General features: G+C 37.9%; 2 protein-coding genes and 1 pseudogene across 54 annotated transcripts; 1 reads left to right on the top strand and 2 right to left on the bottom strand.

Annotated features, from left to right (window-relative positions):
• Positions 1-16725: 16725 nt before the first annotated feature.
• On the top strand, positions 16726-44643 carry alg13 (ALG13 UDP-N-acetylglucosaminyltransferase subunit). 50 transcript variants are annotated; one of them, XM_073934730.1, is made up of 25 exons: positions 16726-16985; positions 17178-17261; positions 17357-17407; positions 17629-17675; positions 17866-17938; positions 18615-18696; positions 18840-19002; positions 20370-20439; positions 20516-20624; positions 23447-23511; positions 23690-23790; positions 23883-23998; positions 30281-30325; positions 30428-30524; positions 30658-30768; positions 31419-31560; positions 33345-33489; positions 37794-37829; positions 37920-37978; positions 42304-42375; positions 42556-42622; positions 42790-42882; positions 42978-43018; positions 43960-44143; positions 44242-44643. In XM_073934730.1, the coding sequence occupies exons 1-25, from the start codon at positions 16866-16868 to the stop codon at positions 44523-44525; spliced, it is 2457 nt and encodes an 818-aa protein (XP_073790831.1). In that variant the 5' UTR covers positions 16726-16865; the 3' UTR covers positions 44526-44643.
• Positions 44644-66574: 21931 nt separating this feature from the next.
• trpc5b (transient receptor potential cation channel, subfamily C, member 5b) lies at positions 66575-136261 on the bottom strand. 4 transcript variants are annotated; one of them, XM_073935438.1, is made up of 11 exons: positions 135778-136261; positions 115108-115531; positions 113257-113778; positions 106831-107167; positions 102763-102902; positions 101739-102061; positions 81347-81542; positions 77367-77576; positions 73093-73134; positions 68914-69003; positions 66575-67497 (listed from the first exon to the last, which is right to left on the bottom strand). In XM_073935438.1, exons 2-11 carry the CDS (start codon positions 115492-115494, stop codon positions 66664-66666), a joined length of 3081 nt encoding a protein of 1026 aa, XP_073791539.1. In that variant the 5' UTR covers positions 115495-115531; positions 135778-136261; the 3' UTR covers positions 66575-66663. The 4 variants fall into 4 exon arrangements, with proteins under 4 accessions (XP_073791539.1, XP_073791540.1, XP_073791538.1 ...); XM_073935439.1 differs by having other exon boundaries at positions 113313-113778; XM_073935437.1 differs by lacking the exon at positions 135778-136261 and adding an exon at positions 120516-120550.
• LOC141380033 (uncharacterized) lies at positions 84344-86350 on the bottom strand (annotated as a pseudogene).
• Positions 136262-144179: the final 7918 nt, after the last annotated feature.

Here is a 144179-nt window from a genome sequence, read left to right as displayed (position 1 = left end):
AGAACAGACTCACATTTAAGAGCAAGGGGCGGCCCCTGTTGGGTTGCGTATAGGGAGAATTGGCTCTTTAATATTTATAGCCACCCTTCAGAGAAAGACTGAAAATACAGCAGAAATACAGGAAAATACCTGTACGAGAGGACAGCGAGAAAGAACTGTAAAATACGGGAGAATCTCGGGAGAAACTAAAGGGTTAACAGGTATGCTCTATACAGCTCAGCAAGCGCAGTCTATTGGATGAGATGTCCATGAGGGCCTCCTGACCATCCCCATATCATATTTGGCTTCATGACTCTGTCTCCTCTCCACCAATCAGCTAGTGTGTGTGTCTTTTGCAATATGGCAGCTGTCTTGTTATCCAGGTGGATGCTGCACACTGGTGGTGGATGAGGAGACCCCCTCCCCCCACACCTTTTATCTTATTACTATTATCTTAACACTTTCACCTACTGCGATAAAAGTTCCCTGAAAATAAGTCAATAAAATGATCTATATATGGTGAACTGTAACAGCCTATGAAACAAACTACAGTCACAACATTTATTTTACAGCCTGTGAAAAAAGGGCTTGATGCATACTCTGCCCTTATGAAATATTAATATCTGGTTCTTCCAAATAAAGAGTTTTATACCGACTTGTTTGTTTTTCTATTCACTCTACAAAATCATTCGTAATACCCCCCTCAGTCTCTCTACTTCAGTCCATTACTGTAAATTGGCGAATCTGGCAATCGTAAACGTGAAAGTGGCCATGAGATCTGTTAAAAAATTCACAAGCCAGCACGACAAAAGTGTCTGTTCAGCAAAGAGTTGGGGACAGGATAAAAGCTGTATAAACATGTGTCGGAGCAGCACTCAAAGGAGAGAGCGACTGAATCCAAACGCCGGTGATGAATTTGCTTTAAATAACTTATTTTCACAGCAACTGAAAAGAAATGGCAAAGTGACCTGCATCCGTGAATGGAGATATAAAAGCTATAAAACGAATGTGTTTGAATGTATATTTCTAAAAATATGTGTTCTTCAAGCTAAATTGATTATTTCTTTAAATTGGAAAAATGTGTTTACACCAAATATAGGATGTTGGCTGAAAGGCACGGTTACAAACAAGACAATCTTAAATAATCTAAGAGATAAATACAAGTTCTTAAGGCAGTTTGGAGACCTTTAAAATTGTTCCTAAAATGTGGTGGAGTTTGAATGAGTGAATAAGAAGAGAGATAATTGATGTGAAATACTGAGGCGTCTTTTTTTTTTTTTCTAATTCTATATTATTTGAGTGTAAAGTTAAAAGTAAGTTAAAATGCAATTAACATGTACAGTTGAAGTCATAATTATTAGCCCCGCCTTAGATTTTTTTTTTCTTTTTTTTTATATTTCCCAAATAAAGTTTAACAGAGCAAGGACATTTTCACAGTATGTCTGATAATATTTTTTATCTGGAGAAAGTCTTATTTGTTTTATTTCGGCTAGAATAAAAGCAGTTTTAATTTTTTTAAAAATCATTCTAAGGGCAAAATTATTAGCCCCTTTTGTTTTTTTGATAGTCTAGAACAAACCATTGTTATGCAAAGACTTGCCTAAGTACCCTAACCTGGCTAGTTACCTAATAAACATAGTTAAGCTATTAAAGCATGAAAATTTTCTAGTAAAATATTTTTTACTGTCATTATGGCAAAGATAAAATAAATCAGTGATCAGAAATTAGCTATTTAAACTTTTTTATGTTCAAAAATGGGTTGAAAAAAAAAAAGCTTTTCTCCATTAAACAAAAATTGAAAAAAAAAACAAACAGGCAGGCTAATAATTCTTACTTCAACTGTAAAATTAATAAATTTGAAATATATATTTTTTAAAAATTAAAGATGTAATAGGTGCTGAAGTGACAGAATAAAGCAAAATAGGCTCATTCTGAAAATGTAACCTTAATACATTTCTGGAGATCATGAATTATGTAGTCAGAGGAACGTATGGCTGTATTTTGTCTTTAAAAAAACGAACGCTACGGGACGTTTTGGTGCCATTTTTTTTTTTTTTGTGCTCACCAGCTGACCACTTACCTCCATATGAATGGCTTTTCTGCTGTTACCAGTTTGTCCAGTTGCTTGCAGTGTACCTCGGTGGACTTGAGATGTGGATTGGAGTTGACCGCAACGAAAGGGTTTAAGTCTGGCGAAGCATGCTTCCAGAAAGCAGGTAAGACAAAAACAAGCCAAAAAAATAAAATTAACAAGTAAATAACAGGGTGAGAATGTGGTAAAATCAGAAAATGTGGCAAAAATCAGGCTGCCGCAAGGGCTTTTCTTTTTCGGCATTGCTTTTGAAAACACTGTCGGTTGGATTTAGGGATGTGGGTGGGCGCTGGTCAATCTGTGCTTTTGAAAACAAAATCGGTTGGGTTTAGGGAAGGAGGAGGGTGAGCCAGTCGATCAGTCAGTTAAGTCTGGTTTATACTTCTGCGTCGATTGATCGTCGTGACCCACGGCGCATGCATTGTGCGTTGCTGTGCGTTTATACCTCTGCGTGCTGTTTGTGTTGCTCTGCAATAACACATTGGAAACGTTAGCGGGCAGTAGGTTTTTTTTGTTCCTGCTGGTGTTTTTTTTTTTTTTCTGAATGCTATCTAAGTGTACAAGTGGCTCAAACTTATTCATTTTGAGCTGGGAACGGCTGTTGCGTACGTGCAACAACATTTATCATAAGGTAAACACAAAACAAAACTTTCCACCTGGAACTCAGTCACAGGAATTGACACTTGTAAACATTTGCTCCAATGGGTTCACCCATCTCTCGGTCCCGCCCACTATCATCAGCGCTACAAAGTCGACCAATCGCAGAGCTTGCACTATACGTTGTTGCGACATGTAGTTACATTTTTAAAATGTGCGTGTTGGCAATGGCCACGGTAAGGGCCATGTTGAGGGCTATGCAACTACAGGAAGGCTGCGCAGAAGCAAGCGCGTGCACTTATAAATAAGACTTATAAATCAGCCTTCAGTCAGTCAGTCAGTCAGTCGACAGCAGCCTCTGGTGGATTTACGCGAGAAGAGTAGACACAAATGGCATTCGCGAGAAAAATTTGAGATCTCTAAAAGCGTACACAGCTGCCTTTAGTGGATTTGCGAAAACAAAAACTGAAAAAAAAACTTAAAAAAAACGTAGCCCCTGAGATGTATTTGTCGTTCTCCAGAAATATATTTAGGGGTACACATTCAGAATGAACCTGAGTACTTGTTCCATATGCATTTCTATATTAGACAACAATCTAATAAACACTGACTCAAAAACAGTGTTTATATTGATTTATTTTTAATTGTGGGATGAATGTAGACCAACAATTGCACTTGGAACTGGCACTGGATATAATATACATCTTCAGCTTATTCCACTTTTTTCAAGCACCACGCAGAGATCGACAGACTGCAGCAATGTCCAGGCAGAAATAGATTGCTTGACTGATGGGTGTGTACAGTGATTCTGAGAGGTTTCATTTGGCTCCCACTGTCCCTCGTCTGGTTCAGGAGTGCATCTCTTGCCCTTTTTTTCTTTTCTTGTGTTCATTTGGTGCGGCTCCAGCAAACATCGAGGTGTTTCAATATCACAGGCATAAGGCAGATTTGGAGCGTGTAAGCACAATGTGCCACGAATCAAATTACGCTGGTGCTGTGCTACACATTCTGTGGTCAGATTAGCATGGTGTTTGCAGAAGCCAGTGGATGTCACAAAGACTGTCTGTTATTCCAGCGAAAGCAAATCAGCAAAGTGTCATTAAAAGCAATCCCATGAGCACCTAATGGGGGAAAAGATACATCCATAATTTCTGGAGCACAAATGCAATTTAACAGCATGTCAAGGTGACCAAGCATACACTCGGTGGGGATTTTATTGCAGTATTAGAGTGTTGTAAGCGAGGCAACTTAGATAAAGAGCAACACTAAACAAAGATGGGCGGCAATGTCAAGCTCTCAATGGTGCCGTGGGGAAGGCAGCTTAACTGCTTTTGAGAACATTTGCATGTTTTGCTAAATACACATTGATAAATATGTTTAAAACACCCTCAGAGAACATCTGCAATGTTTTACAGAACAAATAACACAAGAATAGCTCACCACCAGGGGTTTAAAGCTATAAAACTATAGCAAAATTAAGCACGGTTATGATGGAGAAAGACTGTGGCCTAATTTTGTTCAAAATAAAACAATCATTCTCACGTCCACTGCTTTGTAAGCAGTAAAAGTTTGTCAAGCAACATAACAACTTAAGTATAGCCTCACACTTCTGTTTATTTGCACTTTTGTTAGCCATTATAAAATATTTCATTACGAATTCATAAATATTTTGTTTATATGAAATTTCATTGAATAATATTTTGCAACCAAGACTGGTGTTTGTAACTAATTTGTTGTCAAATTTAAAATAGACTTACTGACCTTGGATGAACCCAAAAAATAATTCATTGGATGAACTCAATTTAATTGAGGGCAGGACTTCCATCCTATAAATTTGTTTAGCACCAACTACAAAATAACTATTTACACAATTAAATGCAATTGAGTTATTCCAACATGATTTCATCAAATAAAAAAATGATTTTATAAAATAAAATTTGTATTTTTGTTTAATTTTAAACTCAAAGGTCTGATAATATCATGTACAGTTGAATTCAGGATTTTTGTCCCCCCTTTTATTTATTTGTTTATTTTTTAAATATTTCCCAAATGATGTTTAACAGAGCAAGAAAATTTTCACAGTATGTCTGATATATTTTTACTTCTGGAGAAAGTCTTATTTGTTTTATTTCGGCTAGAATAAAAGCTGTTTTTAATTTTGTAAAAAACTTTTTTAAGGTCAATTATTAGCCCCTTTAAGCTATATAAATGTATATATATATATATATATATATATATATATATATATATATATATATATATATATATATATATATATATATATATATATATATATATATATATATACAGTATATATATATATATATACATATATATATATATTTTTTTTTTTTAATACATGATTTTATATATATATATATGTATATATATATATATATATTTTTTTTTGATTGTTGACAGAACAAACCATCGTTATACAATGACTTGCTTAATTATCCCAACCTTCCTAGTTAACTTAATCAACCTAGTTAAGCCTTTAAATATCATTTTAAGCTGTGTAGAAGTGTCTTGAAAAATATCAAGTAAATAATTATTTACTGTCATCATAGCAAAGATAAATTAAATCAGTTATTAGAAATGAGTTATTAAAACTATTATGTTTAGAAATGTGTTGAAAAAATGTTCTCTCTGTTAAACAGAAATTGGGTGAAAAAATAAACAGAAGGGCTAATAATTCAATGGGCTAATAATTCTGACTTCAATTGTATGTCTATCATGTACATTTCAAAATCTCATTGTTTTATTTGAAGTTATCCAAAATGAACTAAAAGAGCCAATAAAGCATTAAAGCATATTTCATGAGTTAAATAATTGATTGAGACTGATGTCAGAACTAATTTTAGGACAGTTATTGCTCACTGAGCAAAGCAACAAACTGCATTTTTGCTAATTAAGCTGCCAACACCCAAAGCATGGGTGCTTTTGTAAGGTGCTAATCTCAAAACTCAAAGCATTACATGAAAATTGGTCACACTTTTGATGGTCCATTTGTTAAATTTAAGGTATCTACATGGCAACTAATTCTCATTAGACTATAAGTAGACTGTTAGGTTGGGGTTAGGGTTAGGGTTAGTGTAAGTTGACATGTACTTGCAAAGTTTTTTATAGTCAGTTAAATATCTGTTAAAGAATACTCAAATGGACCATCAAAATAAAGTGTTACCTAAAAATCTTCAAAATCTTCAAACTAAAGTGAAGATTATACCTTAACAAGTCTTTCTATTAACTTTAAACACCTAAGATTACTTTTATTGTCAACACTTCACTCTCTTAATTCAATCTTGCAAAACATGCTAGGAACTAGCCAGGTAGTTAGACCAACACAATTCCTTCATGCTGTCCCAACACAGAATGCTTAAGTTTACTTAATGGTTTACAAGTTTAAACACAAAACAAATAATTTGGTCTAAGAAATTACAAGAATTTTGTTGTTTCGGCTATTTTTAAACAGATAGTACTAACAAGCAGCAGTAATCATTTTCTTAGAGTGTATGGGATCTGAATTTTTAAGTTTTATGCTTTTTTTCTGCATGTTGGTTATACTGTAAATACTTTTTAATAATGATTGTAAATGTTATTAATAATAATGGCATAATTATTAGGCCTACATATTAAAATGTTGACCTACACTGTAAAAAGCAAAAAATTTAACAAATTACTTCGATTTGTCACAATTCAATGAATTAAGTTTGACAAACTAAATTCATGACAGTTTTCAGTAATAAATTAAGTTAGTTCTTTTCGATGTACCAAGTTTTAGTCATTTATTTAAGAGAACAAGCATGGAACAGTACATAAAGTTCAATACAAATCATTTCCTTGCCATGTAAATATAATAATAATAACACTTTTATTACAGTACAAATAATTTCCTTCTCATGTTATAATAATAATAATAATAATAATAATAATAATAATGTATAATTTGTGACAATACTTGTACTTGCCATAAATGAAAACTTGTTACACCTAAAAGTACTAAATTTATTACTAACAACTGTCATAAATTAAGCTTGTCAAACTTAATTCATTTAATTGTTACAAGTCAAAGTAGTTTAAGTTTGCACTTTTCACACTGTATATCAAATGCACTTACATCAAATTTATATTTATTATTTAAAATTTAAGTATCCAACCTGATCAACCACCATGGGCAACAAATCAGTGTCTATAGGGGTGTCAACTCACATTTATTTGATGTCAATATTTAATGCATTGCAGAAATTATTGAGATGACATTACTGTTTGCTGATAGGAATCATCCTCTCCTTTGTAGTTCTCTTCTGGACCTCAGATTGTGAGTGCAGTATGGAGCAGGACGATCTCATCATCAGAGAGCAGTACACAACCTGCTAATAAAGACAAGATGACATGAAAAAGTGGAAAGGGGATGCACTTTGTAATGGACAACACTGAGATATTAAAGACGTGTGAGCCAAGCGTTCTTCTCGGGATCAATTTACATATTTGCACAATGGCTTAGAAAAAAAAAGAAAAAGACGAAAGAAAGGAAAGGGAAAAAAACTTGAATAGTTTATTCAAATAAAGGGGAGCTTTTAATGTCCACCTCTGACAAACGGCATTCAATAAAAGGAGCATACGCATGTGTAGGGCGAGATGGGCCACTGCCAAATATTTTTGAAATGGCTTGTGCAAGAGCAATCTGAAGATTAAAAACATCTCTTGAATTACAATGACACATCACAAAATAAAATTAATGCAGTATTTTCATTATAAAGATTGAGTCCCGGAGTGTTTGACCATCCATTAGTTGAAGGGGGAAGGGATGACACCAGATACTGCAAAGATTTTGGTGTGAAGGGGCTTTTAAGAAATATACAATATTTTTCTCTGTACATGTATTCATAAAAAAAAATTATACTGCTAAAGATTATTGTTGTTATTATTAATATTATTATTAATATTATTATTATTATTATTATTATTATTATTATTCATTTATTTATTTTCTTGTCGGCTTAATTGTTTTATTAATCCGGGGTCGCCACAGCGGAATGAACCGCCAACTTATCCAGCATTTGTTTTATGCAGCGGATGCCCTTCCAGCTGCAACCCATCTCTGGGAAACATTCATACACACTCATTCACACTCATACACTTTAGTCAATTTTGGCAAATCCAATTCACCTATACCACACGTCTTTGGACTTGTAAGGAAAACCGGATGCCCTTCCAGCCGCAACCCATCTCTGGGAAATATTATTATTATTAATATTATTATTATTTTTAGGATCACTCACTGACTTTTTTCAGCTTACTGTGCTCAGCATATGTGAATACACCCTTCAGAAAATCTCTCATTTAAATTAATATTTTTTATAGGATGTTTAACAATATTATATTTCTGCATATACATTAGTTTAGTCAGTACTGAAGGCAAATCTGGAGCTAATCTAACAAAACAACTTACAGTAATGGTTAAAAAATTAGTTGCCCAAATTTATGTTAGGGGAAAATATTAAATAACATTTTCAAAAAATAGCAAAAACCAAGAGAAATAAAAAAATATATACAATTTTGTTGAAATGTATTTTTTTTATTTTATTTTTTGCAATATTTTGCATAAATTTAAATATTTTATCTCTCCATTTCTAAAGATGTTCTGTGACAAAAAATATTATTTTAATAAATATATCTGATTAATAAATATGTTATCCATGGACATCACGGTGACGTAGTGGTTATTTCACAGTAATGGGTAAATAAGGGAAATACAATAACAATGTTACAGGAAGAAGCATGAGGTCTTTGTAATTTTGATCAGTTTGCAAATTTTAGATAAGACTATAGTTTAAGCATTTAATATAGTAGTAAGCGGAGAGTCCATTTCAATTAAGAATAGAGCACAAGAGGGGAAAATTTCTCTATTTCTCTATTCTTAATTGAAATTGACTCTCTGCTTACTACTATATTAAATGCTTAAACCGCATGCTTATAAATTAAAAACAGCAAAATTTGCAAACTGATAAAAATATACAAAGACCACTTGCTGTGGAGGATGAATTAAAAACCTAAAAATGTATTATGTTCTCAAATAAATTCATGTACCCATTTATTTTCTTTTCGGCTTAATCCCTTTATAAATCTGGGGTCGCCACAGCAGAATGAACCGCCAACTTGTCAAGCATATGTTTTATGCAGCGGATGCCCTTCCAGCTGCAACCCATCATTAGTAAACATTCGTACACACTCATTCACACACATACACTTCGGTCAATTTTGGAATATACAATTCACCTACTGTGTACCTCACATGTCTTTGGACTTGTAGGGAAAACCGGAGCACCTGGAGGAAACCCACGCGAACACGGGTGGAAACAATACTATAAAATATTTATATTATAAAATTAAAGTATTGGATATACATTTCATTTCAGAACTCTATTTTGATTCTATTATTTTTTTAAACCTTGTTGCGTATTTATTAATCTATGAATGGACTGACAGTTTGGTAGTTTAAATTACTTCAAGACATGCAGTTTAAATATCAAAGACGTCCTATTTACACCTGTATGTGTATGCACGACTAAATATGTAAATGTTAACGTGGTGAGATCTCGTTTCTCACTGCGTTCTTTGGCTCCACCGTGTGGATATTCCAAAGATGTTCTTTTTAAAATCAAGTTTAAAAAGTCCATAGAAAAGTTCACTCAGACATATAAACAAATAGGGGCTTCTAAATCATAACTTTTTTTAAGCCTACTTTTTTTAAAAACATTTTTTTTAAACATTTTACTCTTTTGCCTTATGCCAACAGGTCACTTTACACTTACAAAAAAGTGTTATGGGGATATTGTTTTCCTTTCAATTAGATAAGTTGTGTCCCAAAAAATGCCCCAACTAGCTGATGATACCATCCTGTTTCTCAGTAATGCAAAGCAGATTTGAGTCGTCATTAATCTGGTGTACTGTTTTTCTTATGCTTCTGGTCTGCAATTTCATTTTAAAAAGTATGAGCTGATGGCACTCCGTGACACTAAACACAATTGTTCAATATTTTAATAAAAAATAGATTAAATACTTGGGTATTGTTATTTCTAAAGACACTAAATCATAGGTTTTAAGGGCCGCAGCTCTGCAGTTTTGTTCCAAATCATACACAATTGGTGTTAAAGACTACTAAAGACAATTAAGCAGTTGTGATTTGAAGGTGGTTGGAGCTAAACTATGCAGAGCTGCGGCCCTCCAGGAACTGAGTTTAAAACCATTGCCCTAAAGTAAGGAAATAAATTTATCTGAATGATAATATGATAAAAAGGTATAATATATTAAATATGTGGGTTCAAATAGATCTATTTTTGGTAGAATTATTTTATAAAAGGGCGAGGCAGTGGCGCAGTAGGTAGTGCTGTCGCCTCACAGCAAGAAGGTCACTGGGTTGCTGGTTCGAACCTTGGCTCAGTTGGCGTTTCTGTGTGGAGTTTGCATGTTCTCCCTGCCTTCACGTGGGTTTCTTCTGGGAGCTCCGGTTTCCCCCACAGTCCAAAGACATGTGGTACAGGTGAATTGGGTAAGCTAAATTGTCTGTAGTGTATGAGTGTGTGTGTGAATGTGTGTGTGGATGTTTCCCAGAGATGGGTTGCGGCTGGAAGGGCATCCGCTGCGTAAAAACTTGCTGGATAAGTTGCCGGTTAATTCCGCTGTGTAATAAAGGGACTAAGCCGACAAGAAAATGAATGAATGAATTTTATAAAAGTCAGAAGCACTTTTCAGGATGCTTACCCAGCTTTCTCTTTAAATATATATGATAGGTGCATTAAAGACCCGAATTAAATGCAATATAACTGTTTATGGAAAAAGAAGCATCATTATCTAAGAAAATCAGATGTAGTAAAGTAAATGAAGGAGAATTGAATCTAACTGATTTTGATGTTATCAACGGTAGCCTTAAGCTGAGGTGGCTTCAAACCTTCTTTTTTTTCAAAAATTTTTGATTCCCTTAAGGGCATACATTTTCTTTTAGGATGCGATTTTGAGCCATCAAAGTGAAAGTGTAAATTGACAATTTTTTATAGTAAAGTATTGCTGTATTGAAAGTTGATAACTTAACTGTTTGCCACATACACTGTAAAAAATTGACCTTCATTTCACTGTAAAATACTATCTGATAATTGCATTACTTTCACATTATAATATGCTGTATGTAGATTTACCATGAGATAGTTTACAGTAATGTACTGTGATTTTGTTAAAATTACTGTGAAATTACAGCCATATAGTGGACCTTCACAGTAGATATCAAAGCAAATTACTGTGGTTTCACGGTTATATCTTGTAGAATTAGCTATATTTTACTGTGAAGCAGGCTTTTCTCAGCTATTCATTCTGACATTTACCCTGGCTGAAATTATTTGGGTGTTTAACAGTGTTTGGTTGTAGAATCAATTAAATTTTGTTCCAGTTTATTTCATTGTTGCTTTATTACATTACTTTATTAAATTACTATGCACAAAGTAATGTTTATTAAAAATTATTTCATATTTCCATGTTAACCTAATAAAAATAAATAAATGTGCAGCGCACCCAAAAATTTAAATTTACTATGAAATTTTGTAGTTTCAAAACAGGATGATTTTCTGTCAAGTTATTTTTAAAGATGTAACCAAATTGTTTTTGGGGCTTCAATAATATTCTGTTATTTCTAAATATCAATATCAGTCCTTTTAATAGTAATTTGCTGTAATCATGATGCCTGCCTTAATTTTACAATAAAATTATAAATACAACTTATACTGTGAATTTTTATAATTAAATCCTAATAATACTAATGCAATTTACAGTGGAAAAAAACACAGTAACATGTTCTGTAAATCAGGACATTTTTTACAGTGTAGTTGTTCTTTGTGGAATAATGAGTATATCCTTATTAAGAGGAAATCTGTGTTTTTTCAGCATTGTCTTTGTTGAAAGCTATTCCTTGGTTTGGTTCAGCTGTTTAATTGGGTTACGCCAAAATTGGGTAATCTAATTATGTCTGGTACTGTATTAATTTTACAGGGCAAAGCTGTAATAATGATACTTTATTAGTAATAATGATACTTTGTTAGTAAATACACTTTCCCCTTCTAAGGTTAAAAAGAAACCACTTGATTTTGATTTACCTGAATACAAGGTGGTTCAAATTCGAACAAGATTTCTCTCTACTTTTACCAAAGGCAAAAGAAGTTCAGTTTAAAATTATTAATTTGTAATTATTAACTTTGTAATGAGTTCCACAGACATAGATGTAAAATGGATTGTTACATTTTAGCAAATTTTCAAAAAAAAGTTATGGGATGACATTTCTGTGTGGTTAAGATTGAAATATGTACCTGATTTTGATTTTAAAGCTGTAAAATATTTATCTTTTTGTCAGAATTCTGATGTGAATTTTTTTTATTAACAATATTGTGACTTTAGCAAATTATTTTATTCAGAAACGCAGACTTTTTAATAACCCCCAAGTTTTTTGCTTTTGCAGAAAGATTTGGTCTTCTTCAATTCATTAAAGCTTGTGCAACTTAAAAAGCCCTTAAACTATGCTAGTTTGCTAAAGTATTTATTTATTTATTTATTCTTTCTTTTTTATGTTTTTTTATGATGATTAACTCCCTTATGTTGTATTGCATTGTAGTTTACTCTTTATTCATTCTCTGTTTATGTTTTTTATTTCTCTTTTTGTTCTTGTTATGCGGTTATTAGGAATTCCTGATTGAGAAAGATGTTATTACTATATCTTATTTGTTTTGTCCTGTTTGTTCTTAAAAGGAATTAATAAAAAAAATGCAAATCTTAAAAATCCCAAATCTGCAATAAAAATGTTAAAAAGCATTAGTATGCTCCCATTTTAACAATGCCCTTGTCCTTGACCTTTGAGGATCCAATTCAGTCATACTCAAGCAAAAAACTCTGGATGAACAAAATATTTGCATATGTTTTTATTTTACATTTATTTGTATCTTATTTATTTCTTAATTGAAGAGCAGTTTCATTTTGTAATCTGGAGTGGCAGCGCCCTCTACTTTTCACACGTGAATTTACATTTCCTTTACTTTGAGGATTATTCATTTTTTCGGTATTTTAAATGTGCGTGAAAGGACTGGACATCTAACTTTTGTTTTTCTAAATTAAAAACAAACAGTAATGCATTATATTTTAAAAGGCATTCCTCAATACTGCTTTATAACCAGTGCAAACTGATAAACAAAGGTGTGACTTGCACTGTTTATTGCACTACCACTTTGGAAAGCCACCCTAACTATCAAATTTTGGATTTTGATAGTACTGGTTGCAAGATCTGCTAATGGAGCATAACCCAGCATAGGCAGAACAAATAACTTGAGTAAGGAGTTGCATAGCATGATCTGATGCCTAATCCGCTGCGTAAAAAAATATGCTGAATAAGTTGGCGGTTCATTCCGCTGTGGTGACCCCTGATGTATAAAGGGGCTAAGCCGAAGGTTAATGAATGAATGAGTTACATTCAGCTTTTCTTCGAAAACTATTAGTGTAGACATACATATCTGATTCATAGAGTTTTTAACATCAGTACAGTTTTAACAGTCTTAAAACTTCACACCATTTGTCCCATTTTAGTTTTACATGCCAACTCACATAGCAAACTATCTCTGGCACAGCTCTGGCCCACACAATCAGCTTTTGCTTGGCCCACATGCCGCAGTGAATTATGATACATGACTGGACCAAGTCTGGCTTCCAGACAAGGGCCAAACATGAACCCTATCTGGGCCAAGTCTCAGCCAATTTAATAATCTATAACTGAGCCTGAATTGGGGCAGATACTTTGATGTGTCATGACTAAAGAGACCCACATAGCAAACGAACTTGGCCCATATGTGGCCTCATTATGGCACTGCTGGCGTGTTGCTGGCACTGGCATGCATAATGTCAGCTGAATGTCGGCCATGCATGGCAATGATGCACTGCATGCATGACAGCAAACTACATTTGGGCCAATTATAGATGATAGGTGTGTGGCCCAAATCAGTGTAGTGATTGTTCACATTGTTTAGGTAACATTAGGCTGGATTATGGCTCAGTTTTTGGGGTTACTGGTTAAAGTATAATCTTATAGATGATAATCTGTACCAATAATAAACCTGTTTTTGCCCAGTTCAGGGCCAGTTAAGGGTGATAAATTTGCTGAGATTTGGGCCGGTTATGGCCCATATGTGGCCCTTGCCTTTAATCCAGTTATGGGCCAATTCAGGACCGTCATTCTTTGCGGTACTTGGGCAGAGGGAAAAGTTATCTGGCCCCGGAGCTGGGCCAGAAAACATTGGCTATGAAGCATACATTCATTCATTCATTTTCTTTTCGGCTTAGACCCTTTATTAATCTGGGGTCGCCACAGCCGAATGAACCGCCAACTTATCCAGCATTTGTTTTATGCAGCGGACGCCCTTCCAGCTGCAACTCATCTCTGGAAAACATTCATACACACTCATTCACACTCATACACTTCGGTCAATTTTGGAAACCCAAAGGAAAGCGGGGAGAACATGCAAACTTCACACAGAAACGGCAACTGACCCAGCCGAGGCTCGAACCAGCAACCTCTTTTGCTGTGAGGTGAAAGCACTACCTACTGCGCCATTGCATCGACATGGCCCACATATCAATTATTACCATCTGGGTCAAATACTACATTTTACATCTGGCCCAAGTATTGTGTGCTGTCTTAAAGACAGTGCCACCTCGGGCAAACCGGGGCCATGTTTGGCCCATATGCTGTATGCCAGTGCCGGATTAATGCCTGCTGTGCCAGATTTATGCCAAATCTGGGCCAGAATTCTTTGCTATCTGGCTTCAATTAAGAAGAGTGAATTATGGTCTGAAATTGTGGCATGTAGATGTGAAAGTTCTAAATTATTTTCTAAATCCCATTTGTGCAATGGAACTCCAAAGAAATAACAATTCCACACTTGTCATAGACATGCCAGCTATGCCAGTCATGACAAATTTTGATGTTGGCTTGACAAAACCTAGCTTCTGAATTTTTTTAAGTGATTAAAAATAAACAAACAAATAACAACAAAACCATGTATAAAGCTCAAAGATTGCTAAAATTGTTTTAGTTACTAAAATGGTGCAGGGTTGCAGTATGTGGTTGCTCTGCTACTCTGGCTAGATAGTGCAGAGGAATCAACAGCTTTTACCCAAAAAATGACCAGACTGTCAGATGAAGAAGAGCCGGAGTCAGAGATTCTATTAAAAGTTTACTGAAGATAGTTTGCAGTTTCATCAGCAGAAGCCAGCTTCAACTCTCTTGTAGAGTTCATAGACCGATCTGCTTACAATCTCAAAACAACAATGATTACACTCTTAATGTCAATGTCATCAACTACCTTATACATAAAGGTGTTTTAACCTGATTCTTTAAAACACAGAAAGACTTAGACAATTTCCAAGTGTGTGTGTAAGTGTGTGCGAGTGCGTATGCGTTTATGTGTGTGTGTGTGTGTGTGTGTGTGTGTGTGTGTGTGTGTGTGTGTGTGTGTGTGTGTGTGTGTGTGTGTGTGTGTGTGTGTGTGTGTGTGTGTGTGTGTGTGTGTGTGCGTGTGTGTGAATTCTAAACAATTTCTTCCAATGATTACCTGATGATTGCATCACATAAAAAAGTCAGACAGTGTAGGTTATTCAAAGCTGACCACAGAGCTGCATTACAAATACACAAATGAATAGAAGATCTATTATAAGAGACAAATGCAATCTGTTTCTTACTCAAGGCTGTTTTGTGTACTCGCAGCTTACATACAAAACAATTAACCCAAGTCCACTCAAGATGTCTTCATGTCTTCATGACCTTTGACCTGGCTTGGTAGATCCTGTGGAAGCGAATAATTTGGCATACAGAAAAAGCAAACACACATATTATTAAAGATTTACTCTGAAGAGGGATCAAACTAAGGTCATAATATCATATAGAGCCTTAAACATTCAACTTTATTAATCATAATCATAAATCATTATCATAAAGACACAAGAAATTATAGGGGAGTGCAGGATACAATGTAACAACTCCTTAAGTTATTTGCTCATGGTTAACCATGGCATGCTTCCGAGGTTTTCACCACAGTATTGGCAGACATCTTCCAGCCAATTATTGAAAAAGTTTGGCAGGAAAAACCAATTTGCAGTTTTGCAGCATAAAAGTGTTTTCTTTTATACTTAATATATTTTTTATTTTTAAAAGATCTGTGAAAGTATGTATGTAAAATCTTACATTGTTTTGATTACCGTCTTCTAGGCTAAAACATGAAACCATTTTAAAAGATGTAAAAAAAAAAACAGTGACTGCTAGCCATTTTTTAGGAAAACACGACACAGGGGGATTATTTGTATAACAAATAAGCTACACGTACACCCCTGATTAATAAAGGGACTAAGCCGAAAATGAATGAATGAATGTATGAATGAATGAATAAATGAAAAAGCAAACACACACATATTATTCCTGTTTTACTCTCAAGGGGGATGGTAATATTAATCTAGGCCCTGAAACATTTAGCTTTATCAATAATCATAAAGACATAGGAAATTATATGTGTTACTCCATCCTAGAGTGGAAATTCATCAGAAAACCCACACCTTTAATAGACAGACAGACAGACAGAAAGACAGATTGACTGACAGATAGATAGATAGATAGATAGATAGATAGATAGATAGATAGATAGATAGATAGATAGATAGATAGATAGATAGATAGATAGATAGATAGATAGATAGATAGATAGATAGATAGATAGATATATAGATTTTAGTTTTTTTAAGCAAAGAGCTAAATATGTTAGAAGATATGTCTCTAAGTCATGTGTTCTAAATGGTTGTAGCTTTAAGGCTCAATGGGGAGTTAGAATCAAATAGTCGTCTTACAAACCATAAGAGTAATTTTAAAGTGTCACTATACGTGGAACTCTAACTTAAACATCTTAAGTAGCTAGTGTTGTCATGGAAACTGCAATATGTCCTGTATGTTCCTGCATAAAGTGGCGCCAAAAGAGCAATGCAGTACAATCAGAGGTCATTTGTTGCACCTGTTGCATTTTCAAGCCCGAAAGGAAACTTTCGACCTTCACAGTTTTTTTCGCTTTTAGACGGAAAGCCGTGAAGCTCTGTATATGCGTTGTTTTTTATTTATCATTTCTTGAGGATGCAAAAAGCCTTGAAGAAGTATTTTGTAAGCATGGACGAGTACCTGGCCAGCATTGGACTATACCGAAAAATGATGGCGAGAGATGCGTCTTGTCTTTTTCGAGCTGTTTCTGAGCAGGTAATTTGAAAATAAATATTCCTCAAAATGTGACCAAATCTCGAAATTGTTGTGTCATATTCCGAAGTTTCTTGACAATGGTGTATGACAAATTTTGTGAGTTTGACGAAACGTGTAACTTACGACAATCTTAATGAACCACCTGTATCGTTTTGACCGTGCTACTGAACTGGCGTTTAAATTTGTTTTAAGCTTTATTACTCTCAGAATTACCATCAAAGAATACGAAAGGAGTGTGTCAACTTCATAAGGGCGAACAGATGCAACTTTGAACCTGTAAGTACATTCAAACTGATTTTTTTTTAGAGACTGCACAAACTTTTAACTGTATGTAAACGCTCATAACCCTGTGGTATTACCGTGTTTTTCAGTTTGTTGAAGGATCTTTTGAGAAGTATTTAGAACGCTTGGAAGATCCCAAGGTTTGTATTCAGGGAATTTTCTTGTTGTTTTCACTTAAATGTTAACAGTATGTCTTATTGTTGGTAAATGGTTAAAATGTTTATTACAACCAGAATAAAAGCCAATGATCAAAGATGTAAACAGTCAGTTTTTAAAACAATATTTTTTGTAAATTCTACGAAAGGTGTTTAAGGCTTAAGTGTTAAGGTCTTACTGTGGTGTAATATCTCAAATTTCATAGGAAACCGTAGGTCAAGTGATAATAAAGGCACTGTCTTTACTGTACAGGTATGGTTTACATCTCTTCCCCACATTTTGCTAAAATAGTTTATTCTACAAGTAAATTTTTTATCTTCTCTAACTTTTGCTTTATTTTTTGCAATACATCTGAGCTATTTAAATGTAAATTTAAAATGTAATTGCATTAAAAGAATGTTATTTTGGGTCCACATTCTCATGTGGTTGGTTTTCGGCGCAGGCGGTGCTTTGTCATTTACAGGTATCCAGGTAAGCCACCAACTGAGATTGCAGAGGAAGACAATTTGCCTAAGGTAAGCAATTATAAAACGCCCTCTGTTTTCGTTCAGAGTTTTGCATTTATTCCCACTATTCTGGCTAAAAGCTGAAACTACAGTTTCAGTGTCACTGAAATTACTCTTTAGGGGTCTCATGGTCTTTCAATTCAATTCAGCTTTATTGGCATGCTTTTTCAAATATAACACAATGTGGCCAAAGCTTTAACATTTTATTTATTTATTCATTCATTTTCCTTCGGCTTAGTACCTTTATCCGCCACAGCGGAATGAACCGCCAGCATATGTTTTACACAGCGAATGCCCTTTCAGCTGCATCCTAGCACTGGGAAACATCCATACACTCTCATTCACACACATACACTATGGCCAAAACAGTTTATTCAATTCACCTATACCACATGTCTTTGGACTGTGGGGGATCCGGAGCACCCGAAGAAAACCCTCGCAAACACTGGGAGAAAATGTAAACTACACAGAAATGCCAACTAACCCTGCCGGGACTCGAACCAGTGACCTTCCTGCTGTGAGGCGATTATGCTAACCACTGAGCTACTGTTCTGCCACGCATGCATTTTATTTATCTATTTATTGCTTATACATTACTTGATTACTGGTAATTGTCTATAGCATGCGTTATTGTTTTAAACTTATGTATGGTTTTACATTCATCATTATTCATTAAATCCAACAGATTTTACTGTGTTGCTCAAACAATGGCCACTATGACATTGTTTACCCAAAGAGCTATCCAGTAGATGCTGCAGTATGTCAGGGTAAGTTAGCAGTTCATCATATCTCAGTTATAATATCTCTTGTGTGATCACTTTCTGAATAGTTCCTAACTAGAAAGATTTTGCTATTGATTTTTTTATATTTGATTGATACATTTTAGTACTAGTATTTTCATTTCTTTCAGCCTTGCTGTATGAACTGTTGTACACTCGTGTTCTGGGAGTTGAGGAGGATGAAATACAGGCAGCACTGGAGGGATTCAAAGGAGGGGGACGACGATACCGAAACAGCCATTCTATGTGCAGCGAAGACGCAAGTTATGATACCCCAGAAGATCGTTCTCAGAGGTCTTCCCTCATTTACTTGTCTTTTTAGCACTATTCAGTTTTCATTTTCAATTTTACTGTGACTGCTCCAGTACCTATTCACTTACCATTCATTTTACAGAAAACAGCAGCTTAGACAATTTGCCTAATATTATAAAATTTTTTTTTTTTTGATCAAAACATTTTCAGAAGTAGCCTATACAACTTGTATGATTTATATTACATGGAATATAATACTTTGTAAAGAAATTACATTTTTTAAAACCAAAATAATTGCTTATAAAAATATAAATCTATTGTATCAAAATAATTGCATCTTTAAATATTACAGACCACGAAACTGTGAACGGCGATTGGTTTTTTTTTTTTTTTTTTTTTTCAAAAGAGCAGCTACTGTATTAGTAGCTTGTAGTTAAATTTACGGGTAGTGAAAAGTATCTTCTCCAACACTGCTGCTGTCCATGAACAAACCACAATAGTAATATGTTTGGTCAAAATTGAGTTTGAGAAGGGCTAAAATGGACTTTTTGACATCCGTCTTGTGACTAAGTCTCTTCAATTTTGTCCCATTTGAGAGAAACCAAACCATTAATCACATGTTAGAATAGCTGGTGTAAAAACTTTAATGCGCTTAATGCACACAGATTTGAATTTTCAGCCATGCAGCTCAAGGGCTTCTGGTAAACTGTTTCTCTATTATAAAAATGTCACATTTAAGAGCTGATTGCTTTGAATATCAGTGATCTTCACTGCCTGTTAGATATATGATGTGAAGTGGGTTTCAAATCGGACAAGAAGCACTGCACTAAGTCAATTTCCCCCACCACTTCTTTAAAATATGACTGTTTATTATACCCCAGTATTTTCAACAGAATTTCTACATTAGCCTGTTGCTACTGACAGTGCTAGTGGTTACAACAGTCTTTTATCTCGTTTTACACTTAAACAACTAAATGAATGCTTAAGTCTACTTAACTGAATGTATTGTAATCAAATTGCAACATCAATACTGTAAAACAACCTTGTAAAATTGAAAATGGTCACATTTAAGCTTTCACCGGAACTTTATCATTAGCTTTAAAATTCTCGCTGTGCATAGAACCCATTGCAGTTTTAGTGTTTGCATAGCTACTGCACTTTAACTTTTGTATGGCAGACTAATGATCATGATGTTCTTTCACATTGTCGGAAAGCACATTGTTAGAAGAATGTTTTCCAAAATGACTTCACATTGGAAATGTACTCTTAACACCTATACAAGTAATATAGGTTAACATTGAGACTGTCCAATTGACAATTTCTGAGTATTGTACAATTTAAGAAAAACACAATTAAAAGTATTGTATTTCATAACTTTAAGTTCTTTGCACTTTGAGTGACTTTTTCAGAGAGGATTGGGAGTCGAGGGGACATTGCCGCTTCGATGACAGACCTAGAGTTGGAGCTGAGGACCAAAAGGTGGCTAAAAACATACTTTATTAAGAGCTTAAGATGCTAAAGTTGATCATTTTTAATATTCTCCTCTTTACCCCAGGTCACAGAAGGGTCTGGGAAACTAGCTCTCCCATACAAGGTACTGAAGGCCTTAGAGCCAGAGCTGTACCGCAACGTGGAGTTTGACGTGTGGCAAGATAGCCGCAAAGGTCTGTTTACTTTTTAACCACAGTAACTGTTTTGTCATTTTTAAATGCCTTATTTTTTTTTTTAAAGCATAGGTTAAACAAAGTGCTATAAACATTCCTCTGAGATTTGGGTTCCTATTGACATCGCACAGTTATACAGTCACAGTTATTGTGCAAATACCACATTGCAAAAGTGTGATCCGGTTTATGGGGAGGACATTTTAGTATATTGAACTCCTTGCAATGAGATAATTTGAGCTTTGTGACATAATGTTATTTTTCTGGAAGTTGTTTAGTTGTACAAAATTAGCACACTGATCATAAATGGATAAAGCTGGATTTACTATTGGGATTGACGGGGCTCAAGCCCAGGGGTGTCTTGTTTGGTTTTGATTTAATTGTTTTGTCATGATAACGATAACAATGTGATAGGGTTTCAGTTGTAACTAATCTGCATAAACAAAAATGCACAAGCAGTATCAGAGTGGTATGCTTGGGGCGATGGGGGAGACGCAATAAAATTACAGATAGCATTGGGAAAAGGAAGTGCTCAGATATTTAAAAATATATATTACTTGATTTTTTAAACTGCACACACAGCCTGATGCTCTTGCCGAACTAACTTCATAATTCATATTTTGCTCTTCTGAACTATTTTCACTGTGCATTGTGGGACTTTTCAGGGCATGAACATTTTAGTGCACAGGAAGAATTTTGTGAATGAGGCTGCATTTAAAATGGCTAGTTGTGCTGACCGTTACAGACTTTCTATTAGTAATGAAACAAAGATGTTTGATTCCTGTCATGTATACAAATGTAACAATTTTTTTATTTTAATTTTTTTAAAACTTTTAGATGCTGTCTTGTTTTTCAGACCTGTAAATTTATTTGCCGTGCAAACTCTTCTCTAGCTGTCTTTATTCTTGTCATTGCTGTGCATTGTAGATGAGTCAGTGCACCTCGTACCATCAACTGTGATTTCACTGTGAACCCCACTAGAAATGGCTGCTCACTCAAGCAGTGCTCTTTCAGGGTATAGGGGCGATTTTTGGATACAAGTTGCTTATCTCAGCTACTATTCTAATTAAACACAGGCAAACCAGCTATTTAAGTTCGTACTGGCCCTACCAGAAACCTACTGACAGGTATGTTGATTCAAGCTGGGGTTAAAGGGCTAGTTTTCACCTGGTCACTTCATGCTTCAACAGGAGACATCAGCAAAAGCAAACAAAACTGACTTGGTAATTCACAACTGTGAAGGGATTACATTAATTTGTGTAACTTGCTCTCTTAAAAACAAAACTTTGTGCCATACCAAATGAGTGCAACACTGTTTTTTATTTTTATATTTTTGATCTGCGTTGACAGAGATGGGCTACAACGGGTTTGTGATGTGTCTTGTTAGTGTTAGTTGGATATTAATTTATAATTTTATTTTTATTGTAAAAGGCAAAAATGTAATGTAACTAAAACAAAATACTAAACCTCCTAAACTATAAATTATATATATATATATATATATATATATATATATATATATATATATATATATATATATATATATATATATATATATATATATATATATAATATTTTTTTATTTGTTTGGATACTCATTTAGTCGTGAAAAGGCATGAAATGACCAGGTGTAAACAGCCCCAAAGTCTGTAGGACAGTTGCTTTTCAGGAGTTTGGACACTCCTGCCATAGTTTTTAAAAGAGATAAACAAAAAAATATTTGTTTTGGTTTTGCTCAGTGAAACAAAAAGATGCAGCCTTGGTGGCATAATTCTTTAAAGACATGCAGACTTTATAATTGTCTTTTAATTTTTTGAATGAATTCACACAACTCAAATGCACAAGCTTGCCGAGTTGCTCACATGATTTTCAAATTAAATATGTTCTCAAACTGTTAATATATGTGTAAATATCTTGCCCTTTGACTGAAAGCGTTCTTTTGTTTTGAATCTTTTTGCAAAATGTAGCTTCTCTTCATAGAGAGGTGTCTGGCTGCAGACTCGGTGCAGATGCAATCTGAGCTGCATGCACTGCTTTTGAATGTGCTTGCCTAAGCCCACATCCAACCCTACCTGTCACAGTGGACACTAGCTCCATTAAGTGCATTGTGTCTGACACTGCATTTCTGAGAGACCTCAGCTTGCATCCTAAAGGCTGCATCCAGATACTATTGGCTTTATATAGGGAGCTAATAATAAATTACACTTTTCACTTTCTCTTTGCATGTTCTCTTAATGTCTGACTTCAGTCTCATTAATGCTACTTTATACTTTCTTGAAGTGAACTTTTGCATATCTATTTTTTTTCATTGTTTTGATGTGCTTTCTTGACTGGAACAATGAGCTTTTCGTCTGGCGTATGACTACCTTATATCTAAGACAATAAAACAAATTTTACTGGACTGTCCTGCTTTTACTGATTCCATAAGGACTTTTTATGAAATGAAATCTTTTAAGGACATTTTTGACAGTGAAACCAGAAAATATTTTAGATATTTTATCATGTATTAACACAAAAAAAAATCTTATTTAATTTGTTTTATTTTGTTTGTTGATTTTTAAGTTGTATATTTATTGTTGAAAGATTCCTGCCATGAAGATAGCCTTGGTTGCTGAGGCTGACATGGCACAAAAATACATTACATTACCTTATATCTAAGAATTGTATTTGTTAAATATGCTATGGTACATTTTAGTGTTTTAAAATTCCTCTCCAAATATTCTTTAATAAAACATTTTGCAAATTAAACGTGGAGTCATCTAAATTGTGCACAACAGTTGATTGTTGCAAACCAGTTGATGATCCTGTGTTATAATCCTTTATAGAGCTACAGAAGACCGATTACATGGTGTTTGCTGGCAGACAGTACTTTTTAGGAGATAAATGTCAGGTGGGACAAAATGTTTTGTCATGTTTAACTCAACACCATCTTACATTTAAACTACCGTTCCTCTTTTGTTATGCTTTGATACTATAAACATTTTTTTTTTGTTATTTCAATAAGTAGTCCCATACCAGACAATTGATTACACTACAGACTCTGTCATAGTGTTGTTCACTTTTGCCAGGTCCGCTTGGATCCAAAAGGAAAGTACTACAATGCCTTCATTCAAGAAGTTGGGACTCATTCCACTGCGGTGACTGTGTTTATTGAGGAGCTTGGAGAAAAGTAGGCTTCTCCATTTTTCTTATTGGCGAACAAGCTCTCTTAAATGTCGTAAATAATATTGAGTATTTAAATGTCCTGTATGATTCTGCAAGGCACCTTGTTTCTTTGACCAATCTGAAGCCAGTGAATCCTGTCCCAGCCTGGAACATAACACCAAGCAGAAAGGGAAACTCCTACAGCCATGCAGAGCAGTACCCTGGAGAACTAGGTCTGTATATTTTTATCTCGATTCATATTAAGATATGGGTACAGTCCTTAATCTTTTGTCAGTGCAATTTAGTGAGTATTTCATTAATTCTATACTATGTGCAGAACCTAAAAAAATACAAAACTGATGTAGTGATTGTACATAATATGCACTTCATAAACAGTGATTTGTAAATAAAATGCATATTATTATAAAAATAACCACAACAATAGTGATTGTGATATAAACTGTCAAGGCAAGGAAAGGGAAAACTGTTCATAATTAGGGGGACCCATTATGCAAAAATCACCTTTATTAGAGGTGTTAATACAGTTGTGTGGCAACAGTTTGTGAATATAGCCATTCACGTGGGCTTCCTCCGGGTGCCCCGGTTTCCCTCACAGTCCAAAGACATGTGGTACAGGTGAATTGGGTAGGCTAAATTGTCTGTAGTGTATGAGTGTGTATGGATGTAACCCAAAAATGGGTTGCAGCTGGAAGGGCATACACTGCGTAAAACATATGCTGGATAGGTTGGTGGTTCTTTTCGCTGTGGCAACCCCAGATTAATAAAGGGACTAAGCCTTGCATAAAGTTACAATGCATCCAGATATTCATTGTTTTTTATTATTATTATTTTTTTTTTATAAAGGTTACAGAAATTTTTCAACATTCATTCATTTTTCACAGCGGAATGAACCGCCAACCTATCAAGCACCCATTTAATGCACTGGATGCCCTTCCTGCTGCAACTTATCCCTGGGAAACATCCATACACACCCACTCACATTCATACACTATGGACAATTTAGCTTACCCAATTGGGCTGTATCGCATGTCTTTGGACTGGAGGAAACAGGAGCACCCGGAGGAAACCCACGCGAACACAGGGAGAACATGCAAACTCCACACAGAAACGCCAACTTCTTGATGTGAGGCGACAGCACTACCTACTGCACCACTGCGTTGCTTATTTTTCAACATTTATTCTACTTTTTTTTTTTTAAACAATACCCCATATTGACAACAAAAATGATATCTTTGCAAATTTATTAAAATGTGCATTTGTTGAAGTGACTTCTGAAAAATTATAACCTCAAGCCTTCAACCCTGTTGAAAGATGAGCCATCACCCGTCTGAGGTCTAGAGCACTCTGGAACTGGTTTTTATCAAGAATATTTCTGTAAATTTATGTATCTATCTCTCTTTTAATCTTGACTCAGTTCGTGCCACTGAAAAGCATCCTAACAGCTGATGCTGCACATCCAGGCTTCACTGTTGAGATGATATTGGTCTTGTGATGAGCAGTGCCTGGTTTCCTCCTAACATTATGCTTTGTATTCAGGCCAAGAGTTCTTTTTTTTTTGTTTTATGAGACCAGAGAATTTTGTTTCTCATGGTCTGCGAGTTCTTTAGGTGCATTTTATGCAGGATCTCACGGAGTTTGGCCACTCTGAGATACTGTAGAGATCTGCCTAGATTGGTTGTTCTTGTGGAAGGTTCTCTGCACTCAAAGAAATGATGGAGCTCATGTAGAATGACTGAGAATGTTTTTTGTTAGGAATAGTTTCCTCTGTATTAGTACCAATTATGTATTCGTATGCAAAATTGTGAATGAGCCCACTCTCTTGGCTGAGGAGCAATCTAACACATTAATGGTACTTCACTCTTGACATTACACAGAAATGATGGTACCATTGTTTTGTGTCCTCCAGATACTAAGTCAAACAGTCAGAAAATGGGATTTGTAATAATACTTTATGCCAGTCCTAGGGTTTGTTTTTCGTAGGTGGATTACTCAGTTAGCTGGATTTGGTAATTGATGATTTGACACAATCCAGGATCGTTTCGTTCTTCAAAACTGATTCGAGAGTTGTTGTTATAGCAACAGTTCTGGTAGCTCAAACCTGGCCGGGTGCAGGCTCATTTCATATAGACAGGAATAGATCAGGTCAGTTCAAGCAAAGAAAATATTGAAAGTATGTACAGACTTTTGATCTTTTCTTACAATAGTAGTTATACTGAATAACATTGGGAAAATAGTCGATATTTTTAACTATATATAATAAAACTTATGCAATCTGCACCCCCGAAATGAAAGTACAAAGACTGCCACCTGGTGGTGCAAAGAAATAACTTTTTGATATTAACTTTTTAGATCGCTTTAGTACAATTTATGTATGATAATAGAAATGCACAATATGTGACTTTTCAAAACCAATAATACATTTATGCAGTCATAAACATGTTTTGACAGTTAACATGAGTGATTTGATGCTTCACAAAAGTTGCAGACGCCTTTACCAATATCAAAATGTTTTGTAAACATTTTGTTATTCTTTACACCGATTAAAAAAACCCGGCTACTATAATAAGGAAAATCCGCTCTAACTGTAAAACTAAATAAATTGCTCTTGACACATGAAAAGGCCAAGCATGCAGACCACAACAAGGTGTAAAGTTATTGCGCATCATATTTAACAAACCGTTTACTATGAATTTTATGTAATTTAGCTCGCATGGATAATTGAATATTAATTAGTAGATGTCATTACCCTGCTGTGCCATCAGCAAATCATGATTTCGTGGATTGATAGATCTGTCCTTCATAACATATGCAGCGATCTCAGATCAGTTCATCCAGATGTTTTAATCTGATTCACAAACTTGTTTAAAGAACCAAATGAGCTAGAGATCAGTTATAAAGATTAAAAGATCCAGGATCTGTCAAATCATCTTAGATCATTTAAGTCAGCTACGAAGAATTTTATTTATTATTTATTATTTTTTAGAATTTCAGTCTGTGTTTTTTTCTGGTAAGACATGGATTCATTGTTGTCCATCTTTGCAGCAGACCATCCTCCAAAGGATTTAGTTTCACTATATGTGGAGATGCGCTCACCATCCTGCTGCTCATCTTGAACAAACTATGCACTCGTGGTGTCCTAGTCCTGCACCTGAATACTCTTTTGAGATGGTCCTGCCACATTCTGGACTTTCTTGTTCTACCCTGAAGACTAATTACCAACAAATTAACTTCTCTTCATCAAATTCATGAGAACTGGTTTGATTTTGGTGCTTCTACTAACAGCAACATCCTTGTCTGCGAATCCATTTTTTTATTTATTTATTTTTTTGAGCAAAGCAATTATTGACAGGACATGTTTCTTTTGTAGGTAACCATAGTTAATGAGAAAGGCAATGATTTCAAGAACCACCCTACTTTTTCAGTTTCCATTCTGTTCTATCTTAGTCAGAATAACATTCTGCTTTATAGACCTTTTTTTTTTTAAGAACACAACTATTACCCATAAATATTTTTGTGTATGCGTGAGGAGGATGCTTCGAACTTTCGGCTGGCAGCTAATGTGTATTAAGAGTCACATTTGGACAGCTTTAAAATGATAGTTTTAATCTAATTTACTTGCTTTTAACATATTTAAACTTATGCTGCTATCGATCAGCCCCACCTCCTGGACTGATATTTTAAAAAATACAATCTATGGGATGGGAAACGACTGCTGTGAGGGATTTTTCCCTCATTTGCAGACGGCATCTTGTGCCGTTTAAATTAAGCCTTGTCAACATTTTCTTTCAAATATATAACCAACCAAAATAAATGTATTTCACCAAAATGTTTGACACACACACCGTAAGCACTGTCCTTCTTACACATTGATTGACATTGCCTGAGCTCGACAGGTACATTTTGATTGTCAGCTTTATAAAGCCCGAACCCATTTATAGCCTGACATTATTCAACTTTGTCATCTTCCCTGTCAGCTTGCTTGTACATACATTGCTGTTTAGGGCTCTACCGTCATATGCAGTGTATGAGTGACCGCGAAAATACCTTGGCGGCTAGAATGACCATTGTTTTTGAACCTGAGGCTGACCTGATTGATCCATTGCAGGGATGGATTTTAAGATTGCTACATTAATCGAATTGCATCACACGACTATTCATTAACTGCACAAGCCAAGCCCCGCCTGACCCGACCTTGTCTAAAATCATAGAAATTAAACCCGATCCCATCAGGTCCCGCCGGGTCCTGTCAGGTTCGGGCAAAGATCTTCAGCTCTAATCATGACTGAATTTCAATCCATTTACGCATGTTGACATAGTCAAGAGATGATTCATTAAGGTTGAAACTGAGCACGAGCTGTTAGTGCCATACTGGCTAGAGTGTTTCAGCAACTGCTGATATAGTGAGATTTACACAAGTAGCAATCTCTAGTGTTGACAGGAAACTGCAACAAAAAAAGATATAGGGGTGGAACGATACACTCAGCTCACGATACGATGTGTATCACAATATAATGTTCACGATTCGATATGTATCACGATATTTGGAATAAAAATTGAAAATTAAACTGAAATGCAAATTTTACCAAGTAAACTATTTTTTATGTATTTCTTTTGTTTCAGCTTGTTAAACTGAACCTTTTTAAGAAAATAAATTAAACAGGCCTGTCTCTGGAAAATAAAACAATTTAAAAACTTCTTAAAAATATTATTGAAATGACAGAGACAAAATTAAGGAACAATTTAAGTAAAGGTGCAAATAAAATAAGCTTTCTATTCAATTGAATTTAACAGTAAGAGCTTAAGTCTTTGCTTGGTCACTTGCGTTTTTTGTGTGTGCACATTTCCAGGTATTTAATTCATATTTAATTAAATTCATTTAGAGATATCTCTAATTACAATTGTGACTAGTCAAAACTCATTTAGAGATATCTGCAAATATTTTTCAATGGAAGTCAATGGAGGAATATGACTAGTCATATATTTGCAGATATCTCCAATCTGATTTCGTACTAGTACAATTGTAATTGCAGATATCTCTAATTGTCATTCTGGCTAGTCGAATTATAATTATGACTAGTCAAAATATAATTAGAGATATCTCTAAATATATTTATGCATAGTCAGAACAAAGGTTTAAATGCTAAAACGGCTTGCCACACGCGTGCGTCGATCATAGTCCGCCCTCTGTAGTAAAAGCTCACGGTCACCTCACGTCATGTGTGATTTTGCGGCGGGAACATTAAATGAAGACAGAATGATATTTTAGGGTGAATTGTACCTTATAAATACAGTATGTGACTCTTTCAACACCATCAGAAGGTGTCCCTGTCGCTGTGCAAAGTATGTAAATCACTGTGAAGACTTTATAACTTAGGATGTTTGACCCAGTATGCGTGTCAAAAAGCGGACGAGTCTAAAGCAATGACTGTACAACCGAAATGTTGCCAGACGTCTGATTTTGAGAGGATGGGCCATCCTCTATTTCAGCTCCACTCATCTTGGTCTGCTAACATTACTGTTGCTGCAATTTAAACTCACATGCGACAGCAGGTAGAACGTAGCTCACGTGCAAACAGCTCAACTAATAAGAGAAAACGAACGTCATATCGTAATCAAATTGTCAAATTCTATAACCTGTTGAGGCTGGTGGTATAATGTGGTTGTGAGCATACTTTAAAAACTTAAGCTTACTGAATACTGGTGTGAACCATGTCTGTCAATTTGTCACCGGTGTACCCATCTGCAGAATCATCAGATCTCAAACTAGTAGAGCATTTTGGGATATTGTGAAGTGAGATGCCTATTATGGACAAATGTGCAGCAAATGTATTATTCCATTATGTCAATATTGACTTAAATCTTTGAGGAATGTTTCCAGTACACTAAAAAAATGGCAGTTTTGAAGAGGAAAAGGGAGTCACACTGAGCTATCAATCTGTACCAATTTAAACTTTTTTTAAAATCCTCCGTTTCTCACTAACGTTTGAGTGCCATTGAGCGAGTACTTAAACACTGCTGATTGGCCATTGTGTTCACATGCTTAACAGAAATGACTGTGATTGGCCATGAAGGTCATTTATTGTTGTTCACCAACTGCAAACATGGATATAGGGACACTGGAGAGTTTTAAGGATCAGTCAATCCATCAGCGAATTGCTTTTATGTCAGTTCATAGGCAAACCAGCTGATCACCAATCACAGACCTTCACAGGCCAATCAGCTGTTTATGAACATGCTCAGTTGTTAGCAAATTTCACTACTGAACTTGATACTTTTCACAACACTAAACTTTAGTAATTCTGTTTTGTGCGTGTACTGTATTAAGTGTAAGGGCTGGATATAGCTTTTTATTTATTTATTTATTTTTTATTAACTAAATTTGTGTTATTAAAAACTATGAAATCTGTGAAGTTTTGCACCGTTTGTAACAATTTAGAGCAATGAAGCATGCAGATGTATACATTTGTGGGTCATAAACATTTTCTTCTTCAAAGACCCAGAGCTTCGAGGACGGCGACGGTTCTTCAAGAAGCCTCGTGGTAAGGAGATGTTGATGGCAGTGTCTTTCAGTCGTCCTCAGCCTGGCTTGCCTCCTCGTCTGCAGCCTGGGCCAGGAAACATTCATCCTGTCCGTTCTCCAGGGGTGCACAGTCCAGCTCCTCCTCCTCCCGGTCTGATTTATGAACACTACCGACCCCACCCTCCACCTAGACAGCCGCGTGGGTATGGACCACCCAGGTTTGTCAAACTTCTTTTACTATTCCTTTATTCAGTATTGCATTTTCTACCATGTTTATCATAAATTCTGTCCTGAAAAATGTATGAATTTCTTTTTTTGTGGCTCTTTTGCCACGTCTATATTTGTCAGAAGTTCGGCCCGATTCCTGAACAGACACCATCTTATTGGACCAGACATGGCCTATTATCCTAGTCCCAGCAAGCGCTGCTACCAGAGTTTTGATAACTACTCATTCAGGTCTCGGTAGGACAACATTTACTTAATTAGAAATGGACCTGTGAGTGATGCCGTAACATTGATTTACTGGGTATCGATTCACAACTGAGTTGTAAACTATGACCGTCTTATAAAATGGTTTGAATAAAGTTATTACTCTTTAGTTTTACCTGCCAGAAGTCCATAAACCTTGTTGAAAACATTTTCAAAGCTCCATACAACGAAAATCTAGAACAAACCTGAATCAATATATGGAAATGGAATTCCATAAGCCTCATCCCTGCGAAAATCAGGCCAATATGAACAAAAAAGACTGTTACATTGCACACAGGATAATTATTATGCACACTCAAAGTGATGTTTCCTAGTGAGATTGCAACAATCAATTTTTTTTCTCATTTTTTATTTTTATTATATCTATAAAAAAACTCCTATTAAACTTACTATTAATGTAGGAATCATACTGTATATGACACTGTAAACGAGCTTTGTCTTACTTCCTTTGTATTTTCATCATGGAGGTACCAAATTCCAAAAAAAATTAATCATTTTTATTTGTGTAAAACTGCTTGCATTTTCAATTTAGTGGGCTATTTGGTGCATCCTTATTGATTTTATTTATTTATTTTTTTATTCTGTTGCTTGCAAAGTCAGTTAAAATTGTGTATCTATAGTAGGAGTCGAAGGCAGATGCACACTTTGAATAAAGAGTGTCTAAGCTGTGTTCCTGAGCCAGGAGAGGAGACCCAAGACATGGAGGGAAGCATAACCTTCTATGAGCTTGAAGAGACTGATGAGGGTGCCTTCTCACCAATATCGGTGAGACAACAGTTCTGCTTCTAGAACAGTGTTAAGACCCCTTCAGACTCGCTTAACAATCAGTATATTGGCATCCACATACATGCACAATAATAATTAGTTTTCTGTTAGTGTACACTGTGATTATATTGACTGCCAGTTGTTACACCTGTATTGTTACAGTTGTGTGTATTTCACTTTTTTTAAGAGTATGAACAACTATTTAAAGGGCTATTAACTGAGAAACCAGAATCCTCTTACTCTTTTGACATGCAAGAGTGCATAAACATCCTTTATTTAGGCCCAGTTTACACCAGTGCATTTTAGCTTTAAAACGATGTTTTAGAATAAAAACGTTCCATGTCCACACTAGCGTTTCTGAAAAGCTTGCGTCTCCACCAAACCACTAAAAACGCACATCACATGACCACACACACTCTGCCATGCACTGCAGCCTATCTAGCCAGATGAGAGCTGTGTTCATCAAGGATCTCCCACTGGATCTAATCTCATTATATTTGTTAAACGTGATGTTGTATTCATCTTGTGTTCTATATCTAATGACATATTCCCCGACCTTGGTCTTTTGAATCTATTACTTGTTCTTAGGTAACGTGTTTTTGCTGAGCGCAAAGACAAGTTAATAATTAATCTAACCACATACATTCTGCATATTGACTGATTGCTTGCCTTTATTTCTTATAATGTATAAACTTATTGTACGTTATACTTTTATAATGGCCATTGTTGATCATTAAAACTGATATTCAGCAAAAGAGAGGGTATATTTGTATTTTCAATGAAAATTAAAGGCAGTAATGTTAGGCTCTATTTTGTTACAAACATGCATACAGTGAAGATGATGGTCATAGTTGCAGTACAACGCCTCAACATTTCTGCTGTCTGTTGTTAATATCAAAATGAAAATAGCTGATCCTTATCATGTTTTTATTTTATTGTTAAGAAAGTGAAACAATGTTGCCAGGATGATGTCAATGAGGTTATAAAGTACACTGTTCTATTTGAAGATTTACCTGGCATGTCCTCGGGAGCCTGTTATCCATATCAAACTTGCGAAGTCTGAACTTACAAGGAGAGGATGCAGAACTTAACTGTGTGTAGCCTACTTAATATTGAGGAAAAGCCCCAATCAGAAAGGTGAATGTTGGCAGCCCTGTCTCAGTTTTCCCCCACACTGAGACAGAGCAGCAGCGTTTTAGAATGAAAACGGCCTCTTTAGCATTTCCAAAACGCTGTTTTCGGCGCTCAAACTCCAGCGTAGTGTGGACTGATAGCGTAACCGTAGCAAAACTTATGCATTTTAAAACTAAAACGCATTAGTGTAAATAGGGCCTTAGATTGCAGCTGGGCAGTGATGATTGGTTGAAAAGAGAAAACTTCACAACCATCTTTACTATCATATCTTCACAACAAATCTTTGAAAACTGATAGCACACCTCTTGTGGCGACCCTGCATATAAAAATTTACTTATGTACTGATGAGCCATTATATTGACCGAGCCGTCATTGCATTTGGCATCATCTGTGGGGAGTCTACAATTGGCCATATCCATTCAAACAGACAGTTGTGATGATGAGGCTCAAAAACAGCAAAGGAAATATCTATTGCTTCCACGTTATTACTTTGATGTAAAAACAAAATTCATTATATGTGCACCACAGAGAATATTTAACAGTAGTTCATGACTCCTTTTAAAGCTGTAATTGGTATCATTGTAGTTATTGTGTATGGCTTTGTTTTGATGCTAAGAACACTGTTCTTGTCCATCTTTCTATGCCTGAAGGGACAGGCAGTCTCTAGCCCGATGGTTCCAGGGGCCACTGCTTACTGGGTGCCAAGAGTTCCCAGTCCGATTCCTCCCTCAGGCAAACAGGCCATGACATCATCAGAGGAGGACCCTGATGAGAGGAGTGCTGGTGGTGATCAAGGTGAGGCCAGAACCTTCAGACAATTAAATGATTATCCTTAACCACCAATTAGCAGAATAAAGTTATTTACTGTTAAGTGGGTTAACAAACTTATAAAACAAAGAAAACAAACACATAAATGTAAGATATACGTAAACAGTGGATAAGTGCATTTAAATTCAAGGTTCTCAACAGGCATGTCACATCCGGCCCGTTGCTCTTTAAAATGTGGCCTGCTGCTGCGGAGACTGATCAGCTGTTGCTGCATAAAGTGAAGCAATAGAGCTGTTTCACGAACCGTCATAATTCTGTTTACGTGCCCTCATGATGAATACAGAAAACATTCACAAAGAATGCATTTTCTCTTAGAAAACGTGACACGGTAGCGCTCGCCAGTGATTCAGCTAGTTTCCTGGGCCCTGTTTCAGTAAGGAGGTTTAACTAACTCAGTTTAAACTTAAACTCTGAGTTTTCGGTTTTGGAATAGCTGATCTGAGTTGTCAATCAACTTTGAGCAGACCAACTCAGAGTTGTGCGCACACTGCGACTGTGAAAAGGCATTATCAATAGAGCACAGATATTACGAGTGACCATGGCAACATCTGTAAAAAAAATAGATCAGCATTTCTGTCTCCAGCTGAACTTAATGTGCTCATGCAAAGATATAGCAAATATGACCATATATTTTGAAAAGCAACACCACTGCATCAGTGAAACAGACGGTTAGCGTGGGAAAACAGCAGCTCAAATTAATGCGGAATTTTACATTTAAAGTATTTAAATATCATGTATAATAAAATAAGTAATATTATCTGTGACGTTTATAAATTATAAATATGTTAACTTTTACACGTTGATCAGTTTTAGTAGATTTAAAAGTGCACTTGTGTGTCTGCCTTTTTTATTGATCAAGTGAAAGAGGTTAAGACATTTAGATTGTAAGCAGAACTAAAAAAAATATTGTTTTTAGAACGAATAATAATTCCATTAATCTAGTTACAGTACATGTCAAAGGACAGTGAATTTAAGAATAATTTATTTAAAAAGGACAACCCAGTATCATACATGACTTTGTTATTTGTGTGACTGAAATGTAGGCAATAGCTGTTTCTATGCAAAAATATTAATTAAATTTATGTGCAAAACTGGAATAATGCATAAAAGATGTGCGAATAAAGCAGCGTTTCCATCCAACGAATCAAAGAGAACAAAATCGACCCTTTCTGATTAACTGGTGCCAAATATCAACACTAAAAACAGAATTTACTGCGGTAGAAGAAGCTGTGTGATTCTTTTCTTTTTTTAGTAAATGTACTCGTTCCTTAGAAGACAATGTTGACACACATTGAACACATGGGGGCATATGAAGCCATTAGACGTGGAGAACAGACGCTCTTAACTCTCTGGAGGTCATTAATAATATACGTTAATACTGAAACAGTAAAGGTGTTTTAGAATGACCAAAACAGTATTTTCAATGTTCTGCAGTGTGCTCAGCCTGCTGGTTTGTATATTCACACACATTTTCATCATCATCTCTTATAACAAACCTTTTTTTAATACACATACTGGAATTTGTTCAGTAAAAGTGTTTTTATTGTAGTTTATGCACATCTTTTCTTATTAAATAAAAGTTTATCCTACTCCGTTATGCGCATGTTTTATTATGCGTATTTTCAAAAGGTATGTGCATCATGACGTTTCATCAATTGTTTTTTATGTGCATAACCAAAATAAGCATTAAAATAGGTGGGTGGAAACGTAAAGCTAAGGCGAGAAATACCGCTTCGCCTTTAAAAAGAGAGGAGGAGAGTTTAGAGAATAAAACCTACCACAGTAACTGACTCTAAATTAAAGTTACCTCTTTTCAGAAACAGGCTTGACTTATCCTGCCATTTTAAAAATGAAAACCCAGAGCTTCCCTCATTTCAGGATTAAAATACTTTGAGTTTTCACTCAACGTCCTTTCTGAAACGGATACTTTGTTTACATGTAGCAAATAGTCATGACACCAAGCGCACAACTTTAGTCCCGCCTCTGAGTTTTTCTGAATGGTCCACTTCTCTGAAACTGACAGTACGTGTCACAAATGAGTGCTGCTGTGGGTGAAAGTTTAAATTGTTATCTTCACACGGCTTCTAAACCTGCTGTGCTGCTAAAGACTTAAGTGTATAATTTTCCCGCATATCTGTAAACAATGGAAATATAAATAAGATATTATCAGTGTTGTCTACAAACATATAATATTGCACAGCTGGATCCGATTCCTGGATGGGCACTGTGCTGCATTTTCAATAGATTTCAGTTTTGAAGCTTACTGAATCTCAAGTTTAATACGTACAGTAATTTTTTCTCATTGTTTTAGGAGAGGGCTGAGATAAATGTTTGAACTATAAAATTCCTAATTAGTTTCTTGATTATAAAGTTTTATTTTTAATTGTTTAACTTGTATTTTTGCATAACAATAAGTTCTTCAGCTTTGTAGCTGAATGTGACAACACTTATGCCTGTTAATGACCAGAAAAGGTAAGGACTGGAGATTTGATATTATTTCTGTACCCAAACCATGAAGCCAAAACAGAGGTACATACCGACCTGTGACACCAGTGTACCGTTACACCAATATGAATGCAAATTTTTTAAATATATATTTTTATATACATTTAATGCTTTAGAAAATATGCAATGTCAAAACAAAACAAATGAGTGTATTCATGGATTTTTAAATAACTTAAATTAGACATGTATAAATTTATGAGACTACTGTGAACACCGCCCAATCCTTATGAAACCTTTCATTATGTTTTACTGTACTTTGGCAACCAAAATAAGAAAAGTGGATAATGAAAACCGTATCTTTAACTCTGTGTGGTAATTTAAATTAGCTTTAATGGAGGTACTTGGAAAACCATCGTCTTGTCTTTCAAAAACCTTCTTTAAACAAATAAAAAATGTTTAAATGTATATAAATAGCTCCCTGTATCTCATGTGATTGATACTTGGACCTCAAGGCCACCGAAGTTGATACACTGATTTAAACAGTGTATACATATTATCATATGTATGGTATTAATACTATTTAAAATATGTAATTGTATGGAGACCCGGGATGCGCTGGTGGGGGAAAATAACTGGGTGGGAGAAAAAATAAACAGTAATAGGAAAATATATACTTTTTTAACATTTTTGGGTTTTCTTGCAAAGATTGCGTTTTTACAACGATGTTTCGTGAGGGAATGCAAAGATATTTTACATTCCCTCGCAAAACTGTTTTTCCACACACACTTCCTGTTCACTTTATACATGTCAACCCTCCTGTTTTTGCCAGTATTTTCCCGTATTTTACCATTCTATCCCACTATCATCATATCATTATTTTCTCATATTTCTCATATTTTTAATATTGAAAGCTCGCTAAAATTAATATAAAAATGTCTGCATTCACTTTCTTTCCATTTAAGCTGTGCGTCGATCATCGCCATTCGAATGCAACCTCTGAAGCAGCAAATACATGTACAAGCGCTGACTGACATCGCATGATAAACTGATTCCAGATCAGCTTTTGTACACCATTTAAAGTGACACCTTTGTTATCAAGAGCACTTCTGTTATTAAAGCAGCAAATGAATCTCTCCTTTTGCTTTGTTTGATAACAGAGGTGTCACTTTAAGAATGCAAAGATCTATAATGAAAGCATTCCATTACTTTAAGTGTTTATGCTCATTTAAGAGAAAATTAGTTGTTCAAAATAAAACACACAGGACATGCATGTTTACATATTATTAGGTGTATTTGTCTGTTTAAACAAACACCCGTATCCTAAAGTGTCCTGCACTTTAGTTCCTCTTTAAATGGTGCGTAGAAGCTGATCTGGGATCAATTTATCATACGGAGCGCATCTGTCAGTCAGCGCTTATACATGCATTCGCTGATTCAGAGGTTAAAGGGCGATGCTTAGTGCAGGGAGATGATCGACTGGAGGGTTTACACGTATGAAGTGAACAGGACGTGTTTGTGGAAAAACGCAATACATCTTTGGGAGGAACACAAAAACTTAAAAAAAAATAAATAAATGTTTTCCTATCACTGTTTTTTCCTTCTGCCAAGTTTTTTTTTTTTTTTTTTTTTTCCAGTTTTTTTTTTTCCTCACCATCACGTCCCTTCTGGGTCTCCGTATTATTGTGTACATTGTTGTGTACCTCAATTTATTTTTGTTTACACTTGAAACTTTGACATTTTTAGACTTTGCACACTTTCAAATAACACTGTATAATGTCAGCCCATATGCATTTGATAAATTTTTAATCAATAATTGTTCTGTCTAGGTGAATACTCTGAGGAGTACATCTACTCTGCCGCAGGTTAGTTCATTAATGCCACAAATGTTAGTGTTGTGCACTTGTGGTATTTTGTGTGTACTGAAACTAACATTTGTTTTTTCTGTATTGCAGAAGCAGGTTATCAGAGTCCATCAGTGTATGCAGCAGCAGCAGAATCTACCACCAACCTGGTACTGATTTTTAAAAAACAAAAATTATTTATTTTATATATTGAACATTAATTGAACATTGTCCTCCTTAGATTTGATTTTAATTTTTTGCGTAATAAAGCCCAACATGCTTATCTTCAGCCTGAAGCAGAGGGATACTTGCCACAAGCAAAGGATGCCTTATTCTGAGTTTTAGTTTTTGGTTTTGTTAAATTGAAGGCAAAGCTGATATAGATGGAAACCAAATTAAACTATATATATATATATATATATATATATATATATATATATATATATATATATATATATATATATATATATATATATATATATATATATATAGTGCATCCAAAAACAGTATTCATAGTGCTTCACTTTTACCAAATTTTTTGTTACAGCAAATCTGGTACTGAATCTACCAAAATGAATTAAATTAATTTATTTCCTCAATTCTACACACAATACCCCATTATGACATTATGAAAAATTATTTTTTTGAAATTGTTGCAAACTTAATAAAAAACCTGAAAAATCACATGTACATAAGTATTAACCACCTTTACCATAAAGCTCTAAATTGAGCTCTGGTACATGCTGTTTCCACTGATCATTCTTGAGATGTTTCAGCAGCTTAATTGGAATTCACCTGTGTTAAATTGAGTTGATTGGACATGATTTGAAAAGGCATACACCTGTCTATATAATGTCCAAGGGTTGACAGTGCATGTCAAAGCAAAAATAAAGCATGAGGGCAAAGGAATTGCCTCTAGACCTCCAAGACAGGATTGCTGGGGAAGGTTACAGAAGGGAGGTGATCAATAATCTGGCGGTCACTCTGTCTGAGCTCCAGCATTCTTCTGTGAAGAAAGGAAAACCTTACAGAAGGACAACCATCTGTGCAGCAATCAGGCCTGTATGGTAGATTGGCCAGATGGAAGCCACTCCCTGCCTGGAATTTGCCAAAAGGCATCTAAGGGCTCTGACCATAAGAAACTAAATAGAGACTAAAATTGAACTCTTTGGAGTGAATGCCAGGTGATACATTTGGAGACAACCAGGCACCCCTTATTATCAGGCTAATACCATCCCTACACTGAGGCATGGTTGTGGCAGCATCATGCTGTGAGGATGTTTTTTAGCAGCAGCCAAAATATCAATAGAGTGGCTTCGCAACAACCTGGTGAATGTCCTTAAGTGGCATAGCCAGAGCCCAGAACTAAATCCTACTGAACATTTCTGAAGAGATCTGAAAATGGCTGTACACCGTTGCTTCCCATCTAACCTGATAGAGCTTGAGAGGTACTGCAAAGAGGAATGAAAGGTGTGGCAAGCTTGTGGCATCATATTCAAAAAGACTTGAGGCTGTAATTGATAAAAGGGTTTTTTTTTTTTTTAGGATTTCTTTTTTTTTTTTTTACATTATCATGGTATATTGTGTGTAGAACTTTGAGAAAATAAATAAATTTAATCTATTTTGGAATAAGGCTGTAACACAAAAATATGTGGAAAAAGCGATATGAATACTTTCCTAATGTATTGTAGGTTGGTGTATGCTCTATTCAACAAAATGGCGTTAACCACTGAGGCTGTTGTTAGACTGATAAGCTTTTTTCAGGAAAAACAACTGCCTGAATGTACTTTTTATATGGCTACTTGCCATAAATAACATCAATTAGAAAAAATATTTGGTCTCATTCCCTAAACGTGCTCATGTACGTATATAAATGTTAAAAGGGCTGTTTTCAGGAATAAATCATGATTTATCAACATGTTTGTACTAACATTTATTATAAAGGTACAAAAATATTCAAAAGCAACTTGTACCAAATGTACAAAATAGTCATGTTTGTCCAGTGCCTTAATGCATATAAACCCCACATATAATTAATGGGGTTGGAAACACCTAGTTTTGGACACCAATATTTCATTAGTATGGTGCAGGGTCTTCTTTAGCTACCAGCGCAGTGTCAATTTGTTCTGGCAATGTCAGATACAAGTACTGGACAGTGGCCAGAGGCATTTCGAGCCATTATTCTTGCTGAATAAGCTGCTTCTTGCTCAATGATATTTACAGTAGATCTGGTGACCTGTGCAGGGCGTGGTTGATGTTCAACTTCCTTTCATGTTCAATAAAGCACTCTGTCACCAGTCTTGCTTTGTGTGCATTATCATCCAGATAAAAGACACTGCCTTGTGTACAGTGTTAGAACCATTGAGTGCACATGGTCCTCCAGAATGGTTTGGTGGTCCTTGGCTGCGGCCATCTAGCACAAGTGTTGGGCCAAGGGAATGCCATGATATTGAAGCCCAAACAATCACTGATCCTCCCCCTGTGGTATTAAAGGGTACCTACAGTATGGTGAAAAATCTAATTTTCAAGCTGTTTAGATAGACATGTGTGTAAGTATAGTGTATAGACCGTCATATGGGGGTGATATAAACACACACATTATTATTATTATTTTTTTTTTTATTTTATTATTTTTTTTTTCAATTTAACAACAAAAACAGTGGACCAATTGGATCGGTTTTCAGAGTGATCGCAACTTGACGTAGGAGTGCGGTCCCCCCGACCACCAATATTGATTGACAGGCGCGTCCCCATATCACATCCGCCATTTTCAGCGTGTGAGTCAAAGCGATATCACTAAACGAACATCCTTGGTATATTTTTAGATGTAAAGCTCATTAGGCTCAACACAAGATCAATATTATCCACATTATCGCTCTAATCAGAATTATTGTTTGAACCTTTTGGTAGATTTGCAAGCGTGTACTTTTCATTGCGTCTTCTTTAAACTTCAGCCGTTTGCATTTCTCGCGTACACAGAAGCTCTCTGTGATCTTAGGTGCAGCTGGAAAAGTGCAAGTAAGTTGCCTCATGTGCGCTTCTCTCCATTGGAAGTAAGACCACAAACTTGCCTGCAGGTCGCACACCAGAAGCGTGGTTATTAGTCTCTGTGTACAAGCTCGGCACTTGAAATTAGCACACAGTTGGCTGTAAAACTATACATAGACGCATGATTTTGTACTCTCTGCTTGGTCTGTGTCCGAGTCGTACATGTATCCCAGCTTAGCTTCTCTCTGTCTGCCTATCTGTTCCAAACACAGAGCGTGAGAGCTCTTGGCTCCGCTCCCTTGTTACGTTTGGCGGGAAACCGAAAAAGGTTTTCATGTGAAGCAACACGCCCCTATAACAGTGAGCTGTGTACCCCCCAACATAACACTTTTGAACGCATTATAATAAAAACATCTGAACTGTGTGTTGAACTGAATCTAAACTGGCACACTTAGAACCATAAAAAAAGCGGTACTGTGTGTGTGTGTGTGTGTGTGTGTGTGTGTGTGTGTGTGTGTGTGTGTGTGGTAATTAGATTTTATTAATTGGTTTGTCCACACAGCGACCACCTGCTCTATCTTTATGTACATGGTTATTTATTGGGTCTCCTCGTGTTTGGTGGCATTGCAACTGACACTGCATTTTTAGATAGCATAAAGATATTTCCTGAGAGCGATGGGGACTGAGCAGTCATTAAATCACACCAAATGTTTTGACTTAGTGCACCTACAGTAACGGTGCAGGTAGATTAATATTGCTTTAGCATCATGAGCATTGATACAGAGGTTGCCTAGCTTCAGAAATCACACAGTACTCTGCTCTTTTGAATGGAATTTTGTAAAGTCAGCAAAAATGCAGCCTGTTGCATATTGTGTTTTCAGAACTGAAAGTTTGTTCCATATCCAACATCAGACCTTCCTTGCCCTTTAAAGTTCTTGTATCTTGTTTTTTTGTCTTAAGTCGCCTCTTAATTCATAATGTGTCTTATTTTCTCTTAACAAGTGCCACTTTGTGGACAGTCCTTAAATGGTGTGTATTATGCAAATTACTAATATTGTGCATGTGTGGTCATTTAGAAGATCATAACATCTACATCACATAGGTGGTCATCGCAGAAGAGTAAATTCAAGTTTTGAATTTAGATGGAAAGTTTTAGAGTTCACTTGCAAGTAAAAATTTAAAATGTATGCAGTTACTAATGAATGAGACCCATTGTTCTGAGCCTTAATAGTTTAATTATTTAATTAAATGCAAAGCTGGTAAACTAAAGTCACTATTTGGTCACAAGATGGCACCAAACAGTCAGAAACATTGGCGGAACATATACGTATTATATGAATGTGACTGTCAAGATGATTCAAAGAACCCGGATGAGTCTGTTTCAGCTGTTGTTAACTTGAAATATCCAAATTACATTTCATGGCAAGTTATTCCGTGTAAAACATTAACATTAAAAAAACATTAATTGGCATGAATTATATTATATAGAATGATATTTTTCTTGCAGACCATTCAAGAAGGGAGTTCTCGTGCGGGGTCGCCACAAGAGGGTGTCGCTACCTACAGTTACTCACAACAGGTATGCTTTAGGTTTTCATAAATTAGTTAATTTAGGCCATGTTCAGATGAGACTTGTGTAAGTCATTCATTTCAGGTGGTTGTGAAGTCATCTGTCCTCTCCTCTTCTCAACCAATCAACTCCGCCCCGGCTGCCATCTTCACTTCAAACTCTTCTTCTTCATCCACTGGGAGCTCCCAGACCCCGCCAAACTCCTTACAGCCCAACAACATCCTAACACCAGGACAGCTGCCACCTGGCAGGCCAGGTAAACCGTTTATATGGGTATTTTTTTTTGTCATTGGTATTTGCATCTAATTATTATTGTACAGAGTAATTAAGACAGTCTTCCTACATGTTTTATCCATTATTTATCCATATATATGCCGCTACAATTTAAATATATATAAATATATACATACAAATTTTAAGCAGTGCCATGGTTTGTGAATGAGTTGGGAGAGCCAGTTGCCATGGCACCTCCTCCACCCTACTCTTATGACCCCAATGGCAGCGACCTTCCAAGAGGTAAGTGGGAACACCAATCTTCTTTATTTTTTTTTTCTGGCAATTGTGTTTTACCTTTTACGTTATGTTTCTTTTCTTCTTTTTTTTTTCCTCAGATTGTAAAGTGCTCCAGTACTACTATAATTTGGGTGTTCAGGTATAATGTACTATAATGTGCTATACATTTTCACTTAAAATGCATTTGTGAAACAAAAGCATTAGTTTAAAAATTTAGGCATGACATTCATGATTTCTTAAATTTACTAAAATATGTATTTCTTTAAAAATAGCAGTTTAAATTTACATTTACACTGAACAGTGACAACTGAACTTGGTAGATAGCAATAATACATGGTTGTTTGTTCTTTTTAACCTTAACAAAACTACAAAAAAAAGATTGCCAATGTTTTCACTGACCAAATTAATTTTGATTTCAATGGTGTTTGACATGGTGTCACATCAAATCCCCTTTTGATTACAGTGTTTATTTATTTTGGAATTAAGGATGTTAATTGTTTTACGCAGTTTAAGCTTTACAAGCAAAACATTTGCCCAATTTTATGATTTAATATATACAGAAAGCTGCTCAACAGTTGATTGTCTGATTCTCCTTTTAACAGTCACAGTTTCCCATTTTAAGTGGAGACAGATCTTAATAACAGACTGGCTAGTAAAGCACATTCAGTCTGTGCTTGTGTAACCACATTGCTGTAGCATTCAGAATAAGACTTAACCTAATCATATTGTCTTGATGGTAGTGTCTTGAGGGTGTCATTGTCCTCTTGAATTAAGCCTTTTTGTAAACTATGCATTTGAATATACAGGAAGCTAGTCATCCACTTGCTAGATGATTTTTCATCCATTTCTCAGTCTATGTTCACTGTAAACTCAAACTGTACATTGTAAAAGCGCTATATAAATTAATAAACTTAAATTGAATTGTTGCATTGAGATTTGTTTTTTTTTTTTCACAAATCATTTGTCAGTGAATACACTATTTTTAGTTTTTTTTTTATTTAAATAAGTTAAATTTAAATTGACATGTTACATATGTTTTTTTCTTTTATTTTAAATTTGACCATGAAATTTGTGTTCCAGTGGTATCAGCAGAGTTACTGGCACTCTATGGTGCACTTGCAGCAGGTATATCCACATCAAGCTGCAGATGCTCAATTCCAGTCTTACCAGAGCACAGCTCCTCCCGCTGACCACACAGTCCCCCAGGCCTACCCTGATTCTGTCCGCATGTGCCCGCACCCACAAGGAGACATGCCCAGCAATGGTCAGCATGTCTCTTCTCATCTTTAAAACAAATTATTACACTTTCAACTTTCATTTTTTCCACAATGTACACTCACACCCCTGCCCTCCTCTCTTCAGGTGCACCTCTGGGTATGGAAAATCCTCCTACAGTGGTCCCTGGCACGGTGTTCTATCCTGTGGTGCAGGAACAGTGTGGCCAACCGGCACTTCACTCTACCTATGACCCCTACATGCCTGTGCTCTCCACAACATACCACTACCTCACTCCCTGGACTCCTGGTGCTGCCCCACATTCCCGGTTCCACCACACCACTTACTGTCCCTCTTCCTCTCACCCCCCTGTCAACTATATCACAGCCCCGGGTCACCCCAACCATCTGCCACACTCACAGTTTGTCTAAGTCTTGATTATTAGCATAAATGTTTGTTTGTTTGTTTGTTTGATTGTTAATTTGTTCTGAATTGTTTTAAAAAATAAGTTAGTTCTGCACAAATAAAAAAACAAGAAAACAAAACAAAGTATTTTTGCATTCTAAGGTTTCAATCTAAGAAATAATTTAGAAAATAAATTAGAAAAAATGTATGTATATGTGTATATATATATATATATATATATATATATATATATATATATATATATATATATATATAGATATGTGTGTATATATATATATATATATATATATATATATATATATATATATATATATATATATAATGAATGCATGTATGTGTTTGATAATACACTTTAATGTTTAAAATTAAAACAAATTTAAATATTACTCAAAGATAACAAGTAAACACATCATTCAGTTTTGAAATAAAGGTTTTTATTAATAAGGGAAAATATCAAAAACCCAAACTACACAGCCCCGAATGAAAGTGTTTGCTCTTCCTGTTAAATCACTTAACTCTGATTTATGTATTTAATTTTTATTATATTGATTGAGTTCAATTTCTCATTCAATAGGTCACATTAGACCCCACAACAAGATCCAAGTTACTGTAATCTTCAGTTAAGGTGAGTGTTCATGACTAACATAAGGAAGAGACTAAAGCCCTGCTCACACTGTGAGGTTTCAGTCCTGATTTTGTCATCTGAGACAAATTTGGTAAATCCCAATTGATTCCTGAAATCCTAGGCTAAAATCAATGATTTTTGATTATTGGTTTGACATGTTTACAGCCACTTAGTGTTCGTAGCGATCAGATTTTTTTCGATGAAGTTCTGGCAGTTTTAGAAGATTTTAGACACTTTCCTGCAGTGTAACAACAGGATAGGAGCTCTGAATTTGATGAAGCAATCCATGTGACAATTCAAACGACTGCGGGGTAATGTCAAAACAGTTTTTTTTTCTTCCTCGTTTTTTTATTGAGAAATGCCGTGTGAAAAAAATTGCCGCTACAGATTGTTCATGTTTGCTGTGAGGAATCATTTCAGAATGCGGGAGAGTGAAAGCATCACGGGTGGATGACGTCAATCTCCCAGGGCGTTTTCTTTCGAGTTTGGCGCGTCTTTATTGTCGTTCAGTCTGACTTTATGACAGCCGAAATCTTTCAGTGTGACATGGGAGCCATGTTTGTGCAGTCTGACATGCTATAATTGTTTAGGATTATAAAAAAGAAAAAAATCACAGTGTGAGCCGGCCTTAAGCAAAATGGTTTGCATGGTTCTAAGATCAAAACAACTACTGAGCAAAAAGACCTTAAAGGCTTGTCTTACTTTTGCCAGAAAACATAGGTTATTCCCAAGACTTTTGGGAAAGTGTCTATTTTGCAGGGTGTGTGTCCTATTATGTGTGGTGTACAAGCAACACCGCATTTCAGAAAAAGAACTTTAAAATATGGTAGTGGTACTGTGATGGTCTGGAGCAGTTTTGCTGCTTTGGGACTTGGAAGTCTTGCTGTGATAAATAGAACCATCATTTCTGCTGTGTGCGAAAATAACCTGAAGGAGAATGTCCAGTCATCTGTTAGTGACCAGATGGAAGTCCATTTCTGAATGGCTGAAGGAAAAACAAAATGAAGACTTTGGAGTGGTCTAGTTAAAGTCCTGATCCTAATTCAGTGGAGATGCCAATAAAGATGCCACTTTGGCAGTTCATGCTAAAAACTGTGGCTTAATTACAACAATATAAAGATGAGTGGGCCGAAATTCCTCTACAGTGTTGTAACATTTATTGAAAGTTATTGAAAACATTTGCAATTGTTGCTCCTAAGGGTGGCTCAACCAGTTATTAGGTTTAAAGGTCAAATACTTTTTCCTCACAGGGCTATATAGTGTTGTTTTATTTACCCTTCCTATTAAAAGCTTCATTTCAAAACTGCATGATTTTTCCTGTTTGAGTAATATTTTAATTAGTTTGATTTTAAACCAAGTGAGACAAATATGCAATAAATAAGAAATCAGTAAGCGTGAACCACTGTGTGAAATATATATATATATATATATATATATATATATATATATATATATATATATATATATATATATATATATATATATATATATATATATATATAATAAAAAAAATTAAGATTACTCCAAAAATTTGTACGCCCAAATTGATATATTGGGTAAAAATATCAATTTTAGTAAACAGAAAAAATCAAGAGAAACATGAAGTTTGTAATTATTATTATTATTTTTTTATTTTTTTTTTTTTTTTGCAATAACTCAAAAATCGTAAAAATAATACATTTAAATTAAAATGTGACCAGGGTGTCACGGTGGTGCAGTAAATAGCATGATCGGCTCACAGCAAAAACGTTGCTGGTTCGAACCCAGGCTGGGTCTGTTGGCATTTCTGAGATTGCAAGTTCTACCCACGTTTGCGTGTGTTTCCTCTGGCTGCTATGGTTTCCCCCACACTCCAAAGACGTGTTATAGGTGAATTGAATAAGCTAAATTGTGTGTGTAAATGCAAGAGTGCATGGGTGTTTCCCAGTTTTGGGTTGCAGCTGGAAGGGCATCCACTGAGTAAAAAAATGTTCCAGATAAGTTTGCGGTTCATTCCATTGTGGCAATCCCTGATTAATAAAGGGACTAAGCCGAAAAGAAAATGAATAAAGACGTGACGACTCTATTTTTAATCAACTTAGAACTGGTTAATAAAGTTGTTAAATTCAACAAAAATTATTGGTTCTATTTACTGAGAAATGGATAAAAAAATATTTATTTTAAAATAATAAGTATATTGTTCACTATACAGTCAGAGCCAAAATTATTTACACCCCTGGCAAATTCTGATTCAAAGTTAAAATAAAGTGTTTTTTTTTTTTTTTTTTTTTTTTTTGTACATTTCATATTTGACCAAAAGCTCCAACTTCTTCAGATGATCTTTTTCACCCTGATCTTTAGCTTCTCACAGATTGATTTGACTCGGGACTCTGGCTGGACCAAAACATTGTCTGCTAACCATTTCATTACTTTTGCTGTGTTTTGCGTCACTGAAATGTCCACTGGTGCCTAAGGCCAAGTTTTTTTGCAGACTGCCTTATGCTGCTGTAGTTGAGAATTTTGATGTATTGCTCCGATTTCATTGTGGTGTTAACTGTGATTAGGTTCTCTGGTCCATTGGCTGAAAAACACCCCTGAAAACATAAGGTTCCCACCACCATGTTTGACAGTGAAGATGGTGTTTTGAGGGTTGAATTTATTTTTGTTTTATTTTTATGCCAAATAAAGGGTACATCATTGTAGCCAAACAATTCAGTTTTGTTTCTGACCAGAAGACATTGTAAAAACCAGGCTTCTCTTGAGAAGTGGTGTTCTCCTTAGTCTGTGTCCATGGAACCCATTGGTGTGCTGTGTCTGTTGGACTGTCTGCCTTGATGTTATCACCAGCAAAGCCCAGGGGCCTGTTTCAGTTAGGAGTTTCAACCAACTCGGAACTTGAACTCAGTTTTCGGTTTCAGAATAGTGGATCTGAGTTGGGTCAATTAACTTAGAGTAGACCAACTCAGTTAAGCGCACACACTGTGACTATAAAAAGGCATTATTAATGGAGCGCAGATATTAGGAGTGACCATGGCAACATCTAAAAAAGATCAGCATATTTTTCTACAGCTGAACTTGATGTGCTCATGCAAAGTTATAGCAAATATGAATATATATTTTAAAAAGCAACACCACTGCATCAGTGAAATAGAGACAGTAAGTGTAAGAAAACAGCTGCTCACGTTAATGCGTAATTTTACATCTAAAGTATTTAAATATTTAAGTATAATAAGAAAGTAGTGTGTGACGTTTATAAAATTGACACGTTCCCACTTTTTTACATGTTGATCAGTTTTAATAGATTTAAAAGTGCACTTGTCTGCCTCTATTATTGATCAAGTGATAGAGGTTGATATGACATTTAGAATGTAAGTAAGAGTTTTCTCTCAACTTTCTTTCTAAAGGGGCCCCAGATTCATCAGAATGGCCTTGGGGATTAATCATTGTATTCTTCTTTATTTTTATTTTAATCACTATCCTCCTAGGCAGCACAGATGTCGCTTTTGGCTTCTGACCATGTCTTGTCTTATCTTTCACAATGCGAAATATTGTATATTTTATAATAATACTTTTTGCTGTGGCCACAGGAACTTCAAAACTTTTAGATGTGGTCTTGTAGCCCTTTCCTGCTTGTCCTCACTGAACATTTTTGTGACAGTCCACAAATTAGCAGCAGAAAGATTCAGTTTTATTCACCTGTTGAGTTGATTAAAACCCAATGAATCAAAGTAATTAGGATACTTTAACAGCTTGGACTATTTAGAATGGTGTAGAACTATGGATTTTCTCCTTGACCGTGACTGTTTGCAAAGGTTATGAGTAATTTTAGACATGCCACTTTTTTGTTCAAAGGTCAATAAAAGCTGAGAAATATATATTTTTTTCCATGATGCCATGGGTGCCAGAATAATTGCCTGGGGTATGATTGGGGGATAATCCTGGGCTTGACTGTGTCTATCTAAAAAAAAAAAAAGCATTTTAAATTAAATGGCCTTGGTGAAACCATTTCATAGACCTAAATACTAAAAAATATATTACTGTCATTGTTTCATTGAATTGTTTTACTTCTCATGTTGAGTCAAGACTTCTAATTTCTGCTGCAGCAAATGTCTACACAAGACTATTTACCTTCATGTTTGACTGAGGTGTTCAAAGCAAAAATCTTGCAAATCAGAACTTTTCAAAACAACAACAGACCTTGCTCATTTGAAATCAAAACTCTACAAATTAATTCAAAATTAATTGGAGCAGGGGTAACCAACCATGTCTCTGGTGAGCTACCTGTATCTTCCTGCAGATTTCAGTTGACACCAAGACTAAACACACGTCTCTAATTAAAAAGTGCTGCTTCAGATCCTAACTTATTGGTTCAGGTGTGTTTGAACATGGTTGGAGCTGAATTCTGCAGGAAGATAGCTCTCCAGGAACCAGGTTGGTAACCTCTGCATTAGAGCATATTAGATGTTTACAGTATATTGTTGGTCTACAGCTCGAAGTCTATGCTTGTTTATTGCTTTGGACTGAAAGTGACCTTTTATCATCAATGCAAATTCTCAGCTGAATGGGATAAATCTGTCTCTGCTTAAACCATTCACTCATTGAGATTCTCTGTATCAATCTGTCTCTTTTCATTTGTCTTTTGTAGATGATCAGCCTTTTGCGTCTCCTTGAATGAGAAAATGACATCATAAATATGTAATCTAGAACTTTTTGATTTGAAACTTCTCATGCTATGGCTGAAAGGCTCATCACATTGACAGAAAACTACAAACCCTTCAAGTTTTTAATTGGGTTGAGGTCAGGAGTTTAAGCTTTCCAGTCCATTACCTCTATCCTTATTGCCTGAAAATTGTCACTTGCTTATTCGTTTGTTTTAAAGTTGTTTAAAAATGAGAAACATCCCTATTCAATGGTCTTCACACAGTATACTGGGGCATGAATTTGTTACCTGAGTGTCTAGCATATTGGCTGAACACTAGATCTGAAAAGAGCAATTTCATTCATCAATCCACATTTGTCTTTAAGTCCCTTTTAAAAAGTTCCTTTTAAGTTCCTTTTAAAAATTTTAAAAATTTTTGGTTTGGTTGGTTGGTTGGTTTTTTTCTTTTCGAAAAAAAAAATAGTATTTTATGGAGGTTTTGTTGACAGATGAGTTTCCATCAAATGTCTTCTGACTGTTTCTGTACCTGCTTAGATTATTAGATTAAATCCGAAGGTTATGATTGCATCCATTTTGACCATTTCATCCATTTTATCTTTAATTTCCATATGTTTTAGGTTTTTGTTTCACCTCTAAACCATCATATCACGTTTCTGAACTCATTTCTTTTCCTTTTATTAATCAACTTTTTACTTGAATTATATTTATTGTAAACAATTTTTGTAATGACCCAGTTTAAAACTTTGAGAGAGACAGAGAGAGAGAGAGAGAAAAGCAGTTGGATAGTTATGCAGTACGTTTAGATGTATTTGTGTTATCCCAACCCAATCATTAAACCCAACCATTTACATTTTAACAATACAGTCCCTTATCAAACATCATGAAACATAGAGTAGCATTAATGCACTTTCAATCAATCAAAATCACAAGCATTTTTTTTGTTAATGTGTGCATAAAAATGAATAAAAACATAAAACCACAAAGCCTGCATTTTGAAATGTATCTTTACACAATGCTCTGAAAATCCTCTCTAAATGTAGAACTAAATACACTGATATACATTGAAATACGATGAATACTCTTGAAACATGAACGTGTAAAGCCTGCCGCTCATAACAAATTTGTAAAGTTATTGCGTGTCATATTTAACAAACCATTTACTGCTAATTTGATGTAGGCTAATTTTGCTCACATGGATAATTGAATATTAATCAGATGATGTCTCTACGCCGCTATGCCGTCAGCCAATCGTTGCATTGCTAATCATGATTTTGAGGATCGATAGATCTGTCCTTCACAACACACGCAGCAATCTCAGATCAGTTCATCCAGACATTCTAATCTGATTCGCGAACTTGTTTGAAGAACCAAATTAGCGAGAGATCAGTTATCAAGATTAAAAGATCCAGGATCTGCCAAATCATCTTAGATCATTTAAGCGAGGTACGAAGAACGAACTCCTGATGGAAAGTTTTGTTTTGTGTTTACCTCATAGTTAAAGTTATTGCACGTCCGCCGGTTCCTGCCTCAAAATCAGCGAGTTTGAGCCACTTGTACATCCCGGAAGTGTTTAGGAAAAGCAAAACAGCAGCGAAGAAACTCGACACAGAGAAACATTAACAGCTCACTGCCCACTAGCGTTTCTGAAGTGTTAATTAAGACCAACAGAGACAGCGCGCAGAAGTATAAATGCACAGCCACGCGCGTTGCATGTGCCGTGCCGGTCACTTGACGCAGAAGTATAAACCAGGCTTTATGCTGCCTGACTGGCTGTGGTTTCAACCAGGTCCGGTGCTGATGTAATTAAAGAGGATAGTTCACCCAAAATTGAAAGTTTTCTTACAATTTAACCACCTTCATGAGCTTCTTTTTGTTTATTCAACCAAAATAACTTGCAGTACAGAGAATTTACTCACTACTTTTATGTTTTTGCCTGCTGTATTGTTGGGGAAAGACTATGTAATTTCAGATGCATTCACTTTCAAGATGTTTGTTTGGGGACAGGTGTTGGACCTGTTCAGTGCATCCAGAAAGTATTTAAAGTGCTTCACTTTTTCCACATTTTTTTGTTACAGCCTTATTTAAAAAATGGATTTATTTATTTACTCAAAATTCTACACACAATACCCCATAATGACAATGTGAAAGGATTTTTTGAAATTGTTGCAAATAAATTTTTTTTTAGATCTCTCTCCAAAGATGTTTAATAGGATTTTGATCTGTGCTCTGGCTGAGCCACTCAAGGACATTCACGAGTTGTTGTGAAGCCACCCCACTGATATTTTGGTGGTGTGCTTTGGGTCATTGTCCTGCTGGAAGATGATCTGTCGCCCCAGTCTGAGGTTAAGAGCACTCTGAAGCATGTTTTCATTCAGGATGTCTCTGTACAATAATGCATTCATCTTTCCTTCTATCCTGACTAGTCACGCAGTTCCTACTGGTATTAGCCTGGTGATGAGTGGTGTCTGATTTTCTCCAAACATAACGCCTGGCATTCACTCCAAAAAGTTCAGTTTTAGTCTCATCAGAACAGAGAATTTTGTTTCTTATGGTCTGAGAGTCCTTCAGATGCCTTTTGGCAAATTACAGGCAGGGAGTGGTTTCCGTCTCCCCACTCTACCATACAGGCCTGATTGGTGGATTGCTGCACAGATGGTTGTCCTTCTGTAAGGTTCTCCTCTCTCCACAGAACAATGCTGGAGCTCAGACAGAGTGATCATCGGGTTATTGATCACCTTCCTGTCTTAGGCCTTTCTCCCCTGATGATTCCGCTTAGATGGCCGGCCAACTCTAGGAAGAGTCCTGATGGTTCCAAACATCTTCCAATTACAGATGATGGATGCCACTGTACTCATTGGAACTTTTAGAGCAGCTGAAATTTTTCGGTAACCTTCCCCAGCCTTGTGCCTTGAGACAATCCTGAAATCATGCCCAATCAACTGAATTTACCACAGGTGAACTCCAATGAAGCTGCTGAAACATCCCAAGAATGATCAGTGGAAACAGAATGTACCAGAGCTTTATGGCAAAGGTTGTGAATACTTATGTACATGTGATTTTTTTCGTTTTTTTTTTATTTTTTATAAATTTTTATCTTTTTTCACATTGTCATTATGGGGTATTATGTGTAGAATTTTGAGGAAATAAATGAATTTTAATCCATTTTGGAATAAGGCTGTAACACAAAACAATGTGGAAAAAGTGAAGCGCTATGAACAATTTCCAGGTGCACTGTAGTACATGGAGATTTTTCACCATTTCGTCCTCAATTCTGCTTCTTCCTTTTTTAATTGTCATAATAGTCATTATTTTAGAAAGAAAACACACTTAATATTTTTTTTTAATTGCATGCTTTGTCTTTGAATGAAAATCCCAATGATTGTGGCAAGAAACAAGTTGTACAGTTTTTCTGTTTTGTTTTGAAGTGCAGTATTTAAATGGCTGTGTTTACACTTACACTCAAGGTTTTACAAACATCTTTTCTTCTCTTTAGTAAATAACATCACTGATCACACCTTTCTGTTATTGTTATAAATATTGATGCAAATTAAGAAATATGTTAATAGTACTTTTTTATATTGCTTGTGGTGTTTATCATCTTGTCAGGGTTATGTTCTCCAAATCCCCTGTCAAAAAGTATGGAATCGCCATTAGAAGACTTTCATTTAACAAGCCAGCCTTCTGGCTGTATAAAACACCTAAAAAAAGAAAATAAAAAGAAGATTGTAGTCAATTATGACTGTTTTTAAAGACTAAGCAGAGGAAAAAAGTATGGAATCACACAAGTCTGCGGAAAGTTATATGGAATCACCATGTACTTTGCAGTTTTAAAACAAACATCTGTATCTGATTACAACTGCTAATTAGTCTGCAGTTAAAAAGAGTGCTTGCACCTTGGATGTTGAACCAAGCTAATTGACAACTGGCTCCAACACGAGAGATGTCAGTTGAATAAAAGAGCGGATTATCAAACTTCTCAAAGAAGGTTAATCTTAACTGAATCTTACAAAAGATGTAGGTTGCTTCCAGTAGGTTGTTTAAAATCTGGACCAAGAACAAATCAAGTGGGAAGGTTGTAGAAGTGAAGCGTACTGATAGACTTAAGATGTCAAAGTGTAGGGATGGTTAAGTCTCTACATAATATCAAATCCTGAGAACTGTTCTATGAGGTTACACCATGAGAATTGTCAGGCGTTAAAACATTAAAATTTCTGGTCTGAAAAAAAGATCAGGAAACTAACTGTTCATCCTGAACCCCCTTCCTGACTTTGGTCTTTGACAAGACAAGATGTCTTTGACAATACAAGCATTAGCTGGAAACACAGCTACACCTCAGGCCTGTTTCAGAAAGCAGGTTAAGTAAAAACTCAGAGTAGTTTAACCCTGAAATGAGAGAAACTTTGGGTTTTCCGTTTCAAAATGGCAGGTTAGTTAAACTCGAGAAACCAGGGTAAGTCAAGCCTGTTTCTAAAAGAGAGTTAACTTAAACTCAGAGTCAGTTACCGTGGTAACTTACTCTGTGAATCTAACCTGGTCCGGAGCAGGTTTTATTCTCTAAACTCAGAGTTTCTGTCGGTCTCCTCCCCTTTTTTAAAGATGAAGCGGTATTTCTCGCCTTAGCCTTACATTTCCACACACGTATTTTAGAGCTCATTTTGGAGATGTGCATAAAAAAGATTGATGGAAACGTCATGATTCACATAACTTTTGAAAATACGCATAATATAACATGTGCATAACTGAGTAGGTTAAACTTTTATTTGATAAGATGCACATAAACTACGAAGTGCATTATGTACATTATGTACATTAAAAATGGTTTGTTAGAGATGATGATGAAAATGTGTGTGAAAGGGCAAACCAGCAGACTGAGCACACTGCAGAACATCTTAAATGTTGTTTTAGTCATTCTAAAATGCCTTACTGTTTCAGTATTAGTGTATATTATTAATTACCTCCGAGCGTCTGGAGCGTGTCAAGATCTCAGCGTCTGGCTTCAAACGCCCCCACGTGTTCATTGTGTGTCAATTGTCTTCTGAGGCTCAGGTACATTAATTAAATAAAAAAATCATTGATGCAGCTTCTTCTACCGCAGTAATTCTGTTTTTACTGTTGATATTTGGCGCAAGTTAATCAGGAAGTGAAGATTGTGTTCTCTTCGACTCTTTGGGTAAAAACGCTGCTTTATTTTTAGGCGTATTCCAGTTTTGCACAAATTTATGTAATAGCCTATATTTTGATGGAAACACAGCTAGTGCCTACATTTTTGTCACACACAGAACAAAGTCACGTACGAGGCTTGTCCTTTTTTTCATAAATAATTAGCTTAACCTTCGACATGCACTGTTACTAGATTAATGGGATTATTATTCTGTCTAAATTATTTTATTACTGCTTACCTTCTTAATGTTATATCAGCCTCTATCACTTGATCAATAAAAAGGCAGACACATAACAAGTGCACTGTTAAATCTATTAAAACTGATAAAAGTGTAAAAAGTTTAGAAAAAAAGTATAAACGTCACACATTACATTACTTATTTTATTATACTTAAAATGTTTAAATACTTAAAATTAAAAATTACGCATTAACTTGGGCAGCTGTTTTCCCACGCTGTCTCTGTTTCACTGATGGTTGCTTCATTTTAAATATATACACTCATATTTGCTATAACTTAGCATGAGCACATCAAGTTCAGCTGGAGAAAGAAATGCTGATCTCTTTTTTTAAGATGTTGCCATAGTCACTCGTAATGTCTGCGCTCCATTGATAATACCTTTTTATAGTCACGGTGCGCGCGTTTAACCCTGAGTTGGTCTACTCAAAGTTGATTGACCCAACTCAGATCAGCTGTTCTGAAACCGAAAACTCTGAGTTTTTAATCTCTCGGTAAATCAACTCAGAGTTCAAGTTTAAACTCCGAGTTGTTTGAACCTCCTTACTGAAACAGGCCCCAGGTGGAAATGACCTTTATATTACCTTCTCCATCAGAACAGATCACTCACATTTCACATGAAATGTCCTCCTTTTTATTCTTTTATTCTAGTCTTGTAGCTCTATATTCATGTTTGGTATCATTTCAAATGTCTCTGTGTGACTGGTAAAATGATCCTGATTTCACTGTAATATTTCACTTGTATATGTTGATTTGGTTTTTGGCTTTGATAAAATCTTTACCAGATGCTCTTAGCAAATGGTTGACACCTCAAGCTCACTACCAGGCAAGGGTCTCGGTGACACTTATATTATTTTGAATTCATGGCTGTTTGTTCTGAGTTAAGTATTTAAAGGAGTGGTGTGAAATGAATCATTGGGATTTTGCAGCCAGGATACCCCGTTGCAGTGTATTAGCTTCTGAGCTTTCACATCAGACTTGTATGCTGCAACATACTTTGTAGATTTATAACTCTTGGATTTATATTTGAGAAATTGATGTTGTACATTTCTGAATTGCCTTTTTATTCTGTAATTATCAGTTAAAAATCTAATTTTATTCTGTATCATACACTTTATATGGAAAATAAAGTGTTAAGTTTGATACATTCTTAATTCTCCTGAAATCGAGATACAACATTAAGTAGAGTCTGCGCTACCATTATGATGTGACAAGATTAGCTTAGATTCTCGATACGCATTTGACTGTACTGAGCCATTTTGGCACGACAGATGAAGATCTCTTAAGGCTGATTTATACTTCTGCGTCAAGCGCACACATATTCTACGGCGCAGCCTACACGTTGACGCATAGCCCTATGCCGTGGCCGTCGGCTTCGCTGACGTGCACCTCTCAAAAAATGTAACTACACGTCGCAACAACGCGTAGCGTAAGCTCTGTGATTGGTCGACTTGGTAGCGCTGATGAGTCTGGGCGGGACTGAGAGCCGCAAGAGCCCGATGGAGCTATTGTTTATAAGTGTGGGGTCCCGTGAAGGAGCTCCAGATGGAAAGTTTTGTTTTGTGTTTACCTCATAGTTAAAGTTGTTGCATGTCCGCCTGTCCCTGCCACAAAATGAGCGAGCTTGAGCCACTTGTACATCCAGAAAGCGCTCAGAAAGAACGAAACACCAGCGAAGAAACTCGACACAGAGACAAATTAACACTTCACTGCCAACTAGTGTTTTGGAAGTGTTAATGCAGACCAACAGAGACAGCGCGCAGAAGTATAAATGCACAGCTACGCGCGTTGCATGCGCCATGGGTTATGCCGGTAAGAAGTATAAACCAGGCTTTAATCATCTAATCACTTATATTAGCAAGTTGTATGGAAATGAGTAAATCAACTACTCCTTGATGAGTGAGCAGTTTTAGTACCTAATGAACGTATTACTGAAAAGTATGGGATCTGATCTAAATCAACTTTAAATTGAGTCATAAATCATGAATGTGATCCGTTATTATGATTAGAAACAGTCTAAATTTGACGGTCACGTAAAATTTGAGTCAGATTAAATTAGGTGCTGAAAAATAAATAAAAATAAATTCTAGTAAATAACACAATTCTTTTCAGAAGCACTAGAAAAGCCTTACATGCATTTAACCTTTGACCATGCTGTTAGTTACGTCATTGGGATAATAGATGGACTTTTACAAAAGCGTCAAGGCAGGAAACTTACAGCAATATGCCTTCTAAACAGAAAATGCACAATAAAGCAAATGAGGAACACATGGCCAAAAAATGGAGTCAATTTCTGTCACTGGACTGTAAGAACCGCCTAAAAGAAATGTGATTTACACACAGAAACGTCAAGCGAAAACCATCATTAACATCTAAACAGAAAAGAACAAGCTTTTAGTGAGTTAAAGAAAGACAGTGTTGGAGTGAGGATGACTGGATGAGAGTATTATTCAGTGATTAATCACGCAACTGCATTGGCCAGGGTGATGATGCTGAAACTTTTGTTTGGTGTCGTTCTAATGAAATTTATTATGACAACTGCCTGAAGAAAACATGCTAATTTCCTCAACCATTAAGAATATGGGGTTGTATGTCAGGTAAAGGTAAGGGAGAGATTACAATGGTTTGGGAGAGAGTCATTACATCCTCTATAAATGCTCAAGTTTATATCGAGATTTTGAACACTTATTTTTATTCCATCAATTAAAACAATGTTTAGTGATTTTTCAGGATGATAACGCCTTCTGCCATAAGGCAAAATATGTGAAAACCTACAGGAAAGACATATAATGTCAATGGCATGGCCTGCAAATAGTCCAGACCTCAGTCCAATAAAAAATCTGTGGTGGAAATTAAATAATCCATGTCAAGGATCCAACATGTAAAGCTGATCTGGACACTGCAATAAGATAAAGCTGGAGACAGACTGATGAAGAATACTGCTAAATTCATTCCCTTTGATCAGGGGTCACCAAACTTGTTCCTGGAGGTCTGGTGTCCTGCAGTTTTGAGCTTCAACCCTAATCAGACACACCTGAACATGCTAATCAAGGTTTTACTAGGTATACTTGAATATTAGATAAGATAAAATTGCCAAGCATCCAGCCCAAAATATACAACAATCTCAATTAAACTCCAAGTGATTTTAAAAAGAGGTTAAAGGTCTACAAGTCTTTGGATGCCAACAATTTTTTTCTGTGTGGTCATGTGCAGAAAATAATGTTCCATGATTACCAGATTTAAAACTTTGTCTTGCTAAAAATCGAGGTTCTGCCTAGCCAAAGACAAGGAAAGAAGAAGGAACTGTACAAGGCCTGGGCAATCATCAACAAGCAAAACAACTGCAATCTGACAGCGAACTGCACCTGTATGGCAGGGAACTTAAATTTTTACATTTCATTTCTAAGCATTCAGTGTCCACAGTTAAATTAGCCATACTTAATTTAATTTAATTTTTTTTTATGTGTATGATTCAGCATAGCGTCAACTTACCTGATATAAAATGACAACTGCCGAGTCCAGCGTTTTTAATTAGGTCCTCACTCCCTTCAAGTTTTATGATGGCTGTTAGCCAAAGAAATCTGCGGCTGGCTATAAAAGCAGTGTGGTATACAGTAAAGAGGTTTTCTATTTTTGGACTTTTCGAATTTGGCATCCTACTGCCATACACGACATGTTTGTTATTACAACCGGTATGCACGGTTAAACCTGTGACATAGGTGGGTAATTACCTTATAGGGATAAAAAGTAACATGTATAGGAAGAATCTGTTTTAAAACAGTTTAATTTAATCAGGATTTGGCCATAATACTTAATGTGTTATTAAAATGGTGGTGGTATTAAAGCCATTTAAAAAGTGGTATGACTTGCTCCTTGCCACTGAATGCTTTGAGTTTAGTGAGCTAACAAACTTTATCTTTGCACCCAAATATGTGAGAAGCAGCCATGTATAGGGGAAAATGTACATCTATACAGTGGTTATTGCAGTGTAAGCACCAATGGAGTGATTGTGACTCTAACACAAAGAGTGATGTGAGATATATCAGTCTGATGGTGGTATCTTGTATCACATTGAAAGAGTTTAGTATCCCTTCATTATACATTGTTTGTTGCATTATTAAGTTGCTCACAACCATTGGAGACACAGCATAAAGCCCAAAGTGTGCAAATCATAACATGCTAAAGCTAAAGCATGAATTTCAAAGCTTATTATGAATCCATTTTAACCAACCAAAAATGAAAATATTGTCATTGAATACTCACTCTCATGAACGTCAGATATGACGCAAATATGGTAACATTTTACAATAACAGTCCATGAATAATGATGAATGATGTAAACTGAACATTACGTTAATATGAATTAATAATGTTAAGGTGCGCACTAATTATGAACTAACTTTAACTACAACATGAGTTTATGTGCAATTATCTTAATTACGTGTTAGTACATGCTTTTTGTTAATGTTTTAATCACAACATTAGTTTATGCTTAATTTAAGCATCATGAACTCATAATATGTTAATGTCTAATTATATCACGACTTTACTTAGAGGGGCACATCATCACTACTCCTTTTGCACGTCTGTCTAGTGCGTTTACACTTAATAATAATTGAAACGTGTTCTGTCAACATCAGCATGATACATTAAGAGTGAGTTAATGGTGATGTACCCCTCCAAAGTAACGTCATGACAGAATTTTACGTTAACAGCTCATGAGTTCATATTGGTGACATTTAGCTTAAACTTAAATGTTAATTAATATATTAATTAGCAACATGTACTAAAAAGTAATTAAGGTAGTCGTTATTCACACATGAACTTTCGTGGATCATGTTATAGTAAAGTTAGTTCATGATTGTTGTTGTTTTAACTCGCGAGGTGTGTCCAAGCGCCAGTTAAATGTTATATATTCAGTGCACTAGGTTTAGTTAGAAGGAGAAGACCTTCAGTAACGAGACCAGCAGCATGTAAGTACATTTAGACTTGTTTTCAGTTGTTTGTGTTTGATTCTAGGACATTGAGACTTGATTTTAGTTGTTTGTGTATGATTCTAGTACATTTAGACTTGTTTTCAGTTGTTTGTGTGTGGTGCTAGGAAGTTTACTCACTGTTTCCTTGGTTACTGTAAGAGCTTGTGTGTTTATCGTGGACTGTTTCGCACCCCCCGCCTCAGTTTCTGTTGTTTTTACTCTCGAGGCGTGTCTAGCTGAATTCAATCAGCAAAGCGCTCTGGAAGTATATAAGCAGCTAGTCTCGCAGTGGTCGCGGCAGCCTCGTGTGAAGATTGACGAGTGTAAAGACCATCGACTCTACCTGCGCGACTCCACCGAGCAAAGACACCAACAAAGCACTTGAGTACTTATTTATTTTACTTTATTTTTGCACTTATTATTGTTTTCATTGCACTTTTAGTATGTGTTTACTAATTCCTGTTGTTACTAACACTCGAAAAGCACAGGAGGTACGCTGCAGGCGTAATCCTCACAACCTTCGTTCAATACATGTATCTGCTATTTCACAACTTTCTCTCTCCGTGGGCCTCTGGAATTGTCAATCTGCTGTTAACAAGACAGATTTTATTACCATAGCTACACATTCTAACTATAATCTCATGGCTCTAACTGAGACCTGGTCGAGACCGGAGGACACTGCTACACATGCAGCTCTTTCTACTAATTTCTCTTTTTCCCACACTCCTCGTCAGACAGGGAGAGGGGGTGGGACTGGACTACTGATTTCAGAAGAATGGAAGTTTACTCAGAGAACGTCCCTGGCAACGATCCGCTCCTTTACATTCCATGCAGCCACCATTATCCACCCCTTCTATGTAAATGTGGTTGTCATCTGCCCCCCACCTGGTACATTAGGTCACTTCTTAAATGAACCGGATTTTCTTCTCTTATCTTTTTCTAATTATGACACTCCCTTGTTGGTGCTAGGTGACTTAAACATCCACATTGAAAGACCTCAAGCTACTGACTTTCAGACTCTACTTGCCTCTTTTGACCTCAAAAGAGCACCTACTTCTGCTACTCACAAATCAGGCAATCAGCTGGACCTTATTTACACTCGTCATTGCTTTGCTGATCAAACTAGTAACTCAACTACACACATCGGATCATTTCCTTCTGTCTCTCAACATTAACACTACTCCTGAGCCACCACACACTCGAACACTGGTTGCCTTTCGCAGAAACCTATGCTCTCTCTCACCCAATAGACTATCCACCATTGTTTCAGACTCTCTTCCTCCATCTTGCAAACTCTGCACTTGATACGAACAGTGCCACTGATACACTCTGCTCCACACTACCATCATGTCTAGACAGACTAGTTCCTCTTACATCCAGGCCAGCCCGTGCCAGTCCTCCTGCACCCTGGCTCTCTGATGTTCTCCGTGAGCATCGCTCAAAACTTCGGGCTGCAGAGAGAATTTGGCGAAAAGCTAAAAATCCTGCACAGCTCATAACATACCAAACTCTTCTGTCCTCTTTCTCGGCTGATGTTACTTCTGCAAAACAGACATACTTCCATCAAAAGATCAACAATGCCACCAATCCTTGCCTACTCTTTAAAACATTTTCCTCCCTCCTCTATCCTCCTCCTCCACCCTCATCCTCCACACTTACAACTGATGACTTTGCTACATTCTTTTGCACCAAAACTGTAAAAATCAGTTCTCGATTTGCTGCACCTACAACAAACAGGCAAGATACACCACCAACACCATACAAACTCACCTCTTTTTCTCAGCTCTCTGAGTTTGAGGTGACCAAACTCGTGCTATCTAGCCATGCAACCACCTGTCCGCTTGATCCCATTACCTCTCATCTCTTGCAAGCCATTTCTCCTGCAGTCATACCAACACTGACTCACATAATTAACACATGTCTTGACTCTGGTTTATTCCTCATTTCATTTAAGCAGGCTAGGGTAACCCCACTGCTAAAGAAACCCAACCTGAATCAAACGCAACTTGAAAACTAAAGACCGGTATCCCTGCTTCCATTCATGGCCAAGAAACTGGAACAAGTCATGTTCTATCAAGTCTTGGACTTCCTTACTCAAAACAACCTCATAGACAACAAGCATTCTGGCTTTAAGAAAGGCCACTCAACTGAGACTGCCCTGCTCTCGGTCGTGGAGGATCTCAGACTGGCTAAAGCAGACTCTAAATCATCAGTCCTCATCTTGCTGGACTTGTCAGCTGCTTTTGACACTGTAAACCACCAGATCCTGCTATCTACACTTGAGTTACTGGGCTTTGAGTCACTGTTATTCAGTGGTTCAGATCTTACCTCTCTAACAGGTCATTCAGGGTGTCTTGGAGGGGAGAGGTGTCCAACCTACAGCATCTAAACACTGGGGTACCACAGGGCTCTGTTCTTGGGCCACTTCTCTTCTCCATCTACATGACACCTTTAGGATCAGTCATCCAGAAACATGGATTTTCCTACCACTGCCATGCTGATGATACCCAGCTTAACCTGTATTTTCACCCTGATGATCCCTCGGTACCAGCTCGCATCTCAGCCTGCCTGTCAGACATTTCGCACTGGATGAAAGATCTTCATCTTCATCTTAACCTCACGAAAACGGAAATGCTTGAAGTTTCTGCCAACCCGACTCTACATCATTACTTTTCAATTCAGATGAATGGGGTAACCATTATTACATCCAAAACGGTGAAAAGCCTTGGAGTAACGATTGAGGACTAACTAAACTTCTCTGACCACATTTCTAGAACTGCTCGATCTTGCAGATTCGCACTATATAACATCAGAAAGGTCTGACCCTTCCTATCTGAACATACAGCTCAACTCCTTGTTCTAGCTTTTGTTCTCTCCAGACTGGACAATTGCAACTCTCTACTAGCCGTGCTTTCAGCTAACTCTATCAAACCTCTTCAGCTGCTTCAGAACACAGCAGCACGAGTGGTCTTTAATGAACTTAGAAGACCAAATGTCACTCCACTACTCATCCGTTTGCACTAGCTGCCAGTTGCTGCTCGCATCAAATTCAAAGCTCTGATGTTTGCTTACAAAGTGACTTTTGGCTTTGCTCCTCCTTATCTGCTCTCACTTCTGCAGATTTATGTGTCCTCCAGAAACTTGCATTTTGTGAATGAATGTCGCCTCGTGGTTCCATTCCAAATAGGAAAGAAATCACTTTCCCAAACTCTCGCATTCAATCTGCCCAGTTGGTGGAATGAACTCCCTAACTGCATCAGAACGGCAGAGTCACTCGCTGTCTTCAAGAAACGACTAAAAACTCCAATTTAGTCTCCACTTTCCTTCCTAATCTGCAATTGCCTCTCTGGCTCCACCGCTAACTGTATTAAAAAAAAAAAAAAAAATTCTAATGTTTTGCGTCTTACATTTTACATACCTGAAACTTGCCTACAGCACTTATTCAATGTTGCTCTTATAGTTGTGTAAATTGCTTTCTTGTCCTCATTTGTAAGTTGCTTTGGATAAAAGCGTCTGCTAAATGACTAAATGTAAATGATTAGTATGTACCCTAACTTATCATTAATTCATGATAAAGTAATGTTCAGCGTACATAATAATACACCATTATTCATTTACTGTTGTAAAGTGTTACCATAATTATATTTTGAGAGCTTCCTCATCTTTAAAACACAAAAGTGGTCCTGAAATTTTCAAAGTCCAAAAAAGGAAAAAAAATGTCAAAGCATTCCATGTGACTACAGTGGTTCTACTGTAATACAAAGCTCCAAGAAAATCTTTGTGCACCAATAAAATAGTAAAAAAAGATTTCGCTCACTTCTGAATCAGTTCAGGATTTACAACAAGCAGTAGCGTCGCATTGCCTGTACTGTATATCCTGACCTGACACACACAACATAGATCACAGGTGTTAATTACAGTTCCTGGAGGGCCACAACTCTGCACAGTTTAGTTCCAACCCTGCTCTAACACACTTACCTGTAGGTTTTAAACAAGCCTGAAGAACTAAATTAGTTTGATCAGGTGTGCTTAATTAGGGTTGAAACAAAACTGTGCAGAGCTGTGACCCTCCAGGAATTGGAATTGACACCTGTGACATAGATAAACAGTTATTTTTACAATTTTATTAGAGCATAAGTGTGCTTGGAGTTTCATATGTTTACAGTTGACTGAAGTCACATGGAATGTTTTGAATATATTTTGGTTCCTTTTCTAGACTCTTGACTGTTGTGGTAAAATATCTTAAAGGTTTAGTATGTAAGTTTGATACCCAGTGGTTAAACTAGGTATTGCACTCCTGGTTTACAACACACGTAAGCGCAGGTAGCCAGATTGACGATACGACTTTCTGTTTTAAACCATGTTAAATAAAAGCAACTAAACATTATAGGAGGAATATTTTCCATATTTAAAGGGGTTTTTGTTCAAACCAACACCCTCAAATTTATATTTTTGAAATGACTTTTATTTCTTGCAGCTGAACAACAGGCTAAACTAACAATGTTCACCTCAGGTACACCTTGTGCTTTATTCATTGTTTATTATAATGTTAAAAAAGTTTTGTAGACCTTTTTCCTAGAACGCAAAATTACCCATTATGCTTTGCAAGTATACGCATGGAGAATGCTAAGAACTTCCAGTCAGTAGCTGTTGCGTATAAATTCACATTTGGCCAGTTTTGAAGAGATAGTTTTAATCTATTTTGTTTGCTTTGAACTTCCTTGAACTAATCCTGTTGTCGATCAGCACCACCTTCTAGACTGATTTTTTAATTTTTAAAAAATGCGATCTAATGGAGGGAAAACAACTGCTGCAAAGCATTTTACCCTCAATGTCAGGCGGCATCTTGTGCCGTTTAAATGGAATATCGTCATCGCTAAAGTGAACATTTTCTCTTTCTTTTAAACATATAACCAACCAAAACAAAAGTATTTCACCAAAATGTTTGACACACGCGCATGTCCCCTAAACACACTGATTGATTAAGTGTCACAAAGTGAAAATAAAGTGACATTTTAAAATGACAGAAAAACACATACCATGGTAAATACTACACTACACAAATTAACTAAATGATACATAATTGGCTCTCGATTAAAATCAACATGCAAATCAGCCAGCAGAGTATTGGTAACAGATTTTTAATGGTTGTTTTTGTAAATTACATGACTTACATGCTTGTTAATTTACATGCCAGTAATCTGGTTTGTTCTATAATGCAGTAAAGAATTGTGTGTGTGTGTGTGTGTGTGTGTACACATTGAAGAGCCTCTGATCTAACAGATGACAGATCGATAACACACACACACACTGTAATTATAAAGGCTTTTCTCGTGCTTGATCATAGCGGCTTTAACACACATCTTTTAAAGTTGTGTCACAAAAACACTACGTAATCCACTCAAAACGCTATTGAAACCCATTTTCGGATCACAAATTACCTATTGTAAACACTGTAAACGGAAGTTCTAAACATTGTACCGGAAGATGTTGGTCGCCATGCAGTGCTTAATTTGTGAATTGCAAGGTCCCGGAACAGATTGCGGTAACCCGAGGATGTAGATGTGTTGCGGATGATAGTGAGGAGTGGGGTGGGTGGTGGATGGCGGGGCATTATATAGCGGAGGGGTGTCGCGTAAGAAAGTGAAGAGGGTTGGGGAGTCGCAGAAGAAAGTGAAAGTTAAGAGCGGGCAGGGGAGGAGGGTGGTTAAGGAGGGGGATCGGTAAAATGAGAGTCAGATTTCAGAGGTGCCGGATCCAGAATGTTCCAGCACAAATTATGCCCTGTTGCTATGGCATACTTCATGCAGCAGCCAAGAAAAAGGTTTATGTGTCAGTTAGATTATTAACCCTACCATTTTGTTGGAGTGCAGTGAGTGAACTATTCTGTGCTTCTCAATGACTGTTGTTGTATTTAAATTTTCTGTCGTGTTTTGTGTGGTGCAAACAGCCAAATTGCTTATCACTGCAAATCTCATCAAATAGCGTGTTGTTAGGACACAGAGTTACAGTGTAACCTGCTCACCTAATGTTTACATTTGTAATATTTGTATTATTTGCTGATTAATAACCACTTCACGTGGAACTCTGAATCTGCGACTCATTTCGGAGTCTGCTACTGTCCACCGGAGGTCGCATTTTGGTCATGGATGCATACTTTAAGCACCTTTCTGACTGAATGAATTACACTGTTTTCCACAAAATCAACCAGGGGCAGCTTAAAGGTATCAAATTAAAGACGTTCCGGCACGTTTTCAAAGCAGAACATCTGAGTTAAGCATTGTTCAGATAAACAGGAATGTTCATTTAGATTGTTTTTATACATCTGCAGACATATTTTTATGCTTTAAAAGAGCCAAAAAATTACATACAGCACCTTTAATTTGTCTTCTGATGAATGAAATGACATGAGGTTAAGTAATTAATAACAGATTTTTATTTTTATTTTTGGTTGAACTAAAGATTTAAGCTGAGACAGTAATATTAAGCTTGACATTGCTACCACCTCTACAGCTGTGTTGTAACCGTTTCATCCGGTTCCCAGCTTGAGGAGCCCAAACTGTCACATGGTCCCAACCAGCTGTGGCATATGTAATCACTGGATGCCAAAAGCTGGACACTGGAGGTGGTCAGACTGGAAGCGCAGTGCAATGGGGGCAGCGAGTGGCCGGGTCGCTGGTGGAAGAGATTGTCACTTCCGTTTGCTCGATTAGAGATGGCATGCATTGGATTCTCTTCAGTCTCAAGTGCTCCCAATCCCAGAGTGTGCAAGTGTGTCTCGCTCCTCGTAACCTTTGAAAGATTTTGGGGGTTGTGCCAAGATGTTTGCGGTACCCTGTCTGAGATGCTATATGCAGACTGCTGAACTTCTAAGGTTTCTGCGTGCGTATCTGGGACATGTCCATTCATACGCAACATCAGCATTCCCAAACGTTGCAAAGAGTTTTTCTTGGAGTGTGAAAAGTGCTGTAGGCGGCTGTTGGTCTGTACAAATGGAGAGGGATGGGATATGTTCTTCCTCAAGCCATTGCTTTCAGGTTTTTCTCTTGCTGGTCCTGATATAGACTTGAAGAGAGCTGATATACTGAACTGGGACTCTCGGTTTCTCCTGTAACACTGGGAGAAGGATGTAGATGCTTTGTATCTGGATCGTTCTCCTTCATCTACACATGTATGTCCTCCAAGCCTGTGGTTTCTTTCCTCATCTACTTCCTCTGGCTCAGCTGTCTCATCCTGCTGAGTGGCCTCGCTGCTGGAAGAATATGTGCGGCGTGGTGGTTTACGATTGCCCAGCAGGTCAAGAACCTCATAGCGGAAACTAGAGATGTCCTGCTTCAGTTCCTGAATGCAGGGAAATAGAATTAGCAAGGAGTAAATCACATTACCTATTTATAGGAAACATTGCAGTCCTTTGATATTAACTTAATAACTTCTAATACTGTACACTACCTGACAAAAGTCTTGTTTTAGGAACAACAAATAATAACTTGACTTCTGGTAGATCCAGTGGATCATTTGGTATCAGAAGTGGCTAATATAAAAGGCAAACGACTTCATCTATACAGTACATCTCTACAATGACTCATATAACTTAAAGTCACCTGGAATAGCAAAGAAAGCATTCTTGCAGGACTCTTCCCAGAGTTCATTTTTGGGTTCATCTTTAATGCCTCCTTTATCTTACTCCAGACTTGCTCAATAATGGTCAAGTGGTGACTGGGCTGGCCAATCCTGGAGCATCTTGACCTTCTTTGCTATCAGGAACTTTAATGTGGAGGCTGAAGTATGAGAGGGAGCGATATCCTGCTAAAGAATTTGCCTTCTCCTATGGTTTGTAATGTAATGAGCAGCACAAATGTCTTGATACCTCAGGCTGTTGATGTTGCCATCCACTCTGCAGATCTCTCGCACACCCTCATACTGAATGTTACCCCAAACCATGATTTTTCCTTCACCAAACTTTACTAATTTCTATGAGAATCTTGGGTCCATGGAGATTCCAATAGGTCTTCTGCAGTATTAGTGATGATTGAGATGCAGTTCAACAGTTGATTCATCTGAAAAATCGAACCTTCTTTCACTTTTCTGAGTGATTAACTAGAAGTCAAGTTATTATCAGTTGCTCTTTTGTCAGGTAGTGTACTTTAGCGTTCTTCTCATAATTTTCCTTGTGGACTTATCAGAGACATAAAAAAGTCATTAATAAATCGTCACCTTAGAATTATGAGGTTCTATCTGATATTTTTGTCAAAATCGAGTTATTGACATATTCAGATGAAATGACAACTTATTTTCATGATGGAATTTTTTTTTTAGAAGTTGTTTACATTAAGACTTTATTTAAAAAGGAAATGTTGCACACATACTGTACTGTTTGCTATGGAATGCAAAAACTTTAAAGCTCATGTCAAATAAATAAGTTAATGTTCAAGAAAAGAAACTCATAAAAGTTTAAAACCTCGTAAGGAAGAGTAAATGTTGAAGCAAGTAAATTTTTTTTGGTGATCTCTTTAAGAGATTTAAATAATCAACTTACTCAACTCAGTAATTTGACAATGTATTTAGTATTCATAGAGTATGTAAAGTGTAGTTCTTCTACTATAGCCATATGAGTGACTCTGCATTTACATTACAGTACACATTTTATTAGTTATCAACCCTGAAGAGCTTTTACAGAATGTGCACTGCATATAAATAAACATTTATTCACTGTATTTCTAAAATACATCACCATATGCGTTTATAAAACTCTCTCACCTTGAAGTTTTCTTCTGTTAGGCCTTCATCTGTTTTGGCACTGCGGATCATGGCTGCAACATATCGCTTTACCAAGTTTCTGATCACCTCCTGAAAACAGCCATAAGAAGGATGAACTTCACACACAATTATTTTGACACATTCTGAGAAACAGAACAGAACTGTTTCCCTCTTTCCTCTTCACTCAAAAGGAGACAAAAATCATTTTGGACTGGATAAGATTGGCATGTTTTGGACTAGAATTTGATTGGCATGTCCATATTTTGCTATTCTAGTTTAATGAGGGGTAAAAAATCAGTTTGAGGCATATTTATGCAACTCTTGATGCGCATTCATTAGCATTTATTTGCAAATACAATAAAGGAAGATTTCCCAGTGACTTTCAAAACAAGTTTATGCATAATGCTAAAGCAATAGCTATGGTAATAACAACAACTGAAGAATGGAGCCAAATCAGTCTCAAAAATAATACATTTACAAATGTAATTCCTAAATTCCAAACACAATTTGTAAACGCACAAATCTAATTCATAAATTCAAAACACATTTCATAAATACACAAAACAGGATTCGTAAATTCAAAACATTATTCATAAATTCGCAAATCCAATTAAAAAATTTAAAACACAATCCATGAATTCAAAACAATTCATAAATACACAAATCCAATTTGTAAATTCAAAACGCAGTTCGTAAATTCACAACACAATTCATAAATATGCAAACACAATTTAGAAATTCAAAATACATTTCATAAACACAAAACATGATTTGTAAATTCAAAACATTATTCCTAATGTTGCAAATTCAATTAAATTCTAAACACAATTCGTAAATTCAAAGAACAATTTGTAAATCAAAAAACAATTTGTGAATTCAAAACACATTTCATAAACACAAAACATGATTTGCAAATTTAAAACATAATTCACAAATTTGTAAATCCAATTCGTAAGTTTAAAACTAAATTCATCTGCACATCCAATTCTTAAATTTAAACACAATTTGTAATTTCAAAATACAATTAATAAATATACACATTTAATCCATTTGGGGAATTATTTGTGTGTTTTTACTTGTGAATTCACAAATTGTGTTTTTCAATTCATGAGTTGTGTTTTAAATTTACCAACTGTGTTTTGTAAATATGAATTGTACTGTGCATGTATGAGTTTTATTTTTGCGAATGTATTATTTTTAAGACTGATCTGACTCCATACTAAAGCTCCTGTTTATTAAGGAGCAGCCTTCGTTTGTAGCAATTCCCTAAAGGAATAACTTACCAAAAAAAAAAAAAAACGTTTTTGTCAAGCATTCGAAATGCTGCTATTTTTCCACCAGACTGTCATACAGACTTAAGTTTGAGCTCATTGAACTCAGGCTGCGTCCAAAACTGCATACTTCCATACTATAAAGTAGTATGTCCGAATTCATACATTTCGAAAATCAGTATGCGAAAAGTATCCGGATGACTTACTACTTCCGGCGAGATACTGAAGTGCGCATCCCATGCACACTGCACTAGCAAGCGAATCTCTTCGCTCATGTGCTGTTTTCCGCTGTTAGTGGACAAAACTGCACGCCGCTCGTGTACAAAACTTCTCAAACGCACTCAAAAAACTGGCTGCTTACGTGCAAATTATCTGCTTTCACTCCATTAAATGATGCAAACTCACAATTTGTGCCTAGTGTTTCCTTTTTCTTTCTTAGTAGACTTTCCACTACTGTTAGATATACTGCCTATGTTTTAGGCTATATTATTTACAACTGTTAATGAATGCTTTAGCATATTGTAGTATTAAGAATTGTGAATTGATCAAATGAAATACAATGTGTAGTTTTACTACAGTAAAGTGTGGTGAACTGTAGTATAATATACCCTATATTGTAAAAAAAAAAAAAAGACTACAGCACTAGGTAATTTGTTTATATTACACTTATTGTGTTACAATAGCAACTATAGTATTACTGGATGTAAAATGCTCTGAAGTACATTAATGTTAGAATGTTAATTTCTAATTCTGTAGTTTTTTGGTGAACGTAACTAAAAGGTAATATAAGAGATACATATTACAATTCTGAAACAGTAATGTTGTAAGGTAAGGGATTACTTTTAAATAACATTTACAAGTAATCTGTTATGTATTACAGTTTAAAAGTAACTTACACAACACTGCTAGCAACCCCTTAACAAACAGTCAAAACACCCTTGCAACACGCCGAGTAACCACTCAGCTTAGCAACGACTCAGAACACCCAAGCATCATCTTAGCAACCACTCAGAACACCCTAGCAAACACCTAGCAAGAAGCATGCCAATCCATACTAGAAACATGCTAACATATTTGTACTTTTCTATGCCAACAGTTTCAACATTTATAAAACTATTTCAATGATTTAAACTTTCAAACTTTCAGACAAGGCTTTCTCGAGCCACCATAAAGTTTGTCTATAAACTTTACCTTTCTAGTCCTTTCATAAAATAGTAGCCTATATAATTCCATATTTCAGGTCTTGTAATTATATAGATCTTTTTGTAGACTTTGTACTTAGCAGACCCTTTTATCAACGAATCACCATTTTATACTACAGAACTACATTTACAGTTGAAGTCAGAATTATTATTCCCCTTATGATTTTTTTATCTTTTGAATATTTCCCAAATTATGTTCAACAGAGCAAGGAAATTTTCACAGTAGTTCCGGTAGTATTTTTCTTCTAGAGAAAGTTTTATTTGGGCTAGGATAAAAGCTGTTTTTTAAGGTTTACAACTTGTTTTATGGTCAAAATCATTAGCCCCTTTAAGCTATATTCTTTGCCAATAATCTACAGCAGTGGTTTCCAACAGGGGGGTCTTTGTCCACAAAAGGGCCTCAGCAAGCTCTGTGGGGGGTCGCGTCATATTTTTACCTTTTTTTAGTAGACAATTAGAACGATTATGTTGCCTGTTTATTTTATCCCCTGGCTGACCAAAAAAAATGAACAAATTTGAAATTTTTTTTTCACAAAAACAACAGAGTCTCACTGATTTGCCTTCAGCAGCTAGTAGTAATGACCCTAACATACTGGACCCAGGTGATGAAGCTCCAAACATTTCGGGTCCCAGCAAAACTGAAAACATGAAATGTAATCCAAGATAGTTACCTGAACTATGGTTCATTCCTTTTTCTCAAAGCAAAGTGTCCCAGACCCAGCCACAGTGCTTTTTTGTCTAATTTACAGCAAACTTATATGCTATGGGGGGCCTTAGAATATTTTCCAGAGGAAAAGGGGGTCCCAGACAAAAAAAAAGGTTGGGAACCACTGGTCTACAGAACAAACCATCATTAAACAATGAATTGCCTGATTACCCTAACCTAATTAACCTAATTAACTAGTCAAGTCTTTAAATTGACCTATAAGCTGAATGGTAGTGTCTTAATAATTAATTATTACCATATACCATATTTAATGTCATCATGGCAAAGATAAAATAAACTAGTTATTAGAAATGAGTTATGAAAACTATTATGTTTAGAAATGTGTTGAACAAATCTTCTTTCCATTAAACAGAAATTGGGGGGGGGGGGGGGGGGGGGGGGGACAAAGGGATTAATAATTCTGACTTCTATTGTACATTTGGATTTTGTTTTCCACAGTTAAAGGAATAAATAAAAGATTGGAGTATTATTCTACACTTCTTCTTTATTTTGCCAAGCACAGCTGTATTCTTTTATAAGAGATATTCATTACAGTGTCCGAACCTGCATCAGAAGTTGCTGGAGACTGTCTGGCTGCATATCAGTGCATTAGCAATCAGCAGGCATCAAGTGATTATAATTCAGAACAGAACAGGATGTAATACAATTAAAACAAGCACTAATTACCCACTGATTAACTAATTGATGCTGTTTTTCCATAGTATCAAATATTTGTTTTCACAGCGATCATGCACTATTTATCAACAAAACATATATATTTTTTCTGTACAGTGTTTCAAAAATACAAATTATACACCTTGCAACTTTCTTAATAAGTAAATAAAATGCATGATGCCCATAGGCTCACACTTGTTTTCTCATTGAAATAAACGATTAGCATTTGTTCATATAATAACATCAAATTTTGAATACAACCACATGCTGGGAAACAAATTAACACGAATGCCAGAATGTGATAGTTACAGCTAAACGCCATCACCTGGTAATGCTGATTCTGAATGAGGTTATCAGCATGCCTTTCCTGAAACAGACACACAATAACATATTATCAACAAATAAATATGCATAGCAACCAATACAGTGTATCCAGAAAGTATTCATAGCGATTAACTTTTTCCATTTTTTATTTTTTTTTTACGTTGCAACCTCATTCCAAAATGGGTTAAATTCATTTATTTCCTCAAAATTTTACATACGATACCCCAAAATGACGTTATGAAAATTTTTTTTGAAACTTTAAATTGATTAAAAAAAAAAAAAAAAAAAAACACATTATTATTATTATTATTTTTTATTTCTTATTTTTTAACAATAACCCTGAATAGATCACAAAATGAAAATTGTATTTATTTATTTAAAAGAGATCTGCATGTCCTCTATGTACCCTATCTGACAAAAGTCTTGTCGTCGATCTCAGGTGTAAGAGCAACAATTAATTACTTGATTTCTAGTTGATCATTTGGAAAAGAGTTTTTAGATGAATTATTTGTGAAACTGCATCGCAATCATCACAGATACTGCAGAAATACCTATTGGAGCCATGAAAAATCCTGGTTTGGGGTTACATTCAGTATGGGGGTGTGTGAGAGATCTGCAGAGTGGATGGCAACATCATTAGTCTGAGGTATCAAGACATTTGTGCTGCCCATTGCATTACAAGAAACAGGAGAGGGCAAATTCTTCAGCAGGATAGTGCTCCTTCTCATACTTCAGTCTTCACATCAAAGTTCCTGAAAGCAAAGAAGGTCAAGGTGCTCCAAGATTGGCCAGCTCAGTCACCACACATAACAATAATAAAGCATGTCGGGAGTAAGATGAAGGAGGAGGCATTGGAGATGAATCAAAATAATCTTGATGAACTCTTAGAGTCCTGCAAGAACGCTTTCTTTGCCATTCCAGATGACTTTTATTAATAAGTTATTGGAGTCATTGCAGTGATGTATCGATGCGAGCTCATGCAAGTCATACACAAAATTAATTATTTTTCCACTGCACCATGACTTTATACTGTACATTATTTCTGTTAAGTGATAAGACTTTTGTCTATGCAAAGTCACACCTTACTGTCCTAATTAAATAATTAAAAATCTTGGCATGATTATATTTATTTTTGGTAAAATAGACATTTTATAGAGGCCTTGCCTTTCATGTTAGCCACTTCTAATAGCAAATGAACTACAAGTCAATTTAATATTTGTTGTTCCTAAAACTTGGATAGGCGACAAGACTTTTGTCAGGTAGTGTAAAGTCCTAAACATGATCCAAGCAACTTTATTCAAAGTGCCCTGAAAGATAAATTTGTGATAACTTTTTGCTCATATGTATGATTTTAAGGTTGAGAAAAAATGATCGTAAGTAATTTGCTTTTGTCCACATACACTGTTCACTGAAACCCTCTGAAAGCATGACATGCACATATTGTCAACTGAAACGCCAAAAGCTACAAATTCAAAAGTAAATGACAGCAGCCTTACATAATTATTTGAAACACAACACTGTTTGTTCCATGAGTTATGTGTGGGAGAAGGTGGGTGTGAGTACGCAGAAACAGTAGAGCTCACCCAACAGAGAGAAGGTTAACTGATCGAAAGATGTCAGGGGAATTGGTACAGTTGAAGCAGGGTTGCCTAGCAACCAACGTTGGCTTAGGGGTAATGTGAGGCTGCATACCAAATAAACACTGAACCGTTTTGCAGACCGGGACATTCTTGAAAGCAGTTCGAAGGCAGCTTTATTTTCATTGTTTCTAAAATTTAAAATGTCTTTTTTTTGTTGTTGTTGCAACATAAGCTCATTCTAAAAACATAACCCTATATACATTTCTGGATAACGCAAATTATGTAGCCAGAGCTAGGCATAGCTGCGTTTTAATCTTTCAAACAAAAAATAATAGGGGGGGGGGGGGGGGCAGACTTGACATGTACTTCAGCAGACTTGAGACACAAAGTGGAGTTGACCGTGACAATGGGGTTTTGAGATCTGAAAAGGTGTACATAGCCGCCTCTGGTGGATTTACACGAGAACAGCAGGCTCAAATGGCACTCGTGACAGAAATTTGAGATCTGAAAACGCGTACGAAGCCGCTTCTGGTGAATTTACATGAAAACATCAGACGCGAATGGCACTCGTGAGAGAAATTTAAGATCTGAAAATGCATACACAGCGGCCTCTGGTAGATTTACGTGAGAACAGCTGGTGGGAATGGCACTCGCGAGAGAAATTTGAGATCTGAAAAAGCATACACAGCAGCCTCTGCTGGATTCTCAAAAACAAAAACTGCAAAAGAAACGTAGCTCCTGGGACGTATTTTGCTTTATCTAGATTTGTATATGGGGGTAAGCAATCAGAATGACCCTGGGTTGTTTTTTATTGAAAGTCTTGAATGTGAACCTATACTGTATTATTCTAATCATGCTTATTTGTGTAAAACCACTGAGGGTGTGATCACATTTACTGTTGTTTGGCAGGCTTTATGGTCAGTTTAATCAGATTCCATGTGAAATTTTCAATGGGGCTGCAAGACTGAGGTTTGCTCCTGTTATGTTGACCATCAGCAAACTGTTTATGATTTGTTATTAATAGGGTTGGGTATCGAAACCCGGTGCCATTAAAGCACCGGTACCTTTGTAATAGGTATGTACCGGATCAAGTCAGCATATGAATATAGAAGTCCTCGGCTATGCAGAGACTAATATTAATCAGAAATCTGGTGTACATAGTTTTACGTTAGGAACTGCAATATTGAATTTACAAACAGTCAGCAAGTACCAAAGAACAGATGTAACACATTGATCTAATGTAGTTTTTAATAAGGCTCATGTAAGTCATATTCAACTCGTTTAGTTTTTCCTTTATTAATTTTTGATTTCCGTCTTCAACAAATGCTTCATTTACAACACATTTTTAAACATAATAGTTTAACTAACTAATTTCAAATATCTACTTTTTTATCTTCCCCATGCTGACAGTCAGTGCATAATATTTTACTAGAAATTTTGCAAAACAGTTCTAATCATACAAAGTCCCTTTAAGTATTTTTATAGTCTTTTATTCAGATTAAAGTGTAATTTAAAGACCTAATCAGTTAACTATGAAAGTTGAAATAATGTCAAATAATTTTTTAACTAATTTGTTGTGTATATAAAATATATATATACTGTACATATTATTTAAGGAGGCTAATAATTCTGACCTTAATTTTTTTCATTAAAACAATAAGAAATACGACTTATGACTCTAGAATAATTATTTTTTAGGAAACACTAAAATTTTTAGAAATTTTAAATGAATGGGAGGGCAAAATAAATTGACTTCAATTGTAGGCCTGTCTGTAAAAGTTTACAGGTGCAACAATGTGCCTTGATGTACTTGAATATTAGAAGTGTGTTATCCAACACCAGTACAAAGTTAATTGTCAAATAAATGAACAAGGAAAATTATGTTGAGTTTATTTAATTATCTTGCTTAAGAAGATGAAAAAAAATTACTTTGAATATTTTAAAAGTATTTTATGATATATGTTAAAATGTTCCCCCCAAAAGTACAAGTGGCCTCATATATTAATGCAATTCAAATATAAAAAATATAAATTGATGTTTAATTTAAACTTAAATTATATGGTTCTATTAAAATTATTTTTTAAAAGATTTTGTCAAATAAAAGATTTTTCTAGAGTCATCCACCCTAATTTAGTGGCTTAAAAGTATCGGTTCAGGCACAGTCTTGACACGCTTTTACCGTTTTAAAAGTATTGATTTAGCACCGGTATTGAAATAACCCCAAATGATACCAAACCCTAGTTATTAATTAATTATTTTGTAAATAACCTCACGTATGGCTTTAATTTTGTAGCTTAAAGATTTTTTTCAATAGTATTCATTCTATAGACGAAATCACTTCAGCATGTAGAATGTTCAAGAGCATTAGGATTATGGCTACTTTGTGAAATGTTTTGTTGATTACTTATGATACGTCTGTTTATTTAGAAAGTGACTAGCAGATCTTATCTCAGTAAACAACATAATATAATGTAGTATAATTTGACAAGTATTTCTGCCACACAAACTGTAATACTTAGTGTGAGAAGTTAAAGCATGGGCAGTCATGATAGCTATGCATGCTTCCAGCACTATTAATACATTTTCAAAACTGCTGTTTTTCTTTCTTTTGACAAGGACTCTTTCACACATATTGAGTGAAAGCTACAATGTTTCTCCCACGCTGCATGCAAAATGAAAGCACACAGTGAATTACCGTAAACTCTTTAAGGTTTTTGTGTTTACACTTGTCCTCGTGCCTAGGCTCTCCATGTCCACACAGTCGGCAGTGCAGCCACACACACAGGTACCACACAGACTTTGGGCTTGGTATGATGTTGAAGGGTGGTGGTAATGTCCCTCCCTCATCAAAGTAGCTCATCCAGAGCTTAGTACGAGCAAATTTCCACTCGATGTCTGCATGATCCTACAGTAGAAAAACAGGCAGTCAGTTGGATGCAGGATGGTGCTGAAAGTGCCAATTGGGATTGTGTCCCAGGCTGGCTTTGTTTCTGGACAATTTGTCCTGTGATTGCATGATGCGCCTTAAGAATTATTTACTTGAATAACAGTTCTCATTGTGAGACACACACACTAATGTAGACATGGAACTAAATGTAGCTTATATAAGCACAGAACAGAACATGATAGTGAACCCAACACTCTGTCACAAAACTGCTGAAATATGATAGTCTGTCCAAACATAATACACTTCCTACTGCGAATGAATTTAGAGAATACACAAACATGTGTAATCTACAGATATTAAAGGTGCAGTAGGTGATTGTCTTTAGAAACATTTTTTTAGTGTTGGTTGAAAATCTCTTCAAATTCCAATAGTAATGATTAAAGTAAATGATCTGAATGTATTTATATGTATTTTCATATTTTGGGTAAGGCATGAGACTAAAAAATGTTCGTCCAATTAAAAATAGTTGGGCCAAAAATTCCCATTATTCTGATAAGTAGCTTTTGTCCTTGAACAAATGTAGATTTGTACATCTGCGAACCCGTTTACACAGACAGATCCACTGTTTGCATGTGAACATGTGCCGCGTTCACGTGCACACAAGAGAGAGAGAGAGAGTAACATCTGTAGCGCACAGTCAGGAGGTAAAATTCCATTGTGACCCCTTAAAGGGTATGGGTTTGTTCTACGTGAGTTTATGGCCCCTGGTGCCAGAAAGACTGCCAGTGAAAGTCACTCTGTGACCTTTTATCTACCAAGATGCTGGCCAGAGCTAGAGTTCTGCCATCTTCAAAGACATTTCAAAGAAACCCCCTCCATCCTGACACACACACACACAAACACACACACTTGAAATGGACTCAGAAGTCTCAAAATTTAGCCCAAAGTACATGTAATGTGTTTGTAAACTTTTGTATTTTCTTCCTGACTTTCTCTTTTAATTCTTACACATGTATATACCCTTTTCAAGACATTAGACAAATTAAAATGTATAAATTATTTCCATATGTCCATCATGTTTGATGTCATTCTTCTCCATACATAATTCTAACTCATGATCTAGGACATAGGATGATAACTTGTATGCTTGGTGTAGTTTCAAACCATGAGTTAAAGTTTTGTCTTTCTATCTTGGGACGGTACAGACAAGTGAGGAGAAGAAAGGAAGTTTCCCAGGTGACTTTTCCTATCACGCCATTGGTAGGTCAGGAGAGACTGGGAGTTACATGACCACTGCCTTTAAATACCTGTTACACCCCTTAAACCTCGGCAGAAAGGTCTCAGCAGAATGTACCCACAGGAGTGTCCCTGACACAAAAGGGGCAAACTGCGTTTCGGAATCCAAGTGACCCACCTGAGTCCACGTTTCTGATTTTCCGCCAAAATAGATCCAGTTTAAATTTTGCATCTAGTGTACCCTCCGATCTGCGTCACAAACTCCACGCCAATGAAAGGACTTCTTGAAAGACAGCATCTTCCAAGAATCAGGGAAACTCGCACAACAAGAGAGAGACAGACCCACTAAATCCAAGTATTTAGTCGTGCGTTACGCTGTGCCCCTTTAACAGAAAGGTGTTTTTATAGTCTTGGTGGTTCTTAATAGTTGTGTTAGTTAGTTAGTTAGTTAGTTAGTTAGTTAGTTAGTTAGTTAGTTAGTTAGTTAGTTAGTTAGATTTGCCATTCTTTTATCTAAATTCTTTATTTCCTCTCTTTCTTTCTTTTCTATGTTTTTGTTGTTATGTTTTGTACGGTTGTTTGTTATATGTTAGACTAGTCAATAAATCACGCTGTATAACCATGTTGGATTGTCTTTGTTTTGCCTCAAAGAAAAAGTCACTTTAACGACAGACCCTTCTTTTACTAAAACTTTTAAACGATTCATCTACTTAACAAGAAGTAGTTATAATTCCTTTTCTAAAAAAAATAAATAATTACAGAGTTCACCCAAATGAGCAGGCAAAGTCATTGTTATGTTTATTTTGTTAAATTAAATATTATTAAATATTATAATTAAATAAGTTAATTCTGAATATTCCTAATTAATGATAACTTGTTATTATTGATCATTAATATTCATAAACTGAACTAATTTTGCTACTCAGAGGTAAAAAACAAAACAAAAAAAAATTAAAAATCAATATTGGAGCTAAAGTATTTCTTTTAGACAGGTAATGTTCTATATTCATTCATTTTCTTTTCGGCTTAGTCCCTTTATTAATCTGGGGTCACCAAAGCAGAATGAACCGCCAACTTATCCAGCATATGTTTTACGCAGCAGATGTCCTTCCAGCTGCAACCCATCTCTGGGGAACACACATACACTCTTATTTACACACATACACTAAGGACAATTTTAGCTTACCCAATTCACCTGTACCACATGTCTTTGGACTTGTGGGGGGAAACTTACGCAAACGCAGGAAGAGCATGCAAACTCCACACAAAAATGCCAACTGACCCAGCAGAGGCTCGAACCAGCGACCTTCTTGCAGTGAGGCAACAGCTCTAACTACTGCACCACCGTGTCACCACAGGTAATATTATGTTTTAAAACTCTTTTAGTCACACAAAGCTTTTGTAGATTATGTTGTTTTTTTGAATGAGTTATATGCACAAAAGTGTTGTTCAGCTACTGAAATGTAGCGAAGTATTGATGTGACTATTTTCAATTTCATAAGGGACTTTTTACAGCATCATAATGTCGATTTTTATTTAGTTTAACAATAAAACAAGTAAATAACGATATTCAACCTAGCCTGCTTTACTGCGGTGAAGTTGGTTTTATATACCTGTGACGTGGTTTCTGAATAGTTTCCCAGGCTACTTTGAATATTTGGTCTGAAATAGCAAGTATGGCTTTGTCAGACATCCCAAGTCTCCTGGAAGATCCCAAGATGCCTGCAAACGAAAGATAATCTCCTGGAAATCACCCGTCTACTACCCGGTCCTCTCCACCGCATCCTTCCCTGCTCTTCAGATACGTTGTGCACCCTCCCGCAAATCACCTCTGTCTCCCCCCCGGAAATGACTTTTCCAAACTTAGGATGTCTGCTTAGTAATAAGTGTAATCCCCCGCCCACACCCCACCGACCAAGCACCATTGTCACTTTGAGACAAAGCATGTAAAATAATGAGACCAGCAATCCTTGCATGCATGAAATATTGCACATTCTGACAATTTTGCAAAATTGTAGTATTATAAAGTACTTTAAAGCTTTCTAACTGGCAAAAACATGATCTAGTGGGTTGTCAACTGTCATCTTCACTGTCTGCATTTGTAATTTCAGGAGGCATGGCTTTGGATGGCAGGGGAGTTTTCAAAGCTACTGTTAGCATTTGGCAGAACAACTACTGCACTTTTAAACAATGGGGAATAATTCATGTGCAAAAAACTAAAAAAAAAAAAAAAGGTTTGTAAAGGTGAGTTGGAAAATTTTACCAATTTATGACATGACATTTGCACAGAGTCAAAAACCCTGACACTTTCCTAAAACTGAATTTTTGTTTTTTACTATTTTAGAACATTAATTAAATCTGCATTGTTGATGGTTGGTGAGTTTTAATGCTTCAAATTTAAGTGGAAAGTTGGTTCACCCTGTAAGAGCACAATTACAGCAGCTGACCGAACATTTTTAAACTGCTCAAAAATTTTTTAACTCTACATCCATTCTCAAACAACTGAGGTGAAACATTCTGAAAAATTATCAGCAGTATTTAACGACACTCACAGCGATAAGCTGGTAGGAGTTGTTCATCATAGCAATGAGCATGTTCAATAGTACCACCAGAGAGATGACGTTGTAAGTGCCGAACATGGTGGCTCCTACAAACTCTGTGAATTCGTGACGAGCCTTCACATTGGTAACATACAGATTCAACAGCCCGAATACAGACCAGAAGAGAGACTGAAGAGTTTCGAAGAGCCTGTGAAGTCAAAGAGAGAATGAATTAATGAAAGGTGCAAAAGCAAAAAACTGCCATCGCCATTTCCCCAATCTTACAATAAGAAATACTGGGAGCTAACTGTAATACACCTATTCCTACAGGCACAGGACATCAACATGACGTCATATTGACATTGTACCCTAATGTTGTGGGGGCATTGGATTTTGTTTGGAAATGAAAATCGAGTTGACATCAGAACAAAACTTCGTTACCACTATGACATCTATAAGACATTAGATTTTGGTCACTCTCCAACACAACCTTAAATCAACCAAATACCAACGTAATTTGACGTCGTTATTGGATGTGAAAATAACGTTGTCCTTAGATGCTGGTTAGACATTGAATTTTGGTCACCTGACATCATGACTTATATCTAACCTAATATTAACGTCTTATGACGCTATGTGCCTGGTGGGAAGGGACCAGGGACATTTAGCATAAATGGAAACACAAACACATATAAACATTGTGATTGGCTTTGCCTTTCCCTGCTGACATATGAGAGGCTGCTTTCAGATATAGGCAGTGCCAAAACAACTGTGGGGGGAATATCCCATAAGATGTGTGTGAGGTGTGTGACACGTACCAGTGAGGATGGTGGCAGCAAAAAAAGGTAAACATAAAGAGCATTTTTTAACGAAAAGTGTCACATAAACTAGCATAATTTCTCTGGCCTACATCTTGCCCACACCATCCGCATTTGCTTTGCCCACATGCAGCAGTGAACATCCTACATTTGATATCTGGCCCAAGTCTTGAGTGCCGCCTGTAAGTCGGTGCCACCTTAGCCAAACCTGGGCCATGTTTGGCCCTTATGCTGTATGCCAGCGCTGGAAGAATGCCTGCTGTGCCAGCTTTATGCCAAATCTGGACCAGAATTCTTTGTTACCTGGGAAGTTTGCTACTGAATGTGTCCATCATGATAATGCCGCTATTGCTAATGTTTTCACCGCCTTTACCTAGTGTAGGGGTAGGCAAACTCGGTCCTGGAGGGCTGGTATCCTGCATAGTTTAGCGCTAACTCTAATCAAAAACACCTGAACATGCCAATCAGTGTCTTCAAGATGACTAGAAATCTATAAGCAGGTGTGTTTGATTGGAGTAAGAGCTAAACTGTGCAGGACACTGGCCCTCCAGAACCGAGTTTGCCCACCCCTGGTCTAACGTTATATCAGACTGATATAATTTGTGAACATTATTCCCTGAAAACTAACTGCAGAATAAACACCTACATGTAAAAGTATATGAGCCTGCCAGTTCTCCTAATCTCTTAGATTAGCATTTCCAATTTCGGTTAAAACTATTTGTCAGAAAAACGTTCGAGGTTACAGAAGTAACCCTTCGTTCCCCGAGGAGGGGAACGGAAGTGCCATAGAGTGGATTGATTGAAATCCATGAAATGGGAGGATTCGGATCAGAAGCCGCTTGTCTGGAGAGTATTGAACGGGCCAATGAATGAAAATGAATTGGCAGCGTAAGCCTGCGCAGGTGTGCTGCATCGCCAATTATCCCAGCCTATAAGCACACCTGAAGCGAGCAAACGCCATCCTTTTAAGCTGAAGAGACTTTCAAACAGCTAAGGGACAGTCATTATGGCGACGGAGTATGGCACTTCCGTTCCCCTCCTCAGGGAACGAAGGGTTACTTCTGTAACCTCGAACGTTCCCCTTCGGTTGGGGAACTTCAGTGCCATAGAGTGGATTGATTGAAATCCACGAAATGGGAGAAGTATGGAAAGCGCCATAATGACTGCACCTTACCAACGCCCCCGATGAGGGGATAGTCAAGCAAGCGTGACGCACCCACAACACCCTACCGAGTTGTTTCCTCAATCACCAAAGGGTTACCTAATACCCTTGAGGAAACCGGCTCCACTCGCAGATTGTAAAACCTTGCAAATGTGTTGGGTGTCGCCCAGCCCGCAGCTCTACAGATGTCTGTTAGAGAGGCGCCGCGTGCACGCGCCCAGGAGGATGCAACGCTCCGAGTGGAGTGTGCACACACTCCCGGGGGACACAGCTGACCTCGACTCGAATAAGCGAGTGAAATGGCATCCACAATCCAGTGGGATAATCTTTGTTTCGATACGGCACTTCCCTGCTGCCGACCGCCATAACAGACAAAGAGCTGCTCAGATGATCTAAAATTGTGAGTACGGTCCACATAAATGCGCAGAGCGCGAACTGGACAAAGTAAATAAAAGGCTGGGTCTGCCTCCTCCGGGGGCAGCGCTTGCAGGTTCACTACCTGATCTCTAAAGGGGGTGGTAGGAACCTTGGGCACATAACCCGGGCGGGGTCTCAGGATGACGTGAGAGTAATCCGGCCCGAATTCCAGGCACGAGTCACTGACCGAAAATGCCTCCAGGTCCCCGACCCTCTTGATGGAGGCCAACGCAACCAGCAGAGCTGTCTTCAGGGACAGAAATCTTAGAGATACTGATTCGAGTGGCTCAAAGGGATCGGCTCGCAAACTCGTGAGAACGAGGGCAAGATCCCAAGAGGGCATGAGAGGGGGGCGAGATGGATTAATTCGCCTAGCACCCCTAAGGAACCGGATGATGAGGTTATGCTTTCCCACGGTGCCGCCAGCTACCGCGTTATGATAAGCGGAGATGGCGGCCACGTAAACCTTGAGAGTGGAGGGCGACAGCCTGCTGTCCAACCTCTCTTGAAGGAAAGAGAGCACAACACTAATATGGCAGTTTCGGGGGTCTTCTCTGCGAGAGACGCACCATTCAGTGAATAGACTCCACTTCAGGGCGTAGGCGCGCCTCGTGGAGGGGGCTCTAGCCTGAGTGATGGTATTAACCACCGCAGCCGGTAGGTTACCTAAGTCTTCCTCGCGTCTAAGGACCACACGTGGAGGTTCCAAAGATTGGGGCGAGGGTGCCAGATGGTGCCCTGTCCCTGAGAGAGTAGGTCCTCTCTCAAAGGGATCCGCCAGGGGAGGGCCGTCGCGAGGAGTGAGAGCTCTGATATCCAGGTCCGGTTGGGCCAAAGGGGCGCAACTAGCAGAACCTGTTCCTCGTCCGCCCCTGACCTTGCACAGTAACTGCGCGAGCAGGCTCACTGGGGGAAACGCATACTTGCGCATGCCCCGTGGCCAGCTGTGGGCCAGTGCATCCGTGCCGAGAGAGCCCTCGGTCAGGGAAAAAAACAACTGGCAATGAGCGTTCTCGGGGGAAGCAAACAGATCGATCTGGGCCTCCCCGAATCGCGCCCATATCAGCTGAACAGACTCGGGGTGGAGTCCCCATTCTCCAGAGCGTAACAGCTGTCGTGAGAGCGCATCGGCTGCACGATTGAGCGTGCCTGGAACGTGAATGGCGCGCAGCGATTTTAGCCGCGGGTGACTCCAGAGGAGCAGACGGCAGGCGAGCTGAGACATGCGGCAAGAGCGCATACCCCCCATGCGGTTGATATACGCCGCTGCCGCCGTACTGTCCGTCCTGACCAGCACGTGTTGCCGCTCCAGCACCGGTAAAAAGCGGTGGAGAGCGAGGAACACTGCCAACAGCTCTAGGCGATTGATATGCCAATGCAACTGGGTGCCTTTCCACAGGCCCGCAGCCGCATGCCCGCGACACACGGCCCCCCAACCCGTGTTGGAAGCATCTGTTGAAACAACAACATGGCTGGACGCCTGTCCTAGACGCACACTGGCCTGTAGGAACGAGGGGTCGTTCCAAGGGCTGAGGGCGCGGCGACACAGTGCAGTAACAGAGATCCGGTGTGTGCCCGCGTGCCATGCGCGTCTTGGGACCCGATCGTGAAGCCAGTGCTGAAGTGGTCTCATATGAAGCAATCCGAGCGGCGTGACGGCGGCTGCGGATGCCATATGCCCCAGGAGCCTCTGAAAGAACTTCAGTGGGACCACTAGTTTGCTGTCGAGCTCTCTCAGACAGTTCAGCAACAGGCGAGCGCGTTCCTCAGAGAGGTGCGCTACCATGGTGATCGAGTCCAGCTCCATTCCGAGAAAAGAGATCCTCTGCACGGGGGCGAGTTTGCTCTTTTCTCGGTTGACCTGAAGCCCCAGTAGGCGGAGATGCCAAAGCACCTTGTCCCTGTGCACAATCAATTGCTCCCACGAGTGGGCTAAAATCAGCCAGTCGTCGAGATAATTGAGTATGCGGATGCCCGCGAGACGAAGGGACGCTAAGGCACCCTCCGCGAGTTTGGTGAAGACCCGCGGAGACAGAGAGAGCCCGAAGGGGAGGACCTTGTACTGCCACTCTCGACCCCCGAACGCAAACCGCAGAAATTGGCGGTGGCGTGAAAGAATGGAGACATGGAAATACGCGTCCCTTAGGTCTATGGCTGCAAACCAATGCTGAGGACGAACGCATTGGAGAATGCGCCTCTGCGTGAGCATTCTGAACGGCAGCTTGTGCAGACAGCGGTTCAAAACGCGCAGATCTAGGATTGGTCGTGACCCACCGCTCTTTTTGGGTACGATGAAGTATGGGCTGTAAAACCCACTCTCCATCTCAGCTGGAGGAACTGGCTCGATTGCACCCTTCGCCAGGAGGGCAGCAATCTCTTCTCGCAAGACAGGGGCGGATAGGGGGTTGACCCTGGAGAAATACACTCCCGTGAACTTGGGGGGCCGTTTCGCGAACTGAATCGCGTAACCGAGTCTGATTGTGCGTATGAGCCACCGCGAGGGGCTGGCCCGCGCTAACCAGGCAGGCAGAGCCCTCGCTAATGGAGTCATCGCTACAATCGCTGACGTACCAGCAGTGGGGCAGCGCGGAGTGGGTGTGCTGATGCGGGAAGCACGAGGGTCCCGCGGGAGAGCTGGAGGAGAGCGATTCGCTCTGGTTCCGCACCCTGACTCCGGAGAGGGGGCTGGAGGGCTGAGGGAAGGGAGACCGTCCCCCCAGTGCTCGTGAGCCACTGGCAAAGCACGTAGAATCTGCGAGCCGGAAGGTCCGCCACTGGCAGAATTCGTGCTGTCACATCCGGGGAAGGGGAAAAGTGCTCTTTTATTGATGTTTTGGTGGCACTGAAAAGTACCGTTGTAATCGGGGCCCCGCCCTCCAGCGGGGAAAGAGCAAGTTTCCTCTTCTCCGGATGGCCTGTCTCAGGGACGCTTCGCGGTCCGTTTACCGGACTTAACGCCGCCCTGGGCCCCTGCATCCAGAAACGCACAATCGAAGCGCCATCCTGAAAAGGACGTGCTGCACGACTGTGTTGCTCTTTTAGGAAAGTTGCAACAATACGCACCGCTCTGGAGGACCGGACCCAAAGAACCGCAGGCAAGGGAGAAACCCAGCTCGACCGTCTGCCGCCGCGAAAACCCACTCTGGACCGGGAGACACTTGTTTGCTCTGAAGTGCTGAACAGCAAGAGGAACCCTCATCGACTCACTCAGAAAGGATCTGAAGCGAAAAGGATGGCGTTTGCTCGCTTCAGGTGTGCTTATATGATGGGATAATTGGCGATGCAGCACACCTGCGCAAGCTTACGCTGCCAATTCATTTTCATTCATTGGCCCGTTCAATACTCTCCAGACAAGCGGCTTCTGATCCGAATCCTCCCATTTCGTGGATTTCAATCAATCCACTCTATGGCACTGAAGTTCCCCAACCGAAGGGGAACTACAGCTTGTGCTCCATATTTTAAAAATACTATGATACATGTATAATTTATACAAAATATAAACAAAAGTCTTTATTAAACTCTCTCTTTATCAGTTAATAAACATAATTTTAACATTACACTTTTAGGCTTGTAGCCAGCTTGTTGAAAGGAGGGTTTATTTGTTTTCTGCAAAACAGAACCTTTTAGCAGTTATTCACCTTGATTTTCTGTTAAATTGAGGTATAAATATTACAATTTAGTGACATTATGAATTAATTTTTGCTGGATGATATTGGTGTTTTTTTATTATAACTTAACTACACTTTGATGTACCAAAAATTTTTCCTACCATTTTTTCAAATTGCTTTAATTACACATGTCCATTTAAACTAATTTTAGATAACCGTTTTGTAAATAATAAAAAAAATACTTTGAATTAGAAATTAGAACTTTCTAAGAATAAAGAAATAAAGAGTTCAGATGTCAAAACCTCTGAATGCCATGTAAAATGAGCATTTTTCTCAGCCTTGTGTATTTATGTTCAGTGATTTCACTTGAAAGGCAATAAAAAGAAGTCCACACACAGGAGTTGAAGAAAAAAGCTAATTTTAGAAGAAAACACTAAATAGCATTTGGAGGTTTTTTGCATCTAAACTCTATGAATAAGAAAATATACTTATTTTTTAAAATACTTTTTTTATCATATCTTTTGTGGGCAAATCTGTTTAAACTTGATTTAAATAAAAAATTGAAGATTATAGGTAAATAACCAGTGCATTCAACCTTCCTCAGTGAGAATTTGGCCATTTGAATAATAAGATAAATTCAAACATAATAATAATATTAATCCAACTTTTAGTCTTTCAATCCACCTGAAGCCCCTTGGCTACGTACCTGACCATTTAATTTAACTTATATGAAGAGAAGACTAATTAATAATATATTTTAATAGCAGTTAAATAATTAATAGCAATATATAAAATATATAATTATTATTATTATTATATAATTATTATTATTTTATAATGATTTTTTAAATAACACTGATAAAGCAGGGAATAAGCCAAATGGGAGTAGGGTTCTGTTATAGTGCTGCTCTGTGCACACTAATATTTAATACATTTCAGATGTATTATATAAATTACATACATCTATGATTACAAGTCAAGAATCTTGGAGTTATTCTAGAGTCAGATTTGAGTTTCAGTAGTCACGTCAAAGCAGTACCTAAATCAGCATACCATCATCTCAAAAACCTTGCAAGAGTTAGATGCTTTGTGTACAGTGAGGACTTAGATAAACTTGTTCATGCTTTTATCTCCAGCAGGGTGGATTACTGTAATGGCCTCCTCATTGGCCTTCCCAAAAAGACAGTCAGAGTGTTGCAGCTCATCCAGAATGCTGCGACTAGGATTCTGACCAGAACCAGAAAATCAGAGCACATCATGGCTGTCCTCAGGTCTTTACACTGGCTCCTAGTTACATTCAGAATTAATTTTAAAGTATTATTACTTGTCTATAAATCACTAAATGGCCTAGGACCTCAATATATTACAGATATGCTCACTGAATAAAAAACACTTAGATTTTTAGGATTAAGTAAATTAGAAAATCCAAGAGTTCAGTAAAAGCAGGGTGAATCCCATTTTAGCATATTATTCTCATTGAAATCTCTTTCCATCCAAATCTCTGATCATTATTGCTGCACAGCCTTAAGAAATAGAATTTGGTCATTAAACCTCTGCTTGATGGATGACGTGCTACTTTATAATTTTGTCTTCATCCTCTAAGATCAAATGATTCTGCAAGGCTCATGCTATGATGCAAAATATCAGGAAGATCATAACCATTTTACTCTCATTTCCTTACTCATTTCTTTCTCATTTTGACCTCTGCGGGAGGTCAGAATTACACTGTGTGTGGCATCTTGGCCACATTACTTTCACTGATCAAGTCAACCAAAGCGCTGATGTGGGTTTTGTATTACACGCATTACAGTTCATTTATTTCAGTTATTAAGCTAAGCTTTATTACAAAGCCAGTTAGGAAGCTCAACTCTTAAGCTCTGTCATTATCATTTAATGTTTATTGTGCTCAACTTGAAGGATGTTACTATTTGCTCCATTGAGAACTGAAGTGATTTCTAGAAATGAACATGATATCTTTAACATTTACAGAAGCTGTTCATAAAATAATACCGTTTCATATATTGTGTTTTGGAGTAATATTGTTTAACAGTATATATATATATATATATATATATATATATATATATATATATATATTAGGGATGTAACGGTATTGTAAATACCGTCATACCGCAATATTAATTTTTTTCGATATTACCGAAGTCGCATGACTCGGTAAAACTATAGGTCTTCTGAGAAAATTTGCTCAGGCGAATGAAGCGAACGGGAGGTAGCGAAAACTACAATTCCCATCATCCCTTGCGGTCTGTTGTCGCTACAGATCCAGTAATGCGGAAATGGAGTGTGCTGCTAGAAGCGGGGATCAAAAAGAGCTGTAAAACTCTAAGGCCCCGTTTACACTAGTGCGTTTTAGTTTTAAAACGGCGTTGTAGAATGAAAACGATCCGCGTCCACACTCGCATTTTACCCAGCGTTTCTGAACAGCTCTCCGTCCACACCAAAACGCTGAAAACGCACATCACGTGACCACACACACACTCTCGGGCAAGCGCTCCAGCATTTCTACCCAGATGAGAGCTCTGCTTGTCGGACTGCTCATCAAGCATCTCCCACTGGATCTAATCTCACTATATTTGCTAAACGTGATATTTCATTCATGTTGTGGTCTTTATCTAACGACATAGGCCAATTCCCTGACTTTGGTCATTGGAATCTATTAAGTTACTTGTTCACGGGTAACATGTTTTGGTTAAGCGCAAAGATAAGTTAATGGTTAATCCAGGTACATTGACTGATCGCTTGCCTTTATTTCCTACAATGTATAAACTTATTGTATGTTATACTTTTATAATTATCGATTATTAAAACTGATATTCAGCAAAAGAGAGGGTGCGTTTCGTATTTACACTGAAATTGAAAGGAGGCAGTTGTTATCGGCTCCGTTTTGTTATAAATATCCACACAGTGAAGATGACGCCCATATATGCAGCACGACGCTTCAACATTTCTGCTGTCTGTAAAGTTGCTAATATTAAAAAGAAAATAGGCAGTTCCTTAAATCATGTTTACATTTTATTGTTGAGAAAGTGAAACAACGTAGGGTGATGTGAATGAAGTTATAAAGTACACTGTTCCCTTTGAAGATTTACCCGTGTCCTAGGTATGTTTTCCATATCAAACTGAGAAGGGGGAGACTGCAGCCTTGATCAAACTTGCGAAGTCTTAACTTACAAGAAGAGGATGCGAGACTGAACTGTGTGTGGGCTACTCAATATTGAGGAAAAGCCCCAATCAGATAGGCGAACGTTTGCAGCCCCGCCTCCGTTTTCAGATGTCTCCGTCTTTCCCCATCCACACTGAGACGGAGCAGCAGCGTCTCAGAATGAAAACGGCCTCTCCAGCGTTTTCAAAAAGCTCCGTTTTCGGCGCTCGAGAAATAAGTCATATAAGTCTTATCTCTCTTGTCCCAGAAACCTCAGTCCCAAATGAGAGGTTTTTTTTCTGTTGTAGGGGACATTGTAACTGCCCAGAGATACCAGCTTTTACCAGATTATATTTATATGATAATTTTCCTTTAAACCCATCTCTATCTAAGTGAGTGAGTGATTAAATGTTGAATGTGATGAGTTTTCAACAATACTAAATTAAAAACTTTTTTTTTTTTTTACATGGTTTAATATTTTTTTTGTTATTAAAATTGAAGTTCCTGTTTCAAAGCTTACAGATAGATGGCTAATTTGTATGTCATTGACACTTTTGGCACTTTTTTGGAGTATTTTCATAAGTTTTGTTTTTTCCTGTAAATGATTCAATAAATACCGTACCGTGACATTCATACCGAGGTATTACCGTACCGTGAAATTCTGATACCGTTACATCCCTAATATATATACATACATATATATATATATATATATATATATATATATATACATACATATATATATATATATATATATATATATATATATATATATATATATATATATATATATATATGCAGAATGGAGTTTGAATGTTAGTATTGGTGATCCAAGCATTCCCATGTGGTCTCCCATCTAGTATTGAACTAGAACAGCCCTGCTTAGGTTCAGTGGGCAACCATGTAAGAGTTACAGAGAGCTCTAAAACTGTAAAACACTGTAAAAACCCCATTAGTTAAAGATCCCATATTACGGGTTTTTGAAAATCCCCTTCCATGTAGTGTGTAACACAGCTCTAAGTGAAGTGAAGTATCCAGCTAAGGCCTAAATCTGTACAGTACAGTGTAAAACAGTTGATTCATTTATAAAAGAGTCGACTCATAGTGCTTCAAACGAGTCACCTTGATAACGAGTCATTAGGTGTTTCGCCATGACGTACTAACAAAACCAAGTTATTCACGTGCAAACGCAAACCCTGGAGATTTGAAACCTGCGGCCCCGCCCTCTGACACAGAAACCCAGACACACACACACCCACAAACACACACACACAAACATGCCGGTCGATTGAAGTCACACTGCAGATGGATATTATTGAGTCTCTACCTAAAGATGAAACCTCAGCATTTTAACCAAGCAATTGGAAATGACTGGAAACTTCTGGAAACTACATGCTACAAAGAATACTTCATCTGCGTTTGTTAAAGGAAGGTTCTGTAAAGAGTAACTTACTGATGGACGTCAGAATGGGTTTCTTCCTCCATTTCTCAAGTGTAAGTACGTGCGATTTAAGTTGTTGCCTCGTTGACTCTAGCTTGCAAATGTATTTAGTTGTGATTTGTTACTTGTAACCGCGCGTACTGTATTAGGTTAACTCGCTATATTCTCATATCGCGTGCAAAGCCACGTTAAAACGTGACGCGTGCTGGTTTGTTTACGGAGCTCCGTGGAGGAGGAGTAGTGTGTGTGAGTGTGTGTGTGTGTGTGTGTGTGTGTGCGTGTGCGCGTGCTGTCGTCCGGAGGTATGTGTGTGTGTGTGTGTGTGTGCGCACGTTGTCGTCCGGAGGTGTGTGTGTGTTTTTTTGTGTGTGTGTGCACGCGCAAGGACGAGGGCAATATATGTGTGTGTGTGTGTGTGTGTGTGTGTTTATGTGTGTGTGTCTGTGAAAAGAGCAGAGTGAGACAAGTTAGAAGATCTCCTCAACAGTTTTTGCTCAATAAAATAGTTAGTCGTCTGTATTTTCAAGTCCATAGTCTGTATTTACATTGACCCACTGGCAGCTAAAATCCACGCCTTCACTATAGAGCGTGTATGAACTGTGACTACTTTTATATTGCTGATTAGCTGTTGGGCATTTCACTCTCTCACTGAAGGCAGTCGACCAATCGCAACAGACTGTCATCGGTCCAATCAGCACAGATTAGCTTCGCGCTAAGGAGGGGTTTGGGAACAAATGAATCACTGGACGATTCATAAGGGAGTCGCTGGAATAATTAGGTAAAAATAAATGCAGATTATAAGACCATGAAAGTGTTTTTTGACCCTGCAGGCATATTAGACTGTTGTTGGAGACCCTTACAACCAAGATATGACGCTATTTCATGTATAATATGGGCTCTTTAAGGTAACTCAAACCATTCAAATTTGGAAAAATAGTCCTAATAAGTTCTGTGAACTTAATCCATTTAAGTACATTCAGCAATTTTATCACAGTTAAATTCAATAAATGACGTGAACTCACACCAATTGAGTACTGTAAAAAACAATAGATTAAGGCAACTCAACCCATTTGAGGAAACCTATTGCTACAAGCCATTTGTTGCCCTTAGGATGGGGAACTTCAATGCTATAAGTGGATTTATTCCACGTATGGGGATTTTGTTCAGAAAGCCAATCGTCTGAAAGAGTATATAACGTTGCATGTCTGGGGGTCCAGCATGTTAATGCGGTGCTCGCGGACAGTTCATGTCGTCATTGCGATGCCATGACTGTTGCGCAATTAAGATCGTGGCTAGCCCTTGTGAAGGAGCGAACCACTTCAGCTGCACTGCAGCAGGCACTCGGGCAGATCTGAGGGTTCCAGTGAGAGATTATCCGTCGCCTCCGGGCCCGCGGACCTCCCGCTCCTCTAAGCGCTCCATCCAAGCTTTTAACCTTCTAACCAGATGGTAGCCCTTACGCTTGATGACACCGGAGACCAGATGTCCACATCGGCATCGGAGTGTGGGCTTCATTGTCCGATGATGATCCAGACCTGCTCGCCCCCTCAGGGCAGGTGAGCGCTGTCAAGACGAATCCTGAAACGGACATGGGCGGGCCCCATCTCCAACAGCACTTTTCTGTGCCACGAAAACATCAATGAAAGAGCACTTTTCTACTTCCCCGGATGTGACAGCACGAACCCTGCCAGTCTGGGACGATATGCTTCCCAGCTCGCAGGTTCAGTGCGCTTCGCCAGTGGCTCACAGGCACTGGGAGGACGGTCTTATATCTCGAGGACGGTCTTATACCCCTCGAGCCTCCCCTCCAGAGTTTGGGTGCAAAGTGAGAGCGAATCTCTCGCCTCCAGCTCTTCCGCGGGAACCTCACGCTTCCCGGTTCAGCACACCCACTGGTACGTCAGCAATTGTAGCGATGAGTCCATTAGCGAGAGCTCTGCATGCCTGGTTAGCGTGGACCAGCCCTTCGCGGTGGCTCACACGCACAATCAGACTCGGCTATGGTGATTCAGTTCGCGAAACGGTCCCCCAAGTTCACGGGTGTGTATTTTACCAGGTTTTTTACCAGAGGAGATTGCTTTCCTCCTGGCGAAGGATGCAATCAAGCCGGTCCCTTCATCGCCCTACTTCATCGTGCCCAAAAAGAGCAGTGGGTCATGGTCAATCCTAGATCTGCGCATTTTTAACCGCTGTCTGCACAAGTTGCCGTTTAGAATGCTCACGCAGAAGCGTATCCTCCGGTGTGTTCGTCCTCTGGATTGATTTGCAGCAATAGACCTGAAGGACGCATATTTCCATGTCTGCATTCTTCATCGCCACCGTCAGTTTCTGCGGTTTGCGTTCGAAGGTCGAGCTTGGCAATACAAAGTCCTCCCCTTCGGGCTCTCTCTGTCTCTGCGGGTCTTCACCAAGCTCGCGGAGGGTGCCATAGGGTGTAAACTCGCCACCGTGCAGAGGATCTCTTTTCTCGGGCTGGAGCTGGACTCAGGAGAGCGCGCTCAGCTAATGCTGAACTGTCTGAGAGAGCTCGACTGCAAAATAGTGATCCCACTGAAATTATTTTAGAGGCTCCTGGGGCATATGGCAGCTGCAGCCGCTGTCATGCCGGTCGGATTACTCCAAATGAGATCACTCCAGCACTGGCTTCACGATCGAGTCCCTAGTCGCGCATGGCATGTGGGCACACACCGAGTCACTGTTACTGCGCTATGTCGCCGCGCCCTTAGCCCTTGGAACGACCCCTTGTTTCTACAGGCCGGAGTGCCTCTAGGGCAGGTGTCCAGTCATGTTGTTTTCTCAACAGATGCTTCTAACACGGGCTGGGGGGCTGTGTGCTGCGGGCATGCAGCTGCGGGCCTATGGAAAGGAACCCAGTTGCATTGGCATATCAGTCGCCTGGAGCTGTTGGCAGTGTTCCTCGCTCTCCACCGTTTTTTTTTTTCCGGTGCTGATCAGGACGGACAGCAAAGCGGCGGTGGCATATATCAACCGCATGGGGGGTATTCGCTCTCGCCGCATGTCTCAGCTCGCCCGCCGTCTGCTCCTCTGGATTCATACGCGGCTGAAATCGATGTGCGCCATTTACATTCCAGGCAAGCTCAACTGTGCAGCCGACGCGCTCTCACGGCAGCCATTACGTCCCAGAGAGTGAATACTCCACCCCGAGTCTTTTCAGCATATATGGGCACGATTCCGGGGAAGCCCAGATTGATCTGTTTGCTTTCCCCGAGAACGCTCATTGCCAGTTGTTCTTTTCCCTGACAGAGGGCTCTCTCGGAACGGATGCACTGGCCCACAGCTGACCTTGAGGCATGCGCAAATATGCGTTTCCCCAGTGAGCCTGCTCGCGCAGTTACTGTGCAAGGTCAGGGAGGACGAGGAACAGGTTTTGCTGGTTGCGCCCCTCTGGCCCAACCGGACGTGGATGTCAGAGCTCTCCCTCCTCACGACGGCCCTCCCCTGGCGGATCCCTTTGAGAGAGGACCTACTCTCTCAGGGACAGGGCACCATCTGGCACCCTCGCCCTAATCTATGGAACCTCTACGTGTGGTCCTTAGACGCGAGGAAGACTTTGGTAAGCCACCGATTGCGGTCGTTAATACCATCACTCAGGCTGGAGCCCCCTCCACGAGGCACGCCTACGCCCTGAAGTAGAGTCTATTCACTGAAGGGTGCATCTCTCGCAGGGAAGACCCCCAAAATTGCCAGATCAGCGTTGTGCTTTCTTTCCTCCAAGAGAAGCTAGAGAGCAGGCTGTCGCCCTCTACACTCAAGGTTTACGTGGCTGCCATCTCCGCTCATCATGACGCAGTGGCTGGCAGTACCTTAGGAAGGCATAACCTCATCATACCGTTCCTCAGAGGGGCTAGGCGGATTAATCCACCCTGCCCCCCCTCTCATGCCCTCTTAGGATCTCGCCCTCGTTCTCATGAACTTGCGTTCAGAACCCTTCGAGCCACTTGACTCAGTATCTTTAAGATTTCTGTCCCTGAAGACAGCTCTGCAGGTCGCGTTGGCATCGATTAAGAGGGTCGGGGACCTGGAACCATTTTTGGTCAGTGACTCATGCCTGGAATTTGGGCCGGCTTACTCTCACATTGTCCTGAAACCTTAGGTGAACCCTGCAGATTTTTCCGAGGCGCCCGCTATGCGTGATCCCCTCGGAGGAGCGGAGGAGTCACTTGCTGGCCCATTACATTGTAGGTCTGCCTGCTGGTCAGCCCGCGTTTTGGGTATAGGTGCCCGCTATGCGTGATCCCCACAAGACAATCCCATATGCTTATTCAGCCACGGTGCAGTCCCCCCTCACAGGCGGACCCGTGTCTTCCATTTCCGCTAACCATCTTTTATATGCGTACTCCCCCTTCTCAGGGCTTATCCATTCATTCTACCATCATATCTCCCCATTGGGTAGCAGGTGGCCTCCGTAGTGTCCTCCCTATCGGGACTGCACGCTTTCCAATGTACTGTCGTTTTAATTGCTAGAAATTATCTAGACGCTTTGCGCTTGCGAAAATATATCTAAATCTGTAAAATTTCTTTTGAAGTAGAATAAGTAAGGCCCAGGGATAACGTTGGTAGACCGCGCCTCTCTATGATGCAGGAGCGCTCATGCTATGCCTGGCTTTCCTCTCATCTGAAGCGAAGGGAAGGTGCAGTCATTATGGCGTTTTACAGACATTTCACTATACTTGGATTAAATCCACTTATAGCATTTCCGTTCCCCTTCCGAAGGGGCACAAAGGTTACTTTAATAACCAGAGCGTTTTATAACGTAAGTAATGAGTTAATTAAGTTATTAAGTGTTGATTGGGCATTAATGATTGTGGTGATACGCCACACCTGTTGCGAGATTAGGGGAGCGTACCCCTTTTAATTACTTTTGAAGCATATAAAAAGGCTTTGCTCGGAGCTTCAAACCATACGTCTGGGGGAACCTCGAGGGACGTTGTTATAGCGTATCGTTTGGTCTGAAGACTGGTAGGAGTTGCTACCGGTGTGCATTATTGTTAATGGTTGGGCTGCGTTTGTTGAGGCTCTCTGTGTTCCCAGTGTGGACCAGGAGACTGGAGAAATTGTGCATGTAACCAAGGGAGTGAGTAATTGCGTAAAGCTTGTAGTATCCGTAAAGGTATGTTCCCTCTCTGTTTAGCATAGTGCAAGTATAATGTAAGCCCTAAAACCAACCTTTATTGTTTCTTTAACAGCATTGCAGCTTTGCTGAGAGCACCTCCAGTGTACAGCAGGTTATTTTGACTGTTTATATTTGGGCACGGGCGATCCTTCTGTCGCACTGTGTTTACGTGGTGGAGGGACGCTTTGGGTGGAGCGGATGCCTTCATCTCTTAAGACGGGATGCCATTGTGCACATGCTGACACATAACTGTTCGCAAGTGAGGGTTTATTTGATGCCTCAACCAGCGCATATGCTTAACTCTACCTGCTTAATGGATACTCTTGGAGGAGATATGGTGCCGATTTACCACCGGTCGATTTGTTTATTTTGCGACACGTCCATCAGCTACATGATCGGGGGCGGGAAGTGAGTGGCTCTTTAGTTGAAGCTTTGGGGCAGTGTTCTGGCTTCATGTCATTTCTTGTAAAATTTGTCTGGTTGTGTTCTATATTTTCTTTGGTGTATATTCTTTTGTGACTCTGTTTTAATCCTGTTTAATGAGATCCAGCTGACATTATGGTTCAGTGTATGTAAAGGTATACCTTTAATGCTGCTTCCCACGCTCGTACTGTAGGGGGAGCGAGTGAGGGGGTGGGAAAGTGTTTATTTACATGTAAACTGCTCTCTTGTTTCTATGATATTGTGGGAGTTAATTGTTTTGTTTTGTTTTGTTTAAATAGAACTGACTGCTATCAATCTAACTTTTGCAAGGACACTTTTACTGAGTGAGTGGTGCCTTTTTAATTGTATGTGTATTCTCAAGTTTTGGTATTGATGCCTTGTTCCTTCTCTCTCCAGAGCGGAGTCCCATACAACTTTCTGTCTCCATTACTCATGATGGTGGTGGGTTTGCTGAATTGGAGTCGTCCACATTGGGTGATTTTAATGTAGTGCTGTGATTTTTAAAGTGTAATTCTCACGGGTGTTGCAGTGCTCTGAATAGGTAGCGGCGGGGACTCTGGCTCTGGAGAGGTGGAGGACCGGCAGCCTATGAGTCTAAGGGAACCTACAGAAACTGAGTATTGAACTGTTTTAATTATGTCCATTTTATGGTGTTGCAAAAATAAACATTGTTACATTGCACGGATTCTGAGTCTTGACCTTTCTGTCTCAGCGAACCTGAGTAGCCTTTGGCTAACATTTTGGGTCTCTGGTCCCTTTTATACCAGGGTGGCGTAGTCGGTTTATTCTTTTATATTTATAAAGTTGTGTATTTGCAATAGCAACTCAAAACGGGCCCCACCGCACACATGATGAACACCTGCTGTTAGCAAGCAGAATTACTGAAGAGAAACACAACAACTGACCTCTGATCCTTTGCTGAAATGTTGAGAATGTGTTGAATGTGTTTCATTTCTTTTAGGGCTGTGACTGAAGTCAGCTGTAGTTTTGTGTTTCTCTTCAGTAAAGCTGCAGTCACACTAGAGTTTGAGCTTGTAAAAAATCTGTCGTACGTCGCTGCGAAAAGGGGCGGGATTAAACAAGATGATTAGACATTAAAAAAAGTGAGCGATTGGTCCATGTTTTAAACTTCTGCCCAGAGAGATCATATTTTGATCCTCGATTTGTCTCACACTATCATATGATGCGTTTCACTAAGCTTGAACTTTTCAATGCAGCGATCTGCGAAACGAAGCATGAACTTGCATTTTCGGTCTGACGCATTCACATATGAATAAATGGAAGTCTATGGGGAGAAAAGTCCTCTGTGACCACAGCTTAAATCTGCTTGCTAACAGCATGTGTTCATCATTAATGCTCAATCAACACTCACTTACTTATTAATTCATTACCTTTAGCACTGAGTTCAAAACTCTTCAAATTACTAGAATTAACTTTTACACACACACACATACACAGATAATACAGACAAACTTTACAATTTTCTAAACTGCAATTAACATGAACTAAAAACAAGCAATAATTGTACATTTATTAATCTGTTCAACAAATTAAGGGGATCAGACACATAATTTTTTATTATATTAAACAGATAACTCAAAATGTTTCCCCCACCAATCAAGTAAACTAATGGTCAGTCTCAACACTCAAGTGTAACGGAGGCCAGCTAGTGAAGTGCTGTGGGGGTAAACCTCACTCGTTAGAGGTCATGGTTTTTATTCTCCTTGTTAGAGCAACGGACTCCCATGCAAAGAATCAGCAGTTAAATCCCAGCTTGGAATGGGTTGGATGGTGTAGGACCGGCGGGTTACATTGGTGATGTGACCCGGATGGGAGTGAGGTTTAGGGGTATCGGAGGCCAGCTAGTAAAGTGTTGTGCAGGTAAACCTCACTCCTCTGACCTCTAAAGGTGCTCTAGCGACAGAAGCTAGAGGCCATAGTCTTTAGCCTCTTTTTCAGAGCATGTGACTTCCATGCAAAGTATCGTCGGTTCAATCCCAGATCAGAGCTGATTGTGTGATGTAAGACCGATGGGTTACACAAGCATTTAGGAATTTGTGAGCTAAAGGAATGCATGCATTCACTTAGGAACAGGCAAAAACTACCCTACAAAGCCCACAGTAAAAATATGCCCTTTTTATCCATTAAGATTAATAAAAACATTCATCTAATCTGTATGAGTAATCAAATACTGCCTTATATGTTACTTGTGTATTAAAGAGCCCCTTTTATACATTAAAAAGGGTCACATTTTGGTTTTGGGGGCCTCCATGTATGCATGTAAGGTCAAAAAAACGCTTTCATTGTCTTATAATATGCAATAACTTTTACCTAACAATCCCAATGACTCCCATATGATGCATTCCTCCCTCCTTAGTGCTCATAGTGTAGGATCTGACTGTAGCAGCAGCCCGAAACATGCTTTATAGTAGTTACTAACACCACAGTACCCGGTTCTCAACAGTGTTATTTAGACAACTCAACCCCGAACCGATTTTCAGGGACAAATGTTGGCAGGTATGTGTGTGTGTGTGTGTGCCCAATGCAGGAGTGCATTAAAGGAATGCAGTTAAACACCAGCATTTTGATCTATTCTTAACAGTGACACACATTTAGTATTAATGCCCACAGTGGAAAAAGCTGAACTATTTTAAAACTTGATGCCCGCATGTGTGTAGGAACAGCTGATGGTGGCCATAGCAAGGACAAACGCCAGTGGATTACGAGTATATAAATGCATTTAAATCCATAAACAAAGCGGCATGCGTTGCGTTTTCAATGTGGCTTTAGACGCAATATGAGAACATAAAGAGTTAACCACAGTTACTTAATCGCACTTACTTACATTTGTGAAATGGAGGAAGAAACTGGTTCATGAACTGTGTACTGCAAAGTCCCATACATCAATAGTCTTTTCTGATCCTCCCTTTAACAAATAGCTGTAACGAATTCCTGTTGTAAGCATGTAGATTACTAAAGCACTCATCAGAAAAATTACAGGAACACAGCACAAGGCTATGGCTCTAATGCTAAAGTATTTTTGCAAAAATAAACTTCAACCACGGACTCTTTCCAGTTTCATCTTTGGGAAGGGAAAATAACACTAATTTTCCCTCATATTTCCAATAATATCCAGCTGAACACAACGTCTTTGTGACATGATTAAACTGGGGGTTTTAATTTTCCCGGGTTTGCACGCACAACAAATGGAGCTGAAGTTCTGTATCGATGCCACTCCGGCACAGCTAAAGACTCATTATTAAGCTGATTCATTTGAAGCACTAAAAATCCAGTCTTTTATAGATAAATCAATAGTTTTAAAAATGGGGCACTTTCAGATTTAAACCTTAGCTGGATATTTGACTTCACTTAGAGCTATATTACGCACTACATGGAAGGTCATTTTTAAAAACATAATAGGGGCTCTTTAATACATTGTTTATTTAATTTTTACAACTAATTATGTTCTAATTTAGGTTTTTAACGAAACAAGATAGCAAGTAGACCATTGATAATTTACATAATATGTTGATACTTCTGCAACATATTAGTATTGTCAGAAACTTCAACAGTTTCTTCATCAACATCCAAACAAAATTCACACGCAAAATACCATGCTGGAAATAGGACATCCCTTAGAAACTTAACTTTCTCGTTGTTATCTCAGCTCATATGACATTATCATCCATGTAAAATCTGTAGGCCAGAGCCCCATCCTGCTCTTCCGCTGGATGTCACAGGAGAAGATGCTGAACTAACAGTCTTCTCCAACCACAACCTAAACTTGTGCCAGGCTTAGCCTTGTCTTTTCATACCTCAGAACCCTTGGAACTCTAACAAACTTCAGCAAAGATCAACAGGAGACTCAAAAACAGCATCAGAATGGGAATAAATGGAAAGTTATTTCTTATGAGCTGGAAATTAACATTCTTTAAAGGAATAAACACTTTATCCAGGGACATCGTCAAGTAAAAGCATGTAGTAAAAATTGTTAAGTAAAATCTAAAAATTACAGCTAAATATAATTAATTGCTAATATTTCTCTTGAGCTAATACTGCATGCCCAAATGTGAAAATCTACTTACTGATTTATTGAATGACCACATGTGGGAGATTGCTCGTATGCAAAGTATAATATTTCCATAATAGGTTCTTAAAAGTTTATTTTTTCAGTAGCCTAAATATTCTACTAGATGACTAAATGCTTTTTCACTCACGTGGAAAAGGCGTTATTCTGCTTTTCACAACGAATCCCTTTGCAGTTGTTGGGCTCTTCAGATGCCTTTGTCTCATAGTAGAAATAGAGTTGGTTGAGGCCATTGGCAAAGGCCAGAAGCACCAAACAGTAGATGAAAAGGAACTTGAGAATGTCCAGCAACATGCGACCGAGAGAGATTTGCAGTGGGCCCAAGTGAGAGTTGGCAGTGAACAAAGAGATGAGACGCAGGGAGCTGAAGATGTTGGCAATAGCAAATAGAGCCTCAGCGATGAGTGTTGGGTGCCACATTTCCCACTCCACACGAGGACGAGAGCTGTTGTACTAATGGATACAAATGAAATAATTCAGTACTGTAAAAACCTTTTTTCTACAACACATTTACAGTAGTGGCTAAATGATATACAGTTAAAGTCAGAATTACAGTATTAGCCCCCCTGATTTATTAGCCCCACTGTTTTATTTTTTCCCCATTGTCTGTTTCATGGAGAGAAGATTTTTTTCAGCATATTACTGAACATAATAGTTTTAATAACTCATTTCTAATAACTGATTTATTTTATCTTTGCCATGATGGCAGTACATATTAGTTTACTAAATATTTTATAGACATTAGAATTCAACTTAAAGTGACATTTAACTAGGTTAATTAGGTTTACTAGACAGGTTAGAGTAATTAGGCAAGTTATTGTATAACGATTGTTCTATAGACTATCAAAAATATATATATATATATAGCTTAAAGAGCTAATAATTTTGACCATAATTTTTTTTTCTAATTAAAAACAGCTCTAGCTGAAATGAAACAAATGAGACTTTCTCCAGAAGAAGAAAATATTTTCAGACATATTGTGAAAATTTCCTTGATCTGTTAATCAGAGTTAAAGAAATATTTACAAAAGAGAAAAAAATCAAAGGGGGGCTAATAATTCTGACGTCAATTGTTGGCCTAAACGTCACATTTGATCTTTTGTGAAAGTGTCTACTCTATTGTGGAAAGCTGAATAAAAAGCAATGCTAGGCACCTTAAAGTAAGCCACCATTTTAAGAGATATGGTGGCCAGGTAGAGTGAGTTCATTGCAAAATCCATCAGGTTCCACCAGTCATGGATGTACTCTGTGAAACCTCCATCCCACATCTCTTTAATCTCTGCCCAGATGAAGCCTGAAATGTAAAAGGAACAACAACAGCAAAACCAGACAATTTTAGACTTTTTATTTTAACACAGAATTACTAAATTAAAGTTATTTCTTCTGCATTATTGCAGTTTGCAGAGCAAATATTTCTTAATTTTTATATCCTCAATCATTTTCTAAATAACATAGAATAAAGAAACTTTAAGGTTTCAGAAAAAGACGACTCGTATATGGAGAATGAAGTCACATGCATTGCTCAGGTGTGATTCTTTCAGAGACTTCAACAGAGTATAAAATTCTTGATGGTTCTGTGGGTTTCATCTATCAAATCTTATCTTTATTTTGTATTTTCTGTTGGATTCAAGTTAGGGGATTGACTGGGCCATTCTACAGTTTCATTATTTTCTTTTTTTTAAACCATTTGAGAGCTTGAATACTTATTTCCCCCACTCTGTGTGTGTGTGTGTGTGGGGGGGGGGGGGGGGGGGTGTATTGTGAATTCACATTTATAGCACTTTACTTTTTTTAACTTTTTTACTTTTCTTATTCCAAATTGGATTAAATTCATTTATTTCCTCTAAATTCTACACACGATACCCCACAATGACAATGTGAAACTCTCAGACCATAAGAAACTAAATTCTCTGGTCTGATGAGACTAAAACTGAACACTTTGGTGTGAATGTCAGGTGTTACGTTTGAAGAAAACCAGGCACTGCTCATCACCAGGCTAATACTATCCCTACAGTGAAGCATGGTGGTGGCAGCATCATGCTGTGGCGATATTTTTCAGCAGCAGGAACTGAAAGACTAGTCAGAATAGAGGGAAAGATGAATGCAGCAATGTACAGAGACATACTGAATGAAAACCTGCTTCAGAGTGCTCTTGACCCCAGACTGGGGCAACAGTTCATGTTCCAGCAGGACAATTTCGGTGGAGGCCAAAGCACACCACCAAAATGTCAATTGAGTGGCCTCACAACAACTCTGTGGATGTCCTTGAGGGACCCAGCCAGAGCCCAGAACCTAAATCCTATTGAACATCTCTGGAGAAATCTGAAAATGGCTGTACATCATCGCTTTCCATCCAACCTGATAGAGCTTGAGAGGTATTGCAAAGAGGAATGGTCAAAATTTCCAAAGACAGATATGCCAAGCTTGTGGCATCATATTCAAAAAGACTTGAGGCTGTACAGTAATTGCTGCCAAAGGTGCATCAACAAAGTATTAACTAAGGGCTGTGAATACTTATATCCATGAGATTTTTCAGGTTTTTTTTATTTTGAATAAATTTGCAATAATTTAAAAAAAGCTTTTTTTCCCCACATTGTCATTATAGGGTATTGTGTGTAGAATTTTAAGCAAATCAAGGAATTTAATCCATTTTGGAATAGGCTGTAATAGTGCACCTAAAAGTATTTGTAGCACTTCACTTTTTCCTAAATTTTTATGTTACAGCCTTATTCCAAAATGGATTAAATTCCTTCATTTGCTTAAAATTCTACACACAATACCCTATAATTTTTTTAATTGTTGCAAATGTCATATATATTTATATATATCACTGAAGCCATTATATAGATATTTTCATCGTTTCAATACATTGTGCTTGGCTTCTTATTCACCGTAACAAGGGAAACTCAATTTCCTCTGATTGCACCTGGCACCTGTTATCCAGACTACAGATAATTTGTTTCAAGCCTCCACTCGTATCTTCTGGGCTTGTGTGATTTTAGAGAAAACATCAAGCCGTTACAATAACTGAGGCCTGGTGTAATCAGTAAACTGAGGCTTAAGGTGTGATTTTCTCAGCTTTTGTCTTGAAGTCTTTTAATTATTATATAAATAATGCATGAGCATTCAATTACTTGATCAGAGTGAAACAACCATAGCTGTATCTATTTTCGGTAACACTATACTTTAAGGGGGTGCTCATCAGACATCTATAATCATGACATGTCAAGAAAATGAATGATATTTTATGCATGCTTATGACATTAGATGTCATTTGCTCATAATGCATTCGCTCATATGTCATATGGGACATTGTTTGTGATGTCTTTAATATGGCATCTTGAAATAAGCAAATACATCATAACCTGTCTTTGAATTTGTTATGACAATAAAACCTGTTATCCTAACAAAGATATCTCAAATAACGTCAGCTTTGCATTTAAATTGACAACTGAGGAAATGTCACTTATTAACAGTTGACATAAGCAAGCATACAAATTATGAATAAATAAAAAAATCAATAAAATTCTCATGGCATGTCATTATTCTAAACGTGTTATAACAGCCTAACTTACACTCATCAGCCACTTTATTAGCCACACCTTACTAAAACGGTGTTGGTCCCCCCTTTTGCCTTTAGAACTGCCTTAATCCTTCATGGCATAGATTAAACAAGGTACTGGAAATATTCCTCAGAGATTTTGGTCCATATTGACATTGTAGCATCATGTAGTTGCTGCATATTTGTCGGTTGCACATCCATGATTTAAATCTCCCATTAAACTACATGCCAAATGTGCTCTATTGGATTGAGAACTGGTGTTTAAGAAACCAGTCTGAGATGATTCAAGCTTAATGAAATGTTGTGTTACCCTGCTGGAAGTAGCCATCAGAAGATGGCTACACTGTGGTCATAAAGGGATGGACATGGTCTTCAACAATACTCAGGTAGGCTGTGGCGTTGACACGATGCTCAATTCGCTTGAATGGGGCAAAAGTGTACCAAGAAAATATCCCTCACACCATTACACTACCACCACCACCACCACCAGCCAGCCACCAGCAAATTCTGACCGATGAAAATCGAGACTTATCAGACCAGGCATTTTTCAAATCTTCTATTGCCCAATTTTGGTGAGCCTGTGCAAATTGTAGCCTTAATTTCCTATTCTGAGCTGACAGGAGTGGCACCCGGTGTGTTCTTCTGCTGCTTTAGCCCATCCACCACAAGGTTTGATGTGTTGTGCGTTGTTGTGTGTGTTGTGCATTGCATGTTGTCTGTTCTTTAATTATTATTTATTTGAGTTACAGTTGCCTTTCTATCAGCTTGAAGCAGGCAGACCATTGTCTTGTGACCTCTGGCATCAAAAGGCATTTCTGCCCACAGAACTGACAATTACTGGATATTTTCTCTTTTTCTGACCATTTTCTGACCTAACAAGCAGTTGGACAGGTGTACCAAATAAAGTGGCCGGTGTGTGTATACCGCTCGAAATGAATTATCATGTTTCCTGTGCAGCCGACTACTTTTACTGCTTCAGAAATGAGCCAGCTAAATTAATGCTACATATTATTGTTCCTTCATTAGTTGGGCTAAATGCATATTTCAGACTACATATTTGGATCCCAGCATAACAGTGTCCGTCTGCTTAATTCTCCTCTTTATTGTCTAAGTAAAAGAAAAAAAAAACTATTTATAAGTTTACAGAAAGAATTTTGGTTCAAAACTAACAATTTAGCAAATATATATATTTTTTATTTGCTGCTTTGGAGTTGTTTTTGGGACATTTTATATCTTTAATTTTTAATAGGACAGTGAAGCACAGACAGAAAAACATGGGGCAGAGAGAGGGGGACAGGATTAGCCAATAACCTTAAGCCAGAAATCTAACTCGGCTCACCGCAAGCACCATAGTGCTTTAAGTCGGGGTGCTAACCACAAGTTCTGTCAATGAATTATTATTTCTTCAACTGAAGTACCATATACAGTATTAAATAGTACAGTAATTCTATTTAATACTCTAATAATTAAATAATTGTAATGACTCATGCAATTGAGTCATTTAAAGTGATCAAAGTAAGCTATCTATCTATCTATCTATCTATCTATCTATCTATCTATCTATCTATCTATCTACCTACCAATCATCCATCCATCCATCCATCAATCCATCCACCTATCTATCCTGTTTTTGAACTCAATTTATACCAAAAAGTCTTACCTAGAACCCAAGGTAAGATCATCCACTCAACAAATGTTGGAGGAGGTCCCTGTACATGCAGATCAGTCTGAACAATATGCTGTGAAGCGAGGAGGAGGAGGAAGAGGAAGGTCAGATAGGAGGCTGTGTGGCAGATGAACTTGATGAATGGTTTCTTAATAAAGGTTCCCAGTGTGCTCTTTGGAGCCAGAAGGTATATGATGGAGAATACAGGGAAGAGCAGACCAATGATGAAGCATGTGACAAGCTTCACTGCCCAATGACGTCGCCTCCAGCCCGGGAAACCATCATACCACAGTGTTGCCAGGAGTTGTTGGCAGTTGGGCTGAGCAACAAACTGAAATTATATAATATTTTGTATTAATAAAAGAGTAAAAATTCTTGACAAATACATATAAAGTTGCTATTGGTTACTTGGCATGTTATTTTTTTTCTGACGTACATGTACCCATTAGTGTAAAAGACATTACAGTTTTTCTCAGTTGCTTTAGTGCATTTCTCACAACACTATTTACATTTGCACAACAGTTAATGCATTTCTCAAAACAATCAGTACAAACTGCAAAACCTAGTTGATAACCTGCACAAGTGTGTCACTTGCTCAAAATGGAAAGCTCATTCCTCAAAAGCAAGTAGTGATGTCAATAAAAGTATCAGTGTCATCAAGATGAAAAGTCCTGACACCTTTAGGAACAAGATAATAAAATGGCTTTGTCATGTTTTCATTATGACAGTTTACTCTGTACATTTTTTTTCCAATGCAAAAACGTCTGATTTCAGTGACACTTCCTGAAAATGCTCAAGACAGCACTATATTTACACAGCCATTTGAAAACTACAGTAAAGTTATACATCACTGCATTTAGTGATGCATCTGAGTACAAGACACTGAATATGTACGTTTCACATTTTTACTGCATTTGCTCTTTACAATTCTAACTTATTCAAAGCATTGTGCAACATAATAAATACACCCTTATTTACAACAAACATAAATTCCCTTTGGGTAGAGCTGTGAACAACTCTAAACAATATTGCAGAACATATTGTAAGGGAACCTACAACATGCATTGGTGTGTAAATCATTTATCAAATTGTTCAAATTAGAAGACATTTTCAGCAACAAAATATGATAAAAAAAATTGTTTAATAAAATTTGCTTTACAGATTGTGACAACTAGTTCAACATTTTAGTATGTAATGACTCCAGTAATGAAATTAAGACTATTAGTTTTATATAGAATGACTATTCAGCATTCACAAGTTTAGTTAATTTTGACTGACATTACATAAGTGAATGATAATGTTATAAACAGCAGAGAGTTGTATGAAAGCAATTGATGCATGTACAAAAGCATTTGCAAATTGTTGAAAGGAATGAGAAACTGCTACTATGATGTGCACAAATGACTAATTGTTTTGAGAAAAACTGTTGTGCAAATGTAAATAGTGCTGTGAGAAATGCACCAAAGCGACTGAGAAAAACTAATTGACTCTGTGAGAAAGTATTTGTGTTCCACTACTGTAATTTGCTGTTTTGTTGTTGTTGTTGTTTTTTTTATTGATGATTTTATGATTTGATTTATTTATTTTTAAACCGAAATACCATACATAAAAATTCTTTAACAGAAAATATATTTCAACACGGAAATGGAGCGGGATGAAGCACAAGTTTATTATTCTCCCACCCCATTGCTACACACATCATTCATCTATTACTTAAACTTATTTCTAATTTTACTTATCTCTTCTTTTTACATGAGACATATGAGCTTTACATGAGCTATATTTTATCCTTTTTGGCATCTTTGACATATTATATGTTTGATTCCATTTTTATCATTCCATTCCATTCCATTTACATTTTATAATATAGACCCCAAAAAATACATAGTACTGCAAACAGCCATTAATTGAAATTTTATCATACCTTTTTCATTTTATCCTTTTTCAATCACCTCTATTCATAATTATATTCCTTTAATATATATATTTATACAACTGTTTAAATTGTTTAATATCCTGACAATGTTTGAAAATCTGTTCTAGACTGTTCCATAAATTCACACCACATACAGACATCCACAAACTAATTAAAGTTGTCCTTGTTTTCAACCTCCTAAAACTTTGTTCTTTTCTTATTATATCCTCGTCTTTCTTAAACAAAACTTTTGTGTGCACATTGGAAGAAATGTATTCCTAGCTTTAAATATAAATTGTTGTGTTTAAATTTAAACAAATCTTTGAACTAAAGTATCGTCAATTTAGAAAATAAAGGATTTGTATGCTCCAAATACTCAACATTTTCTATCAGTCTAATGACTTTTTTTGCATTGTACATAAGGATTGTAAGTTAGATTTATATGTATTCCCCCAAATTTCAGCACAATAACATTAAGTGACATTATATAATACAAATATTGATTTATTGTCCAGGATAAATCTTGCTTTATATAATGTTGCTACAATTTTTAAAAATTTTGATAATCACATTATTTATTTGCGGTTTCCAACAAATTTTATGATCCAATATAACACCAATAAACGTAATTGCATATACTCTTTCTTTTTTTTACTTCATCATCATTTTTTAAATCTATATTATGACTACTTTTTAATTTCCCAAATAACCTTTGTTTTACTTAGATTTAATGACAGTTTGGTTACATCAAACCACAATTTCAACTGATTCATTTCTGTTTTAATCAACTCCATAAATTTTGGTAAGTTATCCCCAGAACAAAATATACTTGTATAATCTGCAAATAAAACAAACTTAAACAACTCTGATATCTTAGGAGTAAATGTGAATGTTTCTTGTTAAAACATGATTGGGGCATGTACAGTTGAAGTTAAAATGATTAGCCCTCCTTTGAATTTTGCAAAGTCTTATTTGCTTTATTTCGGCTTGAAAAAAAGCAGTTATTAATTGTTTTAATATAATTTAAGGAAAAAATTAATCCCCCCTTTGAGCTATATATTTTTTCGAAAGTCTACAGAACAAACTATCATTATACAATAACTTGCCTATATACCCTAACCTGCCTATAGTTAATCCAGTTAACCTAGTTAAGTCTTTAAATGTCACATTAAGCCGTATAGAAGTGTCTTGAAAAATATTTAGTCAAATATTATTTACTGTCATCATGGCAAAGATAAAGTACATGGGGGTGACTAATAATTCAGGGGGGCTAATAATTCTGATTTGAACTGTATATGTTATTTTAACATAATGTTTTTTATCTGTTTATTGTTAACTATCAACCAAGAAAACCTAAATACACTGATTTACACAAAAAAAAATGAATTTTACTGCTTGTTCAAACTACTTATTGAAACATAATTGTTTTATGTTCAATCCGCTTAAATTTGAAAAAATGATTAACTCAAATTAAATTACACAACAGTTAATAAAAAGTTTTATATTGGATAAGTATTGTGAAACACATTAATATAATAATAATAACAATAATAATATTGAAACAGTTAAGGCATTTCAGAATGACCAAAACAGCATTTCAGATGTTTTAGAATGTGCTTGGCCGCAGGTTAGTACATTATTGCATCCCATCACACACATTTTGCACAAATGCACACATTGGAATTTATTCAGTAGAAGTGTCTCCATCGTAGTTTATGTGCATCTTTTCTTATCGAATAAAAAGTTTATCCTACTCAGTTATGTGCATATGTTTGAATGCATTTTCAAAATGTATGTGTTTCTTGCCATTTCTATCAAACATTTTTATCCAATAATCTAAAATGCGCATAAAAATAGGTGGATGGAAACATAGCTAATGTTACAGCTAATCTGAGATTTTTTTTTTTTTTTTTTTAGTTTAAAAAGAAAGTTTAAACAAAGTTTCTAAGATTTCCTTTAACTGTCTGACCTACATTGCCCTGCAGTGTTATTATGAAAGCAATCAGTTCTGCTGTGAGATGCTACACAAATGACTGAAAGTACTGGAACTGTTATCTTTTCTAGCCTACAAGCATTTCACAATAATTCCATTAGCATTAGAAAGCAGCTGTTATGAAAATGTTCCAGTTAATAACATAACATTTGTTCTCTGAGATTAGGGAGTGAGTTTTGCATTTACAGTGTGTAGAGTATAAATGCATTGGGAAAACAAACACTCAAATACTGAAGCATTACTGGACACATTTGTGCAAACTGCACAAACCAATGGCATTTTAGCAGCAAGTTTTAGATAGAAGCTGTAAAATCTAGCAAAAAAATGGACTGCAATGACCACCTGCGGGCAACACTAGTCCTGAGTAAGGATTCTACGATACCATGCCCAGGAGGAGGCCGTGCTCTGAGTGCAGTGGGCATTAACTCTAATAAGCTATTGCACATCCTTAGAGGTGTAAGCTAATGCAATAGCATCAACTATCCAGTGAGAGAGTTGGACAACCTTTAGATGGACCTGCAAAGCACACAAAGAGCTGATCCGTTTTCCTGAAAGGATTTAAGTGCTCCATGCTCAAGGCTTTGACTGGGGGGAGGGCAAACAGAGGAGTTATTTGTACTTTAAACAAGATACTTTAGCATTTGGGAACAGCTTTAAAATCTTAAGACATGAGGCGTCTACTAAGAATCACTGTAAGTTGGCTATACATTTAACAGACGCACACACTAGAAGGTGGGCCATTTTAAGCGTTTAGGCTTTGAGAAAGACCGACTGCAGAGGCTTGAAGGAGAACCCCTTTGGGGCTCTTAAAACCAGAGAGAGGTCCCAGGCTGGGACAGCTTTGGTGTGTGGGGGGGTTAAGTCTCCATGCCGCCATGTAGACTTTGAGTGTGGAATAGGCTCTGCCCTTATCCAATAGTTCCTGCAAAATGTTAGCACTAGGGACACATCGTTGCCAGGCCTGTGTTGTAGAGATGTGAGAGTCGAGAAACGGGACCTTTTTGGTGTCTTTGATCTCTGTGAGATTAAGCCTAAGATGCCGCTTGAGCATAACTAGTGCCCCCATCATTTTCCAGATAAAAAGCTTAGCTGAACCTCTCTGCTTGGTGCCATCAATGGATGTGAGGGCAGCCGAGAAAGAAGCACAAGCTTAGGTTGAAAAGTTGCCTGCCATTGTCATAATGCACAGCAGACAAGAAGGGGCGGGTGCGTGTTTGCCTCTGACAGACAACAACCTTTGAGAAATCCAGTGGGATGGGCACAGGCTAACCCGGAACCCTCCAATCAAGCCCAAGTTCCTCGAAAGCTTTATTGGGGACGTGTGTCAGGTCTGTGCCAATTGACCGGCACGTTGCTTATAAGGAAAGCAGGATTATAGAGGCAGCTATAGACATTGAGTCAGCAGAAAGTGCATTGCTGAAATGCTATTGGTTTATGCTTTTGTAATGTGTATTTATATAGCGCATTTATTGTGTATGACCATACACCCAAAGCGCTTCACAATAATGAGGGGGGGGGGTCTCTCCACACCACCACCAGTGTGCAGCATCCACTTAGATGGTGCGACAGCAGCCACAGGACAACGGCACCAGTGCGCTCACCACACACCAGCTGTTGGTAGAGTGGAGAGACAGTGACAGAGCCAATTCGGTTGAAGGGGCTGATTGGGAGGCCATGATCGTAAGGGCTCATAGAGGGACTTTGGCCAGGACACCGGGGTTACACCCCTGCTCTTTCACGAGAAGCGCCATGGGATTTTTAATGACCACAGAGAGTCAGGATCTCAGTTTAACGTCTCATCTGAAAGACGGCGCCCACTGACAGTATAGTGTCCCCTTCACTTTTACTGGGGCATTAGGACTCACGCAAACTACAGGTTGAGCGCCCTCTGCTGGCCTCACTAACACCACTTCCAACAGCAACCTAGTGTTCCCTAGTGGTCTTCCATTTAGGTACTGACCAGGCTCAGCCCTGCTTAGCTTCATTGAGTAACCGGTCTTGGGCTGCAGGGTGATATGGCTGTGGCTTTTTGCACAAATGTGTCAAATAAGGCTTCAGTAGCCAAGTCAAACTGTAGTTTTTACAATGCGTTTATACATAAACGTAAAGGGAGTGAACAAAATCTAAAGCAGGGACCCCAAACTCAAATTAGCGGGGGCCCATATCAGTGATTGACAATTCATAGGAGGGCCGTTTTAGCATTCAAGCACAAGAAAAATATTTAAACCTGATGTAATTGATGCACTCAGACATTCTTCCCCAGAGTAACAAAGCTCTTCTTTCTGTTTCTTGTTGTACATTTTGAAGGGGTAGTTTAAATTGTTCTGAAAATATTTCATTTTAATAATAGGCATAATAATAATAATAATTATGTCCCAATTAACGAAAAACCTGTCATGTTAATAACAATATTTGAGGTAAGATGCACATTCATACACATTATGAATAGTAAATTAGGATATAGTCATTCAGATAGTGTCTCTTCTTAAAATTTATTAAAATAGATACTCACCTCTTTCTGGTGGTACTTGATGGCTAGTTTAAGTTTGGCCAGGTCTCTGCACTCACCGAGGTCCAGTTCCTCACTGTGGTCATCCCGATGGTTAAGGATCGTCTCCAGCTCACGGGAACTACGCGCCTGATCAAGAAGGTCTTTAGCAAAAAGCTTACACTGCTGTGAAAGCTCGTCATACTCCTGTCGGAATTCATTCTCCACCTTACTGAGCTCTTTTAGCTCCCAGCCCAGCCTAAACGCTGTAAGGATGGGATCTTCACTTGACAGAGCTATGAGAGAGGGGCTGGCAAGAGCTTTGTAGATGTTTAGGCGTGAACGGGAGTGCCTCAGGCTGTCCACCTCAGAGCTGGATACACATTCCACACAGTCACAGCGGATTTGATGTGGCCGAGGGATAGTAACTTTTCGTTGAACTAAGAGCTTGATTATCTCATAGTTATTAGTGTGGGCAGCCAACATGATAGGTGTGATATCGGGCGTGAACTCAGAAAACTGTGTGTCCATCATGAGAGAGGGAACCTTAAAGAGTTAAAACGGAAAAAGCGTTAAATAATTATAGTGATCTATTATCTATAAAAGGTAATGATCACCCAGTAATGACAATGTGCTTATTATTTACTCACCCTCAAGTTGTTCCAAACATTTCTGAGTTTCTTTCTTTTGTAGAAAACTAAATAAGATATTTTGAAAAATGCAAACAGCTTTGTCTGGCTCTCAAATCTGATTGGCTGAAAGCTGTTTGATACTCTGCAATATCCGGATTTGCACAGCCTCTTCATTCTTGTGTATTACTCCGCCCACATAGAGTGATAGCAGATCAATAAACTTACTTCAGTTTGACAAATATTGCAGCTGTTGGACAACATAATGTGCTTTTTAGGCGAGAATCTAGCTGTTTAGATTGGAACTCGGCAGCTTATTTTTAAGGATTGTGCTTATTTTAAATATATATAATTTCACGCCAGCATTCATCCAAAGACAGTTGATATTGTCCACGCACACAATGGCAACAGAGACTGCATAATAACCCCTAGAGGTGAAAAACTCAGCATGATTTCATACTACACTCTCAGGTACAGAAGCTGTCACCTGAAGCTTTAAAAGGTACATATTTGTACCCAAAAGGTCCATAATGGTACCTAAAAATTACTTTTTAGGTTCATTTGGCTACTAATATGCACCTTTAAGGTACATTGAGGGGTTGGTCCTCTGATTGCACTTTATATTCAGAAAGCTATGTTCATCATGCTTACTTTGTGCATGACAGTTTTGTGTTGTGAAAGACTTGAATTTAAAGTGAATAAATTAAAGGCAACAATAAGAAAAGAAAAAAATCTGCATCTTGTCATGGCATTGGAGTTTACATATAGTCCTGTTGTGTCTAATATGAATATACCCAAGTTATTCACAGAAATTACCAGATAATCACTTTACCTCTACTATACTTTTAACAGACTTAAATCATTTGTGATTCTGTCTGTCATCTTTTCTTGTTTTTTCTTGAGCCTTCACTTTGCCAATTATTTATTTTGTTAGTAGACTGTATAGGTCACAGTCATTCTGCTACATCATATCGCTTTCTTCTAGATGTAAAATGCTCTGCAGTTTACATTTTGTCATTTTTGAATGTAATGTTCTTATTCTGTAGTTATTTTGGTGAAAATAACTAAAAAGTAATATAAGAGTCATGTAACATATTACAATTCTGATACATTAATATTGTAAGGTAAGGGATTACTTTTAAATAACAGTAACAAGTAATCTGTAATGTATTACAGTTTGGAAGTAACTTGCACATATAAATATCACATACACTGTCCTTTCAGATAAAGCTACAGCTTCACTCACTTGTTTCTCGCCACAGGGCTTCCTGTAGGATAGCAGTAACTCAACAGCTCCCACCACTTCCTTGCGGATAGCATAGAGGAGCGCATCACCAGTATGCACGCCATGACTCAATAGCAGCTCCATCACCTCCAGGTTCTCATTCTCGATAGCAATGAGGAGCGCACTGCGGCCTAACGGGTCTAGGCAGTTCACATTAATGTTGTAATATATATCTGCCTCCTCAAGGGCCTGTTTAACTCCGGCATAATCACCCTTCTCCACTGCCGTCAGATATGCTCGTTCCTTGGCAGACAGCTCAACTTCTGCCCTCACGATCTGCAGAGGGATACGGTCCAGGTATGGAGAGTTACTGGCCTTGTTGTAGTACAGCTGCGCCATGAGGTTCATGTGGACTTTGAATGAGACGGCACAAGTCCAGAGAATGCTGCAAGAGAACAAATCAGATTGCTTTTTTCAAGTTTACTCTGTTTCTTTTAGGATGTTGAATTAAAACAAATACAAAAGTAGTACAAAACGTTCTATTAGTGTGAATGTTTACTTTATTGTCTGCACAGCGATTGTGAGCAGAAATTTATATTTCACATGAGCATACAAAATACAATACACTCTCAGAAAAAAAGGGTACAATGTCGAACCAAAGAAGGTGCAAACCCTTGTCACTGGGGCAGTACCTTTTTATGGAACAGAATTGTACCTTAAATGGTCATGACACCCCCCAATTTTGATTCAGGTTTACCTCAGAATTTTTTCAAAAGAAGCATAATAATGGGCGTGGAGTTTCACGAGCAAAGGGCAGGAGTGGGCGTGGCCAGCAGGAGAGAAGGCAGGGAGCAAACAACTGGTGTCAGTTAGCTCACAAAATGAGACACAAACCGTGAGGAGACCCATGATTCAGTGCAGCAGGTCTCTTGCCATCTATATTAACCATTAGCCCTGTTGATAATCTAGAGGATTTAGGCAAACACAGCAGCTCTGTGACGTGTCTAAATGTGAACGAACTCCTGATTAAAGACAACGTCCACCATTCTCCAATTCTTGTATTGCTCTACCGACAAAAATACTTGCTGCATACAAACAGCTTTGCTGTATTGGCCCTGAGAGCTTCCCAAGGAAAAACATGCAACAAACACTGTCAATCATGGAAACAAACACATACGACCATACATGCACAGCTAAATACTGTGTGCTGTGGGTCTGTGTCTCACAGCTTGGCACTGGCAGTTCTGTCTTGCCTTCGGAAAGCACGTGCAGTCATGAATAATTAAGAAGCAGGCTCTTCTCATAGGATAAGAAAACTCCGCTATAAATAATAATGAGAAACTGACGCGTCATCTTTGCACTTTGATCCTGCCCCAAAAATCATTTTAAACCTGGAAGCTGAAATCAGCTGGCAAAAGCTCAAAATTATCCAGTTTTTCCTACAATTAAAGCTAACAGGTGCTAACATTGTCTTAAGTGATGCTCAACACACACAAATCTGTTAAAATCTCAACAACAACAAAAAGGTTTCGTGAACCTTTAAGACCAAGAAAGAAATTTGTACCATTGCAGTTTAAATCTTTAAGGACATGATTTGTACCATGGGAAACAGAATGTGCCTTTGGTTTTTAAAACCTGCAAATACAATATTGTACCTTTATCAAAGGTACAAAGCTAATCCACAAAGGTATGACAACCAGGTGACCAGACACTTTGTAACAGTGTGACAGTGTCAAATGTGTTCCTTCAAGAACTATTTAAAGGCATTTTGCTATATCCAAAATGCATCATTTTTTAGCAAATATAAAACATCAAGGACATTTTAAACAATGTTTTTTTTTTAAGTTTCTTGTTGTGTAAATGCACCTTTTCCATTTACACAAAAATAATAAAAATTACTAAAAACATAAATCAAAAGATCTATTTTTTGTTAAACATTTCACAAGACATTTCACAAAAATGTTACAGAAATACATTTTCCCATGTACAATAAAAAACATTTTCACACATTACCTTTGTAATCACTTTAAAGTTAATTTAATTTATATAATATTAAAATAGAAGTAGAATTGTGCAAAAGTATTGTAACGAGATATGCACATGTTTGATTAGTTTTACAATGCCATAAATGTCTGTGTGAACACTTTGCATAGGACTTTTGTGAGCTCACGTGCGTAGTGGAAAGCAAACGCCAAAAGGTGCGGATATCAATCTTGAAAATGTATTTATCAGAAGTTGCTTACTAAGCGTTTATTAAAAATGCCTTAAATGTTTAGTTTACAATACCTATAGATTTGTTTTGTATTATAGAACTTAATAGTTCATGTTTATCAGTTTCTTTAAACATATGCTTTAAAATGATGAATATGGAAATTATTCATAAAATCACTTTGCCTTTCCAGTAATGTTTATTTTTAAAGATAGGGTAATAAAGAAAAAGTTGTCCAACATTTATGTACCTTTTTTATGAGAACAATTGTGTACCTTCATTTCAATTGTACCAAAAAAGGTATAGAACAGTATCATAAGAGCTCAACTTTACAAAGATACAAAACTGATCCTTAAAGGTTTGAGCTGTAAAAGCACAGTGTAAAAAGGTATTTTAACAGGAATATACTATAAATGTAAACTATAGGAGTGGACTATAAAAACACAGTATGTGGCTGACAACCCAGCGGCCAGTATTATTCTGTAAATTTACAACGAAAAGATTTACAGTGTATATTACTACCCATATATGCCATGTCAAGAACTATGGTTTGAGCCCTATGATTATCACCACGTTTGTGACCCCTTACTGTTCCGAATATTCACCAAATGTTGTCCGCATATGTTTTAAGATAACTGGGCCACATTTGCCATATGTTCTCTGGACTGATTTAGGCTCACAGCCACATTAGCCAAAGCTTATACTATTCCGAATATTTGCTAGAAGTGGCCCAAATATATTTTAGGATAACTGGGCCACATTTGCACGTACACATGAGCCACTTTAGGTTTAGACCCAGATTACCCTAAAATGACTATGCCGCATTTTAGCCAACTGTGGCCCACATTTGTCCTCCATCATTTGGGCCAAATTTACCATTTTTCACATGGGCCACATTAGGCTCACATGCAGATTACATTTTGCCATGAATGTAATCTCGTAATATTTGCCTTAAATGGCCCATATATGAATTCGAATCTTTGACCCCCTTTTGCCATTGTACAGGTGTGCCACTTTATCTTTGCCTTAAATGACCCATACATGAATTGCAATCTTTGGCCTTACTTTGCCAGTGTACAGGTAGGCCCACATTCGTATGCTATCTGGGACAGCTTTACTTTGACATTTCTTCGAGCGAGAATGACATCGACTAAAACTTTCTGTCGTACACAACGCCCATAAAAGGGTACTATTGGTAGTGGAAATGCAAGCCTGATAAAGGTGACTGTACCATACTGTACTGTACCAGTCAGTGGAAATGGGCCAAAACGTATACTGTCCCTCAAGTGATTCCAAACCTTAACGGGTTTTATTCTTTTGTTTAACACAAAATAAGATATTTTGAAGAAAGCTGAAAACCTGTAACAAAACAAAACAAAAAGTATGAAAGTAACATTTTTCTAAATATATATACAATTAACCCTGAATTGTGTGACCATGACCCTATGTCATGAACTTCTGCAGTGTTTGAAGTATATTGAATGAGATTCATTCTTTTATGTTGGTCTAATTTCAGTTATTCAAAAAGGTAATGATTCGCACAGTAACATATGGTCCACAGTTGAAGAAAGGAAGTCACCTCACTTCAGCCCATATTTTATTCTGGCTTAAAAGTTTGTCGTTCATCTCCAGATAGTCTGGAGCGAAGGTCGCTGTGCATGACACCTCGATACCCCGAAATGCTTTTTGCACTCTGGGGACTCATTGCCACTGTTTAACCCATATTGCAGATGGGAAAACGGAGTAAATTCCCTCCTTTCAGCTTTTACAAATCCAATCACATTCCAAAGCCCCCTCCAGATTCAAAGGAAAGAACTATTAGGACTTAAAACTCACTCTAAATGATATGTAATGTGTGTTGACAATCTATATACTCTGCCCTATGGCGAAAGTAGTTAAAACAGTATGTGCATGCTTTTATAAAGTCCTTTTTGAGCCTTATACAGTATAGAAATATCTAGATGCTTGCTAATGTGTGTTTAGAATTTCGTGTTTAGTATCATTATGTTTCTCCTGCTATTTTACAACACATGATGCTGAGTGCATGATAATAACTTGTACGGTTTGCATTATTTAATGCTCATAGTTAAGGTCAATCTGTTTGTTGAGGAAGGTCTCTCATTATGCATAGGAGCGGTCCAGAGACAAAGAAAATCTCCCGCTCAAACTTTGCCATGAAACCATAGGTCAGTCAGTAGAAGATGGGTGTGACTTGACCAACAGTTAAAACCAATCTACACCCAAACCTCTGGGCAGAAAGGTCCAAAAGGGCCAGCTTCCAGACTTCACTGCTGAGACTGCAGCTTTGCACAAGACTTTCGGCCAGTGGAGAAATTAAAATGGTCGAGCCAAACTGAAGCTGCGTCCCAAATCGCATACTTATGCACTATTCTACGCCATTTTGTAGTATAAATAGTGCAAGTAGTGCGTTCACATTGAAAACTCTAAAAATAATAAGTGCACTTTAATTACCCGGATGATGCACTCATTCAGCCGCTAAAATGAAGTGTGTAATGATGGACACTTCACGCACTCAACGACCGCAGGTTTGCTTACGTAGCGGAAGGGGCGGAGCTATCGGACGCACATGTTGAATAACTTTATTTAATTTGGATGGTGAAAGCAAAATTCTTTTACGAGAGTGATTATAGTGCCTCCCGATAGTGATTGCAGCAACACTCACGGCAGGTATTATTTGATAATTCGGCGGTTTACTTCAATGATTTGGCAACCGTCAAACGTCATCAGGGAAACGGTTTGAATTTCCGCTTAGTAAAAAAAACATTAGTGTGCCATTTGGGACGACACTACATACATATACTACCCTGTTGAGTGTGTAAGTGCATAAGTACATAGTGCATGAGTGCATAGTGTGCCATTTGGGACGCAGCTTGAGTCTGGTTGTCAGAGACTGGGATAGAACCCGGTTCTCCTGCATGAGATGTTGGCCTTGAACCCACTGAGCCACACAGGCGTTGAAGAACCAAAGTCACAAAAAGGAATTTTCTCCTTAAGAGGAATGTATTAATGGCAAAAAAACACTTCAATAGAAGATAAAGATAGAGCAGACAAAAAACAGAGACTTCTCCAATTTCAAAAAAAAAATGCAAAAAAACTCAAGAGGCAAAAAACTCAGGATCAGTAACTGCTCAAAAATACTACAAAAACATAAGTCACAAAAAGCTTGAAAAAAGGTAATTTTTCAAATAGAGGAACTCACAGAGGATGACAGGCTAGGATCCACAATAACCGAGCAAAGAACTACTAAACTGAGGCTACTTAAATACAAACAGCTAAACAAGGAACATGTGAAATCAATAGCTGTGATTACAAATACAAAATAAAGACAAAGAACGAAATGAGGACATCTAGTGGTAAAGAAAAAACATTACAAGGAAAAAACTAAAATAACATGGGGCAAAATCCTGACACTGGTTCTCTCAAGGTTTTTTTTCTTCATTCTCCTATTGCTAAAGTTTTTTTCCCTTTCCGTTGTCGCCACTTGCTTGCATGGTTCAGGATCTGAAAAGCTACGCATCAATGAATTTGCTCTTCAGTTTTTGGACTCTCAGTAATGATTTCAAACCACACTGAACTGAGCTAAAGTGAACTGAACTTAAACACTAAAAACTGAACTACCCTGATCCAGTTTCTATGACCATTATGTGAAGCTGCTTTGACACAATCTACATTGTAAAAGCACTATACAAATAGAGCTGAATTGAATTGAATTGAAAAGAAACTCTCCTAGAGGTGCCCCCCTCTGAGGGGGCAAACCTCATTGCTGTTCCGGCGTGACTCGCTTGAGTCCACGTCTTCTTATTTTTCCGGCAAAGTAACTTCCAGGTTACGTACGTAACCCACGTTCCTCGAATGGGGCACGGAGACATGTGTCTGTATAAACCGACTTTTGTAGTGCTTTAGAGACTGTATGGAAAGCGCCACAGCAACCAAGCCCGTCATGCTCCTGATGTGCAGTTTGCCAAGCCAAAGCGTGAGCGCACTGACACCAAGAGCGCAACTCTCCAACGTCCCCTGGGCCCAACATATTACCATTACATGGGAATTAATGTTTAATGTTTAATCGGGGGTCGTAAGTGTGCTTTTACCTTGCTAATATAGACTAGGGATTTTTTGGAAATACAACAGTACGTTGGGAAAGCGTCAGTCCCCTCAGGGGGAGGATGCGGCGGAGACCACCTGCTACCCAGAAGGGGAGACCTGATGGTAAGGGGGTATATGGACTAGCCCTAAAGAGGGGGAGTGCTACATATAATAAGCTAGTTAGTGGTTTAGGCAAAACACAGGACCGCCTGATAAGGGGGAACACACAGTGGTAATAATGCATATGGCATCACCAAATGGGGATGCACATAGCTGGCACCGATCCTCAATATGCGTGTAGACCAAATGGGCGTACCAACCGCAAACTGAGCCATGCATTCGACTCCTCCGCTGAGTCGATGATGGGGGCCTCTGAGGAACTCTCTAGGGTTCGCCTGAGAAGGTAAACTTACTAGCAGAGTAGAAAAAAGGCGCACGCATAACCGGATAACTGGAAGCTGGCTCCACTCGAAGATTATCGAACCTCGCAAATGTGTTAGGTGTCGTCCAACCTGCAGCTCTGCAGATATCTGTGAGAGAGGCGCCACGTGATAACACCCATGAGGAAGCGACAGCTCTTGTAAAGTGCGCTCTCACATAAGGAGGGCGCGACTCGCCCTGGCATAGATGGCGAGGCAAGGCAAGGGCGATGGCATCAACTAACCAGTGGGCCAACCTCTGTTCTGATACGGCACTTCCCTTCTGCTGACCACCATGACAGATAAAGAGCTGTTCACATGATTTTATATTTTGCGTTTGTTCCGCGTAAAGGGGCAAAGCGCGAATGGGATAAAGCAGTGAGTGGGTTGAGCCTGCCTTCTCCAAAGGCAGCGCTTGCAGGTTCACCACCTGATCTCTAAATGGGGTGGTAGGAAACTTGGACACATAGCCAGGCCGGGGTCTCAGGACAACGTGAGAGTAACCGGGCCCGAATTCAAGGCACAATTTGCGGACCGAAAATGCCTCTAGATCCCCAACTCTCTTGAATGACACCAATGCGATCAGCAGAACTGTCTTTAAAGACAGAATTTTAAGAGATACTGCTGATAGGCTCGAACGGATCTCTCTGCAAACCCACTAGGACTAGTGAGCGATCCCAAAAGGGCATGAGAGGGGGGCGGGACGGATTTAACCGCCGCGCGCCTCTGAGGAATCGGATGATTAGATCATGCTTCCCGAGCGTGTTGCCATTTACCGCGTCATGATAAGTGGAGATCACAGCCACGTAAACCTTCAGAGTGGAGGGTGACAGCGATCTGGGCATGGGTGCCAGATGGTGCCAGGTCCCTGAGAGAGGAGGTCCTCCCTTAGGAGGATGCGCCAAGGAGGGGCCGCCGCGAGGATCGTGAGCTTCAAAACCCAGGTCCGGTTGGGCCAGAAAGGCGCAACAAACAAGATCTGCTCCTCGTCCTCCCTGACTTTGCACAAAGTTTGTGCGATTAGGCTCACTGGGGGAATGCATATTTGCGCGTGCCTTCTAAGTGGAAGCAAACAGATCAATCTGGGTTTCCCCGAAGCGCGCCCATATCAGCTGGACCAAATTGGGGTGGAGTCTCCACTCCCCTCGGGACACTAGCTGCTGTGAGAGCGCACTGGCTGCACGGTTGAGCTCGCCCGAAATGTGGATGGCACGCAGACTCCAAAGGAGCAGACGGCAAATGAGCTGAGACATGCGGCGAGAGCGTATACCTCCCATACGGTTAATATAAGCCACCGTCGCCATGCTGTCAGTCCTGACCAGCATGTGTTTCCGCTCCAGCACCGGTAAAAAGTGTCTGAGAACCAGATACACTGCCAACAGCTCCAGGCAGTTGATATGCCAATGCAGGCAGGGTCCAGACTACGAACCCGCAGCTGCATGCTCGTTGTACACGGCCCCCCAGCCAGTGCTGGAGGCATCTGTCATTACGACAACATGCCTGGATACTAGCCCTAGGGGAACTCCGTCCTGTAGAAAAACCAGATCCGTCCAGGGGCTGAGGGTGCAGAGACACAGCGGAGTGACGCGCACCCAGTGCGTGCCCGCGCGCCATGCCTGTCTGGGGACTCGATCGCAAAGCCAACGCCGAAGTGGTCTCATATGAAACAAACCGAGCGGCGTGACCACGGCTACGGATGCCATATGACCCAGGAGCCTCTGAAAACATTTCAGTGGGACCACTATCTTCCTGTGGAGCTCGTTTACACAGGAAAGCATCAGCCTGGCGTGCTCCTCGGAGAGGCGCGCAACCATAGCGACCAAATCCAGCTCCAGCCTGAGATAAGAGATCCTCTGCACAGGGCAAAGTTTTCTCTTCTCTTGGTTGACCTGAATACCCCAACTGGTCGAGGTGCCAAAGCACTTTGTCTCTGTGCATAATTGGCTGTTCGCGGAACGAGGCTATAATGAGCCAATCGTCACGATAGCTGAGTATGCGGATGCCCACAAGGTGCAGGAGTGCTAGGGTACCCTCCGCGAACTTGGTGAAAACCCGCGGAGACAGAGAGAGCCCGAAGGGGAGGACTTTGTATTGCCACGCTCGTCCTTCGAACGTAAACCGGAGAAAAGGGCGGTGCCGTGGAAGAAACGAGACGTGAAAACATGCGTCCTTCAGGTCTATGGCTGCAAACCAATCCTTTGGACGGATGCTCTAAATCAAACGTTTCTGCGTGAGCATTCTGAAAGGCATTTTGTATAAATGGCAGTTCAGTCTGCGCAAATTTAGGATTTGCCTTAACCCCCCGCTCTTTTTGGGCATGATAAATTACGAGCTGTAAAACTCGTACCTCATCTCGGCTGGAGGGGCCTGCTCGATTGCATCCTTCGCCAGGAGGACAGCAATCTCCTCTCGCAAGACAGGGGCGCTCTCGGGCATCACCCTTCGTGAAAAGAACACCCGTGAACTGGGGAGGGCGAATAGCGAACTGAATCGCATAGCTGAGTCTGACCTTCCGTATGAGCCACTACAACACGCTGAGCGGCGCTAACCACGCCAGCAGAGCACGCGCTAATGGCACCATCGGAGCAATCGCTGACGTGCCAGCGGAGGGGCAGCTCGGGATGGGAGTGCTCATCCCGGGAAGCAGAGCGTCCACTACACCACCTGCACACGTTATCATATGTCATTGTGATCTCTTACTTCATACACAAGAAAACAACATTAACATTATATCAGACACTTTAAAAAGCTCATTCCAAGCCATTGGACTTTTCTGACGGTATTCGAGTGCTATTGAGATCACAGATGTGAAGGTATGTTGTGGGACTAATGTACAGGACATATAATAATCTATTATAAATAGCAAAATGTGTAGTTTTTAAAAGATTTTTAAATAGTTTTTTAAAAAGCATGACATAAAACACGAACAAATTATAAATGTATTAAAACATATACTTGTTTGTTGTAAAAATGTGTAATAATGTCAAAAATGTGTTTATATCTTTCTGTGCAAAGCAATGCTGCTGTTGTAGATGGTGTATTCTGGAAAATTTTTGTACCCCTTGGTTTTGAGTATGGTCCTGAAAAATCAGTTTCAAGGGGTATCTTGCCCTTCCCTTTAGTTCTACGCCTTCAAGCTAAAGAGAATTGGGGCACCTTTACCCCGCACAAAACGAGGGGTAAGGGGAAGGGGAAGGGCTAAGGGGTAGAATTGGGATTGGGCATTAGTCTGCACTCACAGAGAAAAATCAAGGAAAGTGAATATCCAGTTGATCAGACTGACTACAGGAACTTAGCCGGGGAAAACTATGTTAGAGTCCAGCTTTCATTAGCATTAGCAGCACACCATTTGCTGTGAGGCTTAAAGGGTCTCCCCACTAAACACTCCCCTCTAAACAGAGCTGGACACGCCCACTTTTCTGACTTTTTCCAAAGTAGAGGTGTGAAAACACCCTGCTGAAACGAGGGGGTTTCATGGCCCTTTAAAGCCGTACTCACACTAGGTACAGTTGCCTCGAACCGGGCCAAAGCACCCTTGTCCCCCCTCCCGTCTCCCCCGATGGCCCGCACTCACACCACAAACGGGCCTCGGCATGCTTAAGTCATCGCTGCTGCGCTGTTCAGTGAGAACACTCAGTAGCACAGTGGAGATTTCTCTAGTTATATTGTTTCAGTCGTTTGATATGCTGTGACATGCAGTCAAATATTTAGCCAAACAGTCCTTAGGGATGCGGTGACACGCAGTCAGATATTTTGCCGAACAGATTCGCCACTTTTGACGCTCATAAACATGATTAATAAATCCATATGAAACAGTCCCTTAAAAGTCACGTCTCGCTTACAGTTTCGGGCTTTGGCGCGTTTTGCACTCAGACACAAGCGTACCGCACCAAAGCCCAAGTGAACCGCACTCAGGCCCACCTCTTCCAACCGGTCCAGGGCCGGCCAAGTGAACCTTGCTTGAGCCCGATTCAGCGCAATTACACTTCTCAAACGATCCGGGAAACGGGCCTGGGCACGGTACGGATGGCATAGTGTGAGTAGGCCCTTAGGCTCTGTGAGCCTATACACTTGCCTGCACACATACTGTAGCAAGTACTTTGCTAATGATTACATTTATGCTGTGCATGCTGCAGGCACTTTAGCTCACATTAATATATTGTGGGCTTATGACATGAATCCAGCTCTATATTGTTCTTACAATACTCTAGAAGTTTCTAGAAAACTGACAGTGTTGCATAACACAAAAATGGGCTGTCAAAAATGAATCGAAAGGTAGAAACGATCACAAAAATAACAATAGGACAGTGTGTATTAGGTAAAAGTGTCAGCTGGCCATAGCACTGGATGTGTTCGCAAACTACACATAGGGCAGACATTCAGTTAAAAAGACCAATTAGGCACAGGCAGCTATTTACTAGAGTGTGGGTGTAACTGCATTAACAGTTCCACAGCCTTTTTTTTCTGATCACAATTAACCCTACAGAGACAACCTGCATCGCTGATCAGTTAATTTTCACAGTTGCAACAGCATAAAATGACAGCAGACAAGAGATTTTTTCTGCCTTGTAAATCCAGAAAATCATTTTGTTCAGGTGACTTCTGCTGAAACGAGCTCTGTATACAGTTCTCACAATAGACCAGGGTCATTAGCCAGACTGATCTTTTTCAATAGATTTAAAATGCAGGTGTCAGGTGGATGGTTAAAATGTTTTATGTATGGAAAAACACATACACATGCAATAGAAAAAATTCTAAGTATATATACCTAGTAGCTAATATGATCATTTAAACCTGGGAGCCATATAGTAAGTTCATTCACTCACTTTCCTTTAGCTTAGTCTCTGATTTATCCTGGGTCGCTACAGTGGAATGAACCGTCATTTACTCTGGCAGTCGATGCCCTCTTATGCCGAGTTCAGACTGCATGATTTTAGCCCCGATTTTGTCTCGCCGACAGGGTTTGAGAAATCGCCCACAAATGCCTGAAATCACAGGCAAATCGGTGCTCATGCACATGAGTGACAACCACACAGTATGAACTATCAAAGACGCCATCTGAGAGAATCGCAGATGAGTCGCCGATGCCTGTAAGATTTTTGGCATGCTAAATATCTGGAGCTTTCGACGATTCAAATCATGGCGTGTTGAATGAGTTTTGACTGAAAATAACATCGGCGATCACCAACAGCCAATGAGAGAGCAGCATTTACTAGACTAGTGTATGTGTGTATCTGCGCAGGCCAGTGAGAGGCTGGGGGAGAAGTTAAAAGCCCTCCTTTTCAGTTAATTTGAACTCAAGAAATAAAGGAAAAACTAGTGTGAATTTGGCAGGAGTCTGTTTGATACGTCATGTGAGCAATATCACAAACCGAGTCATAAAAGAAAATTGCTAATTTCCTTTTAACCCAGGTGAGCAAACATGTACATTTTGTACCCTATTAAAGGCTTCTTACTCGTTATGTAGTTAATAACAAGAGATATAGTAAATGTTTTTGACTGTGAGACGTAGTTTGGACGAAGTTGTCGGCGATTCTTCCTATTGTAAGTCATGCAATTTAAATGCCCCTGCCGCCGATCCATCTTGCAGTGTAAACAAAGCAGCGACAAAACGCAAGCACAGATAGTCATGCAGTGTGAAAACATCTGTAACATGACTACTTTGAAAATCATGCGGTCTGAACTCGGCATTAGCTGCAATCCATCAGTAAGAGTACACTAACTCATGAACTCCCCAAGTGGTGGAAAACAGTCATAGACTCTCATATTCACACACAGACTTTCACACACACACACACACACACACACACACACACACACAATTTTACACTATGGCCAATTTAGTTTATAAGATTGATCTGTACTACATGTCTTTGGACTTTAGGGAAACTTGAACACCTGGAGGAAATCCAGGTAGAAATCCAAAGAGAAAGCAAACTCCGCACAAAAATGCCGCCTGCAGCTGGGACTCGAACCAGAGACATTTTTGCTCTAAGGCAACAGTGCTAACACTGAGCCTCCATGCTGCCTTAACATTATATATTTTTAGTTATTTAAAAATAAAATAATGTATTTTTTACATAAGCACAGCAATAGTTCAGTCAGGCCACATAGGCAAGTGCTGCCATCATCTAATGCGATCAGCTGACCATCTGCTCCTACCTTCGCTGTCTAGCAACTTACAATGACATCTTATTTGAGAACAGTCAGAATGACCACTATGAGTATTCCAGTAGTTACAAAATTCTGGTAGCTCCAGAGTTAAAGCTGAGATTCTGTGTAAGGACACCTGTAGGTCTCAGAGCAGGCTGTTTGCAAAATCACTTCTCCAAATTCAGGAAAATAAATGGCCCAATTGTTAGCCGCTTTGCTATCTGTTTACAAAAAGATGTAGGAATTAGAGCTGAAGATCTTTGCCCGAACCTGAAGGAACCCGATCGGAGCCAACGGGTTCGGGTGGGTTTTGGCTTAATTTCTATAATTTTAAACAAGCTTGGTTCAGGCACGGGCTTGCGTAGTAAATGAGTATTCATGTAAGGCATTTCAATTAGCACGAGAAAGTATTTAAATCGTTTGTTACAACATTTAAATCCATGCCTGCAAAGGTGAAACAAATGATGACGGAGAAATCAAAAAGAGCTAATTTTGACTGCGGTCAGCGCCAGTTTAAAAAGAAAGTTCATTCTAACAGCCAAGGCATTTCAGCAGTTGCTTATGCACTGTGTATTATGATAGAGCGCTAAACAGCGATGTACAGCAAGCTGACAGGGAAAATTAAATGGAAGTTCTTGGCTGGTGGAAAATGAACAAACAATCCTACCTAAAACTTGGAAAGAGAGCCAGACCAGTACAATGCAGGCCAGCCTGTAGCAGCAACAGTAAAAGGGTGTTCAGTGCTGCTCAGTGAGTGCAGGACTACACTAAAATCATTTACAATGGATTCAATAATGTTCCTCCACAAAAACACGAAGCTTAATCTTGGCGAGTAATGGGTTTTTAAATTATAAGTAAATATTAATTAAACCATAAATGCATAATGTAGACAGAGTCTATAGGCCATTGCATTTATTCTTTTAATTTTCATCTTCACTGTCGCCTTAAGGCCAGATTGTGAAGATAAATGGAGAAACAAATCCTGCAGAGCCTTTATCTTTATTTAGTTATTGCCTAAAAACCCTTCAAAATTTATTTTAATTTATTTGTTAGGAAAGACTTATTTTAATGGTGTCCTGGCCAATTTAAAGGCTAGGTGTATGTACCTAGGCTTATTTAGAGTGCCGAGATGTTACAATGTTACAGAGAACTTCTTTTTTGTCTTTGTTCCAACTTCCAAGTGGCCTATAGCCTAAGTTTTATTCATTCATTTTCTTGTCGGCTTAGTCCCTTTATTAATCTGGGGTCGCCACAACGGAATAATCCGCCAACTTATCCAGCAGGTTTTTACGCAGCGAATGCCCTTCCAGCCGCAACCCATCTCTGGGAAATAGCCTAAGTTTGTTAGAAATAAATTGTTAAAACATATAAATTACTCATTCTAGGAAAAAAAGGCAAAAGAGCTGTGTGCATATTTGAATAATGTCGGGCAATAAACGGGTTTGGGCTTTTTAAAAGCTGTCAATCAAAATGTACTTGATGGGCTCGGGGCTCATCGGGGCTAACTTTTATGGCCCGATTACACTTCTAGTAGGAACGAGACAAAGTTTATAGTTTTCTTAGAGGTGGGCACATTGAAATAATTTGCTTAATGGCACACAATTCAATTGGATCAAATTATAGCACATTTTAAGACTTATGACAGCTTATAACAGTTTTCTGGGCTGACACACACACACGGCAGAAACCTAACTATACAAAAAAAATCAACTAAGTGAAAGTTACATATGATGTAACCTTTAAGCATTATAAGTAAAAAAAAAAAAAATTTATGAATAACTTATTACTGTCACAATCACCAGTGATCTAACTACCATAGATCGCTGGTAAACATTCACATTCACACAAACTACAAATCTGCCATCTGATGGACTACAGATTCAGTCATGCAACACACACACACACTAACTCCAAGCTGAAGCTGCTCAATGACTGATTCCTGGACTATAACGATAGCACACCGACATACATTGTTGCTGAGTCTTGTATCATGTATGTGAACTTTACGACGTGTGTTCCTTTGCCTTGTTTGCCGTGTTTGACCTTGCTGTGTTTTGTTTATTTACATTGCATGCTGCCTGCCTTCTGACCATTTGCCTGCTATTTTGACTACGACTCTGGATTGCCCATACACATCTGTTTGTTCCTGTATTTACCTCTGCTTGCTTGACCATCCTGTACAATAAAGACCTGCATGAGGATCCTCACTCCATTGTCCAGCATCACTGTCACATTACAATAACATTCTTTGTCAAATGTAGAATTATTTGTTGTTGGTGAAGGTTATGATTTATTGCCAATGTACAAATGTGGAAATTCTGCTATTACAATATCTATATTACATGTTCTGTATGACTTTCCAGTATACATACAGTATACACTAGAAAAAATAATATTTCTGTCATTAGACAATAATTTATTGACCAGTTTGAAAACTACACAATTTCTTTAAATGCAAGTCAAATTGTTCCTAGATGATCATGTGTTTAATGTGCACTTCTATGACAACTGGAAGGCAGATAATCCACAAAAAATCATAGTGAGTAATGGCTACCACAGACTGCATTGAGAACGTATAAAGACTGGAGGCAGATTGCTGGGGTTATGAAGGAGATTGCAGTCATCGAAGAATGTCACTGGAGATTTGCTAGCCAAACATCCAAGGGAAGTAAAGTGGGTAAAAAAACATACAGTTAAAGTCAAATTATTAGCCCCCCTGTTTATTTTTTCCCCAATTTCTGTTTAACGGAGAGAAGATTTTTTAACACAATTCTAAACATAATAGTTTTAATAACTTATCCCTAATAATTGATTAAATTTATCTTCGCCAAGATGACAGTAAATAATATTTGACTAGATATTTTTCAAGACACTTCTATACAGCTTAAAGTGACATTGAAAGGCTTAGTTAGATTAATTAGGTTGACTAGGCAGATTAAGGTAATTAGGCAAGTTATTGTGTAATGATGGTTTGTTCTTTGTACTATCGAAAAATATATAGCTTAAAAGGGTTAATAATATTGAACTTAAAATGTGTTTTTTTATTATTATTATTATTTAGCCGAAGCAAAATAACAAAATAAATAAGACTTTCTCCAGAAGAAAAAATATCAGACATTCTTTGAAAATTTCCTTGCTCTGTTAAACATAATTTGGGAAATATTTAAAAAGAAAAAAGAAATTCAAAGGGGGCTAATAATTCTGACTTCATGGTAATTGAAGTCAAGTTTGGTGCAAAGCAAATTTATCTGTGTTAAATTCTATGTGTTAAAGCATTTCAGAGTAAAGTGTTGACATTATAGAGTTATATTTTGATAAATGAACACAGTTAGAGTTCGAAGCTGATTTTTATTCAGTGTCAAATCATTAAGTTACAGCTAACCAACACTTGCAGGTGTTATTGCAAACATCCAGGAATAAATTTGACCAAAATCTAAATGGAACATCAAAGTCATGCCATTTTTAAGATATTTTAAAGTGTTGTTAATTTGTAAAAAAAAAATTTTAAAAAAAGTGTACATTTTCTATTGCTGGCTGTCGTTTGTTAATATGCTTTGTTGATAAAATAATTGTATTTGTATATTTTTTATATCATTCTTGGAGAATTGTCTTGTGTAAGTTGTTTTAAATATAAATCATGAGTATTGTAATTTTTGCTAGGTAGACTAGAGTTAAAAAATTCAAAGTTCATTCAGTTAAAGTGTTGAATTTTCTATCTTTACACTAGAGTAAGGGAACGATCAACTCCCAGAAGTGTAGATCAGAGTTATTGTTTAACTCAATACAGTGCAGTGGCGTTGCGAGAGTGATCTTTTGCAATATGTTGCACTTAAATAAAAATATAAGTATTTATAATATATAATATATAAGTATATATAATGGTGTATATTACAGTGTAAATATAGTATAGTGCTGTACAAGTAACTCTCTTAACAGTGTTGTTTTCACTCATTCTGAGTTGATTTTAACTCCGTTAGAGTTGAAGCAACACTGCTATTTTTGCAGTTACTGCCGTTGGATCACTGCAATAGACTCCTCACTGGCATTCCCAAAAAGACAGTCAGACAGTTGCAGCTCATCCAGAACGCTGCTGCCAGGATTCTGACCAGAACCAGAAAATGACAGCACATTACACCTTTCCTCAGGTCTTTACACTGGCTCCCAGTTACATTCAAAACTGATTTTAAAGTATTATTACTTGTCTATAAATCACTAAATAACCTAGGACCTCGATACATTACAGATATGATCACTGGATACAAACCTAACAGATCACTCAGATCTTTAGGTCAAATAAATTCCAAGCATTCAGTTAAAGCAGGGTAAATCTGCCTTCAGCTACTGTGCTCCCTGCTGCTGGAATCAGCTTCCAGAAATGATCAGATGTGCTCCAACATTAGGCACATTCAAAATAAGGCTTAAAACACATCTGTTTAGCTGTGCCTTTACCCAATGAGCACTCTACTATATCTGACAGATTAAACTATTATATGTCTTTCGTTTCTTTTTCTTTCTTTTAAAACCTGTTTGACACATTTTAATGTTTTATCTGTTTTAATAATTTTTATTCGTTGTTGTTTTTATTTTCTTACACTTGTTTCTTTTATTCATGTTTATGTAAAGTACTTTGAATTACCACTGTGTATGAAATGTGCTAAATAAAAAAAACATTCCTTGCCTTGCAAGGAAATATGTTTACTCATTCTGAGTTGATTTTAACTCTATTAGAGTTTAAATAACACTGCAATTTTTGCAGTGTGGGCTGTGCTTTTATGTAGTTTTATTTTAGATTATAATCCTGATGAGATATAGGTGCAGTAATTTAGCAATCAGCTGAGAAAAAGCTTTATATTAGTATCACACTGACCCAGTGAGTCTGAAACAATATCTTCAAACTCCCATTTCCAGTCCAATGATATTGTGGCCTATTTTATGTCTTTTTAAAGCACACAGTGATGACAGTAATGATCCAATTATCAAGCACACTTTGGGTGATAATTGTATGTTTAAATCACTCTGTTGTTGTGTTACAGTTTCACTTTTATGTGGAATTCATATTTAAAATTGAACCAGCAGGAAAATAGCATAAAGGATGAATTCGAAACATGTTGACCTATATAGTGTTATCTAATAAGATAATTGTGAAACAACCTTAAAATATCATGTTATTTACACATAGATTGAGCTGAGCATAAAACATGCAAACACACATCAGAAATACATCAAAGCACACCTGAGACCATCAGTGTATTGCGCTTGTGAAATACTGTAGTGATTCTGTCACTTGTTTCCTAATCTTGTTCAATGACTCTTTTTTTATTACACAGGGAAGGGCAGCATTTATGATACATGTATTTCAAATGCGTATTTCAAATACAATGTAGCATTTTGTAATTTGTAAGGGTAATGAAAATGGCTTAACATATTGTATCTAAATACTTTATTGTCTTTTAATTTTGTAGTTAGGAAATAATGTACAATACTTTGTAAAAGATCTATATGATGACATCATAAAAATGCAACCCCTCATTGGTGCTTTCTCTGTACGTTGCCTAAGCTTGAGTTCAAAACAGAAATATTGAAGGTGGATAACGCTTGAAGTATTGAAGGAAATCATGCATCACATATACAGTTGGTCAAAATTATTAGTCCCCTTTGATTTTTTTTCTTTTTTAAATATTTTCCAAATAATGTTTAACAGAGCAAGGAAATTTTCACAGCATGTCTGATAATATTTTCTCTTCTGGAGAAAGTCTTATTTGCTTTATTTCAGGCTAGAATAAAAGCAGATATAATTTGTTAAACACCATTTTAAGGACAAAAGTATTAGCCCCTTTAAGCAAAATTTTTTTCCCAATAGTCAACAGAACAAACCATCGTTATACAATAAATTGCCTAATTGCCCTAAACTGCCTAGTTAACCTAATTAACCTTGTTAAGCCTATAAATGTCACTTTAAGCTGAATAGAAGTGTCTTAAAAATATCTAAAAATATTATTTACGGTCATCATGGCAAAGATAAAAGAAATCAGTTATTAGAAATTAGTTATTAAAACTATGTTTAGAAATGTGTTAAAAAAACTCTCTCTCACAGTGAGTAATAGCTACCACAGACTGCATTGAGAACATATAAAGACTGGAGGCAGATTGCTGGGGTTATAAAGGAGATTGCAGTAACCTAAGAATGTCACTGGAGATTTACAAGCCAAACATCCAAGGTAAGTAAAGTGGGTAAAAAAACATACAGTTAAAGTCAAATTATTAGCCCCCCTGTTTATTTTTTCCCCAATTTATGTTTAACGGAGAGAAGATTTTTTAACACAATTCTAAACATAAGAGTTTTAATAACTTATTCCTAATAACTGATTTAATTTATCTTCGCCAAGATGACAGTAAATAATATTTGACTAGATATTTTTCAAGACACTTCTATACAGCTTAAAATTACATTTAAAGGCTTAGTTAGGTTAATTAGGTTGATAATATTTTTTCTTCTGGAAAAAGTTCAATTTGCTTTATTTCGCTAGAATAAAAGCAGATATAATTTTTTAAACACCATATTAGTAACAAAAGTATTAGCCCCTTTAAGCTAAATTTTTTCCCGATAGTCAACAGAGCAAACCATCATTATACAATACCATTATACAATAAGTTGCCTAATTGCCCTAAACTGCCTAGTTAATCTAATTAACCTAGTTAAGCCTTTAAATGTCACTTTAAGCTGAATAGAAGTGTCTTAAAAATATCTAAAAATATTATTTACGGTCATCATGGCAAAGATAAAAGAAATCAGTTATTAGAAATTAGTTATTAAAACTATGTTTAGAAATGTGTTAAAAAACTCTTTCTCTCCGTTAAACAGAAATTGGGAAAAAATAGACAGGGGGGGCTAATAATTCTGACTTCAACTGTAAATCCTACAGTGGCAATGCCTACAATTCATAACAGGCTGTTTAAAATGCCAGCAGTAGATGTCAAAGTGGGACCATATACTGTATGAATCACAAATATTTTATAATACAGCACTTCAGTCTTTACTCAGGTTTTACAGCGTCAGCAGGACATACTGTATATTCATTTGCCTTTCCTTATTTTGTTTTTGAAGAATTTAACAATGAGCTGAAAGTTTAGAATCATATTTACTTTATATTTTTACAAGCTACATGTGCTTACCATAGTTACTTATTATAAGCCAAAATGTATTCTGCTGCCTTTCAATTTCTATTTAACATTCCCATTTAATGTTATGAAGGAGGAAATGCAACATGAATATTCTCAGCTAATTTAACAGCTAATACTAATTAGAGTTTAGTCCATGAAATAGTGTAGCTAGGCCTGTATCCTCTTAATTATATCAATAGCAAGTCTTGGGGAAACATGGTACTGCTTCTCGAGGACAAGCCATTGAGCATTGATGGGAAAGATTCATTATAATCTTAACCTGTTGACAGTCACAAACAGCCATCACCATACTTGAATATGTTTGTGTGCTTCAAGAACATATTTTTTAGGCATTTAAAAGATTAGATTATAGATTGCTATAGGAAGATTCAGACTCAGTAAAGAATCCTTAGTGAAATTCTTAGTAAAGAATACATAAATAAAAATAATTACTGTTGATTTTATTAAACAGCTATTATTTGGTGCTGTGCACTGTTTTTTAGTCTTGCATCTTTCTGTCATCAACCCTGTTCAATGTCCCAGGAAACATACAAATGTATTTCATTTTGATATATTTTAATCTGCTCCCATTGACAACACTATACAAAACATTCTACACATTCAAAATGAGTAAAGTCCACTCACCTGGTGTTAACTGGCTTACATACTTCCTTTCTTCTATCTCATTTCATGAAAATATCTTTAAGTCTGCTGGCAGCATGCCTGCTTGTTTGCTCCAGAGGAGAACCATTGAGCAGTATTATGTCCACCTCAGGGATTCCATTGATGGGTCACAGTAAAAAAGGCTCTGGTGTGCGGTTCCCAGCTGTTCATTTTGATCTGGGTTCAGCCCACCCTGACGGAAGAGCTGAATTCAACCCCACATCTCACCAGGTAAAAAGGCGAAAAAAAAGAACTAATCGATCTTGAAAAGGAGAGCAAGATTATTTACATAATTCCAGGTTTTCGATGTCTCTGTGGCCATCAAGGTTCACAGACAGCTTGCTGGTGGTGTTAGGGTACAGGGGCTTGTTATCCGTTTTCCTCGGTTGTCATGGTTGCCAGATAGAGTGTAGCTTTTCCTGCCCCTGCTCTACCTCTGTCTGTCTCTATGATGCTCTGGCTGTCTGTTCTCTCTCCTGTTGTTTTTCCTTCTCAACCTTACTCCATCCCTCCCTACCTCCCTCTCTCCCTCCCTCTGTCTCTCACACTGCATCCCCCAATTCGCTTTTCCATTCTCTCTCCCCTCCTCTTCTTCCTAGGCTGCTGTTTTATCAAATCCTGCCTGTCTGTTTCTTTGTCGAAGAACTACAAGCATATTGAATTTTTCTCTTGACATTGCGCTGATTTATGTTTCTCTCCTGAGCATTCTTAGGAATGTAGGAATCTAGGATTGACAAGATGAGTTCAGGTGCTTGGTTGGCGACAGCTCAGCCCACTGGAAAACCAGACATGCATGTGTGGTGGTTTAGCGCTGCTGTGCTTTAGCTCAGCATAATCAGCACACACATATACAGATGTGTGAACATCAGTCGACTACACATTTCCCTAGTCAAAAATGACAGCCTCAAAACACAGACCCACATCCAATCTCTGACCATCTGAAGACAGGATTTTATTATAAAGTACAAATATCTGATTAAACAAAGTTGGCAATAACGAAATTGACTTGCTTGAGACTTGATGGCTAAGACTTGAAGATTACTTGTTACTCACACAAATGTAACTTAGGCAGAATCTCTACCTCTTCTACCCCTTTGCCCTTCCCCTTACCCCTCGTTTTGCGCATACCCGTGAAGGGATAGGGGTGTCCCAATTCTCTTTAGCTTGAAGGTGTAGGTCTAAGGGGAAGGATTAGATACCCCTACGAACAAAGATTTTTCAGGACCACACTCGAAACCAAGGGGTAAGAAAATTTCCCAGAATAAACCAGCTACAACGACTGGATAGCTTCACCTGGAAGTAAGCCACAAATTAGCATTTTTTTTAAAATTATTACACATTTTTACAGCAAACAAGCAAATGTTTTAATATATATTTATAACCATGTTTGTGTTTTACTGTCATTCTTTTAAAATAATCGCTAAAATAAAAACAGCTAAATTTAGCTATTTCTATAAACCCTAATAATAACTCCCAGGGTGCGTTTCCGAAAACCATTGTTTGCCAAGTAAGGTCACAAGTTGTGTCATTACAAACATAGTTTGTTAATTTCATTATCGATGCTGTAAAAAGTCCCTTATGAAACTGAAAAAAGTCACATCAGTCTTTTAACGGGAGAGTTTAGTGGCTGAACAACACGTCTGTACATACATTCCATTTGTAACATCAACATCTGCATCAGCTCTGCGTGAATCTAAAAAATAGTTTTAAAACAGAACATTACCTGTCTAAATGAAATATTTCAGCCATGGTGTCGTCCTTCCTCCAGCGTGCAAAAGTAATTACAATATTGATTCAGGAGTTTAAAAAGTTTCAATTCAGCATATGATTTTGCCGCGACGCCCCATATTGGTCTTGTGTGCACATGTCGTTAACGCGAGGCGCTTATGTAGGCATGCAAACGCTACTGGTGGATATGAGTGAACAGAGATGCGCAAAAGCCCAAATCTGCATTTAATGACAGACAGTTTGAGCTACTTATCGGAATTATAGGAGATGTCAGCCTGACAATATTTAATTGGATGAACTTTTTATTTTTATTTTTAAGCCTTTCCCAGAATATAAAAATACATATAAACACATTTAGATCATTTACTGTAATCACTACTATTGGATTGTGAAGAGACATTCAACCAGCACAACAAAAAATGTTCCTGAAGACAATTAACTACTGCACTAAACACAGGTTGTCTACCTTCAAGGTTGTCTACCTTTCGCGTCGCGTCCAGTCTTGGTAAAGGTATCTTGTCTTTTTATAAAAAATTTCCTTTTGCTAAAAAAATATTGTAGCATTTAAATACTAAGATAGACACATAAATATGCTATATTTTATTTGCTGTTGCTGTTTTTTCTGAGAAATGGCGAATTGGAGCATTAATGTAATGATTATTATTCGCCGCTAGAGGGCGCTGACTTGATCTTAACAAACTAAACGTTTCTTTTTTTAGTAATGAAGAAGTCATCCAGGACGAGAGCAGAGGCTAGCTACATTATCCTTAAAACATTATCATTTTTTAAAGATTTAATATTAATATTATGGTTCTTTTGAGTGTGCCAGTTTAGGTTCAGTTCAAAACACAATTCAGATTTTTTATTATTATGTGTTAAAGAGTGCAATTTTAGGGGCGTGTTTTGTTTTAGGGGTATGTTACTTCACATGAAAATTAGTTTGACATCCCGCCCAACTTAACAGGGGGGCGGAGCCAAGAGCTTTACAACTCTGACACATACCAAGCAGAGATTACTTTTGAGGAATCAATATTCTTAATGTTCCAGAATGTGTCAGAGTGGAAGTTACAAAATCATTTGTGTCTTTGTACAGTTTTACAGCCTCTATGTAACGATGCATGTGTCATCCATGTAGTGATACAATGATTAACTGGTTTCACTATCAATCGCACTTTAATTCGTCACAGTCAATTAATTGTAAAGGCTTCTCAACACTGTGTTTCTGCACGGAACAAAACTGCAGCAACTAAACAAAGTTATGCCAACTGTGTGCTAGTTTAAAGTTCCGAGCTTGTGTAACTGGTTCTGCATTGTGTTTTCTTTTTTTATGTAGTAATAACCAGATGGATATCAGCAGTTGACTGATATCAATAAAAATTACGAAACTTACAATTTTACATCACTTTTCTATATTGATGGATAAGTGATCGCACAAGCATTCATGACAAAACCTTGTGTTTGTGTGTATGGAATTGTACTATCCACCCTGCCTGTTAAATTTTATCTAATCTGTGTCCTGAAACGCAGCCCCTCTCCTGCTTTCACTTCTGATACTGACAGAGAGAGCAGTTTGTTTATAAATTAATCTCTGTTATAAACGACTCGTTCACTTAGCCGACAACAATACAAGTTTTTGGCAGCGCAGCATCTCATTTCATTCATTCATTCATTCATTTTCTGGTCAGCTTAGTCCCTTTATTAATCCGGGGTCGCCACAGTGGAATGAACCGCCAACTTATCCAATTCAAAGTGCTTTACATAGACATGAAAAAAAGAGACAAGTGTAAGAAAATAAAAGCAAATAAAAAGTTATAAAAATAAGAATAAAACAGATAAAAATGTGTTAAAATAGGTTATAAGATAATGAAAAAGAAAAACATAATAGTGCGATCTGTCGGACGCAGCACAGTGCTCATTCAGTAAAGGCACAGCTAAACAGATGTGTTTTCAGTCTTAATTTGAACATGCCTAATGTTGGAGCACATCTGATCACTTCTGGAAGCTGATTCCAGCAGCGAGGGGCATAGTGGCTAAAAGCCGATTCACTCTGCTTTGACTGAGCTCTTGGAACTTCTAGTTTATATGATCCTAAAGATCTGAGTGATATCTTAGGTTTGTAGTCAGTCAGCATATTTGTAATGTATTGAGGTCCTAAGCCATTTAGTGATTTATAGACAAGTAATAATACTTTAAACTCTATTCTGAATGTAACTGGGAGCCAGTGTAAAGACCTGAGGACAGGTGTGATGTGCTCTGATTTCCTGGTTCTAATCAGAATCCTGGCCGCAGCAGTCTGGATGAGCTGCAACTGTCTGACTGTCTTTTTGGGAAGGCCAGTGAGGAGGCTGTTACAGTAATCCACCCTACTGCTGATAAAAGCATGAACAAAAACATCTTGCAATGTTTTTGAGATGATAGTATGCTGATTTACTTACTGCTTTGACTTCTGACTATTGAAACTCATATCTGACTCCATAGTCACTCCAAGATTCTTAATCTTATTTTTTGTTGTTTGACCTTTAGTGCCATGGTACGCATTCACACTGAGAACCTCATTTCTGTTCCAAAACGCAATGACTTTGGTTTTCTCTTTGTTTAACTGAAGTTTTGACACATCCAACTGTTAATTTCATCAATGCATTGGCAGAGGGTGTCAATGGGGCTAAAGTCATTAGGCAGTAAGGCTAAGTAGATCTGAGTGTCATCAGCATAGCTGTGATAGGAGATTTGGTTCTTTCTCATTATTTGGCTCAGAGGGAGCATGTAAAGGTTGAACAGGAGAGGTGCCAGAATTGAGCCTTGTGGGACTCCACATGTCATGAGTGTCCACCTTGACCTATGGACACCTATACTGACATGGTAACATCTCCCTTCAAGGTAGAATTTGGACCATTTGAGGACTGTCCCAGACAGCCCAACCCAGTTTTCCAGCCTATCCAAAAGTATGCTGTGATCGACAGTGTCAAATGCAGCACTGAGATCCAGCAGTACCAGCACTGTTAGTTTGCCTGAATCTGTATTTAGGCGGATATCATTGATTATCTTTATAAGGGCGTTCTCTGTACCGTGATGTGCTCTGAAACCAGATTGAAAATTGTCTAAACAGCCCTTTAAGTTTAAGAACTTGTTAACCTGGTTGAAAACAACTTTTTCAATGATTTTGCCAATGAAAGGGAGATTTGAGATTGGTCTGTAATTGCTCAATATGGTGTTATCTAGGTTGCTCTTCTTCAAGAGGGGTTTAACAACTGCAGTTTTAATAAAGTTTGGAAAAATCTCTGAGAAAAGTGAAGCATTTACCACTTTTAGAAGATCCATTTCTAAACAGGTAAACACCGTTTTAAAGAATGATGTGGAGAGCGTGTCAAGACTGCAGGTTGATCTTTCATAATTTGCATGATCTCTTCTAAGACTTTACCATTAATTGCCATGAAATCAGACATAATGTGTGTCTCTCTATCGTTGCAAAGAGTGTACAAGCATTATTTACGTTGCCGTTTATAAGGCTTGAAAAGAAATTCTGCCTAGCAGTGTTGAGTTCCACATTAAAAGCATGAAGACTGTCTTTTTAGATATTATAATGGACTACTAGTTTCGTCTTTCTCCACATACGCTCAGCTTTTCTGCATTGTCTTTTTAATCATTTGGACTTCTCTTGAGTTTCTCCAAGGGGCTCTCTCTTTGCCAGTTCTCTTCCTAAGTTTAACAGGAGCAATGTCATCTATGACAATCTTAACTTTAGAGTTAAACTAATCAAGGAGAGTAACAACAGAGTCTGCAGATATACTTGGTGCTAACGATATGACCTTCATAAACTGCTCACTGGTGTTCCCATTTATGCATCTCTTTCTGACAGAGAAAGATCTGTCTTTAATAGCTGGAGTGATCAATATATCAAAGAAAATACAGAAATGATCAGATAGTGCCATATCCTTAACAACAGTAAATGAAATGTGTAAACCCTTATGGCCCGTTTCCACTGAGTGGTACGGTATGGCCGAACGCTGATTGGTTACAGAGATACGTCACAAGCTTGTGGAGCTAGACAGAATGTAAACAAAGGATCCGCCATGTTCTAATACACAGCTGATTACATGAGATTACATGGATATAACGTTACTATATGCATAAAATAACCAGCCATGGATGACCCGGCCTCAAACAAACCATGTCGTCGTCTTGATGAACAGACACAAAGCAAAGAAGAACAAAATCTGCCGTGTCCTGTTGTTGCTTTACGAGCCCGTCTAAAAGTGCGAGCGAAATTTGCTTTCTTCCCGTAGCGCGCAACCATGTCTATATTTGATATAACAAACTTCTTTTGCTGATGATAATAACGTGTAACGTTACGTGATTGTAGAAGTGTCTCCGTCATCTGATCCATTCAGAAAGAAAAGGACAAGCACGAGAGTAAAGCGCGGAAAAAAATGAGAAACCCGGCAAAACACAGGAGCAAAAGTGTTTAACAACCTGAATCATGAACAAAATAGTCCTTTTGGACTATTATGAACTGGGAATGACAAAATTACTCTCTAACAGAGTTTGCATGTGCTGGTGAAGATTACAGACACAGATGAGAGGTTTGCGCTGACTGTGGAATTGCGCCTAATGTATGATGTTTGTAGTTTTTCTGTAATTAATAATATATCGGAGACCGTAAGAGGCTGTATATGTTCATATATGTTGCATTTATGTATTTATTTTATATAATTACAGATGTTACAGTAGCCTATTTTGCACTGTCATTGATCTGCAGTTATAATCAACTCCTGTTCATAGAAAAGTTAGTAATAAACATTTATAAACAAGTATTTATGTGTATAATGCATCTGTTTTGTGAGAACTGCTGCTCATTATGATATGTGAACGACCCGTACAGCCTTACTGTAGACATTTATTCGAGCAAGCATGACTTCGACTTAAACTTTGTCATACACCACGCCCACCAAGAAGGGTACCCTTTGTGGTGAAAACGCAAGCCAACCCAAACCATACCGTACTGTACCAGTCAGTGGAAACGAGCCATAAGTTATAAGTAGATCAATAGTGTGTCCACGATTGTGTGTGGGTCCTTGAATATGCTGAGTTAGATTTAAAGTATTAAAAACAGTCATCAGTTCTCTTACAGCATTAATTTCTAGATTATCAATGTGATTTTTAAAATCTCCAGCAATAGTAAAATAATCAAATTCAGAGGTTATTATTGATAACAGCTCTGTAAAATCATCAATAAAAGTTTTTTTGTTTTGGAGGTCTGTAGATAATGATCGGTAAAATGCGTGGAGCACCTTTCAGTGCTATACTCAGATATTCAAAAGACAAATAGTCACCAAATGACACTTGTTTACACTCATAGACATCTTTAAACAGGGCAGCGATGCCCCCACCTCTTCTATTAGCTCTGCGAACACTCAAAAAATCTAAGTTTGAAGGAGCTGTTTCATTCAGAACTGCTGGGCTACAACTGTCATCTAGCTAAGTTTCATTTAAAAGCATAAAATCAATGCAATTTGTGTTGATAAAATCATTGACTAAAAGTGACTTATTGTTGAGTGATCTGATGTTTAAAAGTGCTAACTTGACAGTTTTAACCGTTTTCACTACAGTAGTCACAGATTTAAATTTAATAGACACCAGATTTGAATGATTTGCTATACGGCCTGAAGAAGTCTTCGGTTTTCTGTCACATTATACAACTCAGAGGCAGGCCACTTTTTGGTTGGTAACTGGGGGCTTGCGGCAATGGAATGTGAAAGTTTAGTTCCCGCATACACTAGATCCTCCATCTATTTTAAAAAACCCAAGAGGGGAAGCAAGGTGACAATGAGAACGTGTCTGGTGACAGAGGCTGTGGGTCTGGAGATTCTGGCTGCTGAAATATATTTCCATGGCGTCACAGTCTGTCTGTGTTGAGCAGAGGGCCAGCATCAGTGTCTCTATCAACAGTGAGTGTTTTGGCTGCGTGGTATCACTGTCCTTGTGTGATGCATCAGCCACAAATCCACTCAGGAGCTGATCTGAGGTCCTGTGGTCATTCGGACATTTGCTAGGTGTGTGGATGATGACAGCCGATGGATGATGAAGGGAGAAATAGATATTGTCCTTTAGCACTTTTGCACCAAGTTTGTTTGGGTGAAGGCCGTCTGATGTAAACAGTTGTCTTTGGTTCCAGAAGTTGTCAATAAAATTCAGTCCTTTCCTGTTACATGTTTTCTGCAGCCATACATTTAGACCAAGAAGCCGTGAAAACATATTTGTCCTTCTTGCAGGAAGTGGTCCACTAATGAACTGTTGAATCTTTAATCTTTCAACTGTTTCCAAGAGCTCACATTAATAAATCTTTAAATCTCTGAAATGATTACATAAATAATAAAAAATTCATAGCTACAATTAAATGACAAATATATGGGCCATTCTTCAACTACAGGCACTTTTAGCCTTGTGAAGTTGAGTAAAAAAAACTTGTTCAAAATTAAAGCAACATAACCTCATAAGTTTAAACAATTTGTCTAGTTTTAAGATCTGTAAGAGGACAAACTTAGATAAGAAGAGATACATTTTTTCTATCATGAACTGAACAAATATCAATTCCACCACATCTCAATATACAGCTTTTATTTCAAAATGAAATAAATTTTGGCAGTCAAACATTGATA

The sequence above is a fragment of the Danio rerio genome, chromosome 21 (genome assembly GCF_049306965.1).
Source record: "Danio rerio strain Tuebingen ecotype United States chromosome 21, GRCz12tu, whole genome shotgun sequence".
NCBI classification, from domain to species: Eukaryota; Metazoa; Chordata; class Actinopteri; order Cypriniformes; family Danionidae; genus Danio; species Danio rerio.
Note: the sequence above shows the minus strand (reverse complement) of the source record. Positions and strands in the feature narration are given on the sequence as shown.

What these genes read in the sequence shown, in the direction of transcription:
- alg13 (XM_073934687.1), top strand. Translation starts at nt 16,866, where the DNA reads ATGCAAAAAGCCTTGAAGAAGTATTTTGTAAGCATGGACGAGTACCTG. An exon ending in GCTGCCACCTGGCAGGCCAG is followed by an intron (nt 42,623 to 42,786) that starts GTAAACCGTTTA and finishes ACAAATTTTAAG; the next exon opens with CAGTGCCATGGTTTGTGAAT. An exon ending in ACTATAATTTGGGTGTTCAG is followed by an intron (nt 43,019 to 43,959) that starts GTATAATGTACT and finishes TTTGTGTTCCAG; the next exon opens with TGGTATCAGCAGAGTTACTG.
- trpc5b (XM_073935438.1), bottom strand. Translation starts at nt 115,494, where the DNA reads ATGAACCTCATGGCGCAGCTGTACTACAACAAGGCCAGTAACTCTCCA. An exon ending in GATCTTACCTTGGGTTCTAG is followed by an intron (nt 102,903 to 106,830) that starts GTAAGACTTTTT and finishes TTTACATTTCAG; the next exon opens with GCTTCATCTGGGCAGAGATT. An exon ending in TTCAGAATCAGCATTACCAG is followed by an intron (nt 69,004 to 73,092) that starts GTGATGGCGTTT and finishes GGCTGTTTTCAG; the next exon opens with GAGGTGATCAGAAACTTGGT.